Raw genomic sequence first — 144,179 nt, forward strand, 5'->3', positions numbered from 1 at the left:
GGACAAACATCCAAATATCCAAACAATATCAGCGGGGGTTCTTTGTGCTAATTACCTGCTTAATGCTTAGCACTCAGCTCCAAGGTCTCCAGCTGAGTGAATGGTTATGATTCAGGGATCTGCCCTGGGCCAAGGGGCGTGGGAGCAGCCTATGAGCCCTGGAGCCCCCAGCCACCCTGGAGCAGGCTGTCAAGCCCACCAGGCCTCCTGGCACTCTGTAGCCCATGGTCCCGAGAAGGTGGTGTGTGGCTCCTGCTGGGCCTGAAGGACCTAAGTTCCATCACTGGAGTCACTGACGGTGCTATCTTAGGCCAGAGTCTCCTCATCTGGAAAATGTGGCCATGACAGGACGTGTTCTCAGTGGTGCAGGAGAGTTTCCACCAGCACAGACAGCACGGGCCCACAGCTGCGGCTGAGCACTTAGGCCTCTCTTGAGATGTGGACACTCGGTCTTCCAGGCTGTGGCCGCTGGGTCACAGAGAGCCTGCCTGTCCTCAGGCAGGGCACAGGCAAGGTGGCTGTGAAGGCGCCACTGGAGGGCGTGCTGGTCCCACTGCAGCCACACCAGGGACTGGCCACAGACAGCTCCGTGAGGGAGGCTTTCTTTACTCCCGACACTGAAGGGGAAGGAGGTGAGCCCACGTCTGGCCTCTCACAGGAGCCCCCAGCCCCAAAGCAGGGCTGGCGTGTGAGGCACAGGTAACTGCAGGGCAAGCGGGATCCCCCCGACCGAACAATTCAAATTAAAGGCAACTTTCTACCTCTTGCCTTCAGCTGAAATCTCCTAAGCAATGGCTATATTTTCCAAAACAGATCAGTTACTTTCCCAGAATAGTTTTAATGCCAAAAGTAATTCAACCCTGCTCCTCATCAGTCTCCACAGATCCTGATGCCAGAGGTATTGTGGGCAGCATGCTCCCAGAATTCCTGGCCTCAACAAAATGAGCCTGAGCCCAGCCCTGAAGTGTGCAGTTCCGATAAGGGTGATGGCAGCCATACCCACTAGGCATGTGCTCCCCTGCACACTGCCTTCCAGAGACATTGGCCACCCCTCACCTCACAGGCCTAGAACCAGCCGGAAACACTGAGTTCTGAGGGACTGGTGTCCCTGTCCGAGCCTTAGAAAGGGTCACCTGGAATGTGCAAAGGGACACAGAGGCCCTGCCCCACCACTGGAAGCTGCCACCCTCCCCTGTCGCCAGCATCACCCACCTGCTCCCACACCACCGCCTACCCCCTTGGTGCCCCTTTATCTCCACACCAGCCACCCTCTTTATCCCGGGACTGTGTGGTGCCTGGGACTTGGTCCATGCTCAATAAAGCCTGACAGGTTCATTGCTCATTTGTGTGTCAACCGGAGGCTTGAAGGGATCTCTGCTGGAATCTTCTGGAAGCTGCAGCACCACTGCAGCAGGGAAGGCTGGGTGAGTAAACAGAGTCCAAACACCACAGGTTCAAACTAGCAAACCCCACCTGGCTGAGTGCTTGCTTCAGCCCAGTGCAGGGAACGGCATTAGAGCAACGGCCGTGCTCTGACACCCAGGGTCCTGGCCAGGCCCTCCTTCCATGGCCCCTCCACAGCTCTGCAGAGGCGTGACCTCCATGTCTGCAGCCCCCACACCTGTCTGCCTCTGCCTGGGTTCTTTACTGCTCCGTCCCGGGCTGGGTTCCAGCTGCAGGTTCTGATCCCACGGGTCTGGGTAGGTCTCCCAAGTGCCCACTGTGAAGCACAGGCTGACACCCAATGCTGTCGAGAGCCTGGAGCACACCCACAAACATGGGGCCTGGCATTCCACAAGGACAGTGCCATCCCCAGGTGACTGGGAAGCCTAGATAACGATGCCTAGGGTCTTTACAGCTTCGTGTGGCCTGCAGGACCCAAGAGGGTGCAGCTGCAGAGGATATGCCCCCATGGGAGCCCAAAAGCCATTTGAGAATTTCAGAGATGCAGATGAAAACAAGTGGGCTGAGCCAAGGGGCTGAAGCCCTGAGCTGCAAGCCGCAACTCGCTTACCTGGTGTGCAGCCTTGAAGCCACAAGCCACATTCTCTAGTTGGTGGCATTCGAAGTTCGAATCCTTACAGGATAAAATACAAATAAGTGTGGGCAATTGTTTCTTTTCCAGTTTCCTTCTATTCAGCATGAGTCTGTTTCTGAGTCTTCCAGAAGGGCTGTTTCTACACACCTTTTGTTTCTCCTCCTCCTAGGCTGGCCCTCCAGGCAGAGGGCACTAGCAGTGTTAACTGAGCATGGCGCTGGGCACTGTATGCCATCATCTCACTTAACTTTACAAGCACCCTATGGTGACTCTCATCATGGCCATTTTACAAATGGGAGAGCAGGGGATCAGGAAGGTTAGGCAGCTTCCCCCAAGGCCCACAGCCAGCTAGTAGCTTAACTCAGAGTCTGCAGACCCCAGAGCCTACAGCCCAGCTCCACAAATGCCCGCAGCTTCCAGTCTGTAACTCTAACATATGGGCCATCTGCTCTAAGGACCCTCGCCTTGTTGCCTCTGATGGACATTCCCACAATTTAGCAGCAGTAAATTGTATGTAAAGCAAATACTTGCATACTGAATCAAAAGTTCCAACTGAGCTTTGCTGGAATTTTTTTTAATGCATTCTCACAGAATGTGTTTTGGGTTCTGTATTAGTCCATTCTTGCACTGTTGTAAATAAAAACCCAAGACTGGGTAATTTATAAAGAAAAGTTTATTTGACTCACAGTTCTGCAGGCTGTACAGGAATCCCGGCAGCATCTGCTCAGCTGGGGAGGCCTCAGGAAACTTACAATCACGGCAGAAGCAGGTGCATTTTACAGGGCCCCAGCAGGAAGAAGAGAGAGGTGGGGGAGATGCTACGCACCTTTTTTTTTTTTGAGGGAATGTCTCTCTGTCCCCCAGTTTGGAGTGCAATGGCGCAATCTTGGCTCACTGCTACCTCTGCCTCTGAGGTTCAAGCAATTCTCCTGCCTCAGCCTCCTGAGTAGCTGGTACTACAGGTGCCCACCTCCATGTCTGGCTAATTTTTGTATTTTTAGTAGAGACTGGGTTTCACCATATTGGTCAGGCTGGTCTTGAACTCCTGACCTCAGGTAATCCGCCTGCCTCAGCTTCTCAAAGTGCTGGGATTACAGGCATGAGCCACTACACCCAGCCTGGTATTACACACTTTTAAACAGCCAGTTCTCTCCTGAGAACTCTCTCGCAAGAACAGCCCTAGGAGGATGGTGCTAAACCATTAGAAATGGCCCCCATGATCCAGTCACCTCCCACCAGGTCCTACCTCCAGCACTGGGGATTACATTTCAACATGAGATTTGGGTGAGGACACAGATCCAAACCATATCAGGTTCTAATGCCTATTTGTTACTGTGTGATTTGCCCAAACTCATATTTCCAGGAACGTTGACCTGTCTGTCATCCTACTGTTGAAAGAACTGCACCTCAAGGGAGAGGTCTTGTGAGTTCAGCCCTGGCCAGGCACCAACTGTGTCCCTACAGTTGCTGGGGAGATCACACTGGTCTCTAGGGTCAGTTGTGACTTGAAAATTCCATTTATACCCTTTTAAAAGAAGAGCAGACAGGTATTAAAAATAAATGTAACCACACATGCATAGATGTCACTCGGCTAGTTAGCATTTCATTGACAGGTGCCCAGACCCTGGGTAAAGAGAAAGAGGCAGGACGTCCAGCACACTTTTGTCAAGGGGATGTGAGGGCGTTGCTTTCTATTGCCTGTTCTTGTTGCTCTTCCACTTATGTAGCATCTCTGGAATTACAAAATGATAGAGATGGAGAATAGATGAGTGATTGCCAGGAGCAGGGGGCTGGGTAAGAATGGGAGTGAAATGATGGCTGTGGCTGCAAAAGGCTGCACTGAGGCATGTGTGTGAGGATGGGCTGTTCTGTGTCTTGAGTGAGGAGGTGGCTGCATGAATCTGTACATGAGATGAAATTACATGGCACTAAATACTGGCATGCATGCACACACATGCTTGTAAACACAATATCTGAGCAAGGTCAATGGATTGTACAAGGCCAATTTCCTGTGATACAGCACTATGTGTAGTTTTGCTAGATGTTGCCATTGGGGAAAACTTAGTAAAGGGTACATGGGATCTCTGAATTTACTTCTTAAAACTGCATGTGAATACACAATTATCTCAAAATTTAAAAGTTTCTCAAAGGGAAGGAGTTAGAGCTGAATTCAGGGCAAAAAGATGATAAAGGTGGGTGGGAAGAAGAGCTCTGCTTAAGAACTATGATGTCGCAGCTGGGCACCGCAGCTCACGCCTGCAATCCCAGCACTTTGGCAGGCAGAGGTGGGCAGATCACCTGAGGTCAGCAGTTTAAGACCAGCCTGGCCAACATGGAGAAACCCCGTCTCTACTGAAAATACAAAAAATTAGCTGGGCTTGGTGGCACATGCCTGTACTCTCAGCTACTCAGGAGGCTGAGGCAGGAGAATAACTTGAACCCAGGAGGCCAAGGTTGTGGTGAGCCGAGACTGCACCATTGAACTCCAGCCTGGGAAACAAGAGCGAAATTCTGTCTCAAAAGAAAAAAAAAAAATTGTGATGTTGAAAATGCTGGAGAGAAGAGAGGTGGAAAAGAATGACCTTCAGATGAAGCCAAGATGAGAATGACAGCAGTGCTGACAGTCTTCTTGCGGGCTGTGCAGGGCGTGGTGGCCAAGTCACCACGAGTGATGGTCAGGCTCCCCAGGATGCTGATACATGGTCTGGAATCCAGGACTTCCTCACCACTTCAGTAGCACCCTGGACCTGGGGCATGGGCTGCCTTGTAGGACAGGAAACCCCCACCCTTGGAAGTGTCCGAGCGGAGCCAGAGCAGATGATCACATGGAGCTGGCACTCAGGGCGTGCTCGCTGTCCCGAGAGTTCACTCTTTTCACTGAAGTCTATTCTATTCTACTCTGTTCTACTTATTTCCACCCCCTTTATTTGAGACTTGATGTTTTTGATGATCAAAAAAATTGCTGGCTGGACGTGTTACCTGGAAGCCTGCTTTCCAACAGAAAGGCAGCTCGTATCCAAGAAAGCAGGGTTGAGTCCCCTGAGCAGACCCTGGCAGGAGCTGATTTCCTTGGGGTCATGCTTTTGACACTTTAATTATAGATTTAATCAGCTCATTACCTAAGTACCTCTCATTAGGACCTGTTATAGTCGGTGTTAATTGAAGCTAAGTCTTTGAAGATGACTTTTCTGCAGGGAGGGGTCGCAGCTGCCACCCTGCCCACTGATCAGCCAGGCCCTCAGACCCACCGGAGGGTCCAGGACAGCCACAGCTTACATGGGACAGCTGTCACTCCACAACAGCAGTGTTTTATTTTGCAATGTTTAAGGTTTTGATAACACTGTTTTTCAAAATTTAATTTAAAAACAAACTGCTGGTGGAGTATCTGCAAAGTGAGACTCCTAGCAGTTGAGATCAGTCCAAAGTTCCAAACTTTGGACTTTTAGGGGGGTGGGTGTTTTGTTTCTCTGGTGGTCTGTGTTAATCCTAGCTGCACGTTAGCATCTGAGAAGAAAATACCAGTGTCCTGCCCCACTCCAAAGGTTCTGTTTTCTTTTCTTTTTTTTTCAGGCTGAGCTCAAGCAATCCTCCAGCCTCAGCCTCCCAAAATGTTCAGTCCCACCCCAAAGGTTCATTGCATTGGGCCCAGCATCAGGCCCTGGTATCAGCATCTCTTACAAGCTTCCCAGTGACATGAATATGCTCCTGGGATTGGGAACCATCGCTATTTTCATTTCAAGAAAACGCAATCTCATCTCACTGCAGCCTCTGCCTCCCAGGTTCAAGAGATTCTTCTGCCTCAGCTGGGATTACAGGCATGCACCACCACGCCCAGCTAATTTCTGTATTTTTGGTAGAGACAGGGTTTCACCATGTTGGCCAGGCTGGTCTCAAACTCCTGGCCTCAAGTAATCTGCCTACCTTGACCTCCCAAAGTGCTGGGATTATAGGCATGAGTCATCACACCCAGCCTTTTTTTTTTTTTTTTTTTTTTTTTTTGAGACAGGGTCTCACTCTGTCACCCTAAGATCCCTAGCAGGAGCTGATACTCACAAAGCACGTCGTGGCTGCTGTGCCAGACTTTTACACACGTGATGTCATTCAAATCCCCACGTCATGAGAAGGTGACAGTGGGCAGCTTGTAACCACTGAGCTTTCCTCACAGTGAATGGTGGTCAGAGAACTGCCCTCTGAGCCCCAGGTCCTCCCTGCCAGCTAGGGCCTTTGGACAAGCTGTGTGGTGTCTCTGAGCCTCAGTTTTTACTTGTGCAATGGAGGGAGTGTCCTGCTCTTGGGCCACCAGGCCCTGACCTTATGCATGATGTGCAGAACAGAGGCCACGGAGTCCCAGCGAGGCAGGGGAGGTGAGACCAGGCTGGCATTCATGGAACACCCTTGTCCCGTCCCTCGGGGAAGGCGGGAGCTGGCCCAGGACTCAGGGATGCAGGTGGCCTGTGATTCAGGCAGGTGCACGGGGCAGGGCTGTGCACCACAGCTCCTTACAGACGCTGGCTCGGTAGGAACCATGGCAGTCAGAGCAGACAAACGTGGCCCTAAGATGCAAATAGGAAAATCTGAGAGACAGACCCTCCCAGGCTGCATGGTGGCCCATGTCCCAGTCCTTGAGTCATTAGCCACAATGAGTGTCAGGGATGCTCCCCAGCTTTGCTGGGACTGTACCCAGGCAGCTCAGGGAGACAAAGGGGGAAGGTTGAGCTCGGGTTGAGGGTGGGCAGATAGGGCTTGGGTGTGAGAGCTGGGGGTGAGGGGGTGCCACCAGCTGGTTCTCAGTGACTCATGCGCCCAGTGGGAATTCCCAGGTCTCTATCTCTCAGGTCCTTCTATAGAGCTAATGAGTCGTGGTTGAAAGGTGCATGGCTGGAGCAGGGGCACCTAGGCCCTCTGCATATAAGGTCAATTAATGGAACAGCGTGGGTCTCATGGAACATCCTACGTCCTGGGAGACCACCTGTGCACAGCCTGAGTCCCTGTGGGACCAGGGAAAGCTGGTGCAGGATCACCCAGTCACCTGGGCCACCTGGCTTTCCCATGCAGACCTTGAGCATCCTCACCAAGTAAACATGGCACAGCGTGGCCACTGGGGTCTTGCAGCCTGGACAGCTCTCCAAGGCCTTCCAGCCACCCATAAGTGGGTCACTTCCCCTAGGTGTGGGCCTCAGCCACTGGCAGCAGATGCAGCCTCTGCAGCCTAGCTTAGGCAAGTCTAGGATCACCCCGGGCATATCCTGAGAAATGCCCTCTTAGGATGTCAAGGAGAAGTCATTGAGCCCTGTCTCCTGCTGCCAAGACTGTTGCTTGATGTCTGAAAACCATGTCCCAGTCCTGGAGGCATTAGCCACAGTGACATGGTAGCCCTAGATAAGGAGCAGCCCAGAGAGATTCAAGGGCACCATGAGTCTTGGGCCTTCCAGGAGGAGCCTGCATCAGCCATGTCTGCTCTGATTACTCCCAGGCGGCCTCTCCCGGACCACAGAGGAGTGTCTCAGGTGCCTGAGGGCTCAAAGTGCTAGTTACCTGCATCCTCACTAGCCACAGCCCTATAGGCCTGCACTCCCCGAGCTGACACTAGCCACAGAGTGGTGGGCTGGTGACATGAACCCCAGGGCACTGCAGCCATGAGGAGGTCCAGCACCTGCATTCAGGACAGAATGGAAACATTCCTGGAGAACGCCCTGGTTACCATCAGGGTAGCTCAGGACAACCTGCTCGGTGCCCATTTGTCATAAGATGCCATAGAGGAGGCTCTCAGTGGCCCGCTGGCCACTGTAATTACTAGGAAAAGCAGCTTCCTCTCTAAATCATCGACGAATTTCCTACTTGTGCTTCCTACCTGCTGGAGGCTGGTCCTGGGTGTGGCTCCATGTTCCCTCCTCTGTTCAGGTTTTGGGATCTCGCTGGTCCTGCCATTGTCATTGGAAGCAGATGGAGGGTAGTTTTCTTTGTGCTGCTATTGCTAAAGAAACCTCAGCATTAACAGCCTCTGCAGCTCGCTGTGGGTCGGCGAGCAGGGAGGTGATGTCACCAGGTTCTGGAGCTGTGCACCATCCTGAGCACAGGGGCCACCACAACCAGTCACCATCAGGGTCCTGAAACACACCCACAGGTAACCAGGAATTAGGGCACAGTGAGCACCAGAATAAGTTCTCCATGTCTCCTCATAGATGCTATTTTCCTCTTTCGTCTCTCAGGAAAGCTCACCTGCCATCCTCTGAGACCTCAAATTTGAGGCACAGGCTTCATTTCTTGGGTTTAAGCCCAGGGCTGCCTGCCGTGCCCTACGGCCCTGGGCAAGGCACCAGCCTCTCTGAGCCACTCTCACCTTCTCTTTACTTATTTTTTTAATTTTTTTGAGACTGAGTCTTACTCTGTTGCCCAGGCTGGAGTGCAGTGGTCTGATCTCAGCTCACTGCAACCTCCACCTCTGTGGTTCAAGCGTTTCTCGTGCCTCACCCTCCCAAGTAGCTGGGATTACAGGCGTGTGCCACTATGCCTGGCTAATTTTTGTATTTTTAGTAGAGATGGGGTTTTGCCATGTTGGCCAGGCTGGTCTCAAACTCCTGACCTCAGGTGATCCACCTGTCTTGGTCTCCCAAAGTGCTGGGATTACAGGCGTGAGCCACTGTGCCTGGCTCACCTCCTCTTTAAATGGCACCAGAAAGCCAACTTTCTGGAGGCACAAGGGTGGGAGGAAGTGCGAGGATGTGTCTGCCATGCACCCTGGCACAGGGGGCTTGCTGATGGCAGCTGCAATTGATATCCTCCCCTGGCTCTTGGGTCCCAGATGCACCCTCTTTCCACCCTTGCCTGGGACCCCCCTTAGCCTGGTGAATTCCTATTCAACGCTCCGGTGGTCTGCTTCCTCTAGGAAGCCCTCTCTGATGCCCTATATATGTGCTCTCAGAGGTGTGGCATCTGCCCTAGCCAGCAAGTGTTCACCTCCAGCATGAGATCCAAGCCTTCCCAGGGTGGGGGCTGTGTCTGCCCCAGGACTACATGTAGTGTCTAATCAGGATAGTGCTTGCCACAACGCAGATGCTTGACAAATTGTGCTTGAACAATTAAATGTCTTAATTTAGCTTATAGAAATAATGAGTTTTTACAACAGCTACTAGATGACCCTACATACACACGTGCACACACACATGCCTACAGATGTTTACGCATGCAACACCTCACACAACCTCACACAAAGCAGACTCATATGTGTGCCTGAACCCAGCTCAGCCAAAGTTCATCCATCAGCTGCTGCACGCCCTCACTGTGCTGGTCCTGTAGATGAAGCAGAGAGGCCTGGGGCCCAGACAGCCCATCTGTGGAAAACCAGTTGCTTGCCTAGGAGGCTGACACAAGCAGAACTTGGTATCTTCAGGCAAGGATATCTCCACGTCCTTCCCCTGCAGTGGGAAAGGAATACAGACTTGCTGGAGGCATTTCCCTACACCTGAGCTATGTCCCACAGGTCCTAAACTCCAGAGACTAGGGAGCTGCCACGGACTGGAGGACCTCCAAGAGGCACAATGCTGGCCCTGTGAGACCTTGGGCACAAGAATGGATGTCACTGGCCTCACAGCAACATTAGGATGAGGCCGAGGTGAGTTCATAGTATCATATCATGTGAATTTCCTGGTGAAGATTGTTTGGTCATGTCAGGTGTTAATGTCAAGGGGAGTGGCGGGGAAGGCATATGAGATTTCTGTACTTTTTTACAACTGTTTTGTAGGTCTAAAATTATTTCAAAATAAAAGATTTTTAAAAATAAATAGATGTGGCTGACAGGTCTCCAATCTTAGCAAGTTTGCTTTGCAACTGATTCCCTTTGAAGGTCCTCAAGCCATTGTCAGAATCACCAGGAAAAGAAGCCACCGTCAGGAGGAAACTGAGTGGAAATAATCACTGAGAAGCTAGAGAGGGCAGAATGGGAGAAGCCAGGCAAGGGCTGAGGGTGAGGAGGATGTGCAGAGTGGAGACCCTGCAGCCAGGCGGGAGGATGGATGGTCGGTCTGTGGGCTGTGCCCCTGGGCAGTGTCCAGAGTGACTGAGTGTGGGCTCTTCTGGGAAAGCACCTGAGGCGGCCCAGCAGCTGAAGGAGGTCATCAGGGTCAGCTGGAGGCCCAGATGAATCACAGGGCCCTGGGAGCAGAACTGGGCCCAGCAGGGCTTCTGCCAGGACAGATTTGATGCCTTGTATCACCAGGTAAAGTTTCAGCTAAATGGCATGCAGGAGGGATGCCCTGTGCACCACTGTTCCCTGCCCTGAGTGCACACTCCATCCTGATGACCCCACAGACCCCAGCCCAGGGCAAGGCCCAGCAGAGCCAGGGGGTCTGCTCTTCCAATCTCCTGCAATAAACATGAGTGCCACGTGTAAAGGTTTGCCTTTTTAAAGCTACGCCAACATGGCCCCTGGGAAAGTGTCATCAGAGCCCAATCCTTCACGTCCTGCCCCAGGACGGCTGAAGTCAAACAGGTGCAAGCCCAGGATGCCGGCCACAGCCAGTCCCAGGACTCGCTAGAAGGGATAGAAGTGGTCTTTGGCTTAAAACGGTAATTCTGGCAACTCTGAGGAGGTGGGAGAAGAAAGGGAAGGAATCAGGCCTTTTGGGGAGGCTGTGGTGCTGCAGCTGTGGGCAGAGCCCAGTGGAACAGGAGGAAAAGCAGTAGGGCTGGGGGGCAGGAGGGGTCGGTGAAGAGGTGTCCTGCAGAGGAATCGCGGTTCCCAAAGTGTCCTACTCCCTCCCCAGACCCTGTGGTCACAGCACACGGCAAAGGGAGTTAAGGTTGCCAATCAGCCCATCCTGAGATGGGGACACCATCCTGGATTTCAGAGGTGGGTGATGTAGTCACAGGGTCCTTGGAAGTGATCGTGGCAGCAGAAGGGTCAGTATAGGCTGTCGCAACTTGAGGAGGACACCGCAGAGGAGGGGGCTGAGCTGATGACCACTATGGCCTGTCCATGCCTTGACCTTAGTGCTTAGACCCATTCTGGGCCTCCTACTCCCTCTACTACAGGGTAAGCCTGTGCCATGGGCACTGAGTTGGTGGAGATATGTCACAGCAGCCCCAGGAAACAAGCCCAAAGGCCATAGGCTTGTGGCTCACTCCAGGCCCCCGGTGGCTACAGGCTGCTGGGCCCTGCAGGTGAGTCCCGCTGCTTCCTTGATGGTGATGGGTCCTGGATGGGCTCCGGGACTGGAGGTACTTGCAGGGCCTGGCATATGGGGTGCCCAATCTGGGCCTCCGAAAGGATGGGGCGTGTTTGTTTGAATGTAGACAGGGTGGGGGCAGCAGGGCCAATGTGGAGGAGGAGGGAGGTCTGCAGTGTGGAGTGACCAGTGGTGTCCTGAAAGGCCGATGGAAGCTGCAGGAACAGATGGGACCTCGAGGGAGAGCCCGAGAGGCCGGAGGGTGGCGGCAGGGGAGAAGCTGAGAGCCCAGGTCCTGCACAGGGAAGAGGATAGCAGGGCCTGGGCCACAAAGGGAGGTGTTTCAGGACAGCAGAGCGATGGGGTGCTGAGGAGGTCCTGAGGTGCCAAGGACACATGGTAACAGCTGCAGAGAGCAGTGGTGTTTGGGTTTCATTTGCTTTGCTTTGCTTTGCTTAGGACAAAGGAAAGCTGTGCATGTCTACAGGTCACCAGGAAGGGGGTGCTGTGGAAGGCGTTCAGGGGTGGCTGGGTAGGAAGGGAAGGCTGGGCAGAAGGAGGGACAGACCCAGAAGGTCACCTCACCCGGTCACACCCCTGGGGCTCAACCTGAAGGGGATGGTGGGCATGAAGCCCCTTCCCAGGGCCCTGCCAGCCCCTGAGCTGTGGTCCCAGCCTCCAGCCCTCTCTTCCCCACCGGGCTGAGCCTTCTTGCCCTTTGAGGCATGGAAACTTGTCTGAAATCATTCCATATTCTCCCCACACTGCTGTTTCTAGAATGAGTCTCATGTGCTAGGTCCCTCGGGCGTCAGCCTTTTAACAATCATAACAACTGCTTTCTTTTAAAAAAGAAAAAAAAATAGCTCTTGTCTGACTTTCAAGACAGATGTTTCTGCTTTGGGTCTGGTGAGTCTAATGAACAGACAGTTCTTAAAAAAGGAAAATGAATGGCCCTCTCCCACATAGAAGATGCTCAGCCTCACTCATCAGCAGATGCAATTCACACAACACCAGACGCATTGGCCCTCAGAGTGGCCAGAACCTGCGGGTGTGGCAATGTGGTGGGAACGTAGAAAGCATGGCCCAGGGAGGGGAGCTGAGCCCCAAATCACCTGTCCACAAAGGAGAGGCATGTGGCCAGGCAGTCAGGGCAACATTGCTGTGACATCAAGCAACTGGACAACCGTGTGTCCACCAGTCCAGGTCATGTGAGCAGGCTGTGGCACCTGCACTCCGTGGAGTCCAAGTAGCTGTAAACAGATACAGAAATGAGGACGGATTTGCAAAGTTCACGTGTAGATTACTACATGAAGAAAGCAAGGTGCAGAACAATAAAATAGTGTGATCTCTTTTGTAAGAAAGTAGTGCAATAAGAAAACGTGTCCTTGTGCACACAGATGTTCACTGCAGCACTGTTTACAATAGCAAAGACCTGGAACCAACCCAAATGCCCATCGATGATAGACTGGACAGGGAAAATGTGGCATGTATACACCATGGAATATTATGCAGCCATCAAAAATGATGAGTTTGTGTCCTTTGTAGGAACATGAATGAACCTGGAAACCATCATTCTCAGCAAACTGACAGAAGGGCAGAAGATCAAACACCGCATGCTCTCACTCATAGGTGGGTGTTGAACAATGAGAACACAGGGACACAGGGAGGGGAACACTACACACTGGGGTCAGTTGGGGGGAAATAGGGGAGGGACGGGGAGCTGGGGAGAGATAACAAGGGGAGAGATGCCAGATGTAGGTGATGGGGAGGAAGGCAGCAAATCACACTGCCACGTGTGTACCTATGCAACAATCTTGCATGTTCTTCACATGTACCCCAAAACCTAAAATGCAATAAAACAAATAAATGGGAAAAAATATATATATTTAAAAAAAAAAAGGAAACATGTGTCTATATCTGTCTATCTTGGTGTTGGCTTTGCATAAGAAATACTGGAATGATACGCTGGGCACAGTGGCTCATGCCTATAATCCCAACACTTTGGGAGGCTGAGGTGGGTACTTGAGGTCAGGAGTTCAAGACCAGCCTGACCACCATGGAGAAACTACATCTCTACTAAAAATACAAAATTAGCCCGGTGTGGTGGTGGGCACCTGTAATTGCAGCTACTCGGAACGCTGAGGCAGGAGAATTGCTTGAACCCGGAAGGCAGAGGTTTTCATGAGCCAAGATTGCACTACTGCACTCCAGCCTGGGCAAGACTGGAAGACAAGAGGGAAACTCTATCTCAAAATAAATAAATAAATAAATAAATAAGAAATACTGGAATGAAATGCAAGGGTCTAATAAAAATAACTAAGGGATAGGAAGAAACCAGCTGAGAGAGCTGAGAGGGCATGCGCCATCTCTGGGTGTACCTTTCCATGTGCTGTTGACTTTCTAACCATCTAATATCTTACACATTCATAATGGAATTATTTTGGAAGTCAAAGCTGACCACTGACACTGCTTGCTCTTTCTCTCTCTCCCTGGTATTTACTAAGGATTCCTAAACCCAGTGTCTGTCTTGCCGCACCCCAGACATTCAAGAGGAAGGACCTGTTCAGGGGAGTTCCTGAGCAGCTCCAGGAGTGGCCGCTGTGCATCTGCCAAGAAGGAGAAAGGGAAGGGACAGCTGGCCCTCAAGACATTACTCAGGAAATCAAATAAAGACTCTGGGAGACAGAAAGAGCATCAGAGCTTCCCGAGGAGACTAGGCTCGATGTTCTTCCCGCACCTCCCTGGCCAACATCCAGGCCTGTGGGACCCCCTCTCCCATCCATCAGGGAAATGTGGACAGAGCGGGAAAGCAGAGCACAGAGCCAGGCTAGCCCTTCACCTGGGATCTTTGAGAATTTGGCACAAGGGCCCCTCTCTTTGGTCTCAGAGCCTGTCCCTGAATATCAGAGCATCTCTCTTTTTTTGATGTTCAAAGGTGCAATTCTGACACTTGGTTTCTGATGTGAAAACATCCCACTCTACAGACCAGCTCTGCATTTGATGTCAGCCCTTGCAGGGGTCAGGATGTGGTGTGTGCCACCGCAGAGGTCCCAGCTGTAAAGTCTCACCCTTGGCCACTTCTCTCTTCTCTGATGACAGCCATCTGGCATAGAACACTTACAGGAAAGGGCTGACCCACAAGGCTGCTGAGTTGCTGAAATCATGGCATATCCAATCCTCCACCCTGAACTCAGCCCTTTAATCTGTCTCTTGGCTATGCATCGTGGCCCTAATCAATGTAAATCAGTCTGGGCATGACTTTTTGGCTGCACATTGGGAGCATGTTGATTATATTTTTTGAATAACTCATCAAAGGATCATAGGTTTTAATCAAAGACTTCAGAATCTTCTATGGGGCCAAGTCAAATCATTGTCAGCCTGGAGGGAAGTCTCCAGTGGCATGCCACAGGGCTCTGTCACGTCAAATATTTCTATAATGTAGATAAAGACATCAAAGAATAAATATCGCATCTACTAATTATCCAAAGCTAAGGAGAACAGGTAGATACAACAGATGGCAGAATCGAGGTCATGGTCACCTCAAGGGGAGGGATTAATGCACCAATATCAGTGAGCTCTGACTCAACCCAAGTAACTGTAAAACCTCATGTATAGAAAACAGAAATTGATTGCACTTGGCCAAAGATCATTTGCAGGGTGACTGGAGTTCTTCCAAAAAGATGGTGTGGCTGTGACAAAAGTGAAAACACAGTGGCCTACATGGGTGGACACACGGGACCCCATGGCACCTGCCTAGAGAGAGCACAGGTGAGGTGGCCAGCACGTCTTGGGAGGCATGTGGGAGCCACCAAAGGACACAGAGCCGTGAATCCTGGAGAAGGCTTTTGGGGACGCAGCACAGTCTTGGAACTTAGGGGCTAGAACTTCTTCTGGGCCGTACCAGGAGGTGTGGGCAGAAGCATCCCCTGCAAGGGAGGAAGGGCTGTCTTCAATTTCAGACTCAGTCACCACCAGACTTGGGAATTATCCATCAGTAAAAACATTCACGTTGCATCAACCAAGTAAATTGCAAAAGAGCTGTTTTAGCCTTTATATTTCCAAAGCTCTAGAATTTTTTTAAATCAAATCTTATCTAGAAGCCAGGTAAGGTTTATAAACTAGATAAGAGTGGAGTTATTATTCTTGAAACGGCAGTGGGGGCCTAGAACCCCTTTGTACCCTCACCTGTGACTCCCACGGGGAGCACAGCCTGAAAGCCACTGTGACGGGAGGGCCCTGACACCACTGTGAGCTTGCTTCTTATTCCTCTCAAGTGAACTCAATGTGTCTATAATCTAAAGCTGCTATGTAAGGTGGGGACACACCAGGTGACGCCCAAAGGCCTCGGGAGAGAGAGCTGACCTGAGATGGAGACCAGGATAGCACAAGGAGCTCTTACCAAGCCATTGGGAGAGCCCACGATGCTCTATTAAAGATCCTGGCAGATCTTGTAAGGAAGTTTAGACTTAAATGTGTGATGCAGAATTGCTGTCATTCTGCCCCATGACGCCTCCTTTACCCTGTGGGCAGCAGGCACCTCACACAGGAGCTCTCGCCACCTTCAGCCTGGATTGCTTGACATCTCCTGCTTCCTTCTGTTTGTTTAGTTTCTGTTAATTCATTCAATAAATACTCATTGACCAGGCACATGATTGGCCCTGGGTTACAGTGTGAACAAGGCAGATGAGGTCCTGCCCTCCTGGGGCTCACACTCTAGAGACCACCCTCACAGATACAAATAGACACATCAGGTGACAACCAAAGGCCTCAGGACAGACAGCTGACCTGAGAGGGAGGCCAGGATAGCACAAAGGAGCTCTAAAACAGGAAGGAAGGAAGGAAGGAAGGAAGGAAGGAGGCAGGCAGGCAGGCAGGCAAGCATTTGAAAAATCAATATGCTGACCTATGCCCACACATGCGCTACTGCCAACACAAGCCGTGGAGGGCGTTTGCCCTGCTGCTGGATGGAGGAGCGGGCTGCACACACTGCTGACCTGGGGATCCCACGAGGAACAGCAGGATGACCGCTTAGCTTTTTTGTTAGTGAGCTCTTCTGTGTATCTTTGAAAGAAGTACTAGACACATTTTGCTTCTGTTGGAAAACATGGTTAAGTTTCATTTGCCTCTGCTAGTCAAGAACAACAGAACATCTATCTTCTGGCGGAAATGTTGGTGTGGAAGGCCACGGGCCATAGTGACAGAACCACAGCCAGAGGGGGAGGCTGTCAGATGGGGAAAAGTTCAATATCCTGGTGTTATTCCCATAATATTCTAACAATATTATCCACTCAATGTCATGTCAACTTTTAACAGAACAAACTTAAAACCTTTAAAAGAAAAAATTACCTCTGAATGAATACAAACAGCCAAGGATGGGAGTGACAGCCTGTGAACCCACTTACCCATGTCAAGTATAATTTCTACAGTTAGGAAAGCAGCCTTTCCTATGATCGGGTTAGATAATTGAAAAGGTCCCCCGGGTGCTTTCGAGATTTCTCCAGCTCCTAATATTCCTGAACTCCCACAGTTCAAATTTACTTGTCTTGAAGATTTTTCGCTCTTTAAGCCTGTCTTTGTAAAGCTACTGTCTCCCGCCATGCAGAGTGGCCCCAGCACTGAAACTCACAGGGCCTGCCGGAGAAACTGGGAATGGCTGGAGTCAGTGAGGCCCACAGGGAGGAGCCCAGGGCAGTGCTGCAGTGCTAGAATCCGGTGAGTGCCTGGTGCCCTCTCCTTTTGTCACCCGGCCTCAGGGACAGTACTAGCTGCTTTCCAGATGTCCAAAAGGCATTCCTCTCGGCTCACTTCTGCCTGGAGACCTCATTTCTGTGGACGAGCCCCTGTCAGTGTGTTTGTGCTCCTCAGAAAGATCTAGAAATGCCTGGTTTCCTCAGCCTGGTGTGGAAACAAGTGAGGTGCAATTCCCATCCAGTCTGCCACTGCCATCTCAAGTCCTTAGGGTGCTGGGCCTCAGTTCCTTAACCTGTCCGCCTGCATCCTGAGGTTCTAATAGGATCACAGGCATTAGAGCAATCTGAAAATTACAAAACTCTAAAAGCACCTAAGAGCCAGGAGAACACCAGAATAAGCAACTATATTTCAGCCAACACTATTGAAATGTTTAGGAACAGCTGGGCATGGTGGCTCACACCTGTAATCCCAGCACTTTGGGAGGCCGAGGTGGGTGGATCACGTGAGGTTAGGAGTTTGAGACCAGCCTGGCCAACATGGTGAAACACAAAAATTAGCTGGGCATGGTGGCACAGGCCTATAATCCCAATGGAGGCTGAGGCAAGAGAATTGCTTGAACCTGGGAGGTGGAGTTCGCAGTGAGCCAAGATTGTGCCACTGTACTCGAGTCTGGGCAACAGAGTATGACTCCATCTCAAAAAAAAAAAAAAAGTTTAGTAATGGAGGTTTGTTTGTTTCATTCCTTTAAGTATTGCTATCACACTGAATGGTTTGTTTCTTACCTGACTTGAGCGGGGTAATTTGGGAGAGGGGTGGTGGACATAACCCTGAGAAGGCCCCTCCCCTCCGGCACTGCCTGTGAGTGCAGGGTATCTGCAGGGCTCTGGGCTCACTCGGCAAGCCCATCTGGCTCTCAACTCACTCAGCCTCTATCAGTGATCGAGCTGACACTTCATCTCCAGGTGCACTGTTTTATACTTAGTTTATTTCAGAACTCAGATGAGGAAGATGGAGGCTATTAGGTCCCTAGAAAATTCTACCACTTAGGGCACTGGTCAGAGTACGGAGAAATAACACAGAGAATGGATGATGCAGACCAAAGGGACCTACTTGGTACGTGGACCTCAGCATGCTGGTATTGTGTTCTCCCTTTATCCCTCCCTTATTTCTAAACATTTTGTTGAAGTATAACATATTGCAGAAAAGTTCACATGTACATGGCCAGCTTGATGAATCTTCATAGAACAGTCACCAACACCAAGACCTAAAACTGCACCAGCCCCCAGAGACCTTCCAATTCCTTCCCAGTCACTATGCCTCCCATGGAATACACATTCCTTAGACTTGTGGCTTCACACATTTGACATGGGTAGGGTTGTAGCTTGGTGTCCTGTGATTGTACTAGGCCAAGTGGGCTGTTTTGAGCTGTGTAATTGGCTTCCAGCTTTTGGACTTGGACTAGAAAACTCAGGACTCAGGGCATGAGCTGCTTTAACTTTGTGGGTGTTGCTACTGGTGGTGGCTGTGTCCACAGGTGTGCTTCTGCACAGCCAGGAATGTAAGCAAAGTCTGGGCCTTATGTGATGCTCCTTGGGCCTCAGCAAAGGCACAAAGGCATTTGCATGAGCTCAAAAGACAGTAGGCCTTGAAAGCGGACCTTGACCTTGAGCCACAGTTAGCATAGGTATGTGGCAGCAGTAGCCTGAGTACACACAAGTAAATGTCAGTGCAGCTGTCAAGGCAGAAGGCAGTGGGTGAAACGGAGCCAAGAGCCAAGGACACAATTTAGGGAGAAGAGAGTCTTTGCACTGGAAGGAAACAGAATAGGGGCTTTTAAACTTGGCAGCTTCCACATGGTGTTGACCCTGCAAGTGCATAGAAGCCAAGAATTGAGGTTTGGGAACCTCTGCCTAGATTTCAGATGTACGGAGATGCTGGATGTCCAGGCAGAAGTTTGCTTCAGGGGCAGGGCTCTCAAGAACCTCTGCTAGGGCAGTGAGGAAGGGAAATGTGGGGTCAGAACCCCCATACAGAGTCTCTACTGGGGCACTGCCTATTGGAGCTGTGAGAAGAGGACCACTGTCCTCCAAACCCCAGAACAGCTTGCACCGTGTGCCTGGAAAAGCTGCAGACACTCAATGCCAGCCCATGAAAGGAGTCGGGAGGGAGGCTGTACCCTGCAAAGCCATGGGGGTGGAACTGCCCAAGACCATGGGAACCCACCTCTTGCATCACATGACCTGGATGTGAGACATGAAGTCAAAGAAGATCCTTTTGGAACTTTAAGGTTTTCCTGCCCTGCTGGATTTTGGACTTGCATGAGAGCCCGTAGCCCCTTTGTTTTACCCAATTTTTCCCATTTGGAATGGTTATATTTACCAAATGCCTATACCCCTACTATATCTAGGAAGTAACTAACCTGCTTTTGATTTTACAGTCTCATAAGTGGAAGGAACTTGCCTTGTCTTGGATGAGACTTTGGACTGTGGACTTTTGAGTTAATGCTGAAATGAGTTAAGACTTTGGGGCTGTTGGGAAGCATGATTGGTTTTGAAATGTGAGGATGTGAGATTTGGGAGGGGCCAGGGTTGGAATGATATGGTTTGTCTGTGTTCCCACCCAAATCTCATCGTGAATTCCCATGTATCGTGGGAGGGATCCAGTAGGAGGTAACTGAATCATGGGGACAAGTCTTTCTCATGCTGTTCTCCTGATAGTACAGCTAGTGCTTGACTTACGACCACGATTGGTTCCGACAGACTGGTCGTAACACGATTTGGTCGTAAGTTGAGTAGGCTATATGCACGCGGACATGGTAATGCTGCTAGAAGCTGGTCCGCACTGTTGTATGCCCAGCTGGGCAACGTTTGCGCTGCCAGACGCGGAGCAGTTGTGGCTAGCGATTGTGATCATAAAGTCGAATGGTCGTAAGTTGCATAGGTCGTAAGTCGATCAATACCTGTAAATAAGTCTCACAAGATTTGATGGTTTTAAATAGAAGTTCCCCCACAGAAGCTCTCTCTTTGCCTGCTGCCATCCAGGTAAGACGTGACTTGCTCCTCCTTGCCTTCCACCATGATTGTCAGGATTCCCCAGCCACATGAACTGTAAGTCGAATTAAATCTTTCTTTTGTAAATTGCCCAGTCTCAGGTAGTCTTTATCAGCAGAGTGAAATGGACTAACACACCTGTATTGGTGACAACTTCCAATAAAATGCTGAATGGAAGGGGATAACTCTGGCCATCCTTGCCTTGTTCCCAAAAAAGGCTTTCAGTATTTCACCATTAAGTATGACCCTCGCTATTAGGTTTTGGGGTAGACATCCTTTATCAAACGGAAAGTCTTCTTCTAGCCAGTGTTCTAAGAGATTTTTCTTGTCAGTTTTTTAAGTCTTAAAAAGATGCTAGCTTTTATTAATATTTTCCGTATCCATAGGATGACGATGATTTTCCCTTAATGTTCATACTATGAATTACATTAATTCCCTAATTTAAAACCACGTAGCATTTCTGGAATAAACCAACATGGACATGAGGTACTATCGTCTTTATATATTCTTGGGTTCTGTTTGTTAGCATTTTGTTTAGGATTTTTGCATTTCTGATGAGACTAGAATATAATTATCCTTTCTCAAACGTCCATACCAGGCTTTGAAATGAAGTTATACTGGCCTTATGAGTTTGGAAATTCTTTTTTTTTTTTTTTTTTACCTGTGCTTGGGAATGTATTAGTTTTCTATTGCTGCCATAACAAATTACCATAAACTTGGTGGCTTAAAGTAAGACAAACATTTAGGAATGGCAGAGCATGATGGCTCATATCTGTAATCTCAGCACTTTGGGAGGTGGGGGCAGGGCACATCACTTGAATTTAGGAGTTCAAGACAAGCCTGGGCAATGTGACAAAACCCTGTCTCTACAAAAAATACAAAAATTAGCCAGTTAGGTGTGGGTCTTTACCTGGGACTCCAGCTACTTGGGAGGCTGAGGTTGGAGGACTGCTTGAGCCCAGGAGGCAGGGGTTGCAGTGAGCCATGATTACACCACTGCACTCTAGCTCAGGCAACAAAGTAAGACTCTTGTCTCCAAAAAAAAAAAAAAAAAAAAAAAAAGGCAATACAAATTTATCTTATGGTTTTGAAGTTTAGAAATCTGACTCACACCTCACTGGGCTGAAGTTCAGGTATCAGCAGGGCTGTGTTCCTTCTGTAGGCTCTAGGGGAAAATCCTTTTCTTTGCTTCTTCCAGCTCCAGAGGCCACCTCCCCTCCTTGGCTTGTGGAAGGAGCCCCTTCCTCCACCCTAAAAGCCAGCAGCATTGTAACCTTCTGACCCAGCTTCAGCTGTCACATCTTCCTCCTGCTCACAACTAGAAAAGGCTCCCAGCTTTCAAGGACCCAACCATACCTAGACAGTCCAGGATCATTTTCCTATCTCAAGGTCTACAGCCTTAATCACATCTGCAAAGTCCCTTTTGTTAGAAAGGGGAGTATAGTTCATAGGTCCAAGAATAAAGGTGTGGATGTCTCTTGAGGCCATTATTCACCAACCACAGGGAGAGTTTGTGAAAGATGGGCTTTCTTTAAATATCTCAAAGGATTCACAAATAAAGTTATCTCAGCCTGACCTTCATGGGAACTTTAATTATGCTTTGTCTTTTTTTTTTTTTAAGACAGAGTCTCTGTCCTCCAGGATAGAGTGTGGTGGCATGATCTCAGCTCAGTGCAGCCTTCGCCTCCCAGGTTCAAGCAATTCTCATGCCTCAGCCTCCAAATAGCTGGGATTATAGGCCTGTACCAACACACCTGATTAATTTTTTATATTTTTAGTAGAGACGGGGTTTCACCATGTTGGCCAGGCTGATCTCAAACTCCTAGCATCAAGTGAACCACCCCCCTCAGCCTCCCAAAGTGCTGGGATTACAGAGATGAGCCACCACAGCTGCCCTGCATTGTCTTTGCTATATTTTCTATTAATTCTTACATTAACACATTAATTTTCTACACAAATTTTTCATTTCTATATTTTCTTTTTTTTTTTTTTTTTTTTTGAGACGGAGTTTCGCTCGTTACCCAGGCTGGAGTGCAATGGCGCGATCTCGGCTCACCGCAACCTCCGCCTCCTGGGTTCAAGCAATTCTCCTGCCTCAGCCTCCTGAGTAGCTGGGACTACAGGCACGCGCCACCATGCCCAGCTAATTTTTTGTATTTTTAGTAGAGACGGGGTTTCACCATGTTGACCAGGATGGTCTTGATCTCTTGACCTCGTGATCCACCCGCCTCGGCCTCCCAAAGTGCTGGGATTACAGGCTTGAGCCACCGCGCCCGGCCTCATTTCTATATTTTCAAATGTATTGACAAGGTTTTAATGTCCACCACATCTGTAGTGATATCCTTTTATTCTGTTTAACTTTAGAAGAAAAAAACAGGTTTGCTGAGGTATTTGCATATCATAAACAATATTTTGACCAGGCACGGTGACTCATGCCTGTAACCCCAGCACTTTGGGAGACTGAAGCAGGCAGATCACGAGGTCAGGAGTTCAAGACCAGCCTAACCAATATGGTGAAACTCTGTCTCTACTAAAAATACAAAAATCAGCTGGGCATGGTGGCACACACCTGTAGTCCCTGCTACTTGAGAGGCTGGGGCAGAATTGCTTGAACCTAGGAAGTGGAGGTTGCACTGGGCCAAGATCATGCCACTGTACTCCAGCCTGGGTGACAGAGCGAGACTGTCTCAAACAAAACAAAACAAAAGTAGTATTTTAAGTGTACATTCTATGAGTCTTTACAAATGTATGTAGCCAGATGACCACCACAATAAAGACATGGAGCATTCTGAATACTGTACTACCCCAAAAGGTTTCATGTGCACTTTGAAGTCCACCCATGAAGCCTGGCAACCACAGCTTTTTGTTTTTTGAGGCAGAAGAGTCTCACTCTGTTGCCCAGGCTGGAGTGCAGTGGCACGATCTTGGCTCACTGCAGCCTCCACTTACCAGGTTTAAGCAATTCTTCTGTCTCAGCCTCCTAGGTAGCTGAGAAAAAAAATCAGCCTGTGTGCGCTACCACACGGGCTAATTTTTTTTTTTTTTTTTTTTTTTTTTTTTTGAGATGGAGTCTTGCTCTGTTGCCCAGGTTTGAATGCAATGGCACCATCTTGGCCCACTGCAACTTCCACCTCCCTGGTTCAAGCGTCTCTCCTGCCTCAGCCTCCTGAGTAGCTGGGATTACAGGCATGCACTATCATGCCCAGCTAATTTTCGTATTTTTAGAAGAGATGGGGTTTCCCCATGTTGGGCCAGGCTGGTCTTGAACTCCAGACCTCAGGTGATCCACCCACGTTGGCCTTCCAAAGTGCTAGGATTACAGGCGTGAGCCACAGCGCCCAGCCAATTTTTGTATTTTTACAAGAGACAGGGTTTTCACCATGCTGGCCAGGCTGGTCTTGAACACCCGGCCTCGGGTGATCCACCCACCTTAGCCTCCCAAAGTGCTGGGATTACAGGTGTGAATCTGGCCACAACCACAGCTTTGTCCCTATAGTTTTGCTTTGGAAAAAAAATGTCACATAAATGAAGTCATGCTGTATGCAGCCTTCTACATCTGGCTTAAGAGCATAATATAATTGGGATTAACCTGTGGTTTTGTACATACCTGTAGCTTGTTCCTTTTCATTGCATGGATGAACCACAACTTGTTTATGTGTTCACCAGTTGATGGACACTTGCGTTGTTTTGGGTTTTGGCAGATGAAGGCTGCCACAAACTTTTAGACGGGTCCTGATCGAACATGTCTTCTTTCCTCTTGAGTACACATCTAGGACTGGGATTGCTAGGTTGTATGGTGCTGAGCAAAACAAGTTCCCTTAGATACAGGAATTTTTTAGCTTTTTATTATTGGTTTCTATCTTAACTGTATTATAATCAACAACATAATCTGTATTATTTCATTCCTTTAAAGGTATTGAGGCTTGCTTTATAGTAAAACAGTCAACTCCATGTTCCACGTGTGCTTGAAAATAATGAGCATTCTCTGGGTGCACTGTTTTATCTATGCTCACAAGGCTAAGGCTGCTGCCATGTGTTCTTCAAGTCTCCCATATCTGCTCTGATTTTTAGTCTGTTTGTCCCATCATCACAAGTGGTATGTTTAAATCTCACACTAAGTGTGAATCTGAATTTTCCTATATTCCCATCAATTTTTGCTTTACATACACTGAAGCTATTATTTTGTACATAGGGATGTATAGTTCAGACTGCTATTTATTTTACAGGTCTCTCTTCATCCCTAGCAATGCTTTTGGCCTTAAAGTTCTCTTAATATACAGAAAATATTGGCCAGGCACAATGGCTCATGCCTGTAACTCCAACACTTTGGGAGGCTGAGGTGGGAGGATCACTTGAGGCCAGGAGTTTGAGACCAGCTTGGGCAAGACTCTGTCTCTACCAAAAAAAAAAAAAAAAAAGAAAAAAAAGTGAGGCATGGTGATGTGCCTAAGACAGCAGGATTGCTGGAGCCCAGGAGTTTAGGCTGCAGTGAGCTATGACTGCGCCACTGCTGCACAACAACTTGAGCAATAGCGCAAGACTGTCTCAATACAAAACAAAACAGCTACACATTAGCTTTTCATTAAAATTTGAATAATATATCTATTCCCATCTTCTTTTAACCTTTCTCTGGTCTATAAAAGCAAAGTTCTAGACTGTTCTCTTGTAAACTACATATAGCTGCCTTTTTAGGAAACTTATCTAAAAAAACTTAAGATCATGTAATCTAGGTACTTACTGATATATGTGGGTCTAAATCTACCATATTATATGTGTTCTGGTTGTCATACCTGTGCTATTTCCTGTAGCTTCTCACTTTCTTCTGTATCAGCATTTTAAAACCAGTTTTCCTATTAGTCTGGAAGTTACATCACCATGTTGTATGGTTACCCTAGAGATGGCGAGAAGCAATTGTGACTTACCTGTGACTGGGACTCCTCATCATTTCCCAGTTAATGCAAGAACCTGAGACCCCTCGATTTACCCCATCCCCAATTTTTATGCCATTATTTTCTCATAATTTAATTCACTATGTATTTTCAAGTCCATAAGACGTTATCATTATTTTATACAGACTATTCATTTGGATTTATCCATACGGCTACCATTTTCATTACTATACATTCCTTTCTACATGAGTATTGTTTAAACACTCCTTAGGTGAGTCCATTATATCTCTCTAAAGGGTTGGCCTGCCCCTGGCCCAGCTCCCCTGTCTGCCAATATCTCCTTCCCATAAACACTGGAGAACACCTAACTTTATGAGGCCAAACCTTTCAATGGCTCCCACTGCCTGCCAGATAGCGCTTACAAACTTTCCTGACCCAGTCCTTACCTGCTTCTGAAACCTGACCCTTACTAGAGCCCCACTCCTCCCTGGTACTGACAGTGCTCAACTACTTCCCAGTGCATACAACATGCTGTGCCTTGTACTGGGTCTGCCTTCTTCTTTCATTCACTGGACAAGTTGCTCCAGTCTCTCAGGACCAGTCACTTCCTTCGATGGGTCCTTGTGCTCTGTGAGGAGACAGACACCCTGAGAGTGCCCTGCTCCAAACCCGCTTGCCTGTCCAACCTGCTCCGGCTATTCCACGATGCATGGATGGCCCGAATCACGTTGTGTCCCCATTTCCAGGCCCAATACGAACGTGGGGCCTATACTGAGTTCATTCACAATATGGTGATAATAATCCCGGTAACGCTTTTTCCTTGTGTTGCTTTGAAGCTCAAATCCTAGTCTATGCCAAAGAGCTTTAAAAGTCAGAGGGAGTACATACCAGGATTAATAACTGTTAGAGGCAATTGTTTCATAAGCTTAATAGGAAAAATTTTTCAACAAAACATGACTAGCTTTATTTTATTCCCAGGAGATTAATTTAAGCATCAGTGGATAATTCATTTTCTAATCTTGTGCCTGATAATAAATTAGCTTTGTAATAAGAAGTCATTGTTAATTTTTTTTCTTGGTTGTCCAACTTTGAAAATAAAATCTTACATGGAACCCAAATATATGAAATACATTAAAAATTCACATTGTGGTTGAAGCAGGAGTGAGGCTTTCTCACAGCAGTCATCAGCAGTGCAAAATGACAGCCCTCCTGTTAAGTCCAGAGTCTTCGGCAGGTTTCCATTAAGTTATTTTCAACTAAAACTTGAGTAACTGTTTACCATTCCAACAACCCATCTCACACTTCAAAATACATTCTTCAGAGTCAAGGAAAGCTGCTTTATAAACAGTGTGGTCAAATATAGCCACATATATAACAAACACTCCCACAGTGTCACCAAGCCCCTCTGTGAGTAGCCTGCTCAGCTGGCACTAAGTACCGTTGCGCTGGCCTGGCTTTGTACCTCAGGTTGCCTACCATCCAGGACTCCCCGCCTACCAGAACCTGGGTGTCACTGATCTTGAGAAGAAACTTCTGAGCTTGTTCTGTGACACGTTTAATTTAATTTACTGAAGTTTTAAAAGACTGACATTTGTGCATTTCAAATGCAAAAATAAAATTTAACGTGTACAGATAAATTGTGCTATGCAAGGCTTTATTTACAACTTAGATGACTTTATGATTGCTCACAATCTGACACAGACTAATATGTTTTGTCTGAAAATACTCATAAAATACCTCATCTTCAAAATAATTAAAAAATGTAATTGCCTTTAAAATGAGTTTTCAAAAAGGAAAATTAAACACATTTTAGTAAATATATAGATATGTTTTATTTGTCAAGAGTAAATGTCAGCTTTATTTAGAATATTCAAGTACAAAAAATGAAAATTTATCTACGAATGTTAAGAAATGTTAGAAATCATTAGTGTTGAGAATAGTAAGGCACTGAATGCAAACATCACATAAAATATGAATTATCTGCATTTTTATATCTTTAATATTCAGATGTTCATATTTTCTTAAAAAATATTTTTAACAAAATGATTCAACCTTATTATTTTTCCCCTGGAAGGCAGAGTTTAAACAAGTACGTAATGAAATATTTTCCTAACGAAAACTGTGATACACCCATGTTCAAAGGTACTTTCTCATTAGAAAAAGTTTATATAGCTGGATGTTTTAACTTTTAAAGATATTTTGTTTCACCACAGTAATACATCAGCCACAATAAGGCATCCTGAAGCATGAAGTCATCATGTTAAATAATTTGACACAAAAGCTTAAGATCATATCACCAATAGGGTAACTGTATCAAAAATTTTAGTTCTATAAAACTATTAAGAGGTTAGAGTTTTAGCTCTATAATAGATCCCAAAACATATTCCCCCAAATTTTTAGTATATATAAAAAAGGTTCATCTAGGACTATAAATGCAATCAGATAGCCCCGATATGAATGGGTTCTGTATTTTCAATGGCACTGACACCGTGCTCTTTGGTATAATGCACTGCAGTGACAATAGCTTGGTAGCAACAGAAAAGATTTAGTCATCACAAAACAGCAACCTAAAAATTTCTAACAATGAATATATATGAATATATAGGTACAAGCTAAGTATCCCTTATCCAAAATGCTAGCCACCAGAAATGTTTCGGATTTCAGATTCTAGAATATCTGCATATACACAATGGGACCTGGCTCTAATTACATAATTCATTTATGTTTCACATACACCTTATACATATAGCCTGAAAGTAATTTATACAACATTTTTAGTAATTTTGTGCAAGAAACAAAATCTGTTTAAATTGAACCATCAGAAAGCAAAGGTGTCAGGTGGGGAATTTTCCACTCGTGGGGTCAAGTCAGTGCTCAAAAAGATTTAGATTTTGAAGCTTTTGGATTTCAGATTTTTTAATTAGAGATGCTCAACTTATAATATCATTCACTCTGGCTTACATATTGACCTTGTGCTTGAAGGTACTTTTCCATAAATATCAGTAACTGTGGCCGTTCACCAAATATAGATGAAGTGATAAAGCAAATAAAAACAACAAAATCAAAGCATACTTCTAGTTGGTTTTTTTTTTAATAAAGTTTGCTTGTGATGATGACCTTCTGTGCTCTGGAACTTCTGTTTTACAAAAAATTGGAGCTGGAAAAAAAAAGAATCTTTTAATTGGTACAATTTTTTAAAAAAACATTCAAGAAGTAAAAATTAGCAAATATGCATCTAATATATTATAGGATATCTAGCTACAGGACTTTGAAAAAGAAAAAAAAAACCAAAAACACCAAGCCATATTTTCTTGAAGATAAATTCTTCTAGAAGAGCTCTCAAAAAATATGGGCTTGGTCCTGATTTTGCAAACAGCAGGGTTCTCAAGTGGAGTAGGGTGATAATTTTTACAAGGTAAATGTAATTTATCTTTCATATATGAGAAAAAAATGGGAAATCTAATTTTAGTAACACTGGGTTAAGATGAAGAAAAAAATATATTAATAAAAGATCCATTAGCTTTAAAATCCAAAGCAGGTTGAAAAGCAGTAATAACTGTATAGCTTATCTTTCAAAATTCAATGCTTGAATAAAATATAGCTTTTATACTACTATTATATTTATTCTTTAACAAAAAATTGCATGCCTGCTATGTAGCAGACACTGTTCTAGGCTCTGGGGATGACTATATCAATAAACAAGATAAAGATCCATGCTCTTGGAGAGCTTACGTTAAAAGATCATACATGAGAATTCCTTTTTTCCAAAAATACCTGTAAAGTATATAGGCCAATAAAATCTGCCAAAGTCCTGTGGATTTACTTCTCTATATATAAAAACTTGAAAGCCACCATGAGCCAAGGTTATGTCCTCTTATTTTAAAGTTGAGTTGCAATATTCTGAAAATGGGTCTGAAATAGAAGGGAACATGGGAGCAGAGGATGCTGCTAACACAGAGGCAGCTACAGCAAACTGAGGCAGAGTCCCACAGATGAGCATTCTGAACAGAACAAGGCATGATGAATTTCCTCAACAGCCAAATAAGTAAACTGACAGGGACATCTTAAGTGGAAGAAATAAAACAAGGGACATAAAGTACAGAAGGAAATTATCAAAAAGGAAAAATAAACTTATTTTCTAAAACTTGAGTAACTGATTTTAACACATACCCCAAACCTACACGCCTTGTGATTATCATCCACATGCTACTCATGGCCGCCCCCTTGCACTGTGGCCCTCTCTACCTTTCTCTGCATCTTTACGTCCACCATTGGTTTCACAAGCTCTGACATCAACGCACAGGAGTTCGAATCGACAGCTTTGTTCCCTTATTAAAATAAAAATTCTCACAAAATCAGTATCAGTAGAATTTGTTCTAAAAAATCGAACCTAATAATTAGTTTAGTAAAATACTATTTTATGTCTGTAATTCCCCAACAAAGGGCACAGCTTCATTTAGACATGAAATTCAAAATAACTCATGGCAGGTCAGTGGCCATTAGCTGTGTACTAGGGCCATGGCTGGGCTATTAAATAAGAGCAACCATTTCCCCTTCAGCTAACTGATCCTTTTTACACTGTGATGATTTTCTATTTTGTTCATTCATTCATTCATTTTAGCAAATACTCACTGAACACATAACATGTGCCAGGTGCTGTTCTAGATGCTGGGAAAACAGCAGTGAACAAGAGGGACAAGGTCTTCCCACTTCAGGAGCTGATATTTAGTTGTGGGGGGCAGACAAAGCATAAGGAAGCAGAAGTAAGAAGCACAAGGAAGATCCGACAGGGCAATGTGACAAGTGCAAGCAGGGCTGCCAGGGAGGGTGACTAGGCCTCTTACTTCTTACGGTCCTTGTCCTTCCTCAGATTGCTGCCTGTTGCTAGAAAGGGCTGGTTGTGGAATATCTCGGAGGTAGCTTTCTTTTTAGAGAAAGCAATTATTTCTTCTTCCAAAAGTCTTCTCTTTTCTTCAAGCTTCAGTCTCTCTTCTTGGTGAAGTCTCTTAAGGTGCTCAAACTTGGCCTGTAGCTGGAAACAGAAGTGCAATCCCCACCACTGACACAGCGTGGCAGCAGAGAAATGCTCTGCCGCTCAACAACACAAAAGTGGACCCCATGGCGCAATACACAGTAACCTACAGTTATCTCCAAATCTTCCTAAAGTCTCAATAGTTCATGCTTCAAGGAAAAGTTTACATATGGAATTCCCTTGGTAAGTTTTATTTTAAATGAGTTCCCATGCAAAAAAAAAAAAAAAAATGCTTAAACCAAATATAATAAATATCATAGTCTTTAAACAAAACTGTTTTAAAAACGTGACATTTTCCTAGTTTTTATTTTCTCACTGTATATTTTCCCCACAAAACCTCTTAAAGTCTCTCAAGTCCATGCTCAATAAAAGTAACAGATGCAAAATATAGAAGGAAATTACCAGAAAGGAAAAAAACAGCAACACTATTTTCCAAATAAAATATGTGCAGTAAACAGTTACTGTAAAATTGCACTGGTAAACATCACTGGAAAGCAAGTGTCAACTGTCAACTATGTCAAGAACGTTAAAACTGTATTATATTTTTCCATAGTCTTTCAATGTCTTGAAATCTAGGCTTTAAAAAACCCTAAATTCAGAGAAAGCTTTACACATAAAAATACTCATTGGAGTACAATGTATACTACAATAGGAAAAAAAAATAGCCTAAGTATCCAATAAAGATAAAATCAAAGAATAAATTAATGCTAAATAGATTTAATAAAGCTTTGGGAGAGCAGAATGTGCAGGACTGTTGAGCTGAGGGCAACCAAGAAGCAGCAGACACAGAAAAGCTCTCTGACCTCCCTTTAGGTGCCTAAAGGCAGGATATAGATGTACAAAGAAAAGGTATCCAGCTCCCTACCCCAACCAGAGAGCACAAAGGTTAACCACCAAAGACAACTTCAGACCCTTTTGGGACTGGAGACTGGTGCCAGACAGATCTACATTAACTAGCTTTACTGACTAGCCTCCATCTGCCAGCTATGTGCCTTCCTCCAAGTTGCTACCCCGAGAGACTCCAAGTCCTTTTCCTTTGTCTTGTCATTTCTCTAAAATTTAACTGTTCTTTGTTGAAGATGCTATAGAAGGCAGGATGCAGATGCCTCTTTGAGAACTATTACTGACTGTATCTCCCATGTATATGTGAAATATACATGCTAATAAACTGTTTGTTTTTCTTTTGTTAATCTGAGAAAGGAGTTATTCCAATTAAGAACCTACAGGGGTTATTCTTCCCCTATACAACTGTTAAATGAGTTTCACAAAAGTTCATAAGATTACATCAAGAGATTTAAGCAAAAAAAGCAGAAGAAAAAATATTTAAAGGACACAATTCAGTACTTTTCATCTCCTTGGGGCTGAAAATCACCTTGATAAACCATAAAAAGGGAGCAATGTTCACCTTGGATGTCAACTTAGGGGCAGGCAGGTCTTTTACTTTATTTCGCTGCACAATTTAAGCAATGCCCTATATGGATTATAGAAGGCATATGTCTCAAAGTAATGAAGGGCATTCATGTAAAACTCTGGAAACTTAAAAATAAAAAGGAAGCTTTAAAAAAACTGGGATATACCAAAAGAAAAAATCTATTTAGTATTTTTACCATGATGGCTGGCATTGAGGAAACACTCAATAAATATTATCCATTGTTATTAACAAAAAATAGAAATCTCAGCTTGCTCCAGCCGCCACCATGGGTAGTTCTTTCTGTGTGCTTTGCTCTGTTACAGCTGCAAAAGAGAAACCCTTAGCACACATGTGCTGGGTAACTGTGGGAGCAATGTCTCCCGGAGGATTACTTAGGAACTACATCTTTCTCATTTTTATACCCCTAGAGCAGCACACAATGCTGCTCATGAAAGAATTCTAAAAGATGTAGACTAACTAGTAATGAGAAGAAATACAGATGAACGTTATGTGAAGTTCTGAATGCAAGTTCAAAGAGACACGGTCCAAGGAAGAATGTAGGTAGAGCTGGTTTAATTGTGGCTTACCCTCACCAAAAAAATCTAGGGTGTCAGGTCAGCTCCATGTGAATCAGTGTTAGCTCCATATGAATCAGCTGTGTGCTGTGCCTTCTAACAACACAACCACAGTGTCTAGAATCTACATTTTAAAAGATAACCTTGTTTTTGGTCCTCTGGTCTGGTTAGGTAAATCTGAGATTAACATTTTAGTTCTGGGTAGCAACCTAGCATTCATGCAAACAAAGCAGGACTTGGTGTCTAGAAAAAGATGATATATAATAGTTGAGGAAATATTTCACTGAAAATCAGAGACTGAGGGAAGAAACCAGGGAGCTCAACTCCGTTCTAATAAAACTGTTATGTTCCAAATATGGAATAGGTTGTCCTGTGAGCCAGTGAGCACCTGACAGGAAAAGTATTCAAATGGAAACAAGGCTGAAACAGATGATTAAGGCCCTTCTAACCTAAGAAGCTTTTATTCCAGAGGATACCTTTTCAGAGAAGCATCAGTTCCTTAGTATTTGCTTTTTTAAATGATTCTTGCTTTTAAAAAAGTTACATATTAGGTATGTGTGTGTGTTTAAAGAGGCAGGCTCCCCAGCTGTCATTCAAATCAGTGGCACAAACAGAGAGCTCTCTGAACATGTGTGCACCCAGGATGTGGGATAGCAGCAGGAGCAGGGCAAAGTCTGGAAAGGAAGCAGTAGGGGAAGGTTTCTATCACATGAATAGAGATAGTTCTCTGGTTACTCAAATGGAGGTTGCATACCTCATATGCACACTAAAATACCTCGAAAGGTCACAGGGCACTTCATACATCATTCATGAGGTTGACTAAAAAATTCCAGGAAAAATACAAAGAGGAAAACATTAAACAACGGGGGGTGGGGCAGGACTATTATTCACACTGCATGGCATTTCAAGCTTTGGCTACCAACAATCTATTCCATATACATGAAGCATTCATGCATGGTTCCATTATTCACTACAACAGGCAGTTAATTCAAATATATTTTCAAATTCTCAAAAAATTAAAAACAAGGGATCTTCTGTGCTATTGATAGTCACCAATTCTCTTAAGATTAAGCCATCAATATGGTACAATAGTCCGCCCTTTTCCTTGGGAAATATGTTCCAAGACTCTGGGAGAACAGCTGAAACCACAGGTAGTGCTGTACCCTATGTTTTTTCCTATATACAGACACCTATGGTAAAGTTAAGGCACAGTAAGAAACTGACAACAACAATAACATAGAACTATTATAACAATACATGTAATAAAAGTTACGTGAATGTGGTCTCTTTCTCTCTCTCTCTCAAAATATCTTATTGTAATATTTTCAGACCATGGTTGACCACCGGTAACTGAAACCTCAGAAAGAAACTGAGAATAAGGGGGGACTACCGTACAACGCGTATCTTTTGTAAACACCATTTTTAAGGATACTACACATTCTGTTACTCAAGGATCCTTTTAAAAGCATTCCCCCCCACACTTTTTTTTTTTTTTTTTTTTTTTTTGAGACAGTCTCACTCTGTTGCCCAGGCTGGAGTGTGGTGGCACAATCTTGGCTCACTGCAACCTCTGCCTCCTGGGTTCAAGCGATTCTCCTGCCTCAGCCTCCTGAGTAGCTGGGATTACAGGCACATGCCACTACACCTGGCTAAATTTTGTATTTTTAGTAGGGATGGGTTTCACTATATTGGCCAGGCTGGTCTTGAACTCCTGATCTCAAGTAATCCACCCACTTAGGCATCCCAAAGTGCTAGGATTATAGGCATGAGCCACCATACCCAGCCCCATTTTTAGAAATTAGAAATAAATGCTAAGGAAAATACTTCTCTGCTGAGCTAGCAGATGACTTCCATCTAAGCTCTGTGTGGTCCCTTCTGCCCGGCCTGCCTAGAAGTTACAGCCCAGTCTTCGTGTTCACTTAAAAATTCCCTCGATGCAGGACTCTCAGCTACCCTCCGTGCAAGTCCCTTCTTCATACCCGGTATTATAAGGCTCCTGTTCTCCTCGTGTTCATGGTTGTAATAATGCAGCTGCAGTTTAAAATTGTAAATTACTGAGAAATTGTAAATTACTTTTTGAAAATACAAGGGGTATAAATGTTAAATGAAAAAGTTATCCCAAGATACAGACTGACATATCATATTGAGAAGAAATAATACCTTAATGATGGTCATGTCACTTGAGGGATAAATATAAACTATGTACTTTTTCTTGTAGTGGGGGAAGGCATATGGGAAATTGGTGTGTCACATGTAGGATGCCTCATTAGTTCTTCTAGAATTTTGTCAATAAAGGTATAGGAAAGACAGCACGTCAACGATGTTTGGAGACATCATTTGTTCTGTGCATCTCCCCACTCTAATCATCTAATGTTCACACACCCTTATCTAAGTACACAGCATTTTACTAAGCTACATATAAAAATCTAGATTTATACAAAAGATAAATTAAGGGATATTTGTTTCACAATAATACTGGCAAGGGCATTTTAAATAACAGTCCTTTAATATAGAATTAAATAATGTTTTGAGTGGTATCTTTTTATTAGTGAATTGGTAAAACTAAGAATCATGCTATATAAGAGAGAAACTTCTGAATAAAAGAGAAGAAACTAAACAAACATAATATCCACGTGCAATATGCGATCTGTGATTGCATCCTGGTTCAAAAACAAAAACAGAAAAATCACCAAACAAAAAGGAACGAAAGCCAATCTTGGGGCAATTGGGGAAATCTGAATAAGGACTGAAGATTGGGTGAGATTATGATATTCCTATTTTCTTAGGTAAAGGGAAGAACACAGGTATCCTATACTTTCACTTTTCTGTTGTTTGAACTTTTTCCAAACAGAACATCAAAATTCAAATTATAAATAAATTAGTAAACTATTACTTTTACAAAACCATTTCCTGCAGGGTTCATTTACATAGCAATATAAATGTACTTGAAATAATAAACTAGCACAATTGGATTACAGATTGACTCTTCAAGAAATTGTGTATTTTCAAGAAAATAGCTTTACTCAAAACCTAAATTGCTGCTTGAGAACTAGAAGCAAACAAAACTATGCAAGTTCAGTGGTGAATTTTTGGTGCCAGGGCTACGGTCATCTAGACCAGGGGTCCTCAACCGCAGGCCGTGGGCCAGTACTGGTCAATAGCCTGTTAGGAACTCGGCTGTATAGCATGAGGTGAGGGGCAGGCAAACAAGCATAACTACCTGAGTTCCGCCTCCTGTCAGATCAGTAGTGGCATCAGATTCCCATAGGAGCGCAAACTCTATTGTGAACTGCACATGGGAGGGATCTAGGTTGTGCACTCCTTATGACAATCAAATGCCTGATGATCTGAGGTAGAACAGTTTCATCCTGAAACCATCTCCCATGGTCCATGGAAAAACTGTCTTCCATGAAACTGGTCCCTGGTGCCAAAAATGTTGGGGACCACTGATTTAGACCATCTAACGGCACCCTGAGAGACTGAGTTCAAAAGGGAAGTAAATCTACATCACAGCCTTCACAGATATCCATTTCAGGGCAAACAGCCACCCCAGCAACACTCAAAAAAGGCTTTATTAAGGCACAATAAAAACGTTTATGGCTCATGGTTAAAATATTTCTTAGTAACTTAGTCCACTACAAGTCCTTGATAAACCATTTCTAAAGGGAAAGGGAAGAACATTTGTTCAAAAGGCCAAAATTATCTTTGGTCTCAGTCACAGGGGTGAGATGACAAAGGGAAGGTCATCATTTGAAAGGCATCGCAGTAAGATGCATACACTGTGTTGCCACTGTGGCTATGATGCCCACTATCTTCAGACGTTGGCCTGTGGCAAATGTGGCTTACCCTGCCAGGCACAAGAAAACATCCAGTAGTGTTTCTTCTTTTAGCCTTGGCACTAACAAAGACAAACTACCACTGGGACTGGTTGAATAAGGCACCTAAAAATTGTACACCATAGATTCATGGATTCCACAAAAGAAAAATGCCTGCACCCAAGAAGGCAGCTGCTACAGCTTCCAGTTCATTGTAAGAATTTCAACGATTAGTCACTCCATAAATGTACTGCTTAAAAAAAAGAAGGCCAAAGTTTTCATTTAATTTCAGACTATCATTTTTAAGTCAATATTCAAAGACTATGTGTTGGAAAAGCTACATTTTAAAGAACAAGTTGCCTACAAAAGTATTTCAAGTAAATTCTTGGAATAAATTCTCCAGATTAATAGGACATCTAAAAAATAAATGCAAATCACATCAAACCAGCATACTTGCCTCTCTCTCAGCTTCTTTCAATATGGCTTCTTTCTCCTTTACTCGCTGCACAAACATCTGCTTCATTTCTTCTTCCTTCCTCTGACGTTCACCATGAAACTCATGTCTTTTGGCTTCATAGGTCTCTTGAAGACTAAAAAGTTATTTGTGTTACTCTTCTGTTAAAAAATTACATAGGCCAAGTGTGGTGGCTCACGCCTGTAATACCAAGACTTAGGAAGGTGAGGCAGGCGGATCACCTAAGGTTAGGAGTTCAAAACCAGCCTGGCCAAGATGGTCAAACCCCATCTCTACAAAAACACAAAAATTAGCCCAGCATGATGGCAGATGCCTGTAATCCCAGCTACTTGGGAGACTGAGGTGGGAGAATCACTTGAACCCGGGAGGCAGAGGGTGCAGTAGCCAAGATCACGCCATTGCCCTGCAGCCAGGGCAAGAGAGCGAGACTATGTCTCAAAACAACCAAGTGATATAATTGGCCGGGCATGGTGGCTCATGCCTATAATCCCAGCACTTTGGGAGGCTGAGGTGGGCGGATCACCTGAGGTCAGGAGTTTAAGACCAGCCTGTCCAACATGGTGAAACCCTGTCTCTACTAAAAATTAGTCAGGTGTGGTGGCGTGCACCTGCAGTTCCAGCTACATGAGAGGTTGAGGCAGAAGAATTGTTTGAGCCCAGGAAGTGGAAGTTGCAGTGAGCCAAGATCGCACCACTGCACTCCAGCCTGGGTGACAGAGCGAGACTCAATCTCCAAAAAAAAAAAAAAAAGTGATATAATAAACTTGCAAAAATACAAGTGCTCACTTAATGCCACCAATAGGTTCTTGAAAACTGCAACTTTAAGTGAAGCAATGTATAATTTAAACCAATTTTTACCATAGAGTAATTGATATAAATAAGAATTAAGTTCCTATGGCATATTTCTGGTCACAAAAACATCAAATGTCTAAGTAAAGACTCAAAACCCTTTTAATATTAAAGATTGAAATAAATGTGAGCTTTATACACATTTAAGAAAAATTAACAAAAATAAGTAGGACAATTAATTATCCAATTTTTGGTGCATCCGTGAGTGATGGTAGTCATCGTGGTGGAGGTGAAATCACGGAATAAATGTTTGCAAAGGGAAAATTGTAAACATCACCTCCTACCACAATGCAGTTCAAAAACAAACAATAACAAATATGGCAGGTTCACTGAGCACTTTCACACTGCATTGCTTGTTGTCCTATATTTGTGTAGTTATTGTATTTAATAAATTTATATGTTGCAATAATATATATTCATTCATTCTCCAACTCGCTTACTCCAGTTCAGGGTCATGGGTGGCTAGAGCCTACCCTTGAAGCTAAGCAGGAACCAACCCTGGACAGCATGCCATTCCATTGCAGGGCACACACACACCACCCACACTCAACTCAGACCAGGACAATTTAGACACGCCATGAACTTAACACTTACAGCTTTGGGATGTAAAATCCAGGGAACCCAGAGAAAACCTGTGCAGATACAGGGAGAATGTGCCAACTCCACACAGACAGTGGCCCTCACTGGGAATCAATTTTTCTTATCAATGTTATAACAAAATGACACTGAACAAAACATCGTTATTCAAGAACCTGCTGTACATCTCATGTTTGGCCCCATATATGTAACAGGTACCAGTATCTTTTTATACATGGTAACTCAAAATGTGAAATTCCCTATAGCATGAGATATGAAGCCACCCATGTTAGTACTGATATGGAGTACTAGAGTTCTGAAGTCTCTGCTTCAGCAAATCCTTTAGAAGAAATGCCCTCATTTCAGCCCAAACATGTTCCTCTTTTAACCTCTGTTCACTGGAAATCACTATATGTAGAAACTTGAAATCATGAGTCGCCTTTTACTCTTCTCTTACCCTATCTCCATATCTTATTACCAAGGCCTGTTAGTTCAGTTTCTGAAGCTAAGTCTCTTAATATAACCTTCTTTCCATTTCTACAGATATCTGATTACAGCCGAACCTGACCTTTGTGATTTTCTGCCTTCACTTTTGCAATAATCTCCTAATTCATCTCTGAGCTTCTAGTTCCTTTCTTTCATTTTGTTCTTCTTGTCACTCTCTAGATTTTCCACCAAAAACACAGATCTCATTATCTTTTCTCAACACATTAAAGTTATGCTATCTATGGAATAAGGTTCCACCCCCTTTAAATTGCACTTAAGAAACTTTATAACCAGGCCTAATTATACATTTCCAGATTCATTTCTCACCAAACAATTCCGACACCTTCAGGTTCCAGCCACACCAACCTATTCATTGTTCCTAGAATACACCTGGCATTTCAGGCTTCAGTTCGTGGCCACCGTCCACTTTCTACCCCCACGCTGCCCTGCTAATCCTCTGTCCCTCAAGGGCAAATTCACATGCAACTTCCTCTGTAAAGCCTTCCCCACTCTCCCCAGTTAGAATTAACTGTTCCTTCCAAGCACTTCCATGGCATTTATATCCTGCCTGTCTCTCCTTTCTCATAGGTCACAAATCTTGAGAACAGAAAATGAATCCTTATTCATCTCTGTAACTGACTATACAGCAGAGCTCTCTAGACAGTTCAGTTTCTTCATAAATGTTCATTCAATAACAGAAACTTCTGGGAAGAGGAGGCAGATTTAACCAGCATAACCAGGAGGGAAAGGACTATCCTGGAACTCTACAGGTAGCTGTCCTTTCCTATGTGTAGCATTTTGGAGGTATAATAAGCCTTCCTACATGTCAGAAACACTGAGCCCTTCCTTGCATTTGGACTTGCTATGAGACTATCCCAAAGGTTTGACAGAGAACATAAATTTCTGCATTAGTGAGAAATTTCTATTGCTTATAAAAATCAATCAATTTCAAAATACGATGAATTAAGGAATCTTATTAATCTTAAATTTTATAACTGGAGACATTAAGCTTTTAAGTATAGAATTCTGTAAGTTCAAAGAAACACAGAGTAAGAAATACTGCACAACAGCTACCATGGCTAAGAGGTGAGTGTGAGGCATGCACAGGAGGGGTTCCAAGAAGGAACAGATCCTAGCTGGGAGCGGGGGCTCATGCCTGTAATCCCAGCACTTTGGGAGGTCGAGGCGGGTGCATCACGAGGTCAGGAGTTCAAGACCAGCCTGGCCAAGATGTTGAAACTCTGTCTCTACTAAAAATACAAAAATTAGCTGGGTGCGGTAGCATGCGCCTGTAATTCCAGCTACGCAGGAGGCTGAGGCAAGAGAATTGCTTGAACCTGGGAGGTGGAGGTTGCAGTGAGCTGAGATCGCGCCGCTGCACTCTGGCCTGGGTGACAGAGTGAGACTCCGTCTCAAAAAAAAAAAAAAAAAAAAAAAGGAACAGATCCTAAACACCTGCAGGAATATGCTCCTTAAAAGCAGAGATTTAAAAAGTGCAAAATACCCTGAACACCACGTCTCACACCCCAAAGAGGCATTTTACTTTGTACCAGGCTTTTTTGTTTGTTTTAATCTTTTTTTTAAAGAAGCCCCTCTATTTATCAGCTACTTTCATCATCTTCAGAAACCTCACTACATTTCACTAGTCCAACACCAGACTCATAGTCTCTAAAGACAAGCTTGAGGGCTGGGCGCGATGGCTCACGCCTGTAATCCCAGCACTTTGGTAGGCCAAGGTGGGTGGATCACGAGGTCAGGAGCTCAAGACCAGCCTCGCCAAGATGGTGAAACCCCATCTCTACTAAAAATACAAAAAATTAGCCAGGCATGGTGGCATGGGCCTGTAATCCCAGCTACTCAGGAGGATGAGGCAGAGAATTGCTTTAACCCAGGAGGCAGAGGTTGCAATGAGCCAAGATCGCACCCTGTGCCACTGTACTCCAGCCTGGGTGACAGAGAGAGACTCCATCTCAAAAAAAAAAAAAAAAGAGAGACAAGCTTGATGTAAAAATGGTATCTTGAATTGATAACAAATGTAAGTTTTTTAAAACAATGCTTCATTAATCTATACAAGCACTTGAATTGTTCAAGGAAAATACACCTACCTAATGAAGAGAAAAGACCTAACATTTATTGAATATTTGCTATTGCATAGGTACTCTTCTAGACTCCTTTATGTTCACTATTTAATTCCCACAGCAACCCTGAAGAGCAAGCACTGACATTCTAAATAAGAAAACTAAAGCACGGAAAGTAATCTGCCCAAAGAAACATAGCTGAAAAGTAAAACGCTGGCATTTGAACCAGATTAGACTTGTTCCAAAGTCCATATTCCCAACTATCACAAATCAGACTGCCCCAACATGGTATCTCAGCAGAAGAAAGTGATAGACTGCTCCTGCATATTTTGTATCTTATTGTGCTGCTTTCCAACTTTTGACAATGTAAATTTACAAGGCCAATTACAAATAGAGAAACTTGTCCTATTTTTCAAAAGGTGGTCAAGAAAGTCAGATCTGGAAGGGAATAGTCTATAGAGTTAGCATTCTAAATCTAATGCAATTATTGTTTATTATCACAGATTTATTAAATACAAATGAAAACTTTTCTTGCTATACTATTCCCCTTTCTAGCATAAAAGTAACTTGCTGTCATAATTTTTTTTTTTTTTTTTTTGAGACAGGGTCTCACTCTGTCATCCAGGCTAAAGTGCAGTGATGCATTACAGCTCACTGTAGCCTCTACTTCCTGGGCTCAAGCAATCCTCTGCCTCTGTCACCCAAGTCTACTGTGGACTAACTACTTGAAGAAGTTATCTATTTAGTTCTTGAGAGCTCCAAAGACATGAAGTTTTACTAGAATTACATCAAACACTTAAGCAACCCTAAACTACCACATAAATCTTCCTTTCAAAGCTATAGGTTCCACAAAACTTCAATGACAGTGATTTTGTGCTAAAACATTAAAGATGATTAACTGTGGGAAAGAGATTAGTTATATTAATCTTTAATTATTAAACTTGCGGACTTAAAGAGTTTTATAAAGGCATGTTTCCAATGGCTGAAATAACTAATATAAAATGTTAAGATCAGTTAATTAAATTATACAACTATAATGCTATTTACGTGGACCTCGTGACAAGCCCATGATTGGTGCTGGTGGATTAGGATTTCCACTATGACTCAGCATACCTCTTCAATAAAACATAAGGCCAGGTGTGGTGGCTCACACCTGTAATCCCAGCACTTTAGGAGGCCAAGAGGGGCTGATCACGAGGGCTGGAGTGAATGGCCAATATGGTGAAATCCCATCTCCACTAAAAATACAAAAAAAATTAGCTGGGCGTGGTACACGGGCCGGTGGTCCCAGCTACTTGGGAGGCTCAGACAGAAGAATTGCTTGAACCTGGGAGACGGAGGTTGCAATGAGCTGAGATTGCGCCACTGCACTCCAGCCTCGGTGACAGAGCAAGACTCGGTCTCCAAAAAAAAAAACATCTAACTGGAAAAACAAATGGAAGGTCTGGCAACAAAGAGGGCCAGAAAGTACAGCAACATAAAAGTCACCCAACAGGTTCATGTAACTTGTGTATATCGCTAGATGTAATACTGAAGGATAGCTTTTACATGCCAACCAAATTGCAACTACCAAATTAAGTGGGAAAAGACTCCCCAGAAAACAGATACAACTTTTTTTGAGATGGAGTCTCGCTCTGTTGCCCAGGCTAGAGTGCAGTGGTGCGATCTTGGCTCACTGCAACCTCTGCCTCCTGGGTTCAAGTGATTCTCCTGCCTCAGCTTCCTAAGTAGCTGGGATTACAGGTGTCCACCACCACACCCAGTTAATTTTTGTATTTTTAGTAGAGACAGGGTTTCACCATATTGGCCAGGCTGGTGTTAAACTCCTGACCTCAGGTGACTCGACTGCCTTGGCCTCCCAAAGTGCTGGGATTGCCGGTGTGAGCTACTGCACCTGGCCAGATATAACTTCTTGAAACTATAAAAAATAAAAGCTTCCTAATACATCAGACTATAGTAAGCTATAAAAGCCTTATCAAATCATTTAATCACATATGACAAATAACCAGAAGAGACATTTTGCCTCAACTTTACCCAAGTGATCCAGAAATATAGTAAGAAATGTCTACTCTCTTAGGAAGACAATACTGAGCCACTGCTCCCACTCACTCTGTAGCCTGATCTAAGCTTAGTGAGTTTCTTCTAGTCACTGCTCCCACCTAGTCTGTGGCCTGACCTAAGCTGAAGAACTTTCCTTTCTAATTTTCCCTTCTTTGTGTGATCAGTGAGCAGATGCTTCCCAACCTGAAGAAATGCTCAGTAAATGAACGTGATGGGCAATCTATGATTCTTGACTGCCTATCATCGAGCTCTCTCCTCTTGGTACCATTATCCTGATTACCTTTCGGGGGGCTACCTCTCGCACATAGAAAATAGTCTTGTTGGCAATTAATCAGGTTTCACACCTACTCCTAAACAAAAGATGGGAACATGATCTACATTGGGCCTACTAGACATTCCTTCCCTGGACTATGAATTGTGAGCAGTGAACAAAAAAGGCTTGCAATGGTTTCAGTTCATTCATTCCACTGCCAGAGCTAGAAAGAAAATGGTTTCTACCTGTTCTAGGCCTTCCTTTCAAATCTGCAAGTCCAGACCTATGCAGCCTCCCAACCACTGCCTTTTTTTTTGGGGGGGGGGGGCAGTTTCGCTCTTGTTACCCAGGCTGGAGTGCAATGCCGTAATCTCGGCTCACCGCAACCTCCGCCTCCTGGGTTCAAGCAATTCTCCTGCCTCAGCCGCCTGAGTAGCTGGGATTACAGGCACGCGCCACCATGCCCAGCTAATTTTTTGTATTTTTAGTAGAGACGGGGTTTCACCATGTTGACCAGGATGGTCTCGATCTCTTGACCTCGTGGATCCACCCGCCTCGGCCTCCCAAAGTGCTGGGATTACAGGCTTGAGCCACCGCGCCCGGCCACCACTGCCTTTTTTAACTGAACACAGAGTGGTCTTCGTTATTCTCCAGTAACTGTCAAGGAAGCACCTCTGTACTTGTGCAACATAAACCTGGCTGTCAACTTCAACAGAGCAGCACACTCCCTCTTTCTTGATACTCTCTGCCAAGTTCTAAGACGTGACACTGCTGGTTTTCCTCCTCCTCCCTTCTCAAGCTCTCCTATCTGCTCCTCCAGCTGACAAACACTAAAGTGACTCAAGGCTGTTTCCGAGTAAACTTTCTTTCGATTTCTCTCTACAGACAGTCTTATCCCTGACTTGCAATTAATCATTTAAATGCCCATGACTTGAGTGTATTTCTTTGGCTCAGCCCTTCTCTGACCTCCAGAAAGATACCTCAAAGTGCTTACTTATCATTGTCACTTGACTGTTTCAGAGGAAACTCAAAGTCAACAGGTCCTAAACTGTGACCTCCATTGTGCCTACCACTGCTGCCTCACACAAAAAAGCTAGTCCTCCTTCAGCCATACCTATCTAGATGAATGCAGAAACCATCCACCTAGCCATGACAACACAAATTCAGGAGACTAGAATTCTTCTTCTAGCCTCCTGCTTTCTCACTTTATTATATCCAAACAACCACTAAGTTCTTCCAATTTTACCTTCTAATCATCTCTCAAAACTGTCCAGCTCTTTAACTGATCTCACTTTAGTCCAAGAAATGCTCTCCGAACTAGCCTCTCCTAAGCATCTCTGCACACCCCCCCTTCAATACCTCCTTCACATTAGAGACAAGAATAATTTTTTAAATGCAAATATATTATTCCTAAAATGACGTTGCCTTCCTCTTAGGACAATGATCAAAATCTTCCCCAGGGCCTCCACAGCTGCTGCCTGTCTCTCATCTCACGCGAGCCCAGGCCTGCCTCATCTGTCCTGCTGTGGTGTGGTGTACTGATATTCTTACAGAGTCTTACAGACACCATTCTCTCTCTGCCTTCAGCCCTTTGGATATGTCTTGCTCTATTTTTCCAAGTTATTACAGCTCAAAATAGTCAATGCCTCAACAAAGTCTTTCTGAATTTTCCAGCTTAAATTTGGAACCCCTCACCCATTATATACTGTCTACCGCTCCTTTAGTGTATATATCATAACTACAATGTACTATGCAATTAGGTGCTTAATTTTCAAACTCCCCTACAAGAACATAAACTCCATGAGAAATAATAGTCAATTGCCAGCATTTAGCAAAGTCTTTTAAAAAAATACTTAAGATTTTACCCAGTAGTATTCACTGTTGACTCCCACATTACTATCGCAGCCCTAACTTCTCCCTAGCTCCAGATTCATGTTTTTAATAATCTACTCAAATTCTTCACCTGAATATTTAATAAGCAGGTTAAATGTAATGTTTCCAAAACCTCTGGATCACCAACTACATCCCTAAACTCTCCCCTTCCCAACCTACTCAGGTCAATAAAGATCACTACCAGGCACCCTACTTCCTAGGTAAAAATGGTGACTGAGTTATCCTTGATTTCTCTCTTTCCTTCAAATCTCATAGCCAAAATAATCTATCAGTGGGTCCTACTGACTTTAACTTCAAATTACATATCCTCAGCCAGGTGTGGTGGCTCATGTCTATAATCCCATCACTTTGGGAGCCCGAGGCAGGTAGGTCACTTGAGGCCAGAAATTCAAGACCAGCCTGGCCAACATGGTAAAACTCTGTCTCTACTAAAAACACAAAAATAGCGGGTGTGGTGGTACATGCCTATAGTCTCAGCTACTCAGGAAGCTGAAACATGAGAATCGCTTGAACCTGGGAAGGAGAGGTTACAGTAAGCCAAGATCATGCCACTGAACTCCAGCCTGGGCAACAAAGTGAGACTCTACCTCAATAATAAGAATAATAAAATTAAATTTTAAAAACATTACATGTCCTAAATATGCTTCTCACCCCTTGTCACTACCACCCTCTTCCACACCTCCATCTTCTCATGCCTAGACCACATGGCAATCTCCTAACTTGGTCTCCCCACTTCCGCCTGCCCTCCCAACTCTATTCTTCATGTAGGGGTCCTCCTCCCACCCCACAACAGAGACTTTACACAGGCAGGGTCTCTGTTTGATCTCACAGGGCACATATACCCAATGACTAGCATCTTGCTGAGCAGGTGGTAGACAAAATAATTATTTACTGAATGACTAAGAATTCTGAACTGCAGATTTCTAGGCTTCATCCCTGGAAATTCTGATCCTGCATTTCCTTTTTTTTTTTTTTTTTTTTTGAGACGGAGGTTCGCTCTTGCTACCCAGGCTGGAGTGCAATGGCGCGATCTCGGCTCACCGCAACCTCCGCCTCCTGGGTTCAGGCAATTCTCCTGCCTCAGCCTCCTGAGTAGCTGGGATTACAGGCACACGCCACCATGCCCAGCTAATTTCTTGTATTTTTAGTAGAGACGGGGTTTCACCATGTTGACCAGGATGGTCTTGATCTCTTGACCTCGTGATCCACCCGCCTCGGCCTCCCAAAGTGCTGGGATTACAGGCGTGAGCCACCGCGCCCGGCCTGATCCTGCATTTCTTAATCATTCACAGGTAGCTGACAAACAGGGAGCCATGCCCCTCTCCTCAGAGAGGACTTCAAAGCTGTCCCTGCCTGCCGTTACTTGGGATCCCTTCCTCCTCAGTGCACAGAGGCCTCTGAAGTGACCCTGAGACTTGGAAGAAATGAGAAGTGAGCCTCCTCTGTAAACACTAGGGAAGCTAACTTGAGATGATTAATCTTTAGCGAAGACAATATCATGAGAAAACTGTCAGTTACCAGAATGACTGGACTATAACCAGAAGTATTCCATGCCTGAATTTGGTGAGAGTGGGTTAAGTTCACACAATGATTTTTCGTTTTTTCTTTGACATGGAGTCTCGCTCTGTTACCCAGGTTGGAGTGCAGTGACACAAACTCGGCTCACTGTAAACTCTGTCCCAGGTTCAAGCCAGTCTCCTACCTCAGCCTCCTGAGTAGCTGGTTTTACAGGCGTGTGCCACCACACCCAGCTAATTTATATAATTTTAGTAGAGAAGGGATTTCACCATGTTGGCCAGGCTGGTCTTGAACTCCTGACCTCAAGTGATCTGCCCGCCTTGGCGTCCCAAAGTGCTGGGATTATAGGCATGAGCCACTGCGCCTGGTCATAAGTACACACAATTTTTAATTTATTATGCTACCAGAAAATTAACTCCACAGACTGAAGAAATTAAAAAATTTAACTTCATCTAGGATTAAGTCTTCCAAAAGCTCATATGCAACAGCAGCACTGATTTGATGCACTCCTCCCCCTTCCTTTTGTGTTTAGGCTGGTGCAAGTCATTAGAACCAGGGAAATAACAATGGAAAAGGAATCCTCAGTCTCATAAGAGAGTTTAAATAGCATTTGCCCCAAGGATCTCACGCTTTTCTCCATGCAAACACTGTTCTGGAATGCTACATCAAATCAATTTAATTCAATACACTAAGCATTCAAGTTTCATAAAGTCTAGGATACAGCACCATATAAAATTGCCAAGAAAGTTTCTAACAACTTTTAATATTAGTTTTATATTACTGAGCAAGGAGGTGTTCGGATTATAAAATTCTTATAACTATGTTGTAACATGGCAAGAAACAATCTAATCTCTGACTCCCTACAAGTACTCTCATTCTTCCTTTATGTTTTGCTCTTCACACATTCTAAAACCTTTAATGCAGAAAAACCAACAGAAAATGTTCTAGTTTATTTCAATTGATTCCTGAGGACTGGTTCAGAGGCTCACATTTGTAATCTCAAAGCTTTGGGAGGCTGAGGTAGAAGGATCACTTGAGGCCAGGAGTTTGAGACCAGCCTAGGCAACATAGTGAGACCCCATCTCTACAAAAAATAAATAAAAAAAAAATAATAAGACAATGATTTGTGTTCCAACTTACCTTTATGACAATAGTTAAATATATCATCTGTCTCAGATAAATACAAAAGTAAATCAAATAATAAAGGTATTTTCCTTCAGTTATTCATGCCAGCATGAACTGAAGCGGGGCCTCTGCCATACCTTCATCATCATATTTAACTCCTTCTGAGTCAGACAAGGAAGTCAGACTTAAAAAGCAAGATTCTTCAAAAGTAAGAAGGAGTCAAGTGATTCAAGAAGCACAATAATTAGTCATTACTAAACAATTCTGTATCATGGTTTTGGGAGATTTCTAAAAACTACATGCCCCATCATCCTGGATATATAAAAAAATATGCAATCCTCTCTAACTTCCTCTTTGGTTGGCTTCCCAAGAACCCCGCCCTACCTGACCGGCTTGTTCTCTGGGCCCACATCTGTAAAGCCCATTTCCTCCAGTTTGCAGCGCCTGTAAAGCTCATAGTGCCTGGTATGGGTCTGCTCTCGCAGGTCCTCCATGTTTGTACAAATGAGCATTTCCCGCAGCTTTACAAAGTCACAGTGGTTTTCATTTTCCACTAGCCAGAAAAAATAAGAAAAGAGCAACACTGGATTTTAATTCCTGGCACACAATTAAGTGTTTGGTGAATGATCAAATAAATAAAAACGTGAAATAACAAATAGCAGAATGATCAGTTTGATTAATAGCTATGATTATTTCATACAAGTAAGCAAAGAAGAAACTCTTGCAGTATACACACTGTATTATAGGCAATGTGAATTAACAGACCAGGAGATTTGCTTTAAATTTAGTAGCCAGTGGATCACCAGGAAATAGCAAAAAGACACAATTTATTGTCAACCAGGTGTTCCAGTTATTTCACACTAATATTTTGTTAGTTTACAAACTATCCTGAAAACATTTCACCTAGCATTTAAAAAGAGTATATAGTATTAGTTCACTAAAACTTCAAAGTAGTAAATTTTGCAAACTCAAGAATACCATCTGTTCATGCTATAATTATCAAATTCTTTTATACAACACATTTATGATCCTGTATTAGACACTATTCAAAATTAGTGAACACACTTACATGATCCTTCTTCTATGTTTTTGGTGACCAGAGGACTACAAATAAATATATTTTATTGTGACCAATACTCTTTAGTATAATTATTACTTTTATATTTTTTATAAAATTAAAAATGCTACATTTTCTCAATATTTTTCATTAATTACAACAGTTATCAATTAAGAAAAAAATCAGCATTTGGAATTCTATACTAGTAAGGGTAATCTATTCCCCATTAATTAGTGCCATAAGTAAATGAACCATACAGTACTAATTACTTACTCATTATAATGTCAGACAAATAATCTAAATGTCAAGTGGATTTAACTTTTTAAGTTGGTTGACTGGTTTATTCTGGAAATGGCTAGCAATCCTATGATCAGTAAAAATATATAAATTTATAAGATGGCTGACTGTCCTTATAGTTAAGTGGTAATTTGTCATGTTTTATGGTCTAAATACTACTTTCTACATTCACATTTTGGTCAAAGTGGCCCATTGGTGCTTCCCACCTACTGACAGTCAGGGTACCTTGGGGAGGTAATGTGTGTGTGGCATAATGAGAAGGGGGAGGCTCTACATGGTGTCTAGACTTTGGCTAAAATAGTACACAGGCAACTCCTCTGACAACCAATCTCATCCAAATTGAGCATCACCTCAATAATCCACAAAAGACAGCTTTGAGATTACTAGACACATTATTTCTAGTCATCCTTTATCTCATTTACCTTGTACAACACCCCAAGGGTACTGGCGAGCTTTGACCATCTTATTTCCAACTTTTACCTCATCCATACTTCCCACAACAGCAAACGGCAACTGTCCCTGAAAAAGAATCATATCAAGCACACCTTCTCATACCAGTGTGATAACTGACAAGATAAAATAAATTTTATGTAATTGAGAAGAGAATAATTTATTAAATAACAAATCTATTAAAATCACGTGGTCAGCTATGCCTCAGATTTTAAAACCTGCCAGTGAATACGTACTAACTGTTCTACAAGAGTCAATTTTGGGCCCCATAAAGAAAATTATTACATGTAAGGCATTATGCTATTGGAAATACACACAAACAAAAAAATTATTTTTGTTTATTTTTATTTTTTTGAGATGGAGTCTCACTCTGTCACCCAGGCTGAAGTGCAGTGAGTGGCGCGATCTGAGCTCACTGTAGCCTCCACCTATGATAGTTCCAGCAATTCTCCTGTCTCAGCCTTCCAATTAGCTGGGATTACAGGTGCCCACCACAACACCCAGCTAATTTTCGTATTTTTAGTAAAGACAGGGTTTCACCATGTTGGCCAGGCTGGTCTAAACTCCTGACCTTAGGTGATCCACCTATCTTGGGCTCCCAAAGTACTGGGATTACAGGTGTGAGCCACTGCACCTGGCCAAAGAAAAAAGAATTTTAGTATAGGTATCATTTCCCTCAATATTATCTTTCCCCAAAAAGACAATGTTGAGGAAATTACACACACACACACACGCACACACACACACTATACATAATGTATATGTAACTATACAACATAGTGTATATCTATTGTGTGTGTGTGTGTATATAGATGTGGTACTAATACAAAGTAGTATATAAAATCCTAAATTAATGTCAATATGGCAAATGTCCTAGAAATTGAGAGGAATGAGAAATCACTGGGAGCAGGAAGATAAAAGCTAAGCCAGATCAAGAAGAACAAGATTTAGATAGATAAGCAAAGTGGGAAGAAATGGCTTAAAAAAGGAAAAGATTCTGAACAAAATGCAACAGCTAGGTTCAGGTGCAGGGAGTAGACTGGTCTGTCTGAAGTTGAGGATTAATACCAGGGAAAAGTCTAACGTAAAAACTATTAAGTACTATGTTTAATATTTAAAAACTGACATTATCTTTAGTTAATGGTGGCTTTTTGAATATTCTAGGTGAGCACAAGAAATAAAATTAGATGTAATGACAATGTAACACATAGAAATTAAGACTGCTTCATTTATATGTCAGTTTTTTATAGATTTTATGTATCTTAATACAAAAGGGCTATGAAAAATCAGAAAAGGAAAATAGAAGAAATAGAATGAACAGTTATTGAAAGTCACCGTTAGGCACTTAACAAAGGTGACATCATTTATCCCTCACAAGAACCCTTAAGATGGGCAGTATTAACCTAACTTTGTAGATATGTTAAGTCTCAGGGAGGTTAGTAACTCCAATGAACATATGGCCAAGTCTGTCGGATTTCAAAACACACAATCCCACAAAACATAACCAGGTGTTTTAAAAATGTGGCTGTATTAAGCTAAAAGTTACATGAATGTTTAGTATGTATATATGACACTCTAAGAGAAACAGGGCATAAAAACTAGATTTAAGAGACCTTCTTAAAGATTTCAAAATTTTTTTTTTTTTTTGTGATGGAGTCTCGCTCTGTCACCAGGCTGGAGTGCAGTGGCACGATCTCGGCTCACTGCAACCACTGCCTCCCAGGTTCAAGCGATTCTTCTGCCTCAGCCTCCAGAGTATGAACCATGCCCGGCTAATTTTTTATTTTTAGTAGAGTTAGGGTTTCACCATATTGGCCAGGCTGGTCTCGAACTACTGACCTCGTGACCTGCCCACCTTGGCCACCCAAAGTGCTGGGAACACAGGTGTGAGCCACCGTGCCTGGCCCAGATTTTAAGATTCTAAAGCATGCCAAGGGAGGCTATAAAGTCTTCTCATGTTTATAAAGACAGGATAGGAAGGTGTCATCTTTCTAAGGGAATTAAATGTGGTCCCACAAAAGGTATATCCCAGTCTCATAAATGTATCACTTTATTTTGGTGAAAGCAGGGTGAAAGAAAAATATGCTTAAAAATAAATTCTCCTTACACTTTTTCCAACGTAAAAAATAAAACATTTTCTCGGCTGGGCGCAGTGGCTCAAGCCTGTAATCCCAGCACTTTGGGAGGCCGAGGCAGGTGGATCACGAGGTCAAGAGATCAAGACCATCCTGGTCAACATGGTGAAACCCCGTCTCTACTAAAAATACAAAAAAATTAGCTGGGCATGGTAGTGCGTGCCTGTAATCCCAGCTACTCAGGAGGCTGAGGCAGGAGAATTGCCTGAACCCAGGAGGCGGAGGTTGCGGTGAGCCGAGATCGCGCCATTGCACTCCAGCCTGGGTAACATGAGTGAAACTCCGTCTTAAAAAAAAAAAAAAAAATTTTCTCATACTGGGCTTTTTGAAAATTCACTTTGTTTGAAGTCTTTTTGGAAGACACAAGTGAAAGCATATTAGCAGCAATATTACTCGCAAATTACAGTTTTATTTTCACATGGAAAACAATTAGCATTCAATCAGGAGCTCACGTTCATCGCAGCATTGATCTTAGCAATAGTGTCATCATCTGTTGGGAACTGGTATATCTGGACGCCATTGCTGACCAATTCACTCATGAGCTTGATCTTGAACTTCTGTAATTCAGTTTTAGAAACCGTATCTGCTTTGGCAATCACTGGTATAATGTTTACCTATTAAGAATAAAGAAAAACAAAATCTCATCAGGGATTCGTTTTTTTAATCCTGCAGCTGTTTTTTCACTCAAAACCATTCATTCTGACAATTAATTTCCCTAACCTAGATCGGGGGCTGGCAAATTACGGTCCATCTTGCTGTTGATTTTTATATATAAGATTTACAATACCACCAATGCCCATTTGCTTGTGTACTGTCTACAGTTCTGTTCACACTACAACAGCAGAGATGAGTCCCTGCTGCCAGAAACCACAGCACTTGTAAAGTCCGGTAAATTCACTACCTGGCCCTCTGCAGAAAAGGCATGCCAACCCCAACCTACACAGGCCCTGACTGACACTCTCCTATATACACACTCATTCATACTCATTGCTTTTCTTTTCTTTTCTTTCTTTTTTTTTTTTTTTTTTTTTGAGATGGAGTCTCCCTCTAACCCAGGCTGGAGTGCAGTGGCATGATCTCAGCTCACTGCAACCACTGCCTGCTGGGCTGAAGCGATTCTCTTCCCTCAGCCTCCCAAGTAGCTGGGATTATAAAGGCACCTTGATCAATGCTTTTAGAAAGCAGAACTCTTGTAAGAGTAACCTTTCATTTGAATTTAGGTTTAGAAAGCTCACATTTTCTTTTCTGTATCTCAAAATCTTATAATTTCATCATACACTTAAAAAGTAAAATGTGATAAAAGGTAAACTGAACTGAAGTTGCCTCCTTAATTCACTAAGAATTTTTATTTTTTAATAAGCTAAGCACTATGGTGATTGATCCCTCAGCAAAACCAAAAGACAGGTGAAGCTTCTCTTTCTGCCTCTTGTTTCAGGACTGACTCCATGCCTACCTATACCCCATTGTCACAGACTGACCTAGACAGCAGAGGAAGGAAGGAAACCGCACCAATACCAATTAAAAGTGTTCATGATGCAAAGGAATAACTTTCTCTGTATTACTTAAAGTCCCATCAATGACAGAGAGGAAGAGATTTGGGGTTGTGAAGACCAAATAACCTGTAAATCTAGTCCTATAAGATTAATATTCCCACAAAAGACTGATAGCTCCACAAATCTGTGACTGGTAGTTGTTTTTTTAGTTTGTTTTTAATCAAAAACCACATGCTAATCAGTCATATGTATCAAGAGTAAAACTGCAATGTAATTTTCAGATTAAAAGTAAAAAATCATAACTCCTATTCTTTTTTCTCTTCTCCAATTTCACATTGATAAAAAGTATATATGTGAATTTATAAGTCTTCCATATGCTCCAAAGGAGATAAATTTTTTCTATCCATCTACGAAATTAATGGCAGAAAACCTTCCAGCAATCCTGAGTAATCAACTTTCCTGTTAAATTAGTCAAAGTATATAAACTTTGGTGTCAAGTTCTTAGTTTCAATATAGTATAGTTAGGTATTCAACAAATTATGCCAAGTTAATAACTTATAATTACTTGCACAATAAACTGCTGTAGAATGAACACTAAACATCAATGTTTACATGACTATTAGAGGGAGGGAAAGTAACAGATATTGCTCAAAGAGGGTCACTTGTCACCACTGGTATAAGAAAAGGTAACTTTCCACGTCAAGCAGTTGAATGTTCTGCTTTTTAGAAACAGAAGACAATTATCTGGAGGTGGCCTGAGGAGTAGGGAGAAGAGGCCAGCAAGGACCCCACTCATCTTTATGTAGTGCCCTTGTGTAAGTTAGAATTTCCCTACACCTGCCAGCTGCCCCTATAAAAAAACCTGCATATGACTATATAAAATGGGCCAAATCAAGTAACTGAAGCATATCCTAGTTCTTCTTTCAAACTTATAACAAAGCTTTGGTGTTAACGTTCCTGTCTGATTTGTACAACAGAAAGCTAAAGGCAGGATTTTAATAAGTGAGTCTCAATTTCAGAATTCGTCTCTCATCAACTGAATAAGGCAGAAGTGAGTAGTGACAATCTTTAAACGAGTACATGATACCCATGATCTTTACTGTTACCATAAAATATTTCATTTTGGTTTGAATAAAATAAGGTATTGGTTAAAAAGTAATATTGTAATGCTCTTCAATGTCTTTACAGCTGGCCCCCTCATCATCTGTGGGTTCTGCATTGACAGATTCAACCAACTGAGGATCAAAAATATTAGGGGAAAAAAAATTTTAATGACAATACAACAATAAAAATAATACAAATTTTAAAATACAGTATAACAACTATTGACATAGCATTTATACTGTATTAGGTATTTAATGAGTAATCTAGAGATTCAAGCATATGCAAGGATACAAGTAGGTTACAGAGTCATGTGCTGCTTAACCATGGTGACATGGTTTTGTGTCTTCGCCTAAATCTCATGTCAAATTGGTTTCCCAGTGTTGGAGGGGTCTGGTAAGAGTTAACTGGATCATGGGGACAGAGTCGCCCCTTGCTGTTCTTGTGATAGTGAGTTCGTTCTCACAAGATCTGGTTGTTTAAAAGTGTGTAGCTCCTCCCCCTGCTCTCTCTTCCTCCTTCTCTGGCTATGGAAGACATGCCTGCTTCCCCTTCGCCTTCCACCATGGTTACGAGTTTCCTGAGGCCTCCCAGCCAGGCTTCCTGTTCAGTGTAAGGAACTGTAAGTCAATTAAACCTCTTTTCTTCATAAATTACCCAGTCTCAGGTAGTTCTTTATAGCAATGTGAAAACAGACTAATACACGTGGTGATAGAAATGCAACGGAAATATTACCTTAGGTGATTTTAATGTGATGTGAACATCATAGAGTGTACTCACACAAACCTGGATGTTATAGTCTATGACACACCTAGGCTGTATGGTATGGCTCATTGTTCCTAGGCTACAAGCCTGTACAGCATGTAACTATACTGGATACTGTAGGCAACTATAATACAATGGTAAGTATGTGTGTATCTAAACACATCTAAACACAGAAACATATAATACAGTACAGTAAAAATAAGGTATAATCTTATGGGACCGCCATTCTATATTTGGTCCCATTCTGTATTTGCTGACTGAAATGTAGTTATACACTGCATGACTATCCTATACCATTTTATATAAGGAATTTCAGCATCTGCAGGGTACTGAAACCAATCCCCCTTGGATACTGAGGAATGACTAGGAAGCATCTAGAACTAGTTGTTCTAAGAGTTAGCAGGTGAACTGCTGGTTCAAGATATATTGCCTCTGAACAAGTGTTCATTAGCCCTTTCATTTACTACTGAAAATCCACTAAGGGAATATATCAATATAAATTGCTCCTGACACTTCCGAAAAACTTTTGATGACTCAAAGGTGGTTGGGTTGGACAATACCTCCAATACCAACATATAAATATCCTCGACAAACTGTGCCTGTTAATTTTTAAGTAAGTTTTAAATAACAAAACAATAAATAACAGAGATGCTTCATATAGGCCAGGCATTGTGATAAATGCTTTATAATAGTCATCTCAGCTAATCTTCCCAAAAGTCTTAAGAGTAAGCTCTCTAGCCCTATTTTATACATGAGAAATTGAATCTGAGTTTATCCAGGGCCACACAGCTGATAAGTGGTGGGACTGAAGCAGAATCCAGGCAGTTCAGCATGATGGCCAGGTACTAACCCCTCTTGACTGCCTGTTTTATACCAGGACAGTGTACTGAACCGGGTAGGCCTCAGCTAACTTTTAAGACAACCTTTTCATGTAAAATAAGAGGCAGGTATTTTTACGTGGTAGTTTACACTTTATCATGAAAAATAAAGAATATATTTAAATCACCAAAGTTGGAGAAGATTAGATAATATATACTCACACAGTATGCTAAAGCAAACTTCTATGGCAGATAGGCTCTTACTGGGCATGCCTATTTGTTAAACCCTCTATTTACGTGGATCAATTTAATTGATTTTCATATCTGCCTCTTGAGGTAGTTCTTCTCCCTAGTTTTTATTAGGGGAGGAAACTGAGACTCAGGGCTAAAGAAACTTGCCAAGATTAGACAGCTATTAAATGACAGAGCCAATATTTAGAGCCAGCCCTCACTGACATCAACTTCTACAATCTTTATACAAACTACCTCATGTTGTTCCACTCTAGCTAAGACAAAACTGCACACTCTTGTTTTTCTGTTCCTTTAACAAATATGAATTTCCATGTAATCAGACTCAACTATGAAAACAACTGGCTAAATGGTTAGAACATCTCATCACACGTGATCAGGTGAACAGACTGTCATATAAGCTACATCAATTTCTGCTAAAGCCAGGGGACCAAGCAACTAGTCACAAATAAATAGACCTATGTGCCAAAGCTTCACTTGACAGGCCTTCATGGTTTCCACACAGGTTTCTGCAGAGAAAGCAGCAGCATCCAGAACAACCTAGAATTTGGAATTCAGATGATGAAAGCTTCATTTCTCATACCATTCGAGATTACCGGAAAATTCTAGTTTCTTTAGTGTAAGATTACTGTCTTTAGCTCTCTTTTAAACAAATACAAGTATCTGAAGTGAGTTAATTTATGAATTTTTCTATAGCTCCATAAATTTTTTTTTTTTGAGATGGAGTCTCCCCCTGTCACCCAGGCTAGAGTGCAGTGGTGCGATCTCAGCTCACTGCAACCTCCGCCTTCTGGGTTCAAGCGATTCTCCTGCCTCAGCCTACTGAGTAGCTGGGACTACAGATACCTGCCACCATCCCCAGCTAATTTTTGTATTTTCAGTAGAGACGGGGTTTCACCATATTGGCCAGGCTGGTCTTGAACTCCTAAACTTGTTATCTGCCCACCCTAGCCTCCCAAAGTGCTGGGATTACAGGCATTAACCACTGTGCCCAGCTGCTCCCTAAATTTATATGTAACTCCTTGGCTCAGAAATTTGAAAATAGGTTTTCTCAGTATAGTCCAAATTAAAATGTATTTTACAATAATATCTAATGAAACATTAGACCTTAATCCTTATTACAAAGTTCTTCTCACTTAATAGTGTCATAAAGTAAAATTAGTATCAACTAAATTCTGCACTAAAAATGTAGAGAATACCCATGTTGTGCATCCAATTTAATCACTAAAAAAGGAAGTAAAATTTTATTGTGATATTCCTTCTTTACATCTCATCTTCCAAACTGAATTTCTCTGAAAAAAAAAATAAGCTAGATGGAAATATAAAATGTTTTAAAGATTTCCAGGTGTTGGGCATGGTGGCTCATGCCTGTAGTTCTAGCACTTGAGGAGACCAAGGCATGAAAAATCACTTAAGTCCAGGGGTTTGAGACCAGCTGGGCAACATAACAAGACCCCCAACTCTACAAAAAAATTTAAAATTTAGCTGGGCATGGAAGTAGTACATGCCTATAGTCCCAGCTACCTAGGAGGCTGAGGCAGGAGGATCGTTTGAGCCCAGGAGTTCAAGGCTACATGAACCACAATCTCACAACTACCTCCAGCCTGGGTGACAGAGTGAGACCCTATCTCTAAAATAATAATAATAATAATATAATAATAAGAAGCAGCACAGGATAAAAGTCACAATACATACCCATATTGTAAAAAACATTTTAATAGTTCAAAATAAATATTAAAGTATGGTAAGCTGATTCCTTTCCTCAACCCACCTTGCTGTCAAGGTTCTTCATGGTTAAGAGATCAAGTGTCTTCAGAGAGTGGCCTGTCGGTGAAATGAAGTAGAGGCAAACATGGATGCGAGAATCATGGTAGGTAAAGAGAGAACGCTTAATCTTCAGTTCTTCTTGGAGATAGGCCTCAAACTGAGCATCTATGTAGTCAACTATTGGTTGGTAGCTGAAAAATTATTAAAATGTTTAACACATTATTTGTATTACCTTAAGATATTTGTGCAATTCAGAAGTCTGAGGTCTGTATTTTCACTAGTTCATAAACAGTATCTATAAACAGGTAACTTTAGTGAAAAAAATGTACAGAACATGCACAAAAGCTATACAAACGCTTTTCAACTTACAATGGGGCTATATCCTGATAAATCCATCACACAAGTTGAAAATATTAGCTGAAACGCATTTAATACCCCTAATAAACCTATCAAAAAGTTGAAAAATCATAGGTCAAACTATCCTAAATTCAGTATCATTTGTACTTCCGAAACCATCAGGGTAATCTGTGCTTGAAATGGTATTGGATTTACACTGTTTCATTCTTATAGTCATTCACATGCTAGGTCATTTTCTGACAAAGCTTCTCACACTTGCCAGACTGTTCAAAGAGACTAGCAACAGTCTAATTTGTAATCAAACTGTTACTTGACTTATTATTTAACTAATTGAGAAAAGGCATAGGTATCAATAACTCAAAAGATATTTAAGTCAAAGTCCATGATTCCTTGCCTCTTAGATTTGTAAGGCACAAAAAGCGTTAAGTAAAGAAGAAAGGCATTCATCAGCTGAAAGTAGCTAACTAGCAATGCTGGCATAGTTTTACTTTCATTCAATTATAAACAAAGGAAAAGCCAATTACATCCTCTGCTCAGATAACTCCTCTCTGGAATGCAGTCTTCCTTCTGACTGTCTCAGATTGTTCAGCCTTCAAAGACGCAAATCAAATCATGGTGCATGTGCCAAGCAGTGTGCTAATGCTGTTCTAAGAATAGTCTGTGAGCATTCCACTCAGTTCTGATATGCCAAACCACTGACTTTGCAACTTATTTTTCTACTCTTAACTATTCTCATTAAACAAATCTAGGTTTCTAAGTGAAAATAACAGTAAACAGTTCCCATGTCAAATTCCCTGGAAACCTTTGTAGCTCTATAATGAACCAGTACTGTGAGCAGCTGAGGTACTTAATAAATGTGTATAGAATTCTTCTATAAAGTTGCCTGACCTTCTAGTCCTTTAGGATCATCACTTCTTTTAAAATTATAGAATACACTTGTTCTCCCTATGCAAATGGTAAGCAATGTGAGAATCAAGACAGGATCTTATACATCTGTGTTTTTCACGAGAACTAACACAGGCCAGGCTCAGTGGCTCACAACTATAATCCCAGTGCTTTGGGAGACCAAGGCAGGAGGATCACTTGAGACCAGGAGTTCGAGAACAGCCTGGGCAACAACAAAGTGAGACCCCCATCTCTACAAAAAAATTTTTAAAAATCAGCCAGACATAGTAAGTGCCTATAGTCTTATCTACTTGGGAGGCTGAGGAAGGAAGATCCCCTAAGCCTAGACATTCAAGGCTACAGTGAACTGTGATTGCGCCACTGCACTCCAGCCTAGATGACAAAGCAAGATTCTGTTTAAAATAATTTTTTTTTTTAAATATACAGACAAGGTCTGGCTGTGTTGCCCAGGCTGGTCTCGAACTCCTGGCTTCAAGCAATCCTCCTGCCTTGGCCTCCCAAAGCGCTGGGATAACAGGCGTGAGGTACCACACCTGGCCTCAAAAAAGATTTTTTTTTTAATAATAAGTAAAAGAACTAGCATAAAACCTTGAACTTTATAAGAATTCAATTCACCATTAGAGTGATTATTATATCAACAGTAAGTGATCCTTTGGAAAGTGGTCTAAATGTAACCCAATAGGATTTACTTCCCAAAACAATAAAATGGGGAAAATTAATCTATTAAGCATATATTTCACATAAAAATTCCAAAGCAGCTTTTATTAATGACTTAAAATAGGTAAGAGGACCTATTATATGACCTAAATAACTATAAATGCACCTCTATCTGAACGTTTTGTCTGTTGCTATTTAAAAATGAAAACCAGCTGGGCGCGGTAGCTCACGCCTGTAATCCCAGCACTTTGGGAGGCCGAGGCGGGTGGATCACAAGGTCAAGAGATCGAGACCATCCTTGTCAACATGGTGAAACCCTGTCTCTACTAAAAATACAAAAAATTAGCTGGGCATGGTGGCGTGTGCCTGTAGTCCCGGTTACTCGGTAGGCTGAGGCAGGAGAATTGCCTGAACCCAGGAGGCGGAGGTTGTGGTGAGCCGAGATCGCGCCATTGCACTCCAGCCTGGGTAACAACAGCGAAACTCCATCTCAAAAAAAAAAGAATGAAAACCATAAAGATTTTCTGCTAAATAAATAATATGCCATTAGAAATTCTTCCATAGTATTCTGGACAAAAATATAAAAAAAATGAATCAGAGAGATTAAGAGACATGGAAGATATAATGAGAAGATCTAACATATATTTCATCAAAGTTTTCAAAGAATAAGAAAAAAAAAAGGGAGCACAGGCAATATTTACGTAAGAATTGTCTGAGACTTTTTAGAAAGAACTGATGGACACTATTCAGAATCAAGAACTCAAACATATCAGAAGCACAGTAAATTAGAAATAATAACAACCCACATACAGCATAGCAAAACTGGAGAACAATAAAAACAAAGATCTTAAAAGCACTGGAGGGAAAAAAGGAGACTACCCTTAAGGGAGACCTATTAATAGCAAAGACAGAAGCCAGGAGAGGGTGGAATGGTATTTCCAATGGAAGAAAGAAAATAACTGGCAACTCAGAATTGTATAACCAACTAAAGTTTCAAGTATGTGAGCAAAACAGAAATTTTTGGTTGACAGGTGGTAATAAATATATACTGGCCATATAATAATACTTTGTGTAGTTAAAAAATAGAGAACTCAGCCAGGCATGGTGACTCACACCTATAATCCCAGCACTTTGAGAGGTCGAGACAGATGCATCACCCAAGATCAGGAGTTCAAGACCAGCCTGGCCAACATGGTGAAACCTCGTCTCTACAAAAATACAAAAATTAGCCAGGCATGATGGCAAGTGCCTGTAATCCCGGCTACTCAGGAGGCTGAGGCAGGAGAATCGCCTGAACCCATGAGGCAGAGGTTGCAGTGGGCCAAGATCATGCCATTGCACTCTAGCCTGGGCAACAGAGTAAGATTCCGCCACAAAAAAAAAAAAAAAAAATCCATGGTGGTTCATGCCTGCAATCCCAGCACTTTGGGAGGCCAAGGCAATCAGATTGCTTGAGGCCAGGAGTTCAAAACCAGCCTGGTCAACATGGCACAAAGACACAGAAAGGTTAAAAGGACTGACGCCGGGCATGGTGATTCACACCTGTAATCCCAGCACTTTGGGAGCCCAAGGTGGGTGAATCACCTGAGGTGGGGAGTTCAAGACCAGCCTGACCAACATGAAGAAACCCCGTTTCTACTAAAAATACAAAATTAGCCAGGCATGGTGGTGCATGCCTGTAATCCCAGCTACACAAGAGGCTGAGGTAGGAGAATCGCTTGAACTTAGGAGGTGGAGGTTGCAGTGAGCCAAGAATGTGCCATTGTACTCAACCCTGGGCAACAAGAGCAAAACTCTGTCTCAAAAAACAAAACACATAAAGAAATTAAGTAAGTAAAGGGATTGAAAAACTACACCAAACATACATAAGAAAGCTATAGACAACACAGACATGGAGGCATTACAAGAGAAAAAAGGTCACTACATAATAATAAAAGTGTCAATGCTTCAGGATGAAATAAAAATGGAGATTAGAAATTTACTGAAATTGCCGGCCGGGCATGGTGGCTTATGCCTGTAATCCTAGTACTTTGAGAGGCTGAGGTGGGCGGATCACCTGAGGTCAGGAGTGTGAGGCCAGCCTGGCCAACATGGCAAAACCCCGTCTCTACTGAAAATACAAAAATAAGCTGGGCGTGCTAGTGGACACCTATAATTCCAGCTATTCAGGAGGCTGAGGCAGGATAATCACTTGAACTCAGGAGGCGGAGGTTACAGTGAGGTGAGATCTTGCCACTGCACTCTAGCCTGGGTGACAAAGTGAGACTCCATCTCAAAAAAAACAAAAAAGAAATTTACTGAAATTGAAAATACTACGTATCAAACTTGCAGGATGTAGCCTAAGCCATTCTTACATGGTAGTTTATAATACTAAATGCATAAGGCTGGAAATCAATGAGAAATTGGAGCAAAACTCCAAAAAGTATAGACATAAGAGCAAAAAGTAATTAAACAGGAAAAATGAAATGCATAAAACTGAAAGGATCAATACAGCCAAAATTTGGTATTTGAAAAGATCAAATAAATTGACAACACTTTGTCAAGACTAATCAAGCAGAAAAAGAAAAGGAGTGCAAACAACTATTATCAGGAAAGACGGTGTGATTACATATGATGTAGACAATAAAAAAGTATTAGGAGTTTGTTAAAATATTTTTAAGCCAATAATTTGAAAATTTAGATGAAACGGACATATTTCTAGAAAATTATAACTTATCAAAACTGTCTCAAAACAAAATAAAACAAACTCTGAATTGTCGTATAACCATTTTTTAAAATTATTTAACTCAAAATCTTCTTAGAAAGAAAACCCAAGGCTCTAATTTTTTAATTGGTTAGTTCCATCAAACATTCCAGGAAAAATAATTCTGATCTTATAATTCTAGGCCCTGATTTTTTTTTTTTTTTTTTTTTTGAGATGGAGTTTTCCCCTTGTTGCCTAGGCCGAAGTGCAATCTCAGCTCATTGCAACCTCTGCCTCTTGAGTCTTCAAGTGATTCTCCTGCCTCAACTGAGTATCTGGGATTACGGGTGCCTGCCACGACACCCAGCTAATCTTTGTATTTTAGTAGAGATGGGTGTTTCACCATGTTGGTCAGGCTGGCCTTGAACTCCTGATCTCAGGTGATCCACCCACCTCAGCCTCCCAAAGTGCTGGGATTACAGGCATGAGCCACCACGCCTAGCCAGGCCCTAATTTTTATTGGTTAGTTCTACCAAACATTCTAGGGAAAAGTAACTCTAATCTTATGCAAATTTTTCCAGAAAACAGATAATGAAAACTCCCTAAACTCCTTTTAGAAGGCTAACACTACCTTGATTTAAAAAAAATAAATGAAAAAGAGTATAAGACAAGAATACAGGCTAAAAACCTCACTGATGAACACAGATGCAGAAAAGAAAAACAAAAAGAAAAAATATAGCCTAATATTAAAAGAACACTATACTATGATCTCAGAATGGTATAAAATAATCAGTTACTATAGTTTGACTTACTAAAGATTAAATGAAAGAAATCACAATTTCTCTATAAAATGCAAACCAAAAAAATCTGGTGAAAGTATATATCTATTAATGATTTCTTAAAGAATTTTACTACCAATATAAAGGAGCTTCTTTATTTTATCTTAAAAAACAAAGAAAAAAAACCCAAAACCAACCAAAGAAACAAATAAAAAAGCCACAACGAAGCAAGCATGGTACATGATTTAAAAACAATAAAGCCTTCCCTTTGGGATTAGGATGAAGGGAGGGTACCCACTACCATCACTAACTATCCAACAAAATATTGCAGGTCCTACCCAGTATAGTCCAGAATTAACAATGAAAGAAAGAAAAATAAAGTCTGTCTCCATTCCTGATGGAGGAACTGAGAACAGATTTACCTTCTCACCTTAAGTAACTAGAAACCTGAACAAAATAAATGAAATAAAAAGGTTTTAAAACACTGGGAAGGTATAAAACTGTGACCACTGAGAAGAGAAATAAATGAGGGGAACCCTACCATGCCCCAGCTTTCTGACTGGAGACAAGCATCCTGGGCACAGCATAAAGTGAGCACAGAGTCCGGCCATTCACTGAGTTGAGGAAACTCAGACAGGAGTTCAAGGAGGCAAAGGCAACATCTGTGGGTCGGAACAGAAGAGAGCTGCACAGGCAGGAAGCACTGCACATCTGGAGAGAGCTGCCAAATCCCTTGCTAAGCACTGGTATATACATGCAGGACAGCAAAATACCCATGACCATGGCCATTTCCTATATTAGAGCCATGCTAGTGGTTACAACAACATGCTATATGCTTCTCAAAATTCATTTTGAATGTACATTTAAAATCAGTAAAGTTAGGCCAGGAGCAGTGGCTCATGCCTGTAACCCCAGCACGTTGGGAGGCCGAGGTGTGTGGATCACTTGAGGTCAGGAGTTTGAGACCACCCTGACCAACATGGTGAAGCCCCGTCTCTATCAAAAATATAAAAATTAGCAGGGTGTCATGGTGGGCACCTATAATCCCAGCTGTTCGAGAGACTGGGGCATGAGAATCACCTAAATCCAGGAGGTGAAGGTTGCATTGAGTCGAGATTGTGCAACTGCACTCCAGCCTGGGCAATAGAGTGAGACCCTGTCTCGCAGTAAAGTTTATTCTATGTAAACTATACATTAATAAAGCTTATTTAAAAAGAACTGAAGAAATGGGACTGAACACAAGGGAATGGCTAATGTGCATTCCAACTGATCTGTACTATTTGGTATTTTCACAGAAATGTATTTGTGTATTATTTGGGTAATTAATAGAACACAAACAATACAACAAATAAGAGAATGAGAAAAAAACAAGTTATAAAATGAGCAAAAGCTGAAAGTATTCCCCTGGAGAACTGAAACAAGATAAAAATGCCCATACTCACCACTCCTATTTCACACAGCACTTGAAGTCCTGGCCAGAGAAATCAGGCAATAGACAGAAATAAAAGGCATCCAAATAGGAAAAGAAAAAGTCCAATTATCTCTTTGCAGACAATATAATTTCGTACCTAGAAAACTCTAAAAGACTCCGCCAAATGCCTCCTGAACTGATAAACAACTTCAGTGAAAGTTTCAAGATACAAAATCAATGTACAAAAATCAGTAGCATTTCTGTACATCAATAATGGTCAAGCTGAGAGCCAAATCAAGAATACAATGCCATGTACAACAGACACTCTCTCTCTCTCTCTCTCTCTCTCTCTCTCTCTCTCCCTCTCTCACTCATACAAAAACCTAGGAATACATCTAGCCAAGAAGGTGAAAGATATCTGCAAGGAGAACTACAAAACAGTGCTGAAAGAAATCACAGATGACACCAACAAACTGAAAAACATTCCATGCTCATGGAATCAATATAGTTGAAAGGATCAATATAGTTAAAATGGCCATACTGCCCAAAGCAATCTACAGACAACGCTATTGCTGTTTTTTGTTTTGTTTTTGAGACAGGTATTACTCTGTCACCCAGGCTGGAAGGGCAGTGGCATGATCACGGCTCACGGCAGCTTCAACTTCCCAGGCTCAAGTGATAGTCCCGCTTCAGCCTCCCAAGTAGCTTGCAGTATAGGTGAGCATCAACATGTCTGGCTAATTTTTTACATTTTTTTTGTAAAGATGGGGTCCCACTATGTTGCCCAGGCTAGTCCCACACTCCTAAGCAAGCAATCCTCCTACCTTGACCTTCCAAAGTACTAGGATTACAGGTGTAAACCACCACAACTGACCTCAATGCTATTTCTATCAAACTACCAATGTCATTTTTCACTGAATTAGAAAAACCTATTCTAAAATTCATATCGACACAAAAAAGAGCCTGAATAGCCAAAGCAATCCTAAGCAAAAGAACAAAGTCTGAGGAATCACATTACCCTAACTTCAAACTATACTACAGGGCTACCATAACCAAAACAGCATGGTTGTGGTATAAAAACAGGCATGCAAGCCAATGGAATAGAACAGAGAACCCAGAAATAAAGCTGCACACCTCTAGCCATCTGATCTTCAACAAAGCTGACAAAAATAAGCAATGGGGAAAGGACTCCCTATTCAATAAATGGTGCTAGGATAACTGGCTAGCCATATGCAGAAGAATAAAACTGGACCACTGCCTTTTACCATAAACAAAAATTAAGATAGATTAAAGACTTAAATGTAAGACGTCAAACAATAAGAATCCTGGGAAGAAAACCTAGGAAACATCATGCTGGACATTGACCTTGGAATAGAATTTATGATTAAGTCCTCAAAGGCAATCACAACAACAACAAAAAATGTCGAGCTGGACCTAATTAAACTAAAGAGCGTCTACGTAGCAAAACAAGCCATCAACAGAGTAAACAGACAACCTACAGAATGGGAGGAAATTTTTACAAAAGGTCTGGTATCTAGAATCTGTAAGAAACTAACAATTAAACAAGGAAAAAACAAATAACCCCATTAAAAAGTGACCAAAAGACATGGACATACAAGCAGCCAACAAAATGAAAAAATGTTCAACATAATTAATCACTAGAGAAATGCAAATCAAAACCACAATGAGATACCATTTTATAACAGTCAGAATGGCTATTACTAAAAAGTCGAAAAACAACAGACACTGGCGAGGCTGTAGAGAAAAGGAAACGCTTGTACCCCGTTGCTGGGAATGCAAATTAATTCAGCCACTGTGGAAAGCAGTTTGAAGATTTCTCAAAGAACTTAAAATAGAACTACCATTCAACCCAGCTATTCCAACTTGGTATATATCCAAAAGAAAATACATTGTTCTACCAAAAAGACACATGTACTCATATGTTCATCATAGCACTATTCACAATACCAAAGACATGGAATCAACCTAGCTGCCCATCATCGTGGACTAGATAAAGAAAATGTGGTACATACATACCAGGGAATACTACACAGCCATAAAAAAGAACAAAATCAGCTGGGCACGGTGGCTTATGCCTGTAATCCCAGCACTTCAGAAGGTTGAGGCAAGCAGATCACGAGGTCGGGAGTTCAAGAGCAGCCTGGCCCGCCGGGCACAGTAGCGCATGCCTGTAGTCCCAGCTACTTGGAAGGCTGAGGCTGGAGGATTGCTTGAGTCCAGGAGTTCTGGGTTGTAGTGCACTATGCCAATCAGGTGTCCGCACTAAGTCGGGCATCAATATGGTAACCTCCCGGGAGCAGGAGGCCATCAGGTTGCCTAAGGAGGGGTGAACCAGCCCAGGTCGGAAATGGAACAGGTCAAAACTCCCATGCTGATCAGTAGTGGGATTGCGCCTGTGAATCGGCACTGCACTTCAGCGTGGGCAACATAGCGAGACCCCGTCTTTTTAGAAAAAAGTAAATATTAAAATTAAAAAAAAAAAAAAAAAAAAAGAGCAGCCTGGCCAACATGGTGAAACTCCATCCCTACTAAAAATACAAAAATTAGCTGGGTGTGGTGGTATGCACCTATAATCCCAGCTACTCAGGAGGCTGAGGCAGGAGAATCACTTGAACCCAGGAGGCAGAGGTTGCAGTGAGCCAAAACTGCGCCACTGCACTCCAGCCTGGGTGACGGAGCTAGACTCCACCTCGAGAAGAAAAAAGGAACAAAATCATGTCTTTTGCAGCAACATGGATGAAGCTGGAGGCCATTATCCTAAACATATTTACGCAAGAACAAAACATTGGGTACACATAGATATAAAGACGGCAACAACAGACAATGGGGACTACTAGAGTAGGAAGCGAGAAGCAGGGTAAAGGCCGAAAAGCTAACTATTGGTACCATGGTCAATACCTGGGTAATCGGATCACTTGTACCTCAAACCTCAGCATCACACAATACACCCATGTAACAAGCCTGCAAATGTACCCCAAATCTAAAACAAAAGTTGAAATTATTTTTAAGAAATAAAAAAGTACTTACAAAAATGAAAATACATTTCAAAAAGGAAAATGAACAAAAAGTTATTGCTTTACCAATCCTTTCCCCCCTTTCATAGTTTAAATTTGATATAGAATCTCTACTCAATCTTAGGAGAAATATTAACAAGAAATAGAGACATAAGGTAAAATGTAAATTAAAATTTCACTATCAAAACTTTTCTGCAATGATTAATAATGTAACTGGCAATTTTGATTAGAATTTTACAAAAAATTTGCGCATCACGCATTTGGCCATTATATACATATATTTGCTCTTATGTGTCTTGTATTTTTTTTCTTCAAGGGGCTAAGCCCTCCCTGAAAATTAGTATAATTAATATACACTGAATTTGCATGTCAGGAAATAATTAAAGCTCCTTTTGCTGAAACACGCATTTTAATAATGTGATTCAAATTATTCTAAATAAATTAGACAGATGGATAGAAAAATGTCAATGTGCTAATAAGAACAAAATGTTGCTGAATTATTTTATTTTTTAAAATTAATGTGTGGAAGGAAAAGTATAGACTACCATAGAAGAAAATCAAATCATAGTTCATGGGGCTATAAGGCAAATGTCTTGAAGTAAGAAAAACTTGTTTTATTACAGGAAGAAAACACATACCTCTCTTCTTTATTTATTTGGTCACCAAATCCCACTGTATTCACAATGGTCAATTTCAATCGAACATTACTTTCCTGGAGTTCATATGTCTGAGCTTTAAGTTTAACATTTGGGCAAAAATGTGAGGATTCATGGTCTTCAAAATTAGTATTAAACAATGTGTCAATCAGTGTTGATTTTCCAATTCCAGTTTCCCCTGAAACAAACAAAGGTACCTCTTTATGGCAGCATGAATGATTGAGAAGAAATACAACTGTAAACACCTAGAGTGGTTTCAAAGACACCAAATATTTCAAAGGCCAGGGTATGCATGAAAGAAATACATGCTAATGCTGTTCCCTCTAGTTATTGGCAGAGCATAGAGCAAGTGTCTAAGCTACTCAGAACTCTGACAACAACACTGAAATGTTTACAGAACAAGCCAAAAGTTTAAAGATAAGAAAAACAAAATTAACAGAATCTAAACAACTGAGGAGAACACCTGGGATTATGATTTCAGATTAATAACATAAGCATTGTTCTGCTCATGGCAAGAATGAAGTGGGCACAAGGAATATGAAGGAACAACTTAGAGGAAGTATAGATGGCACATACCCACGCAGAGAATATTAAAGCAGAAACCTTGCTGAATGGATCTGTTCACCAGCTGATCAGGCAAACTCTCAAAACCAACATGGCCAGACATAGTCAAGGAACGAATGTTTTCTCTTTTCTGAAGGAAAAATAAAAACAAAAACAGCAGTAATAATAATTTTTTAAAAACTTTGACTTAAATAGGATGTAGGCACACTTGAAAGGATAAATATATCAAAGGAATGAAAAATTTTATAATCATTATACCTTACCTAAGATACAAGTGACTAAGAAAATTTTCAGGAAAAGAAACCTGTGTCCAGATCCTCAAAACACACATTTCTTATCCCCTTCATACAATGAGAGTCTAGCACTACATGTAACATTAAAACATTTTATTTCCAAAGTAGGAAAACATCCAACTATAGCATACTCACACAAAATGGAAAGTTAAGGTCCATTTGTTTATGATAAATTTTCGATAACTTAGAAAATTCTTACATTAAAATGTCAAGTGGAAAAAAAAGTACAAAACAAAAGTACAGACACAGGTTCAGCTCCCAGTAATGGGAGAGTAACTTAGGTCAAATTTACCCACCTACTGATGACAATTACAAGCAACCCTTTAAAGTCACTCAAGTGTAACCAAGGCAGATAGACACTGGACAAAATAAGACTTGAGGGAAGGAAACTTACCAGGTGAGATGAGTTTATCTAGCTTTTCCTAGAACTCAGGAGGGAAGTTATAGTCTTAATGGGTTAAGTTGTCAGTTGGAAACTGGGACAGGCAGATTGGCTGGAAATTGAGGGAGAGAATTCCAGAAAGAAGGGAGTCCAAAATCTATAAACGCATTCCCCTCAAATGCATGGCTGATGGCAAAACTGCACACATATAGAGGGAATACAAAGATCTCAGAAAGGGGAAAATGGGAATTGGGCGGAGCTAAGCAGAGTTATCAAGTGCCATCTTGGGGGGATGGACAGAGCTTAAATTTTAAGTCTGTAAGTTAAAGGGTCTCCTGTAAACACCCTAGGCCTTCTACTGAAACCCTAGATGGGCCACATTTTAGGAGTAAGGTCCATAACCCAGCAATCAGAAAGGCTCCCAGTACTGAAAGCACAGGTGAAGCAGACCTGCCTTAACAAAGCCTGTAACAAGGCTCAACATGAATGATCAATGTGATCAGTCAGCAATTTAATTGCCTGTTAGAACAAAGCTAAACACTCTGCAGAAGAAAACAGAATCTGGCATCTCTACAGTATTTACTGTACAATTAAAATTTATGACAGAAAAATGTGATACATAGTCAAGAAAAAAAGTCAGCAGAAAGAGATCCACAATGAACCAGATGTTTAATTAGCGGGTAAGAACTTTAAATAATGCTAACAAATACGCTAAATAATCTACAGGAAAAAGATGGATATAATGGGTGGCATGATGGGGAATTACAGAAAGATTTAGAGCTCACAAAAACAAAAAGCAGCAAACAAAATTTCTAGCATGTAAAAAGGCAACATCTGAAGTAAAAAAATGTATTTAGTATTAACAGCAGATCAAATAATGAAAGAAAGATTTGTTCAATAGCTATTATCCAAGCTAAAAATCTCACAGAGAGAGAAAAGATAAAACTATGACAGAGCCTTAAAAACTTGTAGGAGAGTATTAAATGATCTAACATACCAGTAATTGGAACACCAGAAGAAAAGTTAGAGAAACAGGAGACAAGGTGAAAGTGCAGGGTAGGGAGGAGGGGGAAAAAAATCTAAGTAATAGTGACTGAAAAGTTTCTAATTTTCTAAACTTGAACTCAGAGATACAAGAATTTCAGCAAACTACAAATAGGAAATACTCAAAGGAACCCACATCTAGGGACACCACAACAAACTGCTTAAAAACAAAGCTAATGAAAACTTTAGGCCACACACGGTGGCTCATGCCTGTAATCCCAGCATTTTGGGAGGCCAAAGTGGGCAAGATCACTTGAGGTCAGGAGTTTGAGACCAGCCTGGCCAACATGGCAAAACCACGTCCCTACTAAAAATACAAGAATTAGGCCAGGCGAGGCGGCTCGCCCCCGTAATACCAGCATTTGGGAGGCCAAGGCAGGTGGATCATGAGGTCAGGAGTTCAAGACAAGCCTGGCCAAGATGGTGAAATCCCGTCTCTACTAAAAATACAAAAATTAGCCAGGTGTGGTGGGGTGTGCATGTAATGCCAGCTACTTGGGAGGCCAAGACACAGAATTGCTCGAACCCGGGAAGCAGAGGTTGCAGTGAGCCGAGATCACGCCACTGCACTCCAGCCTCGGTGACAGAGTGACACTCTGTCTCAAAAAAAAAAAAAAATTAGCTGGGTGTGGTAGCACTTATAATCCCAGCTACTCAGGAGGCTGAGGTGGGAGGACCACTTAAACTCAGGAGGTGGACCTTGTAGTGAGCCGAGATTGAACCACTGCACTCCAGCCTGGGCAATAAAACAACAAGAGAACTTTAGCACACCCAGGAGTGGGAAAGACACTTTACACACAAGTAAAACAAATAGAACGTGACTACAGATTTTGCTTAAGAGACAATGCAAACCATAAGGCAAAACAATGACACCTATAAAATGCCAAAAGAAAAAAAAGACAACCTAGAATTCTATAGCCAATGAAAACATCCTTCAAAAATGAAGGCAAAATGAAGACATCTTCAGACAAACAAAATCTGAGAAAATCCACTGCCAGTTGGTGTACAGTATAAGAAATGTTAAAAGTTCTTCAAGAGAAAGGAAAATGACAACAGATCTACAAAATGGAATGAAGATCATCAGAAAGGTAAATATGTAGGTAAAGGTGAAAGAGTTTTAACTTCTTGAAAATATAAATGTTTAAAGCAATAACAAAAACAATGTATTACAGGTTACATGCACAAGTAAAATGTATAAGAAACACAAAATACAGGAGGGGGACCGGAGGAATAAAATATATATATATATAACTTTTTTTTTTTTTTTTTGAGACTGAGTTCCACTCTGTCACCCAGGCTAGAATGAAGTGGTATGATCTTGGCTCACTGCAACCTCTGCCCCACAGGCTGAAGGGATACTCCTGCCTCACTATCTTGAGTAGCTGGGATAATAGGCACCCACCACCACACATGGCTAATTTTTATAAATGTTTAGTAGAGACAGGGTTTCACCATGTTGGCTAAGCTCGTCTCAAACTCCTAACCTCAGGAGATCCACCCACCTCAGCTTCATAAAGTGCTAGGATTACAGAGGTGAGCGACCACGCCAGGCTAAAGTGTTATATTATTGAAGGTTGGGTGTGAAAAGTTAAAGCCTAGTTCAATTACTATAAAAAAAAAATTAAAACCAAAGAGGTATAGCTAATCAGCCAAAAGCAGAAATGAAATGGAGTTATAAAAATTCTCTATTAATCCAAAAGGAAGTAGGAAAGGAAAAAATGAAAGGACAATGGCACATACAGAAAATTAGTTATCAGGGCCAGGTGCAGTGGCTCACGCCTATAATCCCAGCACTTTGGGAGGACGAGATGGGCAGATCACAAGGTCAGGAAATCAAGACCATCCTGGCTAATACGGTGAAACTCTGTCTGTACTAAAAATACAAAAAATTAGCTGGTGTGGTGGTGAGCACCTGTAAACCCAGCTACTTCAGAGGATGAGGCAGGAGAATCGCTTGATTCCCAGGAGGCAGAGGGTACAGTGAGCTGAGATCGTGCCATTGCACTCCAGCCTGGTGATAGACCAAGACTCCATCTCAAACAAACAAACAAACAAACAAAACCGAATAAAAGGAAATTAGTTATCAAGAAAATGTAAATTAAAACTAAAAGATAACACTGAATGAAGAACAACTGGAATGCTGATAAATTTGCTAGTCTGAATGCAAAATGGTACAGTTGCTTTGGAAAGCAGTTTCTTATGAAATTAAACACATATTACTACACAGCCAAAAAAACCCCCCTTGGGAGGTATCCAAAATGATAAAAACATATATCCACACAAGAACTTATACATCAATGTTCACAGCAGTTTTATTCCCAATGATCAAAAACTGGAACCATCCCAAATATCAAACAAGTGGTGAACAGACACACAAATTGTAGTATACTAAACTACTGATACATGTTACAACATGGATGACTAGCTAGGTATCCCAATAGTGATTTATTTACTGGGATTTGAGTTTTTAAAAATATGTATTATGTGCATTTTTTACATAATCATATATTCTTACATATATATAAATGCAGATGCAAAAAAAGAGTAATGACAGACTATTGAGAGTGGTTACCAGTTAGCAGTGGACTTACAGGTTGGGGTGAGAGGGAATTGCTTTTTACTGTATATAGTGGGCAGAATTCTGAGGCGGCCCCTAACACTGATGCCCCTGGTACACATGAACTTTGTCCCACTTATTTCAATCAAATGCTAACCTAGGTGTCGCTGAGAAGAGATTTTACAGATGTGATTAAGGTCCAAACCAGTCAACCTTAGAAATGCAAACTATCCTGGGTGGGCCTGACCCCACAATGAGGTAAATCCTTTTTTTTTTTTGAGAGAGTTTTTGCTCTGTTGCCCAGACTGGAGTGCAATGTGTGGTCTTGACTCACTCAACCTCCACCTCCTGTGTTCAAGCGATTCTTCTGCCTCAGCCTCTCAAGTAGCTGAGATTACAGGCACACACCACCATGCCCAACTAATTTTTGTATTTTTAGTAGAGACAAGGTTTCACCATGTTGGCCAGGCTAGTCTCAAACTCTTGACCTCAGGTGATCCACTCGCTTTGGCCTCCCAAACAGCTAGGATTACAGGTGTGGGCCACCACGCCCAGCCATGAGGTAAATCCGTAACAGGGCCTAGGCACTTCCCTGTCAAAGACCTGAAGCATGAAGGGAACTACCCCTGCCAGTTCTCCCTTGCTGGCTTTCAGAACGGAGTGGTTTCTAGGAGCTGACAACCCCCAGCCAGCAGGGAACTGAAGTCTGCCAACAACTGGAAAGAGTATGGAAGGAAAGCCTCCAGATAAGAATCCAGCAGCTGACTCCTTGAGCATGAAATCCAGAGCAGAGACGGCAGATGGGCCATGCCCGAACTTCGACCTACAGAATTGCGAGCTAACAAGCAGATGCTGTTTTAAGCAGCTAAATTTGTGACGAATTGTCATGAAGCAACAGAAAACTAGTATACTATATTCTCTTTTGTGCCATTTGAATTCTTTTTAGTCATGTAGGCATGTTATCTTCTTTTTTTTTTTTTTTAAAGATCGTGAAGAAGCACTAGGCATCCTCCTCATGCAAGTATTCAAGATGATAAGAATTTCATAACTTGTTAAAGCTGTTATCTGATAGGCATATGCTTATCACATAAAAGTTGAACTAAATGGCCTCTAGGATCCCTTATAGTTCTACAATGACAGGATTTTAATGTAACTGGAAAAAAGAAGGATCTCAAAAATGAGTGTGTGTTCCCCATGATGTAACACAGAAGAGGGGCCAGGGAAAAAGAAACTAAGCAATAGCCACTGGATGGACTTGTCACTGAAGATTACTAGTGACTCCGACAGTAGTCTCTGGAGGATTAAACACAATTCAAAAAGTCTATGAGGAAGATGGAATAGACTGTTAGTATCAGTGAGAGAAAAACATTAAAAGAAGGGTAGTTTGTCAAATTAAAATTTATCAACATCATTGATATAACGAGAAAGGGGGAAAAACAAGAAGAGAGACTACAGTTATTGGAGCACAGAACTAAAGGAAATTATTTAATCTTATTGAATTACTGGCCAGGCATGGTGGCTCACCCCTGTAATCCCAGTGCTTTGGGAGGCTGAGGCAGGTGGATCACTTGAGGTCAGAAGTTCAAGATCAGCCTGTCCAACATGAGCAAGACCCAGTCTCTGATAACAATACAAAAGTTAGCCGAGTGTGGTGGCACATGCCTATGATCATGGCTATTCAGGAGGCTGAGGCACGAGAATTGCTTGAACTGGGAGGTAGAGGTTGGATGAGCCGAGACTGCACGACTGCACTCCAGCCTGGGCAACAGAAGGAGACTCTGTCTCAAAAAAAAACAAACAAACAACTTAATGAATTACCCATGTTTGTCTTTGTAATTTCCTTTCTAATTAAAGTTTAAAACTCATCTCTTTCACCAAATTACATTTACTTCCTCTTTTTAAACACAAATTTCAGTATAAATTACCAAAGTCATCCCTGTAGGCCCTTATAAGCATCAGGTCTAATCTTGCATCAGGGAGGCTTCTGACAGGACCACCCAAGGGCTCCCTAAACTCTGCCATTCACAGAAGTTCTATGCACCCACCACATTCTGCGGAGTGCTCAAACAACAAATCACGGCCAGGCATCCTAGCACTTTGGGAGGCCAAAGCAGACAGATCACTTGAGGCCAGGAGTTCCAGACCAGCCTAGCCAACATGGAGAAACCCTGCCTCTACTAAAAATACAAAAATTAGTCAGGTGTGGTGATGCACGCCTAGAATCCCAACTACTTGGGAGGCTGAGGCATGAGAATTGCTTAAACCTGGGGGGCATAGGTTGCAGTAAGCTAAGATCACACCATTACATTCCAGCCTGGGCAACATAGCAACACTCTGTCTAAAAAACACAAAAACAAACAACAAATGAAAAAAGAAACAAGGCCAGGCACAGTGACTCACGCCTGTAAACCTTGCACTTTGGTAGGCTGAGGTGGGCAGATCACTGGAGGTCAGGAGTTTAAAACAAGCCTGGCCAACATGGTAAAACCCCATCTCTACAAAAAATCAAAAAAAAAAAAAAGAAAAAAACCAATTAGCCGGGCATGGTGGTAGGCACCTGTAATACCAGCTACTCAGGAGGCAGGAGAATCGCTTGAACCTGGGAGACGGAGGTTGCAGTGAGCCAACATCACGCTGCTGTGCTCTGGCCTGGGCAACAGAGCAAGACTCTGTCTCAAAAAAAAAAAAAAAAAAAAAAACAGAAAAGAAACAAAAATATTTCCTTAATGTCAGATTACGGATACTCACTTATTCAATCAATCATTGACTTTTCACTTGAATCAACAGAAAAATTAATTCACGTTCACAATAAGTACAAACAGAAGTCTTTATCACAAGAATCTATGAACACTCCAAACAGTTATTTTAAAATCATAGAAGCATTTAGAGTACAATGTGGTATCTATTTAAAGACATACTCACTCTCTGTTCATCATCAGATCCTTGTGAAGACACACAAGTTGTTTTCGTTGCCATGTGAGACTGAAAGAGCTGAAAAGGAATACAAAGGCTTAAAAGGAAACAGAAACATTACCCGAAAAAAGCATTATTTAAATAATATATTTACATGAATAAGGTGTTATAATATTGTTGTTATCACCAAGTTTTGACTTGTAGTCTACACTATTGAATTGCGTTTGAAATTGTGGCTTTCTTAATGGATAGGTATCTACATAAGTAACATACAATATTCAACACATGCAGTAATATACTTACACACAAAAAAATTGTAAGAAATTAGTAAACTACCATTTACAAGTAGGGAGACAAAGAACTTTATTTTTACTTAAGTTGCTTTACAGGATTAAAAACGGAAAATAAGCTATTTCATTTTTAAAGACACTCTAAGAGCCAAGAAGTCCCTCAAAATTAGGTATGTTCCACTGCAGCGTGGCAGGGGAAATATAAATGTCAAGAATGCTACAATTGCAGAGTGGTGGGGAAAGCAAAGATTTTATAATTTGAACAAGTACCTTAGTCACCAATTAAAATAAAAATAATCATTTATAGAACTCATTACATGTCCATATCACTATGCTAGCTCGTTAGTTCATTTTCTTATATAATCCTTACAATACATCTGAGCTATACATATTATCATTCTCATAGCCTAGATGAAAGAATTCGGATTCTCAAAGGTTGAGTAATTTACCCAAAATCATACAAGCCAGCAGGATTTAGACACAGGTCTGATTTGACTGCCAAGCTGGTGTTCCTTCTACTGCCTCAAATTATAAACCAAATGGATATTCACTGTTCACAACAGTACAGAATGAGGAAAGAGAGGTACAAGAGAAACTGTATTAATTTCAAGGCACTGCTATCCTACTTCTGAATATAGCACAAGATACTAAGGAAATGTGACATTTTTTAAAAAGTACTACTACTATGAATGCAGTAAGAAAAATTGCAAATGGTGTCAATGAGAATACACTCTTGATTCCCTAGTCAGCTCCCTTGATTCCCTAGTAGCTCAGCTCTCTTTCCGAGAGGCATCAGACCCTTAGGCATCCTTCCAGAGAGAGACCATGCATGTCTAAGCAGGCATCCTTTGTTTATATAAATGGTAGCTGTCTACTGCTCTGTGCTGTTTTTCTTTTTCGCTGAATCTCTCCTGGAGACTGTTTCGAAGTATTATTTAGAGCTACCTCATTCTTTCTACAGCATAGTGTTCTCCTCTGTATACCGTAATGTGGTATATACGGATGCTCTTCTTTGAGACTGTCCTATCATCTGTAATTACAATGAACCATGCTGCAACAAATGGCACTGCAATAAAAGACAGAACTTGGGTGCTCCCACCACCTTGCCCTGATTGTGTGTGGGCACACGCACACACACACACACACACACAGACACAGACACAGACACACAGTGAATGAATCCCACACAGATAAAACAGTATACATTGTGACTGCATTTTATATATGCTAACAATAATCTTCTGCTGGTACACTTTGATAAAATAGGCTGACCTTGTGACTGAACACTCCACATAATAGTGTTTTCTTTTTTCTTTTTCTTTTTTTGAGACAGAATCTCGCTGTCACCCAGGCTGGAGTGCAGTTGTGCAATCTCAGCCACTGTAACCTCTGCCTCTTGGGTTCAAGCAATCCTTCTGCCTCAGCCTCCCAAGCAGCTGGGATTACGGGCATGCACCACCATGCCTAGCTTATTTTTGTAGTTTTAGTAGAGATGGGGTTTCACCATGTTAGCCAGGTTGGTCTCAAACTCCTGACCTCAAGTGATTCTCCCAGCTCGGCCTCCAAAGTATTGGGATTACAGGCATGAGCCACCGTGCTCAGCCAACATGTTTTCAAATCCTAAATTTTGCCAACACAAAATGATGTTTGTCAGTTGGAAAATACTCCTATTTAAAAGCACACAAAAGCTCAGTGAGGGATATCATGGTCCTGGCTGTATTTTCACAACCTGAAAAGTGAGAAGTATGAATGATACAAAGCATATCAGAGACTAGCCTGATTTTAATTCCCGGCCTCAGGTTTTAGCTTTTAACTACACATATACTTCACTTAGAAAAGCCCCTGTCTCAGTCACCATGTGGTGCAAAAGCAGTATCAGGTCCCTCTACTCTGCAGGACAGAAACAAAGTGAAAGCCCCTGGAAACAAATAGTCGTGGTTATAGAAATTTGAAGAGAGATCACTGAATGCAAGAGTGAAAGAAGAAAATAACTTTGAGCCAGGTGCCGTGGCTCACGCCTGTAATCCCAGCACTTTGGGAGACTGAGGCGGGCGGATCACGAGGTCAGGAGTTCAAGACCAGCATGGCTAATATGGTGAACCCATCTTTCCTAAAATACAAAAATTAGCCTGGCAAGGTGACGGATGCCTGTAATCCCAACTATGCTGGAGGCTGAGGCAGAAGAATTGCTTGAACCTGGGAGGTGAAGGTTGCAGTGAGCTGAGATCACACCACTGAACTCCTGCCTGGGAGACAGAGCAAGACTCCATCTCAAAAAAAAAAAAATGACTTTGAACTGAGTCAGGAAAGAGGTACATATCTAGATGAGACATTTAAGGTAGGGAGAAAAAAAATCCCTAAGCACCAGAAGACAGAATTTCACACCTGGAGAAAGTAAACAGTAAGTCTAAGAATTTGATGGAGGCCAGGCACAGTGGCTCAGGCCTGTAATCCCAACACTTTGGGAGACTGAGGCACGCAGATCACGAGGTCAGGAGTTCAAGACCAGCCTGGCCAATATGGTAAAACCCATTCTCTACTAAAAATACAAAAATTAGCCAGTTGTGGTAGCATGCGCATATAGTCCCGGCTATTTGGGAGACTAAGGCAAAAGAATCGCTTGAACCTGGGAGCCATAGGTGACAGTGAGCTGAGATCTCGTCACTACATTCCAGCTTGGGCAACAGAGTAAGACTCTGTCTTTAAAAAAAAAAATTGATGGAAGAAAAGCATTCACTGATCTCAGCTGCAAAGTTATAAATGATGTTAAAAGGAACAGATTCGGGACAATACCTTAGTGACAGATTGAGTAAACCAGAAATGTCCATTTAGAGTCTGACTTTCTGGTAAAGGTTAAGAAGTGTCACTGAAAATGTCTGGCTAGGGGCCCTCTTCAGAGCCCTGCATTATATATGCTGAGTAGGAAGGTAGAACATTCCATACTTGTCATTAATTCTGGAGCTAACATACTACCTGATCGCCTCTGAGCATCTGTGTCTACTACAAGTAATGCACCACACATATAATTCACTGAGGCTGTATTATTTTGACTTGCCAAGTACAGAACTTTAAGGAAAATTAAACTTTTATTTTATTTTAGAGACAAGGTCTCCTATTGCTTAAGCTGGAGTGTGGTGGTGCAATCACAGCTCACTACAGCCTCCACCTCCTGGGCTCAGGTGATCCTCCCACCTCAGTCTCCCAAATAGCTGGGACTACAGGCATGCACCAACACACCTGGCTCAAAATCAAACTTAAAAAATGACTGGCAAGAAAGTTTTTAGTTTTTAATATAATGATGGCAATGATGAGTTCTGGTGAAATGCTGCTTAGTGTTGATAAGTAAAATTTGCTTAGAAAAATATTAGAGGATTTATACTCATTTGCCATTAAACTTCAATAAAATATAGGTTAAACTTCTGTCATTAATATAAGTTCATATCAAATATCTGCTTTTGTTTATTTATTTACTGTGTTTCTGAACATCTGACAAAAAGCCTAGTTAAAATATCAGTGAGTAAATATTTTTATCAGGAAGTTTAAATGAATCACATAGAAGTAATATAAATCATTGTTTCAAATATTTTCCACTACTACTCGGCCAGTTAAATTTCCGAAACAAGTTTAACACTGGAAAAGGCTTTTATTTTTTTCAATTTAATTATTTATTTTTGAAATAGATTCCGGCTGCGTCAGCCAAGCTGGAATGCAGTGCCACGATCTTGGCTCACTGCCAAGATCCTCCACCTCTCAGACTCAAGCTATCCTCCCGCCTCAGCCTCCTCAGTAGCTGGGACCACAGGCACATGCCAGCAGGCCTGGTTAAATTGTTTTTTTTTTTTTATTCTTGAGACATAGTTTCGCTCTTGTTGCCCAGGCTGGAGTGCAATGGCACAATTTTGGCTCATCACAACCTCCACCTCCTGGGTTCAAGCAATTCTCCTGCCTTAGCCTCCCAAGGAGCTGAGATTATAGGCATGTGCCACCACGCCCAGCTAATTTTCTACTTTTAGTAGAAATGGGGTTTCTCCACGTTGGTCAGGCTGGTCTCAAACTCCTGACCTCAGGTGATCTGTGTGCCTTGGCCTCCCAAAGTGCTGGGATTACAGGCATGAGCTACTCTGCCCAGCCACGCCTGACTCATTTTTTTTTGGAGACATAGGGTCTTACTCTGTTGCCCAGGCTGGTCTCACACTCCTGAGGTCAAGCAACTCATCTGCCTCAGCCTCCCAAAGTGCTGGGATTATAGGCGTAAGCCACCATGCCCAGCTGGAAACAATTTTTAATAAACTAGCAGGGAAAATAAGAATAGGACAAGACTTGGCTGAATCCCTCTAATGGCAAACAGAGCTCAGTATAAGGCTAAGAAACACTAAATTAGAAAAAAATTAAAAATCTGCAAGTAGAATTCTGGCCTGCTCTATCATTGACCACCTACTTAGTATGTGTAAACCACTCAGCTGGGCTTGACGGTCTCAATGGTAATAAGATATGGCCCTTGATCTTGTGACCGTGTCTCAGAGAAACATGAATGCACAACAGGCAACCACAATCTCGTTTCAATGCACAAGGAGGTAAGGAGACTAACCATCACAACCCACCTTTGACTACATAGTCAATTTGCTTTTTCTGTAGCTTCTAGTTTAAAGATATATATACATCAGGCACACACAAATCATATATAAATCTACACACCTACTTTCCAAAAGGAAAAAATCCTATACAGTAATTTAACTCCTAGCAAAGTCTACCATATACTTTTTAAAAAGTTGTATTATCTATGAGTCCTAGAAAGAAGTGCCAAACGTGGCATAGCTGGAGGAAGGTCAGGTACTCTACCTTCTTTGAAATCTCAGTTTGGGCCAGGTGAGGTGGCTTATGCCTGTAATCCCAGCACTTTGGGAAACCAAGGAGGGTGGATCACTTGAGGTCAGGAGTTTGTGACCAGCCTGGCCAACATGATGAAACCCCATTCTCTACTAAAAAATAAAAAATTAGGCAGGTGTGGTGGCACATACCTGTAGTCGTCCCAGCTACTGAGGAGGCTGAGGCAGGAAAATTGCTTGAACCTGGGAGGCAGAGGTTGCAGTGAGTCGAGATCGTGCCACTGCACTCCAGCCTCGGTGACAGAGCAAGACTTCATCTCAAAAAAAAAAAAAAAATATATATATATATATATACAATTCTCCAGCCTGACCAACGTGGAGAAACCCCATTTCTACTAAAAGTAGAAAATTAGCTGGGCGTGGTGGCACATGCCTATAATCTCAGCTCCTTGGGAGGCTAAGTTTGTGGGGTAAAGGCAATGTGACAGACACATAATTCATCCTGGGGCCCTTGGAAGACATGGCCTTTTCCTATCCACCAGTAACAGATAGACTTCTGATGGTTCTTTCCCAACAGAACCCTAAGTAACAATTTTCCTTACTCTACTGGGAAACATTTCTGAAAATGCCTTACAGCCTCCCTTTGGGCAGAACAATGAACCTCAGGCAACAGAACCCTGCCATGGCTTTATAATTGCTTCGGTTTAACTTCACTTCTCCAAAATCTTTATTTGTATAAAGTTAGTCCAAAATATAGAACCAAACTGTCCCTTGGGCTTCTATGAGGTGTTTCTTGGCATTCTTTAGGACAATAAGAGCGAGCAAGCGAGAGAGAGAGAGAGAGAGAGAGAGAGAGAGAGAGAGAGAGAAAGAACAAAAAGCAGAAAGTGGCCTAAATAATTATCATCTAGAGGCCAGACGTGGTAGCTCACGCGTGTAATCTTAGCACTTTGGGAGGCTGCCCACAGTAGAATCGACTGAGGTCAGGAGAGTTCAAGACCAGACTGGCCAACATGGTGAAACCCCATCTCTATTAAAAATACAAAAATTAGCCAGGCATGGCAGTGCATGACTGTAATCCCAGCTACTCAAGAGGCTGAGGTAGCAGAACTGCTTGAACCTGGGGGGCAGACTGCAGTGAGCTGAGATCACACCACTGCACTTCAGCCTGGGCGACAGAGCGAGACTCAGTCTCAAAAAATAAAAAATAAATATTATCTGGGCCTATTTTATGAGTTTCAGCGGGGTGGGGTTATTTGGCTAGAAACAATACTTTGAAAGATTCCACAGACTGATTATTTTAAATCTTTTTATAAAATCTTCAGGTTAAGGGAAAATTCAGGTTAAAATAGAGGTACAGGTTTACAGTGATCTAAAATTTTCCTAAAACAAGTAGTAACATTAAGTTATTCAAGTTAATGCAGACCATACTGCTAGAAGTGGATGCTAATAACAACCAGGAAAAAAAAGAACTCAGGTGGAGGCTGGGTGTGGTAGCTCTTGCCTATAATCCCAGCACTCTGAGAGGCCAAGGCCAGTGGAATCACTTGAGGTCAGCAGTTCAAGACCAGCCTGACCAACATGGTGAAACCGTATACTAAAAATACAAAAATTAGCCAGACATGGTGGTGTGTGCCTGTAATCCCAGCTACTCAGGAGGCTGAGGCAGGAGAATTGCTTGAACCTGGGAGGCGGAGGCTGCAGTGAGCCGAGATCGTGCCATTACACTCTACTTTGGGCAACAAGAACAAAACTCCATCTCAAAAACAAAACAAAACAAAAAAAAGAGACTAAGCAAGGTAAGACAGTGGCAAGTAGGACTCCAGTGCACATGGCCTGTTTGCAACACCCTGGGAGGCTGTTAGGACAGCAGGGCTTAGGGTTGTCCAATCCCATCAAAATAGTGCCTCCATTATACCATCAAACTCCAACAAACACAAAAGTTAGAAGATAACTGCAAATTAATCTCAAAAGATCATCAAGATGGGGAAATTCTTGATAGTAGTTTATATAAAACAGAGTTGACAGTCTCAAGCTTAACAAAAGCTTGCACTACAACAATGACAGTTTAAATTGCAAATGCAATCTTATTTTAAAATTACTCCTAATTAGAAAATTATTTATTATAGAAAAAATATCATTTCTAATTTCTGCTGTTTTAGTAACACTGCAATGAACACCCCCATTTGAACTGTTTTACTAACACTACAATGAACTTTCTCTCATGGCACCCAAAGAGGTACACCATTCTGATTCTCCCTTCAAGCAATACCTAGTCCTGTGCCTTCAAAGAATGAAGTTCACTGACGGTCTCCACCTGTAGAGCCTTCGGAATCTGCTGCAATATAGACCCAAGACCACTTTCTCCCTAGGCAGCTGGTAGGTGAAGCATGGGCACAGTAGGGATGTCAGGGTTGCCTGGCCCAGACTTTGTCAGATTTGCATTGTCGTGCAGCTCTCACTGCCCAACTGGGCTTCCTCCCTTCTTTCCTTGAACAGCTATCAAGATCTGGATCAGGGCCTGAAAGCTTTCTCCCCGCCAACCACACTTCCTGTTTTCTCCCCCTTCAACTTTCACAGGCAACAGTCCCGCTGCCCCTCATCTCCAACAAATCTATACTGCTAGCTCCTCCTATGTGTCTTCTTCCAGGAGGATTCCAACCAACTCACCTGTATAACTGTTAATTATTCTGTGCATCTGACAATATCTTAATTCCTAGAATATAATTCCTGTTCCAAGCATACTGCCAAACTGCCCCTCAAAAAAAGACTGGACCTGCTTATATTTCTAATATTAGCAATGAGTTGAAAAACACCACAAACTGTTTTTCCTCTGTTCTCACACAACACAGAATAATTTTGTGACCAAACGTGGGAAGTTTTCCCCATCCAGCAAACAAGCAATCAGTTTTGCAGTGGATACCAGCTGGGTGACCTCTGATTTAATTGTGACACTATCTACTTGGCGATAGAGTCCAATCCCACAGACTGAGGGCAAGTCCCCAAGACTCTACCCCATCCCAACCCCACTTCTGCTCAACGCAAGCCCCAGGTCATTTTCCAATGCTTCTGACAAATGGCTACAAACCAGGGTTTCCATAACCCCCATCTCAGGTTCAATTAATTTGCTCATTTTCTCCATTTACCAGTTTGTTACAAAGGATATTTTAAAGGATACAAATAAATAGCCAGATAAAGAGATACACAGGACAAGATCTGGAAGGGTCCCAAACCCAGAGGCTTCTGTCTCCCAACACATGGATGTGTGCAAGCCTCCACATGTTTGGCTAACTGCAAGCTCTCTGAACCTCGTCCTTAGCTCTTAAGGAGACTCCATTATACAGGCATAATTGATTAACCACTGGCCACTGGTGATCAATTAACTTTCAGCCCCCCTCTCCCCTCCCTGGAGACTGGGAGATGGAGCCCAACCCTTTAATCTTGCCTTGTTCTTTCTGGTGACCAGCCGAATCCTGAAGCTACCTAGGGGCTGCCAGCCACCAGTTACCTTGTTAGCATACAAAAGACATCACTTTGGAAGTTTTAAGGATTTCAGAAGTTGTAAGACCAAATATGTATTTCACAATAATCACAAGTGTATAAAAGGGTCCATTTCATTATATATTCATCAGTACAGGGTATTAATAATTTTTAAATTTTTGTTAATTTGACAGGCAAAACTGACACCTTAATTTGACTTCTGATATTTTTCAGCTTACTGGCCATTTCTAGTATATTTCCATAAATCAACAATTCAAGTTTTCCCACTTGCCTATCAGGGTATTACTTTCTTTATTAGTAAGAGCTGCTGGGTATAACTCTTTGCTTGTCATGCATATCATAAATATCTTTTCCTGATTTACTACTGATCGTTTCAGTTTTCATAAAGTCCAATCTATAAATCTTTTCCTTTATGACTTCTTCCTTAAATATAAAGCTCAAAATATCTTTCTACACTCTGAAGGTAAAAAAAGTAACTAAATTTTCTTTTGTGGTTTCATGTCATACAGATTAAGTTTTCTAATGTTCTAGGATTTACTTTCTAGTACTGTATGAGTCAAGGAAATAATACTTTTTCCCAACATTGTTAGCCTATTGCAGCATAAGAGGATCAAGGAACAGCAAAGTATATTCATTCTGTCATACGGAAATGAACTTCCCAAGGGAAAAACCTGTACCTCGTGAACAGACTAGAGAGGCAGATTTTGACACAAGGAAGGGAAATGACTGAAGGACTAGAGCTGCCTAACAGAGAAATGAGCTGCCTAGGAAGCACTGAGCTCAGGCCCTGTAAGGGTTCCAACAGCGGCACAGTAACCACCATCAATGCTACAGAGCTGATTTCTGTACTAAGTGGGTAGCAAAGGTAACACTCTTCTAAGGTTCCTTTCAACTCAGATTTTATGACTATACTTGGAACAAGCAATGAGACAAAAATATATGATGTGAAGAATGCAAACAATTTACAGAAACTGCATGAACGGAAAGGGAGATTAAGGAAAGACACAATAAAATTGCATCTTATTGATGTGAAAAGACCCCGCAAAACTAAATCTCCAGGCTTACTTAAATAAAAAGTAGACCGGGTACAGTGGCTCACGCCTGTAATCTGAGCACTTTGGCAGAGGCGGGTGGATCACCTGAGGTCAGGAGTTTGAGACCAGCCTGACCAACATGGTGAAATCCAACTCTACTAAAAGTACAAAATTAGCTGGGTGTGGTGGTGCATACCTATAATCCCAGCTACTTGAAAGGCAGGAGAATTGCTTGAACTCAGGAGGCAGAGGTTGCAGTGAGCTGAGATCGCACCATTGCACTCCAGCCTGGGCAACAAAAGCAAAACTCTGTCTCAAAAAAAAAAAAAAAAAAAAAAAAAGTATTACTAGATGGCTTGAATTCCTCGGAAAGGGAGCATGTTCCATGCAAGCTAGGTGACACAAAAGCCAATGAAATCTGCGAAGTCATTTATTTAACCCAGGAGCTGAAAAAGGGAAGGCAGGCCGGGCGTGGTGGCTCCCGCCTGTAATCCCAGCACTTCAGGAGGCAGAGGTGGGCGGATCATTTGAGGTCAGGAGTTTGAGACCAGCCTGGTCAACATGGTGAAACCCCGTCTCTACTAAAAATTACCAAGGCATGGTGGTGGGCACCTATAATCCCAGCTACTCAGGTGTCTGTGGCAGGAGAATCGCTTGAACCCTGGAGGTTGCAGTGAGCTAAGATGGTGACACTGCAGTTCAGCCTGGGCAACAAGCAAAACTCCAGCTCGGGGAAAAAAAAAAAGAAATGAGGAAGGCACAGAAATAATTACCCATTAAATAATAATTACCCATTAAAAGGACTTAAATCTTGGACAACATAGGGAGCCCTGTCTCAAAAAAAAAAATTTATCCAGGCACAGTAGTGCATACCTGTGGTCCCAGATACTTGGGAGACTGGGGCAGGAGGATCACATGAGCCTGGGAGGTCAAGGCTGCAGTAAGCTGTGACTGTGCCACTGTACTCCAGCCTGGGCAACAGAGCAAGGCCCTGTCTCAAAAACAAAAACAAAAAAAATAAAAAAGCATTAAAAGGGCTTAAAGTTGATGAGAAACATTTGGGGAAAAAGGAATATTTAGGAATCAGTGTGAAGTCTGTCAATGCTTATTGTTTTTCAATTACTCCACAAATGTACACAGCGTTATTTTAAAAGCCTTACATTTTAAGGACAGAATAACAGATCCAGGCATTGTGGATCAAAGCTGTATAAATCAATAACCTTGTAATTTAAATTTTAGTACAATTTGGAGACATACATACAACTAAAAATATGGAAAAGACACTCAGTATAATGAAATCTGCATAGTCAGAGAAGGCACTGGCAAGAAAAGGCTTGAGCAGAGACTTGATGGAGAAACAGGAAATTTCCTAGCAAATAAAGACAAGACAGGCTTGGCCCAGTGACTCATGCCTGTAATCCCAGTACTTTGGGAGGCTGAGGCAGGTGGATCACCTGAGGTCAGGAGTTCAAGACCAGCCTCACCAATATGGTGAAGCCCCAGTCTTCACTAAAAACTAAAAATACAAAAAAATATTAGCTGAGTGTGGTGGCATGTGCCTGTAGTCCCAGCACCTTGGGAGGTTGAGACAGAATTGCTTGAACCTGGGAGGTGGAAGTTGCAGTGAGCCGAGGTCGCGCCCCTGCACTCCAGCCTGGGCAACAGAGCAGGACTCCATCTCAAAACAGTAGAGGAATCAGCATGTGCCAAGGGTGCAAATATAACTGGTATGGTTGAAAAACCACAGTGAGCTCATCACTGAAGCCCAAGGAAGCTTACATGTAAATATGCAAGGACAGCAAAAAAGGTGAGGCTGTAAGAGGCCAGTAGTCCCTTATGACTTAGTGACTTCATGATTCCCTCTAGGTCCAAGTGACTCAAACTAAGGTCACTTGGTAGATGACACTGTGAAGCAGGAAAGAGAAAAGGAGAGGAATCAGCACAGGTTTGATGCAATTTTGGAACTACTGAGCTTAAGGTTCCTATGAGCACCTTGGATCCCTCAAACAGCTCCCAAATCTTTAGTCAAACACATAATTAGGGTAAATTTTACATTATCAAAAACAAATATACATGGCCCAGTGGTAATTCTCACTTCTCTTGAAGTTTCCACTGGCTCCTTGAGACCTGAATTGTTCCACACTGATAAGACCAACTGACTAAAGATTTAGCTTAACTCATTAAGCCAGTTAGGCTTAGTTTTTAGGCCAAATATAATTATACCATATTACTAGTATCAGGCTGCAGTTTATAAAATATTATGGTATTTTTATAGTCAGAAAAAAAATAAATCAGCTGGGCGAGGTGGCTCACGCCTGTAATCCCAGCCCTTTGGGAGGCTGAGGTGTTGAATCATGAGGTCAAGAGATGAAGACCATCCTGGCCAACATGGTGAAACCTCATCTCTACTAAAATACAAAAATTAGCTGGGCATGGTGGTGGGCGCCTACAGTCCCAGCTACTTGGGAGGCTGAGGCAGGAGAATCGCTTGAACCCAGGAGGCGGAGGTTACAGTCAGCCGAGGTCATGCCACTGCACTCCAGTCTGGCAACAGACCAAGACTCCATTTCAAATAAATAAATAAATAATCAAAAAGAAGAAAAAAGTTACATATATTGAAATGGGGGAATTATTATTACAATGGGCAACTGCTACTACAAAGATTAGAAACAATAATTATGAAAATTGAGTGAAATGAACATAATGTGATATTAAGTGGTAAAAGAATACAGGATTGTGTTGACTAATACATGTTTACAAGTAAAAATGATTTCTGGATATGAACAAGCATTATAAAGTCTGATTCTTGGTGGGAGAATAAATATTTACCTCTCTTTTTTGATATCCATTAATATTATTACTCGTGAATTTAACAAAGACTAATGCAGAAAAAAGAACACAGGTCTTCCTCAAATATCTACAAAAATGCATTTAATCAGCTGTTATGTATTGAGTGCCTACTATGTTGCAGAAACTGTCCTAAGTACTGGGCATGCATAACTTAAAAAACAGAAAAATCTCTGCTCTTATACAGCACCTATTCCAGTTAGGAAAAGACAGACAAAAATCTAAGTAAAACATACATCTTGCTAAAGGATAATAAATGAAATTAAAAAAAAAAAAAACATATGGCAGGAAAAGAGGATAGGAAAGGTGGAGGTAGCATGAGCAAGGGATGGGCACCTCTACCCTGTGTTTGCCCGCTTAGGGGAGCATAAGAAGGAGAGGGGCCGGAAACTGAAAAGGTGGGGACTAAAAGGATAATCTATGCAGATGCTGAAATCATCCAGAATTCTGACAGGTCTAATGTTAGAGAATTATAGGTAGCCAGTAGCTAAACCATCAGGCACCAGGAGAGGTGGGGTTCTCAGATGACTGCAACAAAGGCATGTGGTTAGCAGACACTATGACAGCTGGGAACTGTTAGGTGGAAGAGGAGGATGATCTGGAAAGTGACAGGAGGAGTGTGGCAGTCAACTACTCCATTTACAGATTCTAGGATACAAGGTGAATCCATTAATGACAGAAAATTCCTAGACATCCCCTCTGAGAAAATGTTCGGTCAACATAAAAGTAGTCAAATATTTCTGTATTCTGACTAAAATCACAAATATATAAAGGAAGGCTCGACCTGTTTTATTTTGTTTTGTTTGAGATGGAGTCTTGCTCTGTTGCCCAGGCTAGAGTGCAATGGCACAATCTCGGCTTACTGCAATCTCTGTCTCCTGGGTTTAAGTGATTCTCCTGCCTCAGTCTCCTGAGTAGCCGGGATTACAGTCACTTGCCACCATGCCGGGCTAATTTTTGTATTTTTAGGAAAGATGGGGTTTCACCACATTGGCAAGGCTGGTCTTGAACTCCTGACCTCGTGATCCGCCCACCTTGGCCTCCCTAAGTGCTGGGATCACAAGCATGAGCCACTGCGACTGGCCTGCTTGACCCATCTTAACCCAAGAATAGCCGTGGGCAAAATGTTCTAGGAAAATTTTCTAGGAATCTGTGGAATAAGACACAGGTAATAACTAATTGAAAATTCTCACTAATTTTTCAGCCACACTGACAAACACTATCATGCTTTGATGATGTCCTGTTCCCACTCTGAGGCAATCCTTTTGTCCCCAGTCATAGCCTCCTCTGGTTACCATGGCTGCACCAAGGCCCTACAGGGTCTGGACTCACCTACTTTCCAGCTTCATCTTGCTACTGATGTCCTCCTCTAGCAAGTTTCAGACATGTCAAAGCTCCACCCACCACTGGTCCTTTACAATAGCCATTCCCTCTGCCTGGATGTCCTTCCCATCCTTTGTACCATACAAAGGTTCTTCCCCTCCAAGCGCTTACATTATAGTGAGGAGAGAGAGTTAAACAAGAAAACAAAATGTGTAAGTGCTGTGAAGGAAAGAAGTAACGTGATAGAGTGTAACTGAGGCAGCAGTAGGGAGGAGATTTTCACAAAGGTTCAAATGCAACTCAATGGAGAAAGGACAGTTTAAAAAAAAAAAAACAAAAAAACAGGACTGGAACAATTGGACGCCCATATGCTAGAACAAGCATAAAGAACCTCGATTCATACCTGGTACCATACATAAAAATAACTCAAAATGAAACACTGACCTAAAAACTTCTAGAAGTATAAAATCTTTGTGACTTTGGGTTAAGCAAAGATTTTTTAGCTACAACACCAGAAGCACATCCATTAAAAAAAAAAAGAAAGTGATGAACCGGACTTAAATAAAAATCTTCTGCTCTTAAAAGATGTAGTTAAGAGAGTGAGCTGGGCACAGTAGCTCACACTTGTAATCCCAGCACTTTGGGAGGCCCAGGCAGACGGATGGCTTGAGTTTGGGAGTTCAAGACCAGCTGAGCAACATGGTGAAACCTTGTCTCTACAAAAAATTTTAAAAATTAGCCAAATATGGTGGCACATACCTGTAGTCCCAGCTACTCAAGAGGCTGAGGCAAGGGGATCACCTGAGCCGAGAAGGTTGAGGCTACAGTGAGCCATGATCATGCCCCTGTTCTCCCTCCAGCTTGGGAGACAGAGGAAGACCATGTCCCCCAAAAAAGAAAAAAGAGACTGAAAAGTCAAGACAGTCTTTTATCCTTTTATAGAACACCTGTAAATCATCTGCATCTCTCATAAAGGACTTATATAAAAACAACAAATATAAATAAATATATATATATGTGTGTGTATATATATATATATATATTTTTAAACTTATACAACTCAATAATTAGTCAATAACCCAGTTAAAAATTGGGAAAAGACTCAACACTTGACCAAAGATATACAGGTAGCCAATAAGCAGGTGACAAGATGCTCAACATCATGAGTCATTAGGGAAATGCAAACTAAAACCACAGTGAGATATCACTACATACCTATCAGAATGGCTAACAACAACAAAAAAAAAACTAATAATATCAAGTACTGGTAAGGATGCAGAGCAACACAGACTCTCATTCGTCACTGGTAGGAATATAAACTGGTACAACCACCCTGTAAAACAGTATGACAGTTTCTTTTTTAAGTTAAACCCACACTTACTATACCACTTAGCAATCCTACTCCTATATAATGACCCAAGTGAAATGAAAACTTAACATTTGGCTGGGCATGGTGGCTCACACCTATAATCCCAGCACTTTGGGAGGCTAAGGCAGGTGGATCACTGGAGGTCAGGAGTTTGAGACCAGCCTGGCCAACATGGTGAAAACCCGTCTCTACTAAAAACACATTAGCCAGGTGTGGTGGTGCACACCTGTAGTCTCAGCTACTCAGGAGGCTGAGGCAGGAGAATCACTTGAACCCAGGAGGCAGAGGCTGCAGTGAGCCAAAATCAGGCCACTGCACTCCAGCCTGGGCAACAGTGAGACTCCATTTCAAAAGAAAAAAGAAAAGAAAAGCCGCTGGGCACAGCGGCTCATGCCTGTAATCCCAGCACTTTGGGAGGCTGAAATGGGTGGATCACCTAAGGTCAGGAGTTCAAGACCAGCCCAACTAACATGGAGAAACCCCGTCTCTACTAAAAATACAAAAAATTAGCCAAGTGTGGTGGTGCATGCCTGTAATCCCAGCTACTTGGGAGGCTGAGGCAGGAGAACAGCTTGGAACCGGGAGGCAGAGGTTGCAGTGAGCTGAGATCGTGGCGCTGCACTCCAGCCTGAGCATTAAAAGCAAAACTTCATTTGAAAAAAAAAAAGAAAAAAGAAAACTTACATTCACACAAAAACCTGTAAAGGTATATAGTAGTCTCGTTCATAATTGCCAAAAACTGGAAACAGCCCATATGCTCTTTAAATGGAGAAAGGTTGAATAAACTAAATTGTGGCACATCAATACAATGGTATATGACTCAGCAATAAAACATGGATGAATCTCAAAAGTATGGCATCGAGTGAAAGAAGCCAGCACAAAGGCTGTGATAATTCCATACACTGACACTGTGGAAGGCAAAACAACAGGGGCAGAAAAATGGACAGTGGTTGTCAGAGGAGGGTGGGATAAGAGGCTGACTACAAACACCACAAGGGCATTTTGGGGGGTTATGGAACTAGTCTGCATAGCTGATGGTTACACAACTGCATGCCTTCACCAAAACCCATTGAATCGTATACTAAAAAGGGTAAATTTATTGTATATAAATTGTACTTGAATTTAAAAAGTTAATTCATAAGAGTTTAACAAAATTTTCTGACTAAAAGGTAGGTAAATGGGAAAGTGTAGCTAACAAAAACGAATCAGAATATCTGCAGATAAACTAAATAATATATGTATAATTTTTTTTTTTTGAGACGGAATCTCATTCTGTCACCCAGGCTGGAATGCAGCGGCACTATTGACTCACTGCAACCTCCACCTCCTGGGTTCAAGTGATTCTCCTGCCTCAGCCTCCTGATTACATGGGACTACAGGCCCGTGCCACCACGCCCGGCTAATTTTTTGTATTTTTTGTAGAGATGGGGTTTCGCCGTGTTAGCCAGGATGGTCTCGTTCTCCTGACCTCGTGATCCATCTGCCTCAGCCTCCTAGAGTGCTGGGATTACAGCTGTGAGCCACCACGCCTGACATATATGTATAATTTTTGTAATCAACAAAAAGAAAATAAATAGCAAAATATGCAAATACAAAACAAAATTAAAATATTTTCTCCAACTGTTCAACTTGTAATGCTGTAATAGGTTATTTGGCCTTCAGAGTTACATGGAAACCATAAATTATAATTATTTTCTATACAACAGAATCTCTGTTACTATATGACAAGCAGCCTATCTTCTATCAAAACAGAGAGCCCCTAGAAATTCTCTCAATGACCCAAGTCACGAAGAAGAGTTAACATGACATCATTATAAATGTATGTTAAGAAGGCTGTTAGAATTAACTGTTTATAGTAGCAACAGATGCAAAATGCTGCAACATTAAGAACTGCCAAAGCCCAGAATGAGATCTGGGGCAAGGAGGTACAAAGACAACATGGAAGAAACAAGAGATATTTTGTGCGTGTCTGACAAAGTTGCATCTCATCCAAAAAACTGGAGATAACAGTACTCACTCAGCTTATGGGCTGGGAGAATAAAATATGATAACACAAGGGAAGTACTTGCCATGGTTAATGCACTTCAGCATCTGGTAGCATTTAATTACCATAGTAAACATAGTTACAGCCACAAGGGACAAGTCCACAGAAAAATATATCTTGACTACTTTATTACCTGCAAAGATCTTTAGAGATGGCGTGGCATGGTGGCTCATGCCTATAATCCCAGCACTTTGGGAGGCTGAGGTGGGTGGATCACCTGAGGTCAGGAGTTCGAAACCACCCTGACCAATAAGGTGAAACCCCGTCTCTAAAACGAAACAAAAAACAGATCTCTGGAGATTACTAGACCATTAAAAACAAAAATATATCCAAGGAAGTTGAAAATAATAGCTAAAAAGTTCCCTTTCATTTAAAAAAAAAAATTTTGCTCTAAGGAAAAATTTAAAGCTGTTTTCTTCATGAATGGTAACTAAGAACTGAAAGGCTACTCATGTTAAAGTTGAGCATATCAACAGTGTGAGACAGTGAATCTTCTTCCTATCTAAAATGTCTAGCCAGCTCTTCTCCACTAACCCGTGCCCATCTCTGTCTTTACTACTTAGCACAATATTGAGCTTTTGTAAAAAGCTTTCGTTCTATTTACGTAAAGGTAGTATAAATCATAATCACACAAATAATTTGTATTTTCCAAAAATTCATATTAGTAAGCTGCATGGATTAAGAATACAGTTTCCACAGAAACAGTATTACAGATAATCTCCTGAGCAGGTTCCCAAATGCCTCATTTACCCTATAATGTACAGAGTATTTACAGTCTTAGACTGTTTTCAAATCTAGTAGCAGACTAAGAAGGAGGTTGCCCTATTTCTAGAATGGTTAACTACAGATCATGCATTCTCAATGGAGGCAGTACCTGTATTCTCTCTCCCCATAAAGAAAGCAGAAATTGGTTCTTGAGAGGACAAAAATAAATAAATAAATGAATGAATGAATGATTGGTGGCCCTCACCAAAGCTCAATCTTACCTGAAAAATGCTTATTCTTTGGTACTGGATCCCTCTGATTAGGGAGAACTTAAATTAATTACTTGGGCTAATCAATTTAATAAAAATTAAATCTGTTATTAATTACATTTTCTTTAAATTTAATTTTTCTCCTAGGAGGGCAACAATGAAAAAAAAGGTTGAGAAAAACCGTTCTAGATAAACCCTGAAACAGGCAAAGTTTAGATTTAGTCTTTTCCCACCTCCTTTTTGCAGCCCTCCCCTCCCCTGATTCCCCACCCAGATTCCCCTAAATCAAAACTACCTACCTGTGTTCACCCCTAGGGAAACTCTCACTTCCTTGATTCCCAGGATCTCACTAGGTGTTAGGAAAGTCACCCACTGACTAACCTGACATAAAAGGACAAAAGGACTTTCTATAAAGTAGATTTCATGCAGTGTAAATGGGAAAAAAAACCTTAAGATTATGCTGGAGATAAGGAAAAGTTCAATGTCTGTTTCTGAAGCCCTGACTCAGGTTGAGCAGAACTAGCCACTAAATTGTCAATGGGAATATTTCTCATCTACACACATAGTACTACTTTAGTTAACCATTCTTTTTTTTTTTTTTTTTTTTTTGAGATGAAGTTTCACTCTTGTTGCCCAGGCTGGAGTGTGCAGTTGCACGATCTCTGGTCACTGCAACCTCTGCCTCCCATGTTCAAGTGATTCTCCTGCCTCAGCCTCCCAAGTAGCTGGAATTACAGGCATGTGCTATAATGCCCGGCTAATTTTTGTATTTTTAGTAGAGAAGGGGTTTCACCATGTTGGCCAGGCTGGTCTCGAACTCCTGACCTCAGGTGATCCACCCGCCTTGGCCTCCCAAAGTGCTGGGATTACAGGTGTGAGCCACCATGCCTGGCCAAACCATTTATCTTAAAACAAAGGTCCTTTATAACAAAGACAGCTTTTTATTTTAATTTTCAAAAATCGTCTGAGTAATTCTGGCCTAATTTAGAGCTCATAGTGATATTCCTGCCAAATAATATATATGCAGCTAAGGAAAAATTTCACCATGCACAGCTTCTATTTGTCCATGAAGAAACTGGGATACAGACCACTCACAAAACATTCAACGTATCTATCAATATACTCCCTACCTAATAGTTCACAGTTTATTAACTCTTTCTATGTAACATGCACTCTAAGACAATAGGACTTTCTTGCTATCCCCATAAAAATGGACCACACAGAGGGTGGGATAAACTTGATCTGATTCTTGAGGGAGGAACGTGAAGGAAATCAGAGAAAAGAGCCACACTTCTACCTTATTTTTGGTAAGCTCCTTGGTCATGTGATCCTAAGCTGGTGAAGCTAGTGTAGAGGGGCTGGGAAGCCCATCCTACCTGGCACAGACCAGTAGCCTATTTACTAAAAGTAATACCAACAAAGTATAAGTGCTATATTCCAAGCTACTAAATCATGATATTTGTTTTTATCATATTTAACATCAGAATTTAAAATATTTGTAGTAGACACAAATTCTACAAAGTGTTAAATTTTCTAAATAAAGCATTATCTAAATCAACTTTCCAGATATAATCAGAAGAAAATGCAAGAATTAAAGTTCTCATTACAAAAACTTTCAGCATCAAGCATTTTATACTAGGAGTGCTCAAAATCTAAAGCAGAGACAAATTAGATTAACATGGTTGAAAACAAGGGTCCAATATGTATTCTTGAAGAGAAGAATCTATCCTGTAGTAGACCACAAAAATTTAAGAGCATCTTTCTCCTTCTCTCCCACACACCAAAATATATCAATCAATCAATCAGTCCAAAGAGAGTTTGGGACCACGTTATAATGAGAATCAGTCTGGGAATATCTGAAAAGCATGACACTATCAGTGTTACAGCCTAGGGAAGTTGGGGTTTCATTAGAACATACATGTAGATGAACAAAAAGCTCCTAGCTGGCTGCAATCATTTATAATTTATTCATTTAACATTCAGCAAGAATAAAATTGTCCAAGATAATGTATTTTCCATACAAAAAATAATCAACACCTGTCCTCAAAGATATATGAGTATGGCTATGGAGAATACTAAGAATAACACAAGTTGCTCTTCCTGAAGACAGATCATTTAATTAAGGATGAAAAAATGCAGAACTTACTAGATGCAAAAGGTTAACAATGCAAAAACATAAACTAGGAGGTACTTCAAGGTAGCATATGACCAAATGCCAAATAAGCAGTATCCCTGGCGTTGGGGGCTGGGGTTCTCTGGGAAAGCTTCAGAGGAAGTGGCATGGGAACTGAGTCTTTCATTATACTACAACGATTATAGATGAAGAGATGGGAATATCTAAAGACCCGGAGGTTGTAATTACCAGGACATGAAAGAAAATTAAGAATCACAACTTCAAGACAGAAAGTAAAACAAATGAGGGAAGCCTCTGAGATACAAAAATTATCCTCACTGAAGAATATCTGAGAAGGAAAGAGAAAAAAAAAGAGTTCAGAAGCATTGTAGCTAAAAAACAGGAAATGACAAACTCAGACAGGAATTGCAAAGATTTAGACACCACGTATAAAAAAGGTAAGGATAACTGAAAAAGTGGAAGATTATGGCTGTGTTTCTCGGGACAGGAAAAGGCAGTCAGTGGACTGTACTCAACACTACTTCAAGATCCACTATCTCAGTCAGCAATAACTATACAGTCAGGATCATCTGAATCATAGAACAGATGCAATTCCTAACAGGGGTCATGGTAGAGATAATGGCAGAGACAATATGGCACAGAGCAGGTTATCATGATCACCAGCTGTGATTCCTCGAGCAAGGCACTAAACTTCCCTGAGTTTTAATATCCTCTTCGATTAAAAAAAAACAAAAAAAAGTCTGAAAAGGGCCAGGTGGCTCATGTCTATAATCCCAGCACAGCAGGAGGCCGAGGTGGGTGGATCACCTGAGGTTGGGAGTTCAAGACCACCCTGACCAACATGGAGAAACCCTGTCTGTATTGAAAATACAAAAGAAATTATTCTGGCACATGCCTGTAATCCTAGCTACTCAGGAGGTGAGGCAAGAAAATCACTTGAACCCAGGAGGCAGAGGTTGAAGTGAGCCAAGATCACCCCATTGCACTCCAGCCTGGGCAACAAGAGTAAAACTCTATCTCAAAAAAGAAAGGTCTGAAAATCTGCTAAGAGCATGAAATTAGGCCAGGCACAGTGGCTTACACCTTCAATCACAGAACTTTGGGAGGCCACGGTGGGCATATCACGAGGTCAGTAGATGGAGACTACCCTGGCTAACACCGTGAAACCCATCTCTACTAAAAAGACAAAAAATTAGCCAGGCGTTGTGGCATGCACCTGTAGTCCTGGCTACTCAGGAGGCTGAGGCAGGAGAATCGCCTGAACCCTAATAAAAGTGAAAATAAAACATATCAAAATCTGGAACAAAATTAAAGCTGTGCTTAGAGGAAAATTCATTTTTTTCTTCATCACCTAGAATTACCATACAGCATGGTTTACCCTTGTGAATATACTTAGTCATTTTTGATTTTTCAAGCCAAGTCTCTGATACAATATGCATAGACTTTGATCTTTAATTTACACCATGTTATAGAACTATTGCTGCAGTCAGTTATGTTTAAATTAATAAAGAATTATCAGGCAAAAAAAAAAAAAAAGCATATATTAGAAAGGAGAAAATTTCAAATCAAGCATCCAAGCTCCTCATTCGAGAACATAGAACAGAAAAAGGGCAAAATAAACCCAAAGCAAGCAAAGTAGAAGAGGAAATATAGAAGGAAATAGTTCTTAAGAATAAAGATCAGAAATCAATGATATTGAAAATAAAAGCAATAGAAGTCAATGAAATGAAAAGCTGGTTCTTTAAAAAGATGGATTAAATTGACAAACTACTAGCAAGACTGACAAAAGCAGACACACAAATTACCAGTATCATGAATGAAACAGAGTTACCACTACAGATCCTGAAGACATTGAAAGGATAATAAGGGAATACTATCGTCAACCCTATTCACATCAATTTGACAACTTAGAAGGAATGAATCAATTCCTCAAAAACCACAAATTACCACAACTCACCCAGTAAGAAATAATATAAACAGCCTGGTAACTAGTGAGGAAATTTAAATTTGCAACTTTAAAACTCCCAAAACATAAATTTCAAACCCAGATAATTTCATTCAAGAATCTGCCAAGTATTTAAAGAATTAACACCAATTCTACACAATCTCTTTCAGGAAATGTAAAAGGAGGCCAGGCATGGTAGCTCACACTTGTAATCCCAGAAATTTGTGAGTCTGAGATGGGTGGATCACCTGAGGTCTCGAGTTTGAGATCAGCCTGACCAACATGTAGAAACTCCATCTCTATAAAAAATGTAAAATTAGCCAAGAGTGGTGGCACATGCCTGTAATCCCAGCTACTCGGGAGGCTGAGGCAGGAGAATCACTTGAACCCAAGAGGCAGAGGATGCAGTGAGCTGAGATTGCACCATTGTACTCCGGCCTGGGCAACAAGAGTGAAACTCTATCTCAAAAAGAAAAGAAAAGAAAATGGAAAAGGGAACACTTATTCCCAATACATTTTATGAAGCTAGCATTACTCTGATACCAAGACAAAGGTAGTACATAAAACCTACAGAACATAACTCTCGTGAGCTTGATAAAAAGCATCTATAAAAAAACTCCTTCTATGGTGAAAGACAGAATGCATTTCCCCAACATCAGAAATAAAGCAAGGAGGTCCGCTCTCACCACCATTACTGAACATAGTACTAGAATCTAGACAATACAACACACAACACAAGAAGGTTGAAAATAAAAGGCAGACAGAAAAAGGAAGAAATAAAACTGTTCTTGTTTGTGAAAAATATGACTGTCCATGGGAAAATCCCAAGGAATCTAAAGAATCCCAACTGCTAAAATAAATGAATTTAGCAAAGTCACAGCATACAAGATAAAATAGAAAAATCAACTATTTATATATACTAATAAAGAATTTTGTGAATAATGAAATTAAAAAATAGTATCAGTAACAAATATTCAAAAAATTAAGTAACTAGGTGTAAATCTAACAAAATATATGCAGGAGTTATATGCTGATGACTGCCTAATGACAATAAAAGAAATTAAAGAATTAGCCAGGTACAGTGGCAGGCACCTGTAATCCCAGCTACTTGTGAGGTTGAGGCAGGAGAATCGCTTGAACCTGAGGAAGTGGAGGTTGCAGTGAGCTGAGATTGTGCCATTGTACTCCAGCCTGGGCGACAGAGTAAGACGGTCTCAAAAATAAATAAATAAATAAATAAAAATAAAAATAAATCAAAGAATACATTAAAAAATGAAGAGAAGTATTATGTAGATGAGTTGGAAGATTCAACATAGTAAAGCTATCAATTCTCCCTAAACTGATAAACAGATTTAATGCAATTCCTCTCAAAATCCCAGAAAAATTCTTTTTTTTTTTTTTTTTTTGAGACAGAGTTTTGCTTTTGTTGCCCAGGCTGGAGTGCAATGACACAATCTTGGCTCACTGCAACCTCTGCCTCCAGGGTTCAAGCGATTCTCCTGCCTCTCAAGTAGCCGGGATTACAGGCATGCGCTGCCATGCTCAGCTAGTTTTGTATTTTTAGTAGAGATGGAGTTTCTCCATGTTGGTTAGGCTGGTCTCATACTCCCCACCTCAGGTTACCCACCCACCAGCCTCCCAAAGTGCTGGGATTACAGGTGTGAGCCACAGCATCCCGCCAGATAAGACAATTCTAAAACATATAGAAAGTTCATAGAATTAGAATAGCTAAAAATTTGTGGGGAGAGAAAGAAAATGAGAGAAATCAATCTACCTTACTTCAGACTTACACAGCTACAGGAATCAAGACTGTGTGCTAATAGAGAACCCAGAAATAGACCAAAACAGACTCACACAAGTATGCTCAACTGACTTTTGACAAAAGTGCATCAACAATTCAATAAAGGAAAGGGAGCTTATTCAACAAATGGTGCTGGAGCAACTGGACATCCACAGGCCAAAAAGTTGCCCTCAATCTAAATCTGACATCTAACAGAAAAATTAACTCAAAATGGGTCATGACTTAAATGTAAAACAAACTATAAAACTTTTAGGAAAAAAATAAGGGAAAATCTTCAGGATCCAAGGTTAGGCAGAGTTCTTGACACCAAAAGCACAATCTATAAGAGTAAAAAACGATCAATTTCAACAAAATTTAAAACTTTTGCTTTGCAAAAGACCCTTTTAGAAGATGAAAAGATAAACTACAGACTGAGAGAAAACAAAACCTGAGAACGGACTAGAATCTAGCATATCTAAAAAACTTTAAAAGCAACAGAAAAAAAAAAAAATCTATAAAACTAGAAAACAGGCAACACGTTGGAAGGCTGAGATGGGAGGATTGCTTGAGCCCAGGAGTTTGAGACCAGCCTGGGCAACATGGTCACATCCCTGCCTCTACAAAAATACAAAATTAGCCAGGCGTGGTGGTATGTACCTATTGTCCTAGCTACTTGGGGTGGCTGAGACGGGAGGATGGCTTGAGCCCAGGAGATCGAGGCTGAGGCTGCAGTGAGCCATGCTGGCACCACTGCACTGTAGCCTGGGTGACAACATGAGAAATGCAAGTTAAAATTACCATGACTTGTCACTATACACCTATGAGAATGGCTAAATTAAAAATAGGGACAACACCAAATGCCGGTGAGGATATGCAGAAACTGGATTTCTCATACTCTTCTAGTGGGGATGGAAAATAATTCGGCCATTCTGGGAAAGTTTGGCAGTTTCATATAAAACTAAGCATGCAACTACCATATGACCCAACAATTGTATTCCTGGGCATCTAGCCCAGAGAACTAAAGACTTACGCTTACATTATGAGTTACTGTACATGAATTTTCATAGCAGCTTTAGTCCCAATAGCCAAAAACTGAAAACAACCTAGATGTCCTTCAAACTGTGGCACAATCATACCATGGAATACTACCTCAGCAAACTAGATACACGCAACAACCTGGATGAATCTCCAGAACTTTGCTGAGTAAAAAAAAAAATCCAATCTAAAAAGGTTACTAACTGGGTGATTCTGTTATATTAAGTCTTGGAATGACAAAATTATAGGAATAAAAAACGAATTACTGATTATCTGGGGTTAGGGAGGAGATGGGGCAGCAAAGAAGTGAGTGTGGTTATCAAAAGGCAATATGGCATCCTCCTGGTTCTGGGAACATCCTTTATCTTCACTGTACCAATCAATGGCAATATCCTGGCTGTAGTACTGTACTACGGGTTTGCAAGATATTGAGGAAAGCTGGGTAAAGGGTACAGGGTTCTCACTATACTGTATTATTTCTTACAACTGCATATGAATCTACAATTAAGGCAAAATAAAATTTAATTCGAAAATAAGTTAGCCTCAAAGCAAATTAAGTACAATTAAAAAGAAATCTAACATCACCTAAATGTTCTCTTCTGTTCAAGTGTGTTTGGATACGATCTCTATGAATCAGAGTTTATAAAACACACCTTCCTCACCAGCACCCCTCAATTTTCCCTCACTCACATGCACACAAACACAGCAACTGAGACAAGGCGGTCCAGAGAGAAAAACTGAGATTTCTTTAAATACACGATAGAATAAACAGAGGGAAAAAAATCCTTGTCCAGGCTCCATAAAACAAACCAACGGTGTCACTGTGGACAGATCCGCTACTCTCTCAGCCTACAATCTCAACTGTTTCTACAATTTAAGCTTCTCCAACAGGAGGCTGCTTAGTGTAGTAGTTCACAAACTTTTTGGTCTCCAGTCTCTAAAGAGCTTTTGTTTACATAAATTACAACCAATGATGTTTATAATATTAGAAATTTAAAGGGAGAATTTGTTTTTAAGAATACACAAAGACATACTCCATCGGCCCTCCAAACGGTGGTGAGATCATTCCACATCATGTAGCCTTTGGAAAACTCGATGTACACGACCTCGGTACTGTTATGAAAATAGTTGTAAACAAACTGAAAACCGCTGGCTTACTAGCAAGCAAGATAAATATACAAAGGTAACTGGTAAGGTTCAAAACACTGAACAAACGCATTGTTTTAGAGTACAACAGTGTCACGGCGGGAAAAAAAAAAAAAAAAAGGTTCGAAACTGTAATGGAGGAATACTTGGACGACCACACCGTTTGATAAAACGGGAGAGTTTCCGAAAAGCTAGGGAAGCCGGGCTTTCTCCTAAGGTCAGGAAGGCTCGGAAATGCTCACAGCTGTAAAAGATGACCGCTACTGGATCCGTCCGCACTGCGTCTTCAATCCCTTTATAGCCGTGTGAGACCCACAATCACCGTTACGGATTTAACTTTTGGCAAAGACCGGGAAGCAGTGCAAGAAGTCCCCCAACGTCCCGACGCTGGCGCTGTGCCCCTCGAGTCGGGGTCCAACCGCGCCCAGGCTCCGCAGAGGATCCTCTCCCGCCCAACGCGCCCAGCCGCCGCGGAAGCCCGGGCGGGCGAGGCCCGAGGGGGCGCGGGTCACAATCCCCGACCGGACAAAGCGACCAGCGGGCCGGGGAAGTCCCGCGGGGGCTGGGGAGCGCAGGACAGGGGCCCCGGCTTCGGCGGGACTCACCAAGTGCCGCGCCACCTCGGAAGATGCCATGGTCGCGGGCGGGGGTGAGGCGAAGCGGCGGTGTCAGCCCGGCCCGGAGCTGCTGGTATTGGCGACTGCGGCGGGAAAGCCGGAGGGCTGCACTAACGGGCTGGGCGCGGGGCACGGGGTGGGACCGCCTCGTAGACAGTGAAGAGACAAGAACCAAGCCGAATAGGCGGCCTCTGGAGGCGGGGGACGGGAAAAGGGGCCGCGGGGCGGGGTCAGGGCGGAGTCGGGGCGGACGCCCTATGGAACACGCTGAGCGTTTGGCGCGCGCGAAGCAAGCCCCTCACAGGGCTGCCCTAGATGCCTCAGAGGACTGAGCGTCAGTGTGGGGGCGGGCAAAAGGAGAGCCGCGACTCCAGAAAGAAGGCGCGAGGAATGAAGGCGGGGACTGCAGAGCAGTGATTGCAGCTCAGCAAGGCCGGAAGTAGGCGGACCCTAGAGCGGGACCGCCTAGATGGGTGTGGCCGAGACCGCGGGGAGCGGAAGTGGGCGTGGCCTGGTGGCGTGGGCGCGGGATGGGGGTGCGGGGGGCGTGTCCGCTCGGGCGCGGCCCAGTAAGGCGGTGGCCGAGTCCTCTGGCCGCAGACGCGGAGGCGGGTGGCCAGCTGAGCCCTTGGGACTCCATCGCCGTCGGGAGGCGGCCTCTGGGAGCCCGCCGCAATGGGACCGGACTGAGCGTCCCGCTGGCGGGGCAACAGCGCGGTCCAGGATGGAGAGGTCTGCGGCTCGGGGCCCGGACGCGGACCCGGGCCTCGAGGCGGTGCTGGGCCCTGAGGCAGTGCTGCGCTTCCTGGCGGAGCGCGGGGGCCGGGCCCGGCACGCCGAGCTGGTGCAGCACTTCAAGGACTCCTTAGGCGGCGAACCCGAGCAGCGCGCCCGCGCCCGCGCGCGCTTCAAGGAGCTGGTGAACGCAGTGGCCACGGTGCGCGTCGATCCCGCCGACGGCGCTAAGTACGTGCACCTCAAGAAGAGGTTCTGTGCGGGGCCGCCGGCGCCAGCCGGGGACCCGCCAAGAATCCAGGTGACCGCCGAGCCTGAGGCCTCCGACGGCCAGGCCTGGCCCGAGGTGCGCGATCCGCTCCCCGACGCAGCGGTCTCGGAGGCGCACCCCGGACGGGGCCTGGAGCCTGGCGAGGGGGAGCCCCCGGCCGCTGCGCACAGGCCACCCCTGAGCGCCGGGGCTCCCTGGAAGAACTCGCGGCGCGACGTGCAGCCCCTACCCCGGACGCCGGCCCCGGGGCCTGGCGAGGACCTGGAGCCCCCGCCCCATGGCTGCGAGGAGGCGGACAGGGCCAGCTCACTTGGGGGGGCCATCGCGCCGAGGCCGGCCCGCCAGAATTTCCGCGACCTGGTGATGGGCAGCTCCCCGCAGCTGAGGAGGAGCGTGGGTCCCGGGGGCAGCAGCCCGGGCAGCTCCTCCGGGGGAGGACGCAGCAGAGGCGGGGGCGACTCAGACAGCGCATCGGTGGCCTCGTCCGTGGAGGAGGAGAGCAGCGGCGGGGGCTCCGTGACGCTGGACCCCCTGGAGCACGCCTGGATGCTCTCTGCCTCAGATGGCAAGTGGGACAGCCTGGAGGGCTTGCTCACCTGCGATCCCAGCCTGCTGTTCAAACGGGACTTCATTACTGGCTTCACCTGCCTGCATTGGGCGGCCAAGCACGGAAGGCAGGAGCTTCTGGCCATGCTAGTCAACTTCGCCAACAAGCACCAGCTGCCGGTGAACATCAACGCCAGGACGAGCGGGGGTTACACCGCCTTGCACTTGGCAGCCATGCACGGGAACATAGAGGTGGTGAAGCTGCTGGTGGGGGCCTACGACGCCGATGTGGAAATCAGGGACTACAGTGGGAAAAAGGCCTCCCAGTACCTGAGTCAGAGCATCGCTGAGGAGATCAAGAACCTGGTGGGAGCTCTGGAGGAGGAAGACGGGGAAAGCGCCACGGGCAGCGGCGGTGGGCGCTGGAGGCTTTCAAAGGTGCTTCCCTCGCACCTCATCACCTACAAATTCTCACACCCCTTAGAAGATGGAGGAGACCATCATCACCACCACCATCACCACTCGGCTGAGGGGTGGGTCGGAGGCAAAGCCAAGGATCCAGGGCGCAAAGCCTCCGGCAGCTCTAGTGGACGTATAAAACCCAGACTCAACAAAATCCGCTTCAGAACCCAGATTGTCCACACCACACTCTCTTTCAGGGACCCAGAACAGCCACAGGAGGATGTCGAGGATGAGGAGGAAGTAGAGGAGGAACGATCTGTTAAAGGCCGCTCGTCCTCCTTCAAATTGAGACCAAAGTCCAATGTATTTGGGTAAAAATGGCTTCTTTTAGAAAATGCAAAGACTTGTCTTAGAAATTCAATAGTAGGTGTTGTAAGTAAATGAGACTAGAAAGACAAGGTAAATTATGCATTCTTACTTGAGGGATTGGAATGGATGGGGCGGAGTTCCCTTCAAGCTAGGCTTCTGGGGAAAGTGAATTTCTTTTTAAGAGATTCATTATACCTTGACCTGTGCCTCTTCTGTGCCCTCCACTTCTCTGTCCTGGAGTCCGTTTCTGGAGACTAGAAATGGACCTAAATTGGGGGAACAGAATGAATCAATGAGAGTTCCTTTACTTTAACCATTCCTGGTTGCCTGCAAAGTAAGGAATACAGAATGAATGAATGAGAGTTCCTTTACTTTAACCATTCCTGGATGCCTGCAAAGTAAGGAATTGTGCACTTTTATGTATCTGATTTTATAAGGGGTTACTCTTTCAAGAGCAACAGAAAAACGCAAATTGTAACGAAACCAGTAGTATTTTTAAGTGTGAAAACAACTTTCTGCCCCGTTTTTTTTTTTTACTAATTTGCATATTAAGGTACTACTGAAGGTTAGATCAGAGTTGAAATGTAAAAATACTAATTAGAGAATAATGTGAATAAAATGAGAATTCCCTTGGTATTCTATGTGTATTGTAAGTCACAGTTCAATTATTTTTTTAAAAGCAATTTCAGTTTTAATCGCTGAACTAAAGAAACAGGCAACATTCACTTCTGTGGTATGGTTTCCACCAAACTATCTCTAACACCACTATTAAGGTACACTAATAACAGCACAAAATTTTATTTAAGGAAGATAGCACTTAGCAACCTATGGTGCTTTTAAATAAAATATTGCCTCTTGTTCTGATTCTCACATTTGTGTTACTATTCTAAAAGTTTGAATTTGCTGGGGTTTTTATTTTGAGGATCATATAACCATTGTTCTATTTGGCATAACCCTATTTAATGGTACTTAGAGCTGAATCACCTACAGAAACTGTTTCTGATTTCAATAATTAGCACAAATTACCCTAAGTGTTAGTGAGCCCATGTTTCTGTGAAGTAATTATTAAACAACTTAATGATTCTCACATAAGATACACTTTATTTTAATACATTAGTAGTTACTGTGACTTGTAGCAATGTTGCATACGTTTAAAATCCTGAACTTAATTTTCCAACCTTTTCTTGACAATTAGATACCTGTCTTGTAGGTACTGAAAATCTGGGTAGAAAATCTATCTGGTTAAAATGGCACTTTATAAAAGGGAATAGAGAAGAGATGGGACTATTTCTATATTTGAATGCTGCTGGGTATTAAATTCCTTTGTATATAAATGAAAAATACCATTCACTAAAGACTTATTTAAGTGTGGTTCTTAATTATATTTCATTCATTTATATTAGAGTAAATGGCTTCATAATTACTTTAAAATTTAACCCACAAGCATATTAAATCTGTTTAAGATTAGAAACCATTTTTGAGAGGGACTAATTTAAGCAAGTACTTCTCCTTTAGTCTTAGGGTTGTGTAATTGCAGAAGCCTAAGTACCTACATCCTACAGGATAAGGGAGTTCACAGCCTGCAGGATGAATGAACACATGTGTGAACTGCACAGAGCAATTCATAGAAATTGGTAACAAGTTTGTGACATCTCTGTCTAGATGGTCATTGAATTTGTATAAAGACGGATGAAAGGCTGGGTGTGGTGTCTCACGCCTGTAATCCCAGGACTTTCGGGGGCTGAGGCAGGTAGATCACTTGAGGCCAGGAGTTCAAGACCAGTCTGGCCAACATGGTGACAACCCATCTCTACTAAAAATACAAAAATTAGCCAGGTTTGATAGTGCACACCTGTAGTCTCAGCTACTCAGGAGGCTGAGGCATGAAAATCACTTAAACCCAGGAGGTGGAGGTTGCAGTGAGCCAAGATCATGTCACTGTACCCCACCCTGGGCAAAAGTGAGACTCCTGTCTCAAAAAAATAATAAAATACAAAATATATAAACTCCATTTGCGTGCCTTTTGTAGGATTTTGGATATGAACTGAACTGTGTACATTTGAAAAGCACTTTTATGCATACACGTGGGTGAAAAACCAATCTAATTTTGTATAAATAGGCTCCTGGAAGGTGAAAAGCAGTCATCGTTCTAAATCTATACATACTGCCTGTATCTAGTGCAGAAAAAGCTATGACGTTCCGTTGAATCTTAAATTTCATAGACATGTAAAGCTAAAGTAACTCTAAAGAATAGATGCAGGCCGCGTGTGGTGGCTCACACCTGTAATCCTAGCACTTTGGGAGGCTGAGGTGGGTGGATCACCTGAGGTCAGGAGTTCAAGACCAGCCTGGTCATCATGGTGAAACCCCATCTTTAAAAAAAAAAGAATAGGTGCTTAATTGGCTGGTCACGGTGGCTCACGCCTGTAATCCTAGCACTTTGGGAGGCCGAGGTGGGCAGATCACCTGAGGTCAGGAGTTCAAGATCAGCCTGACCAACCAGCATGGAGAAACCTGGTCTCTACTAAAAATAAAAAATTAGACCGGTGGCGCATGCCTGTAATTCCAGCTATTCCAGAGCCTGAGGCAGGAGAATTGCTTGAAGTTGGGAGGCAGAGGTTGCAGTGAGCCAAGATCCTGCCATTGCGCTCCAGCCTGGGCACCAACAGCAAAACTCCATCTCAAAACAACAACAAAATAATAGATGCTTCAGAACCATCAGAAGGTTCTGGTGAACAGTCAGTATTAATCTCTTAAATGTATATGTTGGTTACTAATTACATAAAATCTATAATTTGCTAGGTCTTTAGAGATTGAGTCAATATGTCATTTACCATGGTTTTCCCCCTAAAGGCTTTAACTTTTTTAATAAAACTATTTTAAATTTTCAAAAACCCATTCCTGAGGGGAACTACTTCTAGCATTCCTGTCATGATGTGCATGTGTACAGTAAGTAGTATTTTTGGCTACTTAACTCTATATTCCTCTTATTTTTCAGTTTCCAGTCAAGATTATAAAAAGCAAATGATTGATATAATTTGATGTTCATAGAGTTGTGCTTACCTTTAATGGAAAAATATATGTCAGATACTTAGATGTTTATTGATATGAGACTATATGGTTAAAAAACCCAAGTATGTCCATATGTTTCTTATAAGGTACACTTGAAATTAGTGAGTGTCACATTTCTCTTTACTTTCATGATATGTAAAATGCAGCTCAATTATATAACATGAATATCTGGTACTAGTTTTTTCATGCCTGAAATCTTGGAATCTTGGTTGCCTTGTCTATTGTTTTTTTTAAATAAGTGATATTTGGGAGATTGTAAAACCTGTAAAGTTTGTTTTGTCAAAATAAAATGTTCACAGAATTTTTCTCTGAATTGTCTAAATTTCTGTCTGCCTTTAGGCTTTTTACATATATTGTGTTTTTCAGTTCACAGAATGCTTTTTGAAGTTCCAGTTTATTTGACTTTTTTCCTATCCCTTAAGATTATGGGACATATATTCCTGACTTACAGATAAGAAAATGAAGGTTAGTGGTTGCTCAGGTTGTCACATAGTAAACGGCTGTTAGTAACATCTTGAGTCAGTGCTTTCTCACAATGTTATCTTTTCTGCATGTTGAATTACCACATTTTTAGCAAAACTCCTGTAGTTTGGCACCAGTGATGGAGGAATCAACTTGGAGAGAAGGTAATACCTCTAACACTACCTAGAAAAATGCTGTATGGATTGTACACACACCATTTGCCATAAACCCTCCCTACCCAGGGCTGACTTCAAGACAAGTGTAGGAATACCTTTTTTCATTTCTCAACCTCTGTTAAGCTTTGAGAGTTAATGAATTAATTTCCTCATCAAGGCTGCCTGTGATCTGTATTTTTAGCAAAATTCAACTTTTGAATGGCAAAGGGATGTGGTACTCCTTGGAGTAATTGCCCACTATTGCTCTCTTTGGGAGCTCCCACTATGATGGCTGCTAGGGTTTTTGTTGTTTTATGACAACCCATAAAATATTTTTCAGGGTAACTGAAAGACTAGATAAGTATTTTGTTTTTCTAGAATGACTTCTTTCCTTAGACGTACATGTCTTGGTTGGACGTGGTGGCTCACGCCTGTAATCCCAGCATGTTGGGAGGCTGAGGTGGGCAGATCAAGAGGGCAGGAGTTCGAGACCAGCCTGACCAACATGGTGAAACCCCGTCTCTACTAAAAATACAAAATTAGCTGGGCATGGTGGCGCACGACTGTAATCCCAGCTACTCAGGAGACTGAGGCAGGAGAATCACTTGAACCCAGGAGACGGAGGTTGCAGTAAGCCAAGATCACGCCATCGCCCTCCAGCCTGAGCAACAAGAGCAAAACTGTCTCAAAAAAAAAAAAAGCACATGTCTTAAAAGGATTTATTAAGCAGTTATAGATATTTTTTAAATTTTCCTAGTAAAAATTATTTTTATTTTGCTAAGTCAAATAGTATTTTGGAGGATTTTTTTTTTTTTTTTTTTTGAGATGGAGTCTTGTTCTGTTACCAGGCAGGACTGCAGTGGCACGATCTCAGCTCACTGCAACCTCTTGCTCCTGGGTTCAAGCCATTCCCCTGTGTCAGCCTCCCAGCTAGCTGGGACTACAGGCGTGCACCACCACACCCCGCTAATTTTTGTATTTTTAGTAGAGATGGGGTTTCACCATGTTGGCCAAGATGGTCTCGATCTACTGACCTCATGATCTGCCCGCCTCGGCCTCCCAAAATGCTGGGATTACAGGCATGAGCCACTGCACCCGACCTGGAGTTTCTTACATGGTTAATTCCAGAATTAAATACTTGGAATTTGCTATAAACCAGTATTCCTTCCATGATTACTCTAGTCTTCATAAATCACTGAATATTAGAGGGCTGGAAGATGACTCTACAAGAACTTGTTTCTCAAGATACAGGAGTCGTGTGATTCACATAACTACCTGCTTTTTCCCCGAAGAACACTATACTTTTTTCTCAATCTTTAAATGTCAGTTTCATATCAGTAAGTAGCTTTCTCATTCTGTTAATTAATAGCCTATTTTTCCACATCGATGCATTGGTAAGGAATGTGTGAGAAGTGTTCCACCCTTACACAGTGCCTGGCATGTTGAAGGTACTCAGTAAGGGTCTTTTAATGGAATACAGTAAATATTTTTATAGTGTTACAAATATGGATAATTCAATAACATGCATTTATGCTATGTGAATAAAATTTTTTTTTTTCTGTTTTGTTTGGTTTTGTTTTCTGAGACAGAGTCTTGCTCTGTCACCCAGGTTGGAGTGCAGTTGTGGGATCTCGGCTCACTGCAACTTCTGCTTTTCAGGTTCAAGCAATTCTCTGCCTCAGCCTCCCGAATAGCTGGGAGGCACCTGCCACCACACCCATCTAATTTTTGTACTTTTAGTAGAGATGGGGTTTCACTGTCTTGGCCCGGCAGGTCTTGAACTCCTGACCTGGTGATCCACTTGCCTCGGCCTTCCAAAGTGCTGGGATTACAGGCATGAGCCACTCTACCTGGCCAATAAAGTTATTTTTTATATAACATGGCGCCTAAATGCCAGCCAACCAGTTCATCTGCAGCTCAGCCAAAAGAACAGCAAGTTATTCCAATCCTAAAGATAAAATCGGCTTTATTAAAATTTTACTTCATGAGAGATTTAAGAGATTTTCAAGAGTAAATTTGATTATAAGAAAGTTTCGACCAGGTGTGGTGGCTCACTCCTGTAATCCCAGCACTTTGGGAGGCTTAGGTGGGTGGATCACAAGGTCAGGAGATCTAGACCATCCTGGCTAACATGATGAAACCCCAGCTCTACTAAAATACAAAAAATTAGCTGGGCATGGTGGTGTGCGCCTGCAGTCCCAGCTACTCAGGAGGCTGAGGCAGGGGAATCCCTTGAACCTGGGACATTGCAGTGAGCCGAGATCATGCCACTGCACCCCAGCCAGGCAACAGAGCAAGACTCTGTCTCGAAAACAACAGAAAGAAAGAAAGTTTCACCAGGCGTGGTGGCTCATGCCTATAATCCCAACACTTTGAGAGGCTGAGGTGGGAGGATCATCTGAGGTCAGGAATTCAAGACCAGCCTGGCCAACATGGTGAAACCCCGTCTTTATTAAAAATACAAAACTTAGCTGAGCATGGTGGCCCATGCCTGTAATCCCAGCTACTCGGGAGGCTGAGGCAGGAGAATCACTTGAACCTGGGAGACGGAGGTTAGAGTGCACCGAGATTGTGCCATTGTACTCCAGCCTGGGTGCCAGAGTAAGACTCCGTCAAAAAAAAGAAAAAGAAATTCATCTGAAAGAATCAACTGCTTTCACTATTCTGACCATTATTCTGGACCGTGACACAAGCTTTCAACCAAACTTGCCCATCTCACAAACATGATTTCGCTCTTAGACTATTCCTTCAGGTTTCCATCTGCAGCCCATCGGTGAGTTGTCTGGGGAATGCTGCTTGAGGTCTGTTCCTCTTTTTCTTCCCTTGTAGAGAAGTAATGAATAATCTAGATATCTGAGAATCTTATGATCTTGGTCTGATCATACCAAGTGCTGCTAAAGATGTGGTGCAAAGAGAACTCTCATATGCAGTAAGGGTGTAATTAGTGCTACCCTGGAGAGTACTGTGGAAAAACTACTTGGAAACGCAGTTGAAGACACACGTACCCTTTCACTCAACTGTGTCACTTCTCACCACATACACTGCTCCAATGGTAGCCTTGGGAGCAGCAGCATCCACTTCTTAGAAATACAGAATCTGGCTGAGCATGGTGGCTCACACCTGTAATCCCAGCACTTTGGGAGGAAAAGGCAGGCATATCACCTGAGGTCAGGAGTTCAAGAGCAGCCTGGCCAACATGATGTAACCCCTTCTCTACTAAAAATACAAAAATTAGGCTAGGCACAGTGGGTCATGCCTGTAATCCCAGCACTTTGGGAGGCTGAGGTGGGTGGATCGTGAGGTCAAGAGATTGAGACTACCCTGGCCAACATAGCGACACCCCGTTTCTACTAAAAGTACAAAAATTGGCTGGGCATGGTGGCGTGCTCTTGTCCCAGCTACTTGGGAGGGTGAGGCAGGAGAATTGCTTGAACCAGGGAGGCAGAGTTTGCAGTAAACTGAGATCGTGCCACTGCACTCTGGCCTCGTAACAGAGCAGAACTTGGTCTCAAAAAAAATTAGCCTGGCATGGTGGTGGACACCTATAATCCCAGCTACTTGGGAGGCTGAGGCAGGAGAATTGCTTGAACCCAGGAGGCAGAGGTTGTAGTGAATGGAGATTACGCAACTACGCTCCAGCCTGGGAGACATGTCTCAAAAAAGAAAAAGAAAAGAAAAAGAAATGCAGAATCTCAGGCCCCACCCACTGAATTGGAATATGCGTTTTAACATACCCTGGGAACTCTGAGCACCAGTGTGGGGCTCTCAAGCATGTGTGCATATGTGTTTGTTGCAGCATTGTTTGTAATAACAACAGATAAGGGAACAACCCAAAAAGCCAACGTAAGGAGAACAGATAAATTGTGATGCTGTCATACAATGACATGTATAAAGCAGTTAAAAATAAAGGAAGTAGAGCCGTATATATCAGCATGGATTGCATCCAAAATCACAACATGAAGGGAAAGAAAAGCAAATTGCAGACTGAAATGTAGAGTAGGATATACTGTGTACAAAATGTAAAAAGAAAACAATCTTTTGTTTCATTTGGGGTTACAAGCATGCTTAGACAGAGTATTGATCACAAAGACAAAATTAAGGACATGGTTACCTCTGGGAGAAGGGGAGTCAAGTGGCGAAACTGAACTAGATCTGTGGTGTTTCCTTTCTTTAAGAAAAAAATTAGAGGCCGGGTGTGGTGGCTCACGCCTGTAATCCCAGCACTTTAGGAGGCCGAGGTGGGTGGATCACAAGGTCAGGAGATCTAGACCATCCTGGCCAACATGGTGAAACCCCATCTATACTAAAGATACAAAAAATTAGCCAGGGGTGGTGGTTTGCACCTGTAATCCCAGCTACTCAGGAGGCTGAGGCAGGAGAATCACTTGAACCCAGGAGGTGGAGGTTGTAGTGAGCTGAGATCGCACCACTGCACTCCAGACTGGGCAATAGAGTGAGACTCCGTCTCCAAAAAAAAAAATTAGGGCCGGGCGCAGTGACTCACGCCTGTAAGCCCAGCACTTTGGGAGGCCAAGACAGGCAGATTACCTGAGGACTGGAGTTTGATACCAGCTTGAACAATATGGTGAAACCCTCTCTCTACTAAAAATAAAATACTAGCCAGGTGTGGTGGCAGGTGCCTGTAGTCCCAGCTACTTGGGAGGCTAAGGCAGGAGAATCGCTTGAACCCGGGAGGCAGAGGTTGCAGTGAGCCGAGATTGCACCACTGCATTCCAGCCTGGGTGACAGTGAGACTCTATCTAAAAAAAAAAAAAATTAGAATGAAACATAGCAAGATGTTTAAATATGATTTTCTAGAGTATGTATTTTCTGTGTTAGAAATATGGAATAAGGGGAAAAAAGGATTAAAATGACAGGCAGGCCTTGGTCTCCCTTGCCATGACCTTCCTGTTCTTTTTTATTTTGTTGTTTCTAGAACTCACTGACAGTAGCATCTAGATGATAACATCCAATTGCCCCTGAGAGGGGCTGGGCGAAGTGGCTCAGGCCCAGCACTTTGAGAGGCCGAGGTGGGAAGATCATTTGAGGTGAGGAGTTAAAGACCAGCCTGGCCAACATGGTGAAACCCCGTCTCCACTAAAAATACAAAAAATTAGCCAGACGTCGTGGCACGTGCCTGTAGACCCAGTTACTCAAGAGGATGAGGCAAGAGAATCACTTGAACCCAGGAGGTGGAGGTTACAGTGAGCTGAGATTGTGCCACTGCATTCCAGCCTGGGCAACAGAGTGAGACTCCATCTCAAAACAAAATACAAAACAAACAAACAATGCCCCTGAGAAAGCTTTCTTTCCATTCTTAACACATCAGACAGAACTGGACTAAAGAAGTGGACATTGCTGGGCACGGTGGCTCACGCCAGTAATCCCAGCACTTTGGGAGGTCGAGGCGGGCAGATTACGAGGTTAAGAAATTGAGACCCTCCTGGCCAACACGGTGAAACCCCATCTCTACTAAAAATACAAAACTTAGCTCGGCATGGTGGCATGTACCTGTAGTCCCAGTTACTGGGGCGGCTGAGGCAGGAGAGTCGCTTGAACCCAGGAGGTGGAGGTTGCAGTGAACCAAGATTGAGCCACTGCACTCTAGCCTGGTGACAGAGTGAGACTTTCATCTCAAAAAAAAAAGAGGTGGACGTCAGCAACATCAGCCAGTCAATGGGGAGGTGAGGCTGCTGTGCAGACTGGTCACTCAATTCCATTCCAGCCCACTTGTCCAGGGCCCCTTTCCAGAAGCTGGTACAATTCTTAGCCTTACAAGGATGCTACTCAGACCTGACTTCTGAGGATTTTCACTAGACTGGCTTCTGCCAAGCTGCCTTGCAGATGAGGGAGGTAAAAGTAAAGTGCATTTGCTGCCATTGTCACTCCTGCAGGCAAACTGGCAATACGGCCTTTCCTGAGAAGGGGAGCCCTTGTTGGGATTTTTTTTTTTTCGGTTGAGCTGGAGTCTTGCTCTGTCACCCAGGCTGCAGTGCAGTGGCGCCATCTCGGCTCACTGAAACCTCCACCTCCTAGGTTCAAGCAATTCTCCTGCCTCAGCCTCCCAAGTAGCTGGAATTACAGGCACCCATCACCACGCTGGGCTAATTTTTGTATTTTTACTAGAGACAGGGTTTCACCGTGTTGGCCAGGCTTGTCTGGAACTCCTGACCTTGTGATCCACTCGCCTTGGCCTCCCAAAGTGCTGGGATTACAGGCGTGAGCCACCGCACCTGGCGCTTGTTGGGTCTTTAGCTTTGGGGTGTCCAGAATGGTGTGCAGGTGTCTAGTCTGCTGGAGTGGGCTGTGGCTGGGTGGTGTGTGCCCAGACCTGTGGTGAAGGGAGTAGTTAAGGAGTAGTTGTAACTTAAAAACAAACAAACAAACAGGTCTGGGTATAATGGCACACACCTGTAAACCAAGCTACTTGGATTACTTAATGATTCTCCTATCTTAGCCTCCCATGTAGCTGGGATTACAGGCATGACCCACTGTGCCCGGCCTAATTTTTGTGTTTTTAGTAGAGAAGGGGTTTCATCATGTTGGCCAGGCTGCTCTCGAACTCCTGACCTCAGGTGATCTGCCCTCCACGGCCTCCTAAAGTGCTGGAATTATAGGCCTGAGCCACCTCGCCTGGCTGACATGCTTTTCATTTAGTAGATTTCTTTTTATCCTTAACAAAAAATACTTAAGTGAGTTGCAATTATTTTTCCCTTCCCTTTTAAGGAAGTTTGTGCTCTTGGCATGCAGGCTGGCAATCCTTTAAAATGTCTAACTAGGCATGAGTGCAGTGGCTCACACCTGTAATCCCAGCACTTTGGGAGGCCGAAGCGGGTGGATCACCTGAGGTCAGGAGTTTGAGACCAGCTGGTCAACGTGGTGAAACCCCCGTCTCTACTAAAAATACAAAAATTAGCCGGGCTTAATGGTGCATGCCTGTGATCAATCACACCACTGCACTTCAACCTGGGTAACAGAGCAAGACTCTGCCTCAGAAATAAATTAATTAATTAATTCAATAAATAAAATGTTTAACTAATATATAAAATACTGAAGAGCTGCCAGCAAGTACAAATGTCACTTGGCCTAAAGTTGTATATATATTATGCATATATATATGTGTGTATATATATATATACACACACACACACATTTTTTTTTTCATTTTCTTGGGGCTCATTTTCACAAGGTTGAAAAATGATAAATTTCCACCTTAGTATAATAATTAACTTACAAATATTTACTAAGTTGAGACTTGATTTTTAAAATCTTCACACCATTCTGTACTAATTTGAATAGTAAGTATGGAAATATGTGTATGAGTGTGGTTTGGTAAATACACATATACATTATGTACCCTGCTGATATGTATTCATTAAAAAGCAATTTCTAGAGCTCATACCGGGAGCAGCAGTGCCTCCCCCATGAACACAGTGAGCTAGATGTCCCAGGCTCTGCCCTTAAGGCACTCCCAGTCAGAAGTAAAACACAACATGCCCACACATAACTGCAGTGCAAGAAAGAATGAGAAGAAAACACATGTGGGCTAGACCGACAAGGTGATGATACTAAGGTTTAGGAGACAGGAGAAATTTCAGCTGGAGGGTTGCATATATTATGTGTGTGTGTGCAGGTGTGTATAATTACAATCCTGTAGCTGGAATACATATGTGCATACATATATATTTATGTATATTATGATGTTTTGACATCTTTTAAAAAAATCCTCCCTCTTGGGAGGCTGAGGCAGGAGAATTGCTTGAACCCAGGAGGTGGAGGTTGCAGTGAGCCAAGATCATCCCACTGCACTCTGGCCGGGGCAACAGAGCAAGACTCTCCCTGGGGCAACCAATTCTTGGAGATAAGAACCAAAGGCTCAGATTGGAACATGCCTTTGACACGCAAATGAACCATTCCAGAGCCCCGCAATCCTCTACCTGGCCTGCAAACGCTAGCGGAAAGATCCTCTGCCTCAGTTATCCCCACGCCAGGTAGTACCAGGCAACCAACAACCTTCCCTAGAGTCTAGAGCCCACCAGAATTATCCACACTAGCTAATCCTATACTGTCCCCTCTGCTCTGCCTTGCCATTCCTGTGAAAACCACCATAAAGGCCTGACCCTTCCCTGGCTCCTGGCTGTGTGGCCTGTGTAGCGGTATGACTCCTTTCTCTAGGACCCATGAGTATAATGCACTTTGTTCTCCCCAGCCTCTCCTCTGTTACCTCTCATAGCCACACCTGACTAATGATTTCCTAACAGAGTACAAAACAAGGATCAGGAAAGACTTTGTGAAGGTAATGTTGAGAGATGTATAGTACAAGTATAGAAAGTTTCCGAGGTTGAGGCCAGGCGGGTGGCTCATACCTGTAATCCCAGCATTTTGGTAGGCTGAGACTGGTGGATCACCTAAGGTCAGGAGTTCGAGGCCAGCCTGACCAACATGGGGAAAACCTGTCTATACTAAGAATACAAAAATTATCTGGGCGTGGTGGTGGGCACCGATAATCCCAGCTACTTGGGGGGCTGAGGCAGGAGAATCACTTGAACACGGGAAGTGGAAGTTGCAGTGAGCTGAGATCATGGCACTGCACTCCAGCCTGTGTGACCGAGCAAGACTGTCTCAAAAAACAAAAAACAACAAAAAAGAAGTTTTCAAAATTAAAAACTTGAAAAGGAAAGAGAGCTAGCTGTTTATGATTAAACAGAGATGACGTGATTGCTCTGTGACGTGGATCTGACTGTGGCAGTCACAGAATTGCAGTGGTCATCTCATCCAGCTCCAGGATAAGGGATGAGCCATGCTGTGGCAGAGCCAGGACTTGTACCTACAACTATGGATGCTTGGCCCTACACTACTGCCTCCATGTAGACTATTTCCTATGAATTGGAAAAATTATACTTTCTTGTCATATGGAATATTTTGGAAAGAAGTCTTACTTGCAATCCCAAGTCTTTTTGGAAAGTGAGTTAAGTATATAGATATTAATTAATAGGTTGAATGATGACATCTATAATAATTTGTCAAATTCTTATTTGAGGAAACTCTAATTGCAAACAATGTCCAAAGTTAAGTGTGTGCTGATTTATGTCCTAAGTCCCCATCACCGATAACATGAGTTTGAATAACATGCTCCTAAGAGAATCTACAATTCATTAAGAAATCTCACTATCAGCTCTTTGCAGTGGCTCACACCTATAATCCTAGCACTTTAGGAGGCCCAGACAGGTGGATCATGAGGTCAGGAGTTCAAGAGCAGCCTGGCCAACATGGTGAAACTCCGTCTCTACTAAAAACACAAAAAATTAGCCAGGCATGGTGACAGGCGCTTGTAAGCCCAGCTACTTGGGAGGCTGAGGCAGAAGAATTGCTTGAACCCAGGAGGCAGAGGTTGCAGTGAGCCAAGATCCTGCCATTGCACTCCAGCCTGGGTGACACAGCAAGACTCCATCTTGAAAAACAAAAACAAAAAAAGAAATCTCATCATGTCTGTTGTATAACAAATAATTTGTCTAGTCTTTGTCCTGAATTCCTGGTATGGAGACTCTAAAAACCCTTTAGGTTTTTTTATTGATAAAGCTTTTTTTATGCCACTAATGGTGGACCCCTAGACAGCCTCAAGATGGGAGCTGGTTACCAAAAGACCAACCCAGCATGGTGATTAGAGGGTTGAGGAATTTGGGTCACCTTACCTTGAAGAGAGGAGGGGTTCTGGAGGTTGAGATTAATCACAGGGTTGGTGGATTAATCACTTGTGCCTACAAAAGAAAAACTCGGTACAGGTATCAACCGACTTACGACCTATGCAACTTACGACCATTCGACTTTACGACCACAATCGCTAGCCACGACTGCTCCGCATCTGGCAGCACAAACGTTGCCCAGCTGGGCGTACGACAGTGCGGACCAGCTTCCAGCAGCACTACCATCTCCGCGTGCACCATTTCAACTATTATCTCAGACTCGGTACAGCAATTTGTGTTTTGTGTCTTGGATATTTTTCATCAAACCCTCCCAATAAACTTATACATTTTGAAGCAATGGACCCAAACATCGAACGATTTGCAAGGATTGAACGGATGGCGCACGATGTGTTTTGTCCATATCGTGAAATTTATGAAGAAAAAATGAAACATACAATTCAGCCAAAGCTCACCATGTTTACGAAAAAACCAACTCTGGTAACCCCAACTGCTGCCTCAGATGATGACATCAACGATCCGCAGCCAAGCACCAGTGGCCAATAAAATGTTTCGTACATGTTTATATATTTTGATATGTTTTGTAATTGGGAAAATGTTTCCTATGGTATTTTTTACACCTGTATTTTGTATTTTTGTATGCACCTGTATTTTGTAATTTTGTATGTTTTGCAAATATTAAACCAGTTGTACTGGTAATGCAGTGTTTTACTTAAACCTGACGAATGTAAAAATAAGAAACAAAATGGTGTAGAGATGATACAAATGGCATAAAATGAACAAAGAAAATTATGATATATAACAATAATGAAAGAAAACTATGATAAAATATGACTTAAAGATTTTTATAACATCATTTCACAGTACTGTACATATAGCCTACTCAACTTACGACCAAATCGTGTTATGACCGGTCTGTCAGAACCAATTGTGGCCGTAAGTTGAGCACTAACTGTAAAAGCTCTGGAGCTGGAGGCTTCCAGAGCCTCCTGGTTGGTGAACACGTTGATGTGCCAGGACAGTGATGTGCCCTGATTCCATGAGGAAAGGCCACTGAAGCTTTACATTCAGGACCCTCCTATATTTGTATATTTTACAGTGAAACCGTAATCGTAAGTATTGTGCTTTCCTGAGTCAGCCAGTTGTGCTAGCAAATTATCAAACCTAAGGGGGTCATGGGAACCCCCAAATTCGTAGTTAATCAGAATGCAACTGCCCTGAAGACTCTCTGATACTTGTGACTGGTGTCTGAAGGGGACTGAGGGTCTGTGGTGACCTTTGCCCTTAATCTGTGGCATCTACACCCGCTCCAGGAAGTTAGTGTCAGAATTGAATTTCGGTACACCCAGCTGGTCAGACGAGTTTGGGTGGAAACAGAATGTCATATTATCTATTTAAAACTTGATGTCCAAGATGAAATACACAGTTATCATTTTAGATTTTCTTCCCTTCAAATTCCTTTCAGTTCCCAAATTGTACAAGTTACCACAAATGCGATACTGTCTTTGTATCGTACTCATGCTTTTTGGAGAACAGCATGGCTTGGGAACTGCATTAGACAGGGCTGTGATGGGAAGTAGAAGGCACATCCACTGGAATTTTTAAAAATTTTTTGAGAGGCCGGGCGCGATGGCTCACGCCTGTAATCCTAGCACTTTGGGAGGCCGAGATGGGTAGATCACCTGAGGTCAGGAGTTCAAGACCAGCTGGCCATCATGGAGAAACCCCATCTTTAAAAAAAAAAAAAAAAGGCCGGGCGTGGTGGCTCACGCCTGTAATCCCAGCACTTTGGGAGGCCAAGGCGGGTGGATCATGAGGTCAAGAGATCGAGACCATCCTGGTCAACATAGTGAAACCCCGTCTCTACTAAAACTACAAAAAATTAGCTGGGCATAGTGGCGCGTGCCTGTAATCCCAGCTACTCAGGAGGCTGAGGCAGGTGAATTGCCTGAACCTAGGAGGCGGAGGTTGCGGTGAGCCGAGATCGCGCCATTGCACTCCAGCCTGGGTAACAAGATTGAACCTTTGTTTCAAAAAAAAAAAAAAAAATTTAATGAAGATATGATTTCATTTTATTATTATTATTATTATTATTATTTTTGAAACAGAGTCTCGCTCTGTTCCCCAGGCTTGAGTACAGTGAGATGATCTCGGCTCACTGCAGCCTCTGTCTTTCAGGTTCAAGCAATTCTCCTGCCTCAGCCTCCTGAGTAGCTGGGACTATAGGCATGCACCACCAGGCCTGGCTAAAATTTTTTTTTTTTTTTGAGATGTCTTGCTCTGTCACCCAGGTTGGAGTACAGTGGCTCAATCTTGGCTCACTACCACCACTGCTGCCCAGGTTCAAGCAATTCTCTTGTCTCAGCCTCCCGAGTAGCTGTGATTACAGGCTCCTGCCACCATGCCTGGTTAATTTTTTTGTGTTTTTAGTAGAGATGGGGTTTCACCATTTTGGTCAGGCTGATCTTGAACTCCTGACCTCGTGATCCACCTGCCTTGGCCTCCCAAAGTGCTGGGATTACAGGCGTGAGCACCATGCCTGGACAGTTTTTGTATTTTTAGTGGTTTTACCATGTTAGCCAAGATGGTCTCTATCTCTTGACCGTGATCCACCCGCCTTGGCCTCCCAAAGTGTTGCAATTACAGGCGTGAGCCACTGCACCTGCCAAAGATAAGATTTTTTTTTTTTTTTTTTTTAAAGAGACGGTGTTTCACCATGTTGGCCAGGCTGGTTTTGAACTCCTGACCTCAAGCAATCTACTCACCTCGGCCTCCCAAAGTGCTGGGATTACAGGCGTAAGCCACCATGGCTGGCCGAAGATAAGATTTTAAAAAGAACAGACAGGGACTGGCATGATGGCTCACATCTGTAATCCCAGCACTTTGGGAGTCTGAGGCAGGTGGAATCACATGAGGTCAGGAGTTCAAGATTACCCTGACCAACATGGTGAAGCCCTGTCTCTACTAAAAATACACAGATTAGCCAGACATGGTGGCACTCGCCTGTAGTTCCAGCTACTCAGGAGGCTGAGGCAGGAGAATCACTTGAATCCAGGAGGTGGAGGTTGCAGCAACCAAAGATCATGCCATTGCACTCCAACCTGGGAGACAAGAGCAAAACTTTGTCTGAAAAAAAAAAAAAAAAAAAAAAAAAGGAAAAAAAAAAATCCCCAGGGAGGCGAAGAGAAGCAATTTTATTTTTTTTTTTTTTTTGCCGTGGGATCTAAGTGTAGTGATTTTTTTTTTTTTAACACAAAAAAGATGTTGGCCTGCCGCAGTGGCTCGCGTCTGTAATCCCAGCACTTTGGAAGGCCAAGGCAGGTGGTGAATCACGAGATGAGGAGTTTTAGACCAGCCTGGCCAACATAGTGAAACCCCGTCTCTACTAAAAATACAAAAAATTAGCCGGGTGTGGTGGCAGGTGCCTGTAATCACAGCTACTCAGGAGTCTGAGACAGGAGAATCACTTGAACCCAGGAGATGGAGGTTGCAGTGAGCTGAGATCATGTCACTGCACTCCAGCCTGTGTGATAGAGCAAGACTTCATCTCAAAAAATAAACAAACAAAAAATACAAAAGTTAGTGGGTGTGGTGGTGCATGCCTGTAGTCCCAGCTACTCAGGAGGTAGAGGCAAGAGAATCGCTTAGACCCGGGAGGCAGAGTTTGCAGTAAGCCGAGATAGCACCACCGCACTCCAGCCTGGGCAACAGAGCGAGACTTCCTTAAAAAATAAAATAAAATAAAGAAAAGAAAAAAAAGATGTTTAGATACATAAAGGATAGGATGGAGTCAAACGCATATACATTTGGAGCTCCAATAGAAGAGAATAGGAAGGAGGGGGAAGAGGCAATATTTAAAGATATAATAGCTTTGATTGAATATATTCAAAGATATAATAGCCAGGAATCTTTCCTAGTTGGTGACAAAACCAATCACTGATCAGGAAGTCCAACAAATTGCAAGCAGAATAAACAAATAGAAACCAATAGAAACCTACCCCTACACACATCACTATAACACGTTAGAACACCATTTACAAAAAGCCATAAAGAAAAAGATTATCTCCAAGAAAGGGTGATTCAACTGAGTCAGTGTCTGAATGAGAGCTTCAGAGCATGCACAGAAGTAGCTCTCAGCTGTTGCGGAAAGTGGAGCTTCCAGAAATTTCAAGATGGAGGGCAAAATAAAGATATCTTTCAAACAAATAAAAATGGAGAGTGTTTCCCTACAACATTTTTACTTCTTTTGTTTTTTTTTTTTTTTTTTTTAGATGGAGTTTTGTTCTTGTTGCCCAGGCTGGAGTGCAATGGCTCGATCTCAGCTCACTGCAACCTCTGCCTCCCACGTTCCTGCGATTCTCCTGCCTCAGCCTCCCAAGTAGCTGGGATTATAGGCATGTGCCACCATGCCTGGCTAATTTTGTATTTTTAGTAGAGATGGGGTTTCTCCATGTTGGTCAGGCTGGTCTCGAACTCGCGACCTCAGGTGATCCACCAATCTCAGCCTCCCAAAGTGCTGGGATTACAGGCCTGAGCCACTGTGCCTGGCTGGCATATTCTATTTTAAGCATACATTTGTTCAATAATCCAACACGTATCAAGTACTGGAGTGAGTGGCAGATCCTTGCTGTGAGAGCATTTTCCTAGTTCATGAGAGGAGCCAGATGCCATGCTCCAAAAAGGGAGCTGAGCCCGAACTGGCTGTCTGACCCTACCTCATCTCAGATAGTCAGTGAGGCACACAGAGCAGAAGCCGGAAAGCTGGATTGTGCAGATGAAGTGAGAGTAATCTCTCCCTCAAAAAGAATTCACTCAACAAGTATTATTCGATACCAATTAGATGCATGCACTTTGCTGGGTGCTAAGTTGTAAACATGAATGCTCTCTAACTTTTCCCACTACTGGAAAGTGGTAAGTAAACACAGAACTGTATTACAGTTATTAAGTGCTATGGCATGAATATTGGTGCACCCCCAGCATTCCTATGTTAAAATCCTCACCCCAAAGTGACGATGTTACGAAGTGGGGCCTTTGGGAGGTGATCAGCTCACAAGGGAGTCCTTATGACTAGAATTAGTGCCTCCACAGAAGAGGCCCTGAGAGCTCCCTCTCCCCTTCCTCCACGTGAGGACACAGAGAGAAGGCACCATCTGTGAACAAGGAAGTGAGCCCTTACCAGACACTGAACCTGCTGGCACCTTGATCTTGGACTTCCAGCCTCCAGAACTGTGAGAAATAAATGTCTGTCATCTGTAAGCCACCAAGTCTGTGACAATTTGTTCTAGCAGCCCAAATGGACTAGGACATTAAGAATCTGATGACGATTTAGAACTCTCACGGCTTTTTTCACTGAGAAGAGCATACCAAGATACTTTTTTAAAATTAAAAATAATATGCCTTCTGAGAGGATGCACATTACTTCTTGTACCAAAAGATGGAAACAACCCAAATGGATGGATGAATGGATAAGCAAAATGTGGTCTATATACACAATGGAATGTGATTCAGCCTAAAAAAGAAGGAGATCCTGTCACATGCACAACATGGGTGACCCTTGAAGACATGATGCTGAGTAAATAAGCCATTCACAAAATGTCAAGCACTGTTTGATTACACTTATAAGAGGAGCCTAGAGTGGTCAAATTCATAGAGACAGAAGGTACAGTGGTGATTGCCAGGGGCTGAGAGGAGGGGCAAAGAGGAGCTATTTTTAATGAGTACAGAGTTTCAGTTTGGAAGGGTGAAAAAGTTCTCCAGATGCATGAATCCAAATTAGGTTCATACATTGCATCTGGCTGATGTATCTGTTAAATCTCTTTTAATTTATAGTTCTTGCTCTACCTCATCACCATCTTTTTTAATGCCTTGCATTGCACTGTGAAAGTTGCACAATGTGAATGTATTTTATTTTATATTATTTTTATTTATTTTTGAGATGGAGTTTCACTCTTGTTGTGTGGACTGGAGTGCAATGGCGCAGTCTCCACTCACTGCAACCTACGCTTCCCGGGTTCAAGTGATTCTCCGGTGTCAGCCTCCTGACTAGCCAGGATTACAGGTGTGCGCCACTGCGTCCGGCTAATTTTTGCGTTTTTAGAAGAGACAGGGTTTCAACACATTGGCCAGGCTGATCTCGAACTCCTGACCTCAGGTGATCCACCCACCTTGGCCTCCCAAAGTGCTGGGATTCCAGGTGTGAACCACCGTGCCTGGACGTAAATGTCTTTTATATCACTGAACTGTGCAGTTAAATATGGTTAAAGAGGCTGGGCATGGTGGCTCGCACATGTACTCTCACCACTTTGGGAGGCCAAGGAGGGTGGATCACGTGAGGTCAGGAGTTTGAGACCAGTCTGGCCAACATGCTGAAACCCTGTCATTACTAAAAATATAAAAAAAAAATTAGCCTGGTGTGGTGGTGGTGTGCCTGTAATCCCAGCTACTTGGGAGGCTGAGGCAGGAGAATCACTTTAACCAGGGAGTCGGAGGTTGCAGGGAGTCAGAGGTTGCAGTGAGTCAGAGGTTGCAGTGAGCCGAGGTTGTGCCACTGCACTCCAGCCTGGCGACAGAGCAAAACTCCATCTCAGCCAGGTGCGGTGACTCACGCCTGTAATCCCAGAACTTTGGGAGGCCGAGGCGGGTGGATCACGAGGTCAAGAGATCGAGACCATCCTGGTCAACACGGTGAAACCCCATTCTACTAAAAATATAAAAAATTAGCTGGGCATGGTGGCACATGCCTGTAATCCCAGCTACTCAGGAGGCTGAAGCAGGAGAATTGCCTGAACCCAGGAAGTGGAGATTGCGGTGAGCTGAGATTGCACCATTGCACTCCAGCCTGGGTAACAAGAGTGAAACTCCGTCTCAAAAAACAACAAACAAAAAAACCTCCATCTCAGAGAAAAGAAAAAAAAGAAAAAACTGTTAAAATGGGTAGGCGTTATGCTAAATATACTTTATCATATTTGGAACAAGCCATGTGGAATGGAGAATAAAGGGACAGTATTCTAGTCACTCACGTAAGTGGCAGTGATAGGCTCTTCCTTTCTCAAATAATCTTTCCCCTTTGGCTATTTGAAATGCATTACGGGAATTAAGACTAAAAAAGAAAACTGAGTAATAGCCGCTGAGCAAGGAGTTCGGATATTTCAGCAGATGATGTGCTGGGCCACTGACCACTGGTGGCAGAATTCGTGCTACAGGCAGGAAATAAAAGCCCATTGCATGTGCAGGAAACAACAGTTGGTTTATAGTCCAGAAGGAAATCTGCTCATATCTGTTAGATTCTGCCTGAGGGTCAGAAGGCAGAATCTTCCCACACAGAATCTTTCCATTTTAATATTCACAAGAAATCCATGTACTGCATGATTTTGTAGTCATTTTGCAGACAAGGACATTGAGGTTCAGAGAAGATAAGCAATTTGCCAAGAGATCGTGAAGCCAGGATGTGGCAGAGCTGGGAACAGGAGTTGCCCTGTAAGCCCAAAGTATTCAGAAAGCTGTCACCAGGTAATGCTTTATTCTTCTAAATGTTCAGCTTTCTTTTTCCTAACTTTACTTTCAGATATCATCATCTTTTTTTTTTTTTTTTTTTTTTGAGTTGGAGTTTCGCTCTTGTTACCCAGGCTGGAGTGCAATGGTGCAATCTCAGCTCACCGCAACCTCTGCCTCCTGGATTCAGGCAATTCTTCTGCCTCAGCCTCCTGAGTAGCTGGGATTACAGGCACGTGCCACCATGCCCAGATATCATCATCTTTTTCCTCCCAAGCTTTCAAAGCTCTACCACTAGCATTTAACTGATTATTAACACTTAACTAAACCACATTTATTGACCACTTACTAAGGACTATGGTGCTATGAGTGCCAAAAAGTGCAAGACAAAGTTCTTGGTCTTGGTAATTTCTAACCTAGATGGGTAGGAAAGTCATGTGCACATAGAAAGGTAAGTAAGAATATCAGTGCTGAAGGTGAGACATACACACTTGTGTGTTGATGACCACAGAAGGGAAAATGTTATAAGATTGAAAGCATTGGCCAGGCACGGTGGCTCATGCCTGTAATCTCAGCACTTTGGGAGGCTGAGGCGAGTGGATCACTTGAGGTCAGGAGTTTGAGACCAGCCTGACCAACACGGTAAAACCCCATCTCTACTCAAAATGCAAATATTAGTCGGGCATGGTGGCAGGCGCTTGTAAACCCAGCTACCCAGGAGGCTGAGACATGAGAATTGCTTGAATCCAGGAGATGGAGGTTTCAGGGAGCTGAGATTGCGCTATTGCACTCCAGCCTGGGAAACAGGAGTGAAACTCTGTCTCAAAAAAAGAAAAAAGAGGCCAGGCACAGTGGCTCACGCCTGTAATCCCAGAACTTTGGGGGGCCGATGCAGGCAGATCACGAGGTCAGAGTTTGAGACCAGTCTGGCCAATATGGTGAAACCCCATCTCTACTAAAAATACAAAAATTAGCTGGGTGTGGTGGCATGGGCCTGTAGTCCCAGCTACTCAGGAGGCTGAGTCAGAAGAATTGCCTGAACCCAGGAGGCGGAGGTTGCAGTGAGCTAAGTGAGTGACAGATCAAGACTCCTTCTCAAAACAAAAAAAAGAAAGAAAGAAAGAAAAGAGAAAGCCAAGTGCCAATGTCAATCCATAGTTACACACCCAGCCCTGGCACTCAGGGAAGAGGTTGGAGCTGGGATAAAGTTTAGGAGCCATTAGCCCTTGGACGACAGTGAAACTGCTTTGCAAAAGTACCATTGAGGCAGTGAAAGAGATCTAACTCAACTGACTCCATCTTGCTTCTAACCTCCCAGCTGTACTGTTCATTCCCGAGAGTAGGCTGAATTAACGTTGGAAGAAACTTAGTTTATAATTTAAACGGAGAGGGTAACAGACCTTTCCCAAAGCAGACCTCCTTCTTGCCTGGGGACTAGACTGCCTTTGTAGGACTAACGTGAGCCACAAGATTAGAAATTATGGTTCCAGCCATGGAGCCGGAGGCTACAAGATTCTGACCCTCCCTATACTGCTCTTAAGATCAGTGTTTGAGATATTTTGCAGACTCAATGGATCAGCTGACACCACCTAGATCAGTAAACTGGCTCATCTGATCTTGTGGCCCCCACCTAGTGGGGACAGCTTCGGGGACAGCTTCGACTCCCAATAACCTCATCTTTGACCAATCAGCACTCCTGACTCACTGGCTTCCCCCATTCACCAAATTGTCCTTAAAAACTCTGCTCCCCAAATGCTTGGGAAGACTGATTTGAGTAACAATAGAACTCGTCTGCTGCCCAGCAGACTCTGCATGAATTACTCTTTCGCGAATGCAATTTCCCTGTCTTGATGAATCTCCTCTGTCTTGGCAGTGAGCAAGGTGAACCCCTTGGGCAGTTACAACGGTATTTAAGACCTTGGCCTCTTATCAGATCACTAGGGTAGAGAATATCCTTAAAGAAAAGTAGTTTGTGTTAGAATTGGAGTTTCTCAGAATCTAAAGAAAAATTGCTTAAACACCATCTGCAAAATATCTCCAAGGCAGGAAAAAAAAAAAGTGAAAGTGGGCTTTTGTAGTAACCACATTCAAAACTGTGAACTGGCTCCTGTGTTCTCTTATGCCCAAGGGCATGTGAAACACTGTTTCCCGGCAGTCACAGCAACGCTGCCTGGATGCGGCCAGGACTGGAATTTCAGCCTGTGGCCTGCCCTCTGCTTTCCTTAGTGGAGCTGTCATCTAAACCTGGACTTTGTTTTCTGCCCTGCCTCCCCCTGGCTGACTCTCAATATTTGCCTTCTGGATCACAAGACCCTAAGCCCCAAGGCCCATCAACAATAAACACTCTGGTGAAACTGTCTACTTCAGGGACTTTTCCCTAGTTGGTCTGCTCCTGCAAGTTCCCACCCCCCGGGAAAAGCACTGCAGTGCTAACTGAGCAGCTTTTGTTTGCCTCTCCACTGTGTGGCCCCCCAGCAACTATGCCAGGATTCACAAGCCAGCGGAATCCTAAATGTCAGTGTGCATGCCAGAAAGGCTGCTCTTCGGCTTGTTGGCAAAATTCTTCCACAGCACTTTTATTTCTCAGGCACGCCTTCATGGGCCCGAGGACTTAATTCCTTGAGGGCTGTTGTGGTGCCTTGGTTGCCAACTGAGTGGAGGGTGGGTGTTAAAATGTAAATTAGCTTACAGAGCAACGGGAGGTTCCAAATCCCCCTTCATTTAGTAAGTATATTCATCGACCTTGGTCTAGAACAGCAAGGAGTCTTAGAATTGGCACAGAGTGGGCACCCAGCCCCTTCTGGCCAAATCCCTGATGAGATGCCTGAAATTCACCCTTTCAGCCTGAGATTTTGTTCTCTGTGTAAAGCCAATTTTTTTTTTTTTTTTTTTTTTTTTTTTTTTTTTAGATGGAGTCTTGCTCTGTTGTCAGGCTGGAGTGCAGTGGCGTGATATTGTCTTACTACAACCTCCGCCTCCCTGGTTCAAGCGATTCTTCTGCCTCAGCCTCCTGAGTAGCTGGGATTACAGGTGCCCACCACCATGCCCAGGTAATTTTTTTTGTATTTTCAGTAGAGATGGGATTTCACCATGTTGGCAAGTATGATCTCGATCTCCTGACCTTGTGATCTGCCTATCTCAGCCTCCCAAAGTGCTGGGATTATAGGTGTGGGCCACCACCCCCAGCCTGTAAAGCCAATTGCTGCTGTCATTAGGAAGCGAAACTACACCTTACAGAAATAAATGCGGGTCCTCCTAAGTTTGCATCTGAAAGAAGGCTTTCCAGGGTCCAGGAAGGTCTGCTAAACTGAGCCTGGCTATGCCTGCAAGCTCAGGCTGCCATGAGGTCTGATGCTTGGATTGCTGAGAGGTTGGACAGGCTCAGGGTCCCCTGCCTGGACTCAAGAGTCCGCCTGTCTAGATTGGAATACCCAACCCATCACTTAAATATGTGGACAAACCTCTTTCTGCCTCAATTTCTTCATCAGTCAAAAATAATTATTGCTAGTGCCTACCTCTTACAGCTGCTTGCAGGTTAGAATTAGTGAACATAGATGAGGCTCCTAGACCTGTGTTTGCATCCAGTAAGTCCAGCATGAGTTTTTATTGTAATTATTTGATTATGGCCATCACCCACATACTGGCTCTCAGGGGTTCGTCATTCCCATTTTAAACTCTATGCTCAGAGTGTTAACAAAACTCTCAACAAAGCTAAAAAAGGCTGGAATGCTCATAAAAACTTCACAAAGACACCAGGGAGAACTCAAGGGAGCTAATGTCAAAAAAAAAAAAAAAAAAAAAAGCTGAAGCCTGACACCAGATGAGCTCCACTGGCTGAGGCTGGCATGCTGTCCCCAGCCTTCTCTCCTCTGGCATTTGGTCCTTCTGAGGCAATCATACTCTTGCCCTAGGCTCTGTTCTGTTGGTTTTATCTCTGGTCTTCTCCCAGGTGACTGACTACCGAGTACCAGCTCGGTCGGGAGACCCCCACCCAGGCAGCACTGAAGGTATTGAGAGGCAGACACCCAGATAGAACAGCAGAGTAGATCTATCCAGGGAACCAACAGCCTGTGAGTTGAGAGGCTGACAGCTTTCCAGGCTGAAGGCCCCGAGCAGATTCTCATCCACATATTTATTTGCTCTTAGGTGAGTCTTATTAATGCACAGGTGTTCTATATTTACTCATAACTCAAGAATACACCAAGTAGGCAGCTGTTACCCACCTACCGCTAATTATAAACTAAAATATATCCTCCACAGAGGAGCCACGGGCACAGGGTCAACTTAATGTTTCTTAACAACTGACCCTTACTGGTAAGGTGAGAGCTGACCTACTTCACCCAGAAAGTGGCTCTGGCTTCAGACCAGGACCAGGGTCAGGTGTGTGAGATGCTCAGTTTGGGTGCAAAATGGAAGGGGGCAGAAGGCAAAAAGTCATCCAGATAAATGATATTATAATGCAACATTTTAAAAAATTAAATGAATTCAAAAAAATCCATCACAAATAAAATATTACTATTTTAAATGCAGACAGACCCTCACTGCACCATGCCCAACCACAATGGAGCTGGAGGCAAAAGGAGTAATGCGCTCCCATGTTTGCATGTATTTGTAAATGGCTAATAATTTTTTTTTCTTTTTCTATTTATTTATTTATTTAAAGACGGGTTTTCACCATGTTGGTCAGGCTGGTCTTGAACTCCCAACCTCAGGTGATCTGCCCGCCTTGGCCTCTAAAGTTCTTGGATTACAGGCGTGAGCCACCACGCCCAGCCTAATTTTTTTTTTTTTTTTTTTTTGAGACAGAGTCTTGCTCTGTCCCCAGGCTGGAGTGCAATGGCGCGATCTCCGCTCACTGCAACCTCCACCTCTTGAGTTTGAGCATTCCCCTGGCTTAGCATCCTGAGTGCTGGCACTACAGGCACGTACCACCACACCCAGCTAATTTTTTGCATTTTAGTAGAGACCGGGTTTCTCCAGGTTGGCCTGGATGGTCTCAAACTCCTGACCTCGTGATCCGCCCGCCTTGGCCTCCCAAAGTGCTAGGATTACAGGCATGAGCCACCACACTGGCCTTTTTTTGTTTTTGTTTTTCTGAGACAAAGTCTCACTCTGTCGCCCAGGTGCAATCTCGGCTCACTGCAACCTTCACCTCCTGGGTTCAAGTGATTCTCCTGCCTCAGCCTCCTGAGTAGCTGGGATTACAGGCGGCTGCCACCATGCCTGGCTATTTTTTTTTTTTTTTTTTCTATTTTTAGTAGAGATGGGATTTCACCATGTTGGCCAGGCTGGTCTTGAACTCCTGACCTCAAGTGATCCACTTACCTTCGCCTCCCAAAGTGCTAAGCCATAAATGGCTAATGATTTTAAGAAAATATTGTTGTGAAGGGTTTGCTTTCATCAAAGCCAGGAAAGTAAAATGGTAATTCTCTTTTGGGTATAAGCAAAATGTTTACAAAGAAAACAATACTAAAGGCCGGGCATGGTGGCTCATGCCTGTAATCCCAGCACTTTGAGAGGCTGAGGCAAACCAATCACCTGAGGTCAGGAGTTTGAGCAGCCTGGCCAACATGGTGAAACCCCATCTCTACCAAAAATACAAAAATTTAGCTGTGCAGAGTGGCATGTGCCTATAATCCCGGCTACTTGGGAGGTAGAGGCAGGAGAATCCCTTCAACCCGGGAGGCGAAGGTTGCAGTGAGCCAAGATCGTGTCATTGCACTCCAGCCTGTGCAACAGAGCAAGACTCTGTCTCAAAAAAAAAAGGGTAAGAATGTTTTAATTTCTGTCTTCTCTGCTAGAATGGAAGCTCCCTGAGGGTGGGTGCCTGTGTCTGTTTGCTCATAATTCTACCATCCCCAGGACCTAGACACTGGGGAGAAGGGGCATGTTAGGAGCTTAATAAATACTAGTTTACTAATGCAGATTAACAAATACCAGATTACTATTGCTTAAGTAATACATTTTCTGTGCCAGTACTATTAAAAGCACTTACAAAGTTAATATTTTAATACTTACAACAGCTCTACTGGAGAGCCAAGCAGGCCTCGGGTTTGGATCATCTCCTCCAGCTTCAGAGACTACATCACCTCTCTTTTTTTTTTTTTGAGACAGAGTCTCACTTTGTTGCCCAGGTTGGAGCGTTATCTTGGCTCACTGCAACCTCTGCCTCCTGGGTTCAAGTGATTCTCCTGCCTCTGCCTCCAGAGTAGCTGGGAATACAGGTGCCTGCCACCATGTCACGCCAATTTTTGCATTTGTAATAGAGGTGGAGTTTCACCATGTTGGCCAGGCTGGTCTCAAACTCTTGTCATCAAATGATCCACCCACCTCAGCCTCCCAAAGTGCTGAGATTATAGGCATGAGCCATCATGCCTGGCCTGCATCCCCTCTTTAACTGGATGAATCAAATGCATGAATGCTGAAACGGAAATCACTAAGGTCCAGTGTCAATCGTCACTCACACCTTATTGTGAATGGAGTGTCTGAGAAATTACAACAGGGAGACCAGAAGAGGCTTCGCAGGCCCTGGCCTGTGGAGTGGGTGTAGCCATGTAAGTCAAAGCTGCCTGCATAGAGAAAAGGACATTGGCCACTCCCCAGATTCACTACGTTAGAACCAGAGAAGCAAAACTAGGCTTGCTCGTATGTCCTTCTTGAAAGCCTTTGGCAGTCTGGTCTGACCAAGAATTTGAGAACAAGCATCATTCCACAAATGCTCATTAGCTGCCTCACTCAGTGCCAACTGATGCCTGGCCCCGGGTGATGCATCACACACCCTATTCCTTCCTTGAGCTGCTTAAGTATGTTGGAGGAGGCAGAAAATAAACGAGTTTAAGTGGGAAAATTAGCAGTAATCACACATTAGGATGGAAACAGTGAGGGTGCAAGAACTGAGTGGCCAAGGCTGGCCTCATTGAGATCGTGAGAGGCACAGCCCACAGAAAGGATGGTGACCTCTTAGGTCCTGGGGTGGGAATGTTTGGTGTGGGCTGGGAGCTAAAGGGAGAAGAATGCGAACACTGAACCACTGAACCAACAGCATGGGACTCAAAGGCAGGAAAGAGGCTTGGCTGGCCTCAGCCTGGCAGGGGTCTGTGGATAACATTCTCTGTGCAGTGGGAGTCTCTGGAAGATTTTAAGCAGCAGAAAGACACCATCTGATTTACATCTTTTTTTTTTTTTTCTTTGAGACAGAGTTTCGCTCTTGTTGCTCAGGCTGGAAGGCAGTGGCACAATCTCAACTCACTGCAACCTTCACCTCCCAGGTTCAAGCAATTTTCCTGCCTCAGCCTCCCAAGTAGCTGGGATTACAGGCATGTGCCACCATGCCTCGTGGCAGACTGCCAAAGGCTTTCAAGAAGGAAGAACATGCAAGCAAGCCTAGTTTTGCTTCTCTGGTTCTAATGTAGTGAATCTGGGGAGTGGCCAATGTCCTTTTCTCTATGCAGGCAGCTTTGACTTACATGGCTACACCCACGCCACAGGCCAGGGCCTGCGAAGCCTCTTCTGGTCTCCCTGTTGTAATTTCTCAGACGCTCCATTCACGATAAGGTGTGAGTGACGATTGACACTGGACCTTAGTGATTTCTGTTTCAGCATTCATGCATTCAATTCATCCAGTTAGAGAGGTGTTATAGGTCAGGCACAATGGCTCATGCCTATAATCTCAGCACTTTGGGAGGCTGAGGTGAGTGGATCATTTGATGACAGGAGTTTGAGACCAGCCTGGCCAATATGGTGAAACCCCACCTCTACTAATTTTGTATTTTTAGTAGAGATGAGGTTTCACCATGTTGGTCAATCTGGTCTCTACCTCTTGACCTCAGGTGATCCACCTGCCTTGTCCTCCCATAGTGCTGGGATTACCTGTGTGAGCCACCACATCCGGCTGATTTACATCTTAAAAGAAGGATAGCTGTCTGTCATGTGGAGAATGGACTGGTTGGGGGTGAGAGGGCTGGAGGTAAAGGTGGGACAGCCACGTAGTCGGCTACAGTCATAACAGTGACAGAAACCTGGACCAGTTGATGGCCCGATGCTCCGTAACTGCTGTCACTCCAAAAAGACAAAAAAGTAAGAAATAATAATCACTAAAACTTATGATTTTACAGTCTTTATTGAGAACTAGGAAATAAACACCCGATTGCCATACCATTTAAAGAATGAGAAAAAGCAAGATTCATCAAAGCTCGTAACAGCAAAACTGAAAAATTGCTTGCAATACTGGAGTAGTTTGATTGGCTCAATGACTAAGGTCCTGAAGATTAAATGAACGAAGCTTAAGTTGAAGCTTTCTAATATGAAGTATGTGTTCCTGAAAATGATGCTTTAAATCTATTATAGGGATTTAATATTTAAAGGTATTTTTTTTTTTTTTTTTTTTTTGGAGACAGAGTCTCACTCTGTCGCCCAGGCTGGAGTACAGTAGTGCGATCTTGGCTCTCTGTAACCTCTGCCTCCCAGGTTCAAATGATTCTCCTGCCTCAGCCTCCCAAGTAGTTGGGATTATGGGTGTCTACCACCATGCCCAGCTAATATTTGTATTTTTAGTAGAGATGCAGTTTCACCATGTTGGCCAGACTGGTCTTGAACTTGACCTCAGGTGATTCACCAGCCTTGGTCTCCCAAAGTGCTGGGATTACAGGCATGTGTCACTATGCCCAGCTGGTATGATGAACTTATACTTTCCTAAAATGAAGAATTTTTTTTTTTTTTTTTTTTTTTTTTAAGAAGGAGTCTCACTCTACTGCCCAGGCTGAAGCGCAGTGGCACAATCTTGGCTCACGGCAACCTCTGCCCCCAGGTCTAAGCGATTCTCCTGTCTCAGCCTCCTGAGTAGCTGGGACTACAGGCAACCGTCACTGCACCCGGCTAGTTTTTCTTTGTATTTTTAGTAGAGACGGGGTTTCACCATATTGGCCAGGCTAGTCTTTAACTCCTCACCTTGTGATCCACCCACCTTGGCCTCCCAAAGTCCTGGGATTATAGGCTGAGCCACCGCACTCAGCCGAAGAATATGTTTAGTAAAGCATGTGATTACTTCCTTGATTACCTATTGAGAAAGTTGCAAGTTTTTGGTATCTCATTTTCTTAAGACCTGACTTTTAAATTTTCTTTAAGAAAAGTTTACTTTTGATGTGTTTAAAGGAAAACATTGGCTACTTCTATAAAAATGAATCTTGGAAAGCCTTTGCAAGAATAAGTTAGCCCACTGGAGGCCATGGCCGCACCCTCACTGGCACGTTTTACTAGACATAATGAAATGATAATTCTAGGCTGTAACCACTTGTTGCAAAACAGTTGTGACTTATCTGAGGGCGAGGCTGCAATGATCCTAAAGTTTCCCAGAACAGCCTCAGTTTTGGACATTCCTCGTGGAACAGTAATAGAGTGACTTTGTTTTCTCAATTGATCCACAGATATTTGTGCTCCTTTGTGTTGTGTGGGAGACAAAAGTCGCTGAGATGATGGAAATTCATAAGGCTCATCCTCATACATTCTGGCGAGGCTCCAGCACACACAGCATGAATCAGGTTTGGAAAATGGAGCCTGCGCCACAGGTAGGAGTTTAATCTCGGAATTAGGAACAAAGTCAGCAACTGACACAGCAAACGATGGAAGGTAAGGCATCCCAGAGGTTAGTCATTGCAGGAAGCCACCAGTCTCCCAAGGCAGAAAGACAAAAAGAGGAGGTGAAGGTGTCCAAAAGCCAGGACCACTTATGTGAGCCAGGACTAGGGAACAGGGCCTGCTGTGGCAAAGCTAAAGTGCTGAGGAGAGACGGCTGGAGACGCTGCCTGAGCTGGGAGACAGGGGAGGGGTCCCATTTCCCTCCTTGCCAGTCTTTCGCCAGTGCCTCCCACGGGACAACTGATGTGGTTTGGCTGTGTCCTCACCCAAATCTCATCTTGAAATTGTAGCTCCCATAATCCCCATGTGTTGTGGGAGGGACCATGTGGGAGATAATTGCATCACGGGGGCAGTTTCCCCGTACTGTTCTCATGGTAGTGAATAAGTCTCATGCGATCTGATTTTATAAGGGGTTTCCCCTTTTGCTTGGCTCTCATTCTCTCTTGTCTGTCACCATGTTAGATGTGCCTTTCGCCTTCTGCCATGATTGTGCGGCCTCTCCAGTCACATGAACCTGTGAGTCCGTTAAACCTCTTTTTCTTTATAAATTACTTGGTCTCCAGTATGACTTTTCTTTCTTTCTTTTTTTTTTTTTTTAAAGACGGGGTTTCACTATATTGGTCAGGCTGGTCTCAAACTCCTGACCTTAGGTGATCTGCCCGACTCAGCCTCCCAAAGTGTTGGGATTACAGGCGTGAGCCACTGCACCCCATTTTTCAGTATGTCTTTATCAGCAGCATGAAAATGGACTAATACAACAACCTAGCGAGAAGCTGACAGGAGAGTCTGGGAAATGCAGTCTGCAGGGACAGTCCCCAGTGGCGTAGGGCAGAGAGTGGCATTAAATAGCCGGCACAAGCATGCCCTTGCTGCCCAGCATCCATTCTTGTGGTCCTACCCAGATTTAACTCCTGCCAGGACCAACTTCTCCTTCATACATCCTCTCCCCACAAAGGGAGAGACAAAGTCCCAGCAATCCCTGGGCTCATCTCAAAATGAGTTACAAGGTAATGATGACAAGGTTCACTACCATTTCCACCCATTGATTCCTGGCCCTGTGAATTTCTTCTGTGGAAGAAACAGTAGAAGCACGGCACCATTCCTGAGAGCAGGTGGTGTGTGGCAGCCCCACGGCAGGGGGTTGCTTACATGAGACCTTTCTGTCATTGGCGTTTGTCTTCACTACATTAGGTAACCTCACTGTCTTGCGAGTTTGCTTCTCCTGCCTGCTGTGCTTCTGCTAGCCCCACTATCCATGGACTTAAAAAAGGTTTTGTCTCCCACCACCGTATCCTGAGAAACCTCACGCTGACCAAGGGCCCCCTACACAACAAAAGAAGGAAGGCACGTTTCATGGGACGATGGACTCCTCTTGCACGTGCACAGCCATGTGGCTGGATAGGTTAGACAATACCCAGTTCATGGTGGCAATTTGAATTACCTACTGATCCAGTGTCCCATGGCGAGGCCTTCAGTCTACCAAAGGCCAGGGGGGAAGCCAGAGATGTTTCTCAAAAGCATGAATTATAGATCTCTGTAGAAGAAGCCGTGGATTTTCTCTGACTGGTAGAACACAGAAGTGTTTGGCTTTTTAGAGATTAGCATCAATATATATTTAGTGTTCAATAAATCCCCAATGTCTTAGTGTTTCCCTTTGCCAGATGCACAGTCAACCTGGTAAGGAGCCTCCTCCTCCTTTAGGGGAGGGCTTGGAGGAAGGTTTCTAGATGATGTTATTTCAGACAGTATTCAAGGTTCCTTCCTAAGCCTCCTGGCTCCTCTTCAACAAGGGATCAGTGCCCCTGTGAGCTGGCAAAGTCCTGGAAATTGAAAGAGAAATAATTGCCCTTTGTGGTTACTCAGGGCAGCTTCTGCTGATCAGCCTAGAATTTCTCTGCTTCTTTTTTTTTTCTTTTTGGGATGGAGTTTCCCTCTTGTTGCCCAGGTTGGAGTGCAATGGCGGGATCTCAGCTTACTGCAACCTCTGCCTCCTGGGTTCAAGTGATTCTCCTGCCTCAGCCTCCCAAGTGGGTGGGATTACAGGCCTGCGCTACCACGCCCAGCTAATTTTGTATTTTTAGTAGAGACATGGTCTCATCGTGTTGGCCAGGCTGTTCTCGAACTCTTGACCTCAGATGATCCACTCACCTCGGCCTCCCAAAGTGCTGGGATTACAGGCATGAGCCACTGTGCCCGGCCTAATTTCTCTGCTTTTATAGATGAAGTAATGCATTAGGAAGGTGCCAAGTTAAGAAGGTGCCAATTTGTTCCATTTCTTTTTTTTTTTTTGCTCCCTCCCCCAGTTTGTTCCATTTCAAAGGTGACTGTGATCCCTGTCATTCACCCCTGCTGTGCATGACAGGCACAGCACCCCCTTATCTGCTGGCAGAGCTGCTGGCTGCTCACCGCTGCTGTAGCTTCTCATCCTTCCCACTGGATCAGAAACTCCATTTCACAGAAGTCTCCCACCGTCATTCTTGCAGGGCCAGCCAAGGCTGCTGGCCCTCCCCTCACCAAAGCACTTCCCAAAGCCTTCGGAAAGGGTTCTCTGAGTCCTCCTGGGTGGGATAGTGGTGGGTAAGCAGTTCACACAAAATAATTTCCTTTCAGTTTTCTCATATTCCCAAATCTTTGAACTCCTTCCTTAACAATATACCAGGGAAGTCCTGGCCTCCCTATTTTGTTTAATGGAGTCCACTGTTGGGCCTACATTTCATTCAATCAAACAAACAAACCACTAGGGGCTTTTCCAGCTCTAAGATGACAGCCTAATGTTACTGAGCCAAGTCGTAGACCAAGATTGTGAATTTATAAATTGTGACTGCTTAGCAAAAAAAAAAGCCAAGCTCCATTACTCCTATCCCAACAACCCAATGCCAGTGGATAACCTCTTTAAGAAGCAGCAGCCCTATATCTTAGTGTAACCCAAATGTAAAGCTTTTAAACTTAACATTAATAAAATGTTCAGCATGTTAAAAAAAAAAAAAAAAAAAAAAAGCTTGCAGCTCTTAGCCCTGCATTTATCTTCTTGATAAATGTAGTCCGGTCCAACAGCAAGGTCTTGCAGTTGCTTCGGCATGTAAGATGTGTTCTCTGGGAGTAGACCCAGCAGGCATGGATCTGACTCTATGGGTCTGGAAGTAATGAGCAGAGGTGATTAATAAGTCTTCAGGAAAACAGGAACTTCCTAGCAAGGCAATTACTCCAGGTGAGGTCCTTGAGCAATGAATGGTATCCTCAGCGTGGGAGGGGATATTTCGTTGGTTAGGAAGTCGGGGTGAATCTGGAGTTCAAGGTTCTCAGATTCATGGAAATCCATCCAAATGTCTCCGTCTCAATCTCCAGGTTCCACTACCCCCGCTAACAAGGTTCTGTTCCCCCACCTAACCTTAAGAGACCTGACAAGACTGAAGGCTGAACTCATCTTGTAATGTAGAAGTCTGCATATCTAGGTTTGGGACCTAGTCCTCTGCTTGTGATATAGGAATAAAAAATGTTGTTAGGGCCACCATGGGAACCCTCAATTTCTTTGGCCATGCCTTGACTTGAGCTAAGAGTTTAAGGCCCTAAGCTTAGCTTTTTTTCCCCTTTTCATTATAAGCTCTCTAGAACATAAAGAAGCCAGTCCTTCTTCATCACTACCATATCCTTCATTACTACCTCTTGGGGTCCCTGAGAGGCCCTGTATCTTTATTTCAAAGCAGAAACATCATATGCCTCATTAATGTCCCAAAGCCCTGCCTTTCACTAGCCCTTCACTGAAGGCAAAGATGACAATTTAAGTCATTGTGATGTCATAGAATTGATAGAGCTCATCAATGCTTTCAAGCTCAAATAGGTAGGCAATCCCGGAATTCCTCGGACTGCTTCTGGGATCATGAGTTATGCCAGTTAGGAACCAATCAGGGCCAGAAATACACCTGAGATTGACCAGACACATCTGGCATACTAATGGGGCACACAGTTTGCACTTGATGACTTACCAGCTAGGTGATCCTTGGAATGTGGTGTGGCCTCTCAGAGTGCTCTAATTTGTAAAAGGAGGTGATCTTAATTCTCTCTCTTTCTCTCTCTCTCTCTCTCTTTTTTTTTTTTTTTTTTTGAGATGAAGTTTCACTCTTGTTGCCTAGGCTGGAGTGCAATGGCATGATTTCGGCTCATGGCAACCTCCACCTCCCAGCTTCAAACGATTCTCCTGTCTCATCCTCCCGAGTAGGTGGGATTACAGGCATGAGTCATTGTGCCCAGTCTTCAGCCACAGTTCTTTGGAACTGAGATGACATCAGAACACAGTCAATAGGTGACTGGCCTTGAAGGGCTCTGTCCAGATAGAAAAACTGGTCCAATTAAGCCTCTCAATCAAGAATTAAAATGGGCAAGGCCTGGAAGCTCCATGGGTTTGGGAAAGTTTGGGGGCCATGGATGAGCCGATGAAGAAGCAGAGGTGACTCAGGCACAGGAAGAGGATGGGAGGGGAGCAGACTTGGAGGGGCAGAGACTGGGGAGACTGCGGAGACAGTGAGGCCTCCATCGAGGGCCAGCACCCGCCAAGAGTGCATTCGGTTCTGCCCTGTTCCTTCACTTGGGGTCCCCGAGAGGCCCCTATATCTTTATTTCAAAGCAGAAACAAACAAACAAACAAAAGCAGAAACAACAAAACAAAATCCTCCCTTTCACTTCAACTGTTTGTGTGATCTCTCTTTCTTAAAACCAAAAGATTCTGGCCTGGAAACAAAAAGAACATCTCTCCTACATCACTGTGTTAAATGAGGAAGCTTGTGGAAAAGCACAAGTGTACTGAAACAAAGTAAGCAACTCATTTTCAGAACCAGACAGCTTAGGGTTCAAATTCTTGGTCTACCTCTTTTATTTATTTATTTATTATTATTTTTTTTAAAGAAAGAAGAAAGAAAGAAAGAAGGAAAGAAAGATAATTTAAAAAATGAGCCGGGCGCGGTGGCTCAAGCCTGTAATCCCAGCACTTTGGGAGGCCGAGGCGGGTGGATCACGAGGCCAAGAGATCGAGACCATCCTGGTCAACACGGTGAAACCCCATCTCTACTAAAGCTACAAAAAATTAGCTGGGCATGGTGGCGCGTGCCTGTAATCCCAGCTGCTCAGGAGGCTGAGGCAGGAGAATTGCCTGAACCCAGGAGGCGGAGGTTGCGGTGAGCCGAGATCGCGCCATTGCACTCCATCCTGGGTAACAAGAGCGAAACTCCGTCTCAAAAAAAAAAAAAAAAAAAAAAAAATGAAGGAGAGGAAGAAAGAGGAAGAGGAAGAGGGAGAGAGAACGGAAGTGTTGCTTTATTGCCCGGGGTAGAATGCAGTCTAAAAATGGGTATTGAAAACCTCTTTTATGCTTAATAATGGAAACAGGAAAAAAAATAAAAAATGAAAGATAAAAATGAGGGAAGAAAATAACAAACAAGCAGCCAACCAATATTTCACTTAAACCTGTGAGTAGATGTGATGTGGTACTGATAAGAGTGTGTATTTTGTGTATTTAAAGTGGAGAGTTCTACAAATGTTTAAGTTTACTTTTTCCGATCTGAGTTCAAGTCCTGGATATCCTTGTTAATTTTCTGTCTTGTTGATCTGTCTAATATTTTTTTTTTTTTTTTTTGTTTGAGACAGAATCATTCTTTTAACCCAGGATGGAGTGCAATGGCACGATCTCGGCTCACCGCAACCTCCGCCTCCTGGGTTCAGGCAATTCTCCTGCCTCAGCCTCCTGAGTAGCTGGGATTACAGGCATGCGCCACCATGCCCAGCTAATTTTTTGTATTTTTAGTAGAGACGGGGTTTCACCATGTTGACCAGGATGGTCTTGATCTCTTGACCTCGTGATCCACCCGCCTCGGCCTCCCAAAGTGCTGGGATTACAGGCGTGAGCCACCACACCCGGCCTGATCTGTCTAATATTAATGTTGAAGTCTCCCATTATTATTGTGTGGGAGTCTAAGTCTCTTTATAAGTCATTAAGAGCTTGTCTTATGTATCTGTGTGCTCCTATATTAGGTGTATATATATTTATGATCATTGAGTCCTGTTGTTACTTTGATCCTTTTACCATTATGTAATGTCCTTTGTTTCTTTTGGTCTTTGTTACTATTAAAGTCTATTTTGTCAGAGATGAAAGTTACAACTCCTATTTTTTTGTTTTTTTGTTTTTTGTTTTTTGGTTTTTTTTGCTCTACATTTGATTGGTGAGTCTTCCTCCAAACTTTTGTTTAGAATCTTTGTGTGTCCTTGCTTAGGAGATGGATCTGGACACAGCATGCTGATGGGTTTTGACTTTTTATTCAATATGCGTGTCTGTGTCTTTGATTGGGGCGTTTAATCCATTTAAATTTAGGATTAATATTAACATTTGTGAGTTTAATATTGTCATTTAATGCTAGCTGGCTATTTTGCTCATCAGTTGATATAGATTCTTCATTATAAAGATACTCTTGGCCAGGCGCGGTGGCTCAAGCCTGTAATCCCAGCACTTTGGGAGGCCGAGGCGGGTGGATCACGAGGTCAAGAGATCGAGACCATCCTGGTCAACATGGTTAAACCCCGTCTCTACTAAAAATACAAAAAAACATTAGCTGGGCATGGTGGCACGTGCCTGTAATCCCAGCTACTCGGGAGGCTGAGGCAGGAGAATTGCCTGAACCCAGGAGGCGGAGGTTGCGGTGAGCCGAGATCGTGCCATTGCACTCCAGCCTGGGTAACAAGAGCGAAAACTCCATCTCAAAAAAAAAAAAAAAAAAAAAAAAAGATACTCTTTATCTTTTGGTAAGTTTTTGGGATGACTGATACTGGTTATTCCTTTCTGTGTGTAGTGCTTCTTTTAGAAGCTCTAGTAAAGCAGGCCTCGTGGTGATGAATTCTCTGAGTGCTTGCTTGTTCGTGAAAAATTTTATTTTTCCTTGATTTATGAAATTTAGTTTGGCTGGATACGAGATTCTGGGTTGAAAATTCTTTTCTTTGAGAATATTGAATATTAACCCCCACTCTCTTCTAGCTTGTAGGGTCTCTGCTGAGAGATCTGCTGAGTCTGATAGGCTTCCCTTTAAGGGTAACCTGACCTTTCTCTCTAGCTGCCGTTAGAATTTTCTTCTTTATTTCAACCCTGGTGAATCTGACGATTATGTTTCTTGGGGTTGCTTTTCTTGAGGAATATCTTTGTGGTGTTCTCTGTATTGCCTGGAGTTGAGTATTGTCCTGCCTTACTAGATCTGGAAAGTTTTCCTGAATAATATCTTGAAAAATATTTTCCAGTGTGGATTCATTCTCTTCATGACATTCAGGTACACCTATCAAACGTAAATTAGGTCTTTTCACATAGTCCCATATTTCCTGTATACTTTGCTCATTCCATTTTACTTTTTCTTCTCTAATCTTGTCTTCTCGTTTCTTTTCATTAAGTTGGTCTTCGACCTCTGATATCCTTTCTTCTGCTTGATCAATTTGAGTGTTAAAACCTGTGCATACTTCATGAAGTTCTCTTATTGTATTCTTCATTTCCATTAATTCACTTATATTTCTCTCTAAATTGTCCATTCTCGTTAGGATTTCATCAAACCTTTTTTCAAGGTTCTTAGTTTCCTTACATGGTGCTAGAACATGTTCCTTTAATTCACAGAAGTTTCTTATTATCCAATTCCTGAAGCCTAATTCTGTTATTGAAACGCACTCATTCTCCATCAAGCCTTGTTCCCTTGTTGATGAGAAACTGTGATCCCCTGTGGAGGGAGAAGCATTCTGATTTTGAGTATTCTCAGCCTTTTTACGCTGTTTTCTTCCCGTCATTGTAAATTTATCCACCTGTGGCCTTTGTAATTACCGACTTTCAAATTAGGTCTCTGAGTGGACGTCCAACTTGTTGATTCCAGTGCCAAAATCCGAGCAACCCACTGTGCTGGCCAAAACAGCAGTGCCAAGACTCCTGGTGCTTTTCTGCCCGGGAATCTCCGGTCTGGCTTCCCCTCTGGGTCCCCTTTCAGTCAGCTGAATGGGCGACTCTGCCTTCCCGGAGCTCCAAACATTGACCAAAAGGGGAACCAGTCCCGTTTACTCCACACCGGGAACTGCTGCGCCGGCCCACAAGAGTCGCACTGGTGACCCGTGGGGCTCCTCGGCTGGGAATCTCCTGGTCCGTGAGCAAAAAAAATTCGTCTGAAAGTGTGGCGTCCTCTCGTTCTCTGCACTTTCACTGGGAGCTACAATCCCGAGCTGCTAGTGATGAGCCATCTTGGATCTCTCTCTGGTCTACCTCTTATTATCAACCTAGCCTTGGGTAGCTTCACCTCCCTTTGCCTCAGTTTCCTCAACTGTAAAACAAAGATAACTCTCTTTGGAATGCCCTTCTAGGCCTGTCAGTTTTGATTTGTATTCTTCCAAGTCTAGTTCAAGTGTCATCTCCACAAATCCTAAAAGTTCGTAAGGGGAGTCACCTCTTTTCCCTGCCTCAGCGGGATGATCCTATTCTGCCCACAGAACACTGTTTTACGCGTCTGCAGTATCTTTGCTACTGGACCATGAGCCACAGCAGGGACCATGCTAATCCCCCTTATCCCAACTGGGCATGGCAGAGAGCCTTTCTGAGAGGAGGTGCTGGATAAACATTTCTTGACTGAGTAAATTATATACCATCTATTGGAACCACATTCTATCTTTCTTTTAATTTGCAACTCCTTTTCTTAAAATTCTGGGGTTTCGTTTGTTTGTTTGTTTTTGAGATAAGCTCTCGCTTTGTCACCTTGGCTGGAGTGCAGAGGCACAATCTCTGCTCACTGCAATCTCCACCTCCCAGGTTCAAGCAATTCTCCTGCCTCAGCCTCCTGAGTAGCTGGGATCACAGACATGTGCCACCACGCCCAGCTGGGTTTCGCGGTGTTGATCAAGCTGGTCTCTAACTCCCGACCTCAGATGATCGACCTGCCTTGGCCTCCCGAAATGCTAGAATTATAGGCATGAGCCACCACGACTGGCCTTTTTCTTAAAATTCTAAAGGAATCACAGACTGATTTGCTCAGGTGCTTATTACATACGATTATTTCTGAAATGTATCCCACATGATAGTTAGCAATTATAAAAGTAATTTGCCCTTTGGCGTTAATGAATATACTGTGAGTA

At 43.0% G+C, this 144,179-nt stretch overlaps 2 protein-coding genes and 2 long non-coding RNA genes across 6 annotated transcripts; 3 read left to right on the plus strand and 1 right to left on the minus strand.

Annotated features, from left to right (window-relative positions):
• Positions 1-26,639: 26,639 nt before the first annotated feature.
• On the minus strand, positions 26,640-102,344 carry SEPTIN10 (septin 10). 2 transcript variants are annotated; one of them, XM_032263008.1, is made up of 11 exons: positions 102,202-102,344; positions 75,358-75,426; positions 68,172-68,289; positions 67,578-67,773; positions 57,116-57,302; positions 51,371-51,532; positions 48,756-48,852; positions 47,364-47,532; positions 36,123-36,255; positions 29,677-29,864; positions 26,640-27,989 (listed from the first exon to the last, which is right to left on the minus strand). In XM_032263008.1, exons 1-11 carry the CDS (start codon positions 102,229-102,231, stop codon positions 27,974-27,976), a joined length of 1,365 nt encoding a protein of 454 aa, XP_032118899.1. In that variant the 5' UTR covers positions 102,232-102,344; the 3' UTR covers positions 26,640-27,973. The 2 variants fall into 2 exon arrangements, with proteins under 2 accessions (XP_032118899.1, XP_032118898.1); XM_032263007.1 differs by lacking the exon at positions 26,640-27,989 and adding an exon at positions 27,996-29,160.
• Positions 36,820-42,749, plus strand: LOC116539841. Of its 2 annotated transcripts, none has more exons than XR_004264215.1 (3): positions 36,820-37,780; positions 38,640-38,821; positions 42,355-42,749. It is a non-coding gene; the product is annotated as an uncharacterized LOC116539841 (long non-coding RNA). The 2 variants fall into 2 exon arrangements; XR_004264214.1 differs by lacking the exon at positions 42,355-42,749 and adding an exon at positions 40,735-40,773.
• LOC116539842 lies at positions 45,609-53,694 on the plus strand. The gene is made up of 2 exons (XR_004264216.1): positions 45,609-45,899; positions 53,600-53,694. It is a non-coding gene; the product is annotated as an uncharacterized LOC116539842 (long non-coding RNA).
• A 417-nt stretch (positions 102,345-102,761) lies between the features above and the next one.
• On the plus strand, positions 102,762-105,886 carry SOWAHC (sosondowah ankyrin repeat domain family member C). Its single transcript, XM_032262988.1, has one exon. It carries the CDS (start codon positions 102,938-102,940, stop codon positions 104,540-104,542), a length of 1,605 nt encoding a protein of 534 aa, XP_032118879.1. The 5' UTR covers positions 102,762-102,937; the 3' UTR covers positions 104,543-105,886.
• The last annotated feature ends 38,293 nt before the right edge of the window (positions 105,887-144,179 follow it).

This window comes from Sapajus apella, unplaced genomic scaffold, assembly GCF_009761245.1.
Source record: "Sapajus apella isolate SASKATOON/1434 unplaced genomic scaffold, GSC_monkey_1.0 scaffold134, whole genome shotgun sequence".
In the NCBI taxonomy this organism is placed as follows: Eukaryota; Metazoa; Chordata; class Mammalia; order Primates; family Cebidae; genus Sapajus; species Sapajus apella.

Excerpts from the sequence above, each read along its gene's own strand:
- SOWAHC (XM_032262988.1), top strand. The coding sequence starts at position 102,938 with ATGGAGAGGTCTGCGGCTCGGGGCCCGGACGCGGACCCGGGCCTCGAG.
- SEPTIN10 (XM_032263007.1), bottom strand. The coding sequence starts at position 102,231 with ATGGCATCTTCCGAGGTGGCGCGGCACTTG. Across the intron at positions 48,853-51,370 it reads AGATCAATGCTGCGATGAAC|GGACAGTTGCCGTTTGCTGT; the intron begins GTGAGCTCCTGA and ends ATTCTTTTTCAG. Across the intron at positions 36,256-47,363 it reads CCAGAGAACAAGCCGGTCAG|TCTTCAAGAGACCTATGAAG; the intron begins GTAGGGCGGGGT and ends ATAACTTTTTAG.